The sequence below is a fragment of the Coenobita brevimanus genome, chromosome 20, assembly GCF_032717465.1.
Source record: "Coenobita brevimanus isolate Jiangsu-jjx chromosome 20, ASM3271746v2, whole genome shotgun sequence".
NCBI lineage: Eukaryota > Metazoa > Arthropoda > Malacostraca > Decapoda > Coenobitidae > Coenobita > Coenobita brevimanus.
Genome location: NC_136973.1, coordinates 24,603,780 through 24,747,958, shown reverse-complemented (window position 1 = coordinate 24,747,958; position 144,179 = coordinate 24,603,780).

Below are 144,179 nucleotides of genomic sequence, written 5' to 3'. Positions count from 1 at the left end.
GGAAGCTAAACACACTATACCGTTGTTTACTCTATCTTAGCCGTATTGGAAGCATTTACGTGACAGAAGGCGACAGTAGGGTATAATAAACAAATAAATCGCTTAAGAAAAGGCGTTAGGGCTGGGTGATGTCCTTATGGGCGGTGTGTTTGTTCGTCGATGGGTTGGTACAGGGGATTGATGTAAGGGTATTGAGAGAGAGAGAGAGAGAGAGAGAGAGATCAACTGTTCGCAAACGGTAAGTATATAGACATAAGTAGATAGACAGAAAGATAGCAACAAAGCTGGGAATAGCGCCGCTACTATTTTAATAGAGATGGTGGTAACGCCATTACTTTTTTTAGTCAGTAGCGGAACTGAGAGCGCCGCTACTTTTTGGCTGTACTCACGCGTTACCGCGCTGCTAGCTACTCACGCGACGAATACAGGTCCGGAGTCGGTGAGTACATACAGATATGCCGACGGTTTGGTTGTATTTATTAATGAAAAATAATACTTTCGTCAGTTCTGTCAATTAATGATGTTTGTTCTACATTACATCATTAATTTATTAATTATTATTTATTAATGTGAAATAGGAATTTGCTAGTTAATTATCGATCATTTAAATTAATTAAAGATAAATAAGGATGTCAGCTAGATGTAGGCAATGCAAACACACACACACACACACACACACACACACCTCTAACTATCCCCGTCTCTAACCCCCTCTCTCCCTCACTCTCTCTTTCAGACTAATTCTTACTACGTTGTTATTTCGTAACTATGTTACTTTCAGTTTAAAGTAATGGAAAAAACATTGTTACTGTTGTATAAATAGCCTTTAAAAGAAAGCCCCAGTTCATTTTTACTTTCGTTTTCGTACATATCTTAAATAGGTATCATTGAAAATATAATAAATGTATATAATATGTATCAATAGTAGGCCACATTTTTTTGCCTGTTATTTACGTATGTTACTTTCAGTAGGTATACTAGGTAACAGTGTAAAAGAACATTTGTTACATTATACAGTAAATAGCTTTTTCCTGTACCTTCGGCTCTAAGTTTCATTAAAGTGACACCGACAGGTATATGATGTTCTTTTTTTTTCCATATAAGTACATACTGACATTACTGGTACACAACATAACCACTCAGACTGACTAATATTATCAAAACAATATATAGTGTATTGCTATATCACAGATTTTTGTTAACTTTTCTTCGTGTACCTTTTTCTTATCCAAAGTAGCGGGAGCGGGACTGCGCCGCTACATTTCGTATCAAGTAGCGAAACCAGTAACGCCACTACTTTTTCGAGCTAGTAACTGGAATGGGAGCACCGCTACTTTTTATGAGTAGCGTTGCCAGCATTGGATAGCGATACATACATACACACATACCTAAATAGACAGATAAGTAGACAGAGAAACAGACAGATAGATAGATATATAAATACAGACAGAAGATAGATACACATGTTCCTACCGCTTCCCGTGAGAGAAATACAGTATTTGCATAGAAGGAAGGATACCTGCAAGGCAGAATTCACGGTGCCACAAACATTTATTCTCGCCAACAGTCACAGCCACATGGTATATCGGTGTTCTGGTGGGTGGTATGATGAGCACGTTCTAAAGTGGTATGGGATATCCACACCAGTATTTAGGACCACCCGGTTTGGTGTACCCGGGGTGGCAGAGCACTCAACAATGGCAGTACAGTTCTTGGCACCAATATACCACTGCTACCACCACCACCACTACTACTACTGTTACTACTACTACTACTACTACTACTGCTACTACTACTACTACTATAGCACCACACAGTACCCACCACAGCCACCACCATCACCTGCTACTAGCAATTGCCACTACCACTATCACCACTGCCACCATCAATACTACCACCATCATTATTACCACTACCACCACCACCACCACCTTATAACTAACACTTTCACTACCACAACCACAACCATCACTGTCATCATTACACTATACAACACCACCACAACTACCATCACCGCCACAATCACCATTACCATCATCATCACTACCACTACCACCACCATCTAGTAACTAACACTTTCACTGCCACCATCACAACCACCACTTTTTTTTTTTTGGTGAGGAAGAAGGAACCAAAGGCCGCGAGCCAGCAAAACTGTTCCTTCCAAGAGAAAAACAAAATACAAGAGAGAGCCAAATTCAAGATCCATTCATTTCGAGATGCCTGGACACACTGCGTTTGAAAGACTGGAGATCATAGGAAGCAGGAAATACAGACAGAAGGAGACAGTTACAGAGTTGACTTGTTGCATAAATGAAGGACTGGGAGTAACGGTTAACTCTTGCATTAGAGAGTTGGACAGAAAAGGGATGAGAGTTTGCTGCTAGACGGGTGCTACGCACCCATCGTAGAGGTGGAGGAATGCATGCAGACAGTTCAGAGGAACAGTGACCATTGAAGTAGCGATAGAAAAGAGATAAAGATGCAACAGTGCGGCGAAGAGACAGAGGTTGAAGGGAGTCAGTAAGAGGGGGAGAGTTAATGAGATGAAAAGCCTTTGACTCCACCCTATTGAGAAGAGCTGTATGTGGGGAGCCTCCCAACACATGAGAGTTGTACTCGACACAGGGGCGGATAAAACCCCTGTATAGAGTCAACAATTGTGCAGGAGTAAAAAAGGAATGGAATCGGCTTAGCACACCCAATCTCTTGGAAGCAGATTCTACAAGAGATGTAATATAATCTTTCCAAGATAAGTCCCGAGTAAATGAAACCCCAAGCATGTTCAACGATGATGCAGGATTAAGCTGAATATTATTAAACATTAGTGGGTATACCTGAGGAAGATCTTGTCGGGTTGATAGGTGCAAAAACTGAGTCTTTGATGCATTAAAAACAACCAGATTATTTTTACCCCAGAGATACGTGCCCAGTCAGACATTAAGTGCCCCATAGCCTCATCCCTTGTTTGTTGAAGTAACTGCTGAGATGGACGTTGTGGGAATCGAATGGAAAGGTAAAGGGTGGAGTCATCAGCGTATGAGTGGATAGGGTTAGATGTACAGCTTAGAAGGTCATTGATGAATAAAAGGAAGAGAGTTGGTGATAGGACAGAGCCCTGAGGAACACCACTGTTAATAGATCTAGGAGAAGAACGACAGCAGCTATAGAACGACCAGAAAGGAAGCTAGAGATGAAGGCACAGATAGAAGGAGAGAAACCGTAAGAGGGCAGCTTGGAAATTAAAGATTTATGCCAGACTCGATCGAAAGCCTTTGAGATGCCAAGTGGAATGGCAGAGCTTTCGCCAAAGTCCCGAAAGGAGGATGACCAGGAGTCTGAAAGGTAGGTGAGAATATCGCCGGTGGAGCGTCCCTGACGGAACCCATACTGATGGTCAGAAAGAAGGTTGTGATAGGAAAGATGCTTTAAAATTTTTCTATTAAGAATAGACTCAAAAACTTTTGAGATACAGGATGTTAAAGCAATTGGACGATAGTTAGAGGGTTGGGAATGGTCACCCTTCTTTGGGACTGGCTGAATGAGAGCAAACTTCCAGCAAGAAAGAAAGGTACAAGTTGATAGACAAAGGCGAAAGAGTTTGCCTAGGCAGGGTGTAAGCACAAAAGCACTGTTCTTGAGAACAACAGGAGGGACTCCATCAGGCCCATATGCCTTATTAGTACTGAGGCCAGGAATTGCAGAAAATACATCAGCTGAAGAAATTTTAATGTTAGCCATGAGGAAGTCAGAGGGGGGAAGTGATGGAGGAACAGCACCGGAATCGTCTAAGGTGGAATTGGAGGAGAAAGTCTGAGCAAAGAGATCTGCTTTATCAGTAGGTGAAGTAGCTACAGAGCCATCAGAGTAGAAAAGAGGAGGAAAGGATGATGAGGTCAAGTTGTTAGAAAGGTTTTTGGCAAGGAGCCAGAAGGAGCGGGAAGAATTCGAGTTAAAGAGTTGAGAGCATTTAGTATGGATGAAATTATTTTTATCAGAGCGAAGAACAGACTTAGCACGATTCCGAGCAGAAATGCATAAAAGATGTGATTCAGGGGGGGGTTGGCTCCGATACCATTTATAAGCCCTCTCCTTGTTGCGGACAGCATTAGAACAAGCGTGATTAAACCAAGGCTTTCGTTCATTAGTCAAAGGATATGAGAAAGGAATGTATGCTTCCATGCCCGAGAAAATAACCGTAATGCGCAAGGCACACTCTGATTGCTCCCGGCCATGGAAGCAATAATCATTCCAGGGAAAATCAAAGAAGTACTGCCTGAGGGCCTACCAATCCGCAGCTCCAAAGTGCCACAGATGACGTTTCTTTGGAGGGTCCGCAGGCTGTACCGGAGCGATAGGACAGGTTAAGGTGATAAGGTTGTGATCGGAGGAGCCCAATGGAGAGAAAAGATTAACAGCGTAAGCAGAAGGATTAGTTGTAAGGAAGAGGTCAAGTATGTTGGAGCTCTCTCCAAGGCAGTCAGGGATACGGGCAGGATGCTGTACAAGCTGCTCTAGGCCATTAAGGATAGAAAAGGTGTAGGCTTGTTCACCAGGTGGATCAGTGAAAGGAGAGGAGAGCCAAAGGTGGTGGTGAACATTGAAATCTCCAAGAATGGAGATTTCAGAGAAAGGAGAAATGGATAGGATGTGTTCCATCGTAGAAGTAAGATAGTCAAAAAAAATTTTACAGTCAGTAGATTTAGGAGATAAGTAAACAGCACAGATATATTTAGTCAGAGAATGACAGGAAAGCCGAAGCCAGAATGTAGAGAATTCAGAAGAATCGAGTTCAGGAACACGAGAGCAAGATAAGTTGTTCCGTATATATACACAACAACCACCTTTGGCTTTGAAATGAGTATAGAGAAAGTAGGAGGATACAGAAAAGGGTCTCCTGTCAGTTGCCTCAGACAGCTGAGTCGTAGTTAGAAAAAGAAGGTGAGGTTTAGAGAAGGAGAGGTGGTGCTCAACAGAGAGAAAGTTAGAGGAAAGGCCACGAATGTTGCGGAAATGAAGAAGAAGAGAGTCAGACATTGGTCCCAGGCATCTTCAGTCGTCACCGGGAGAGGGGCAGAAGGTATGTGCATTTATGGTCCCCCCTCCTGGGGACTCCGAGGCTACGTTATTCGACGCCATTATTTTAAATTTTTAAAAGGAAGTGTGGTGTGTACTGTGCATGTAGTTTGGTGTTGATAGTTGGAGAAACTTGTATTGCAGAGCATGCTGGTCTACTTTCTGTGTTACTGAGACACTAAAGAAGTTCAGCAAAGGGGGATGGTTGGGACCTAGTCACAAGGGCTGATGAAACGGGAGCTCCAGCTCTCCCTGTCATCAGCTTTCCATCCACCTTGGGAGTGCGTCCACACGTGCTCTCGAACATATGTTTGCAAAACAGCTGGCAACAAGTTTGGGTACATGTATGCAGCAGTATTTGGACTGGTGTATGCAAACATGTTTCAGTGCAGCTTGGATCACTGGCAGCAGAGGCGATGGGATAAGTGTGTCCATACCAGGCAGCTGAAACGTCATCCTGATGTTGCCAACATGATCTGGACGCTGCTGTTCCCAACATGTTTGCAGCGTGTTCGTTACTGTGTTGCATACATGTTGCCAGTACTTGTTCCAGGACATGTGTGGACGTGCCCTTACACTATACTACACCACTCTACTACCACCATCACCACTACTACCACCACCACTGTCATCACCACCACTACTACCAGCACTATCACCACCACCACAATGGACAGCTCAATGATAAAGAATAATACTACATGTATCAGGACTTCATATTATAAATACAAATCATAATAGATAGCATGATGGATCGATAGATTGATAGATAGATAGAAACACCAAGCCAGGGTGTGAGATAGGTAGTGTATCAGCGAAAATCAAGCAAAAGGAAATTAGCTTGCAACTCTTAAAGTGAAGGAATGCTGGTCGTGCACCGGAAGCTGTACATACACACAGACATACAGTGGTCTAGAAGCTTCACAACAGTATAGCACACGTGACACGATCCCTGCTAAACGAGAATGTAGGAATCAGAGCTCAGAACGGGGCAAGCCATAGAACCGGCAGGTAGTGGAGAGATCAAATAAGAAGAGGGGTCCGACTAGACTTAGTATATTAAGTCCCTGTGTAATACATACGCTGCTCAACTTAGACTTTCTTTGAAGATAATAAATCAAGATCAACTCCCTGTATTCATCTTTAACTCCTCCTGCTCTTCAATTACCAAAATAACTTCAACCAAAACTCAAGACTTACCTGTTACAAGACTAAAGAGTTACATATATATAAATGGTGGCTACGAAGTGCCAACACATGAACTGACGTGATTCCAGTGCTGACCTAACGTGATTCTAATGCTGACCTAACGTGATTCTAACCTAACGTGATTTTGATGCTGACCTGACGTGATTCTAATGCTGACCTGACATGATTCTGATGCTGACCTGACGTGACTCTAATGCTGACCTGACGTGCTTCTAATGCTGACCTGACGTGCTTCTAATGCTGACCTGACGTGAATATAATGCTGACCTAACGTGATTCTAACGCTGACCTAACGTGATTCTAATGGTGACCTGACATGATTTTCATGCTGACCTAACGTAACTCTAAAGCTGACCTGACATGATTCTAATGCTGACCTGACATGATTCTAATGCTGACCTGACATGATTCTAATGCTGACCTGGCATGATTCTAATGCTGACCGGACATGATTTTAATGCTGACCGGACATTATTCTAAAGCTGACCTAACGTGATTCTAATGCTGACCTAAAGTGATTCTAATGCTGACCTAACGTGATTCTAATGCTGACCTAACGTGATTCTAACCTAATTTGATTCTAATGCTGACCTAACGTGATTCTAATGCTGACCTAACGTGATTCTAATGCTGACCTAACGTAATGCTGACCTAACGTGATTCTGATGTTGACATAACGTGATTCTAATGTTGACTCGACGTGATTCTGATGCTGACCTGACGTAATTCTGATGCTGACCTAACGTGATTCTAATGCTGACCTGACGTGATTCTAATGCTGACCTAACGTGATTTTAACCTGACGTGATTCTAATGCTGACCTGACGTGATTCTGATGCTGATTATTTCCCCACCTTCATCTGACACTAATTATGGCCTAATACACTCATCTTTCATTGTCCCTGGTAATTATGCCTTGCACTATATGGCATTATAAATCATTAAGTTTTGAGAGTCATTTCTGTCTCACCTGACTAGTCTTTCGGGTACTTTACCATACCTAACTTAATCTAATTTAGTCTTTTTTTTTTTTTTATGCGAGGAAGAAGAAACCAAAGGCCATGAGCCCGCAGTAACAGTTCCCTCCAAGAGAAAAGCAAAATACAATAGAGAGCCAAATTCAAGATCCGATCATTTTGAGATGCCTGGACACACTGCGCTTGAATGACTGGAGATCATAGGAAGCAGGAAATACAGACAGAGGGAGACAGTTCCAGAGCTGACCTGTTGCATAAATGAAAGACTGGGAGTAACTCTTGCATTAGAGAGTTGGACAGAAAAGGGATGAGAGTTTGCTGCTAGACGGGTGCTACGCGCCCGTCGTAGAGGTGGAGGAATGCAAGCAGACAGTTCAGAGGAGCAGTGACCATTAAAGTAGCGATAGAAAAGAGATAAAGATGCAATAGTGCGGCGAAGAGACAGAGGTTGAAGGAAGTCAGTAAGAGGAGGAGAGTTAATGAGACGAAAAGCCTTTGACTCCACCCTATTGAGAAGAGCTGTATGTGGGGAGCCTCCCAACACATGAGAGTTGTACTCCACACAGGGGCGGATAAAACCCCTGTATAGAGTCAACAATTGTGCAGGGGTAAAGAAAGAGCGGAGTCGGCTTAGCACACCCAATCTCTTGGAAGCAGATTTTACAAGAGATGTAATATGATCTTTCCTGATAAGTCCCGAGTAAATGAAACCCCAAGCATGTTCAAGGATGATGCAGGATTAAGCTGAATATTATTAAATATTAGTGGGTATACCTGTGGAAGATTTTGTCGGGTTGATAGGTGTAAGAACTGAGTCTTAGATGCATTAAAAACAACCATATTATTTTTACCCCAGTCAGAGATACGAGCCAAGTCAGACATTAGGTGTGCCATAGCCTCATCCCTTGTTTGTTGAAATAACTGTTGAGATGGGCGTTGCAGGAACCGAATGGAAAGGTGAAGGGTGGAGTCATCAGCGTATGAGTGGATAGGGTTATATGTACAGCTTAGAAGATCATTGATGAATAAAAGGAAGAGAGATGGTGATAGGACAGAGCCCTGAGGAACACAATAAAACAATAACAGCACCATCATCATCATCATCACAACCACCAGCATCACAATTACCATACCATCTCTGCCACCACCACGACCATCAGCACCATCATCTAAAACACCCATATAACCACAATGATAACGACCACCACAACCACTGTCACCACAATACCATTATCATTTCCACCACCATCACCACCACCAACATCACGAAAAGCACCATCACCACTAACACAACCACTACTACTAATACCACCACCACCATCACCACCACCACTTTCACCACAATCACCATCAACGCCATAACTAGTATAAATTTAACATGCAAAATCCATTACCAATTAAAAGAAAGAACTGAAGCCAGGCAGTTCATGATTTCAGGCTTCCAGCATTGGGTTCCCGCCCCTGTTATGCATTCTAGTTTTATTTTTTATTATTTAGTTTATTTATCAGTTTGATGTTCATTTACTTGGCGCGTGTATGTCAGTACTGGTGCGTGTAAAAAAGTGTTGGTTTATGAGACAGACAGACAGACAAGGAGAGTGTAAGTGAATGGCTGGGATGAGATACAAACAGACAGACAAGGAAAGTGTAAGTGAATGGCTGGGATGAGAGAGAGAGAGAGAGAGAGAGAGAGAGAGAGAGAGAGACAGACAGACAGACAGACAGACAGACAGAGACAGACAGACAGACACAGACAGACAAGTAGACAGACAGACAGGTAGACAGAATGACAGGCAGACAGACAGACAGGCAGACGAACAGACAAACTGAAACAGCCACAGAGAATGATACAGACGGACAAATAGAGCGTGATACAGACACACAGAATGAGACAGACAGACATACAGACAGATTGAAAAACACACTGAATGAGACAAACATAAGATAGACAGATCGACAGACAAACATAAACAGAAAGTCAAACACAAACAGACATGAACAGGTATTCAGACACAGACATTTACATTGAGTGTCCTGTCAAATAAGGACAGTGAGTATTGGCGCTGAAGTGGAGACAAGTGATGGTGGATGGGACACGGGAGGACTGATTGCCTAAAGGGAACGAGTTAGCAAGTCTCTGCTTAGGGTAGGATACTTAATATATGTCGTGAGACAGAGAGACAGACAGACAGGGGAATTTGCCAACGATTTGGAAAATTACGTCTCGACTGCCCTCTTCGTTGGCAATATTTTCCCATAAGAAGTAAAATATAATATGGACAAAAATATTGTGGATTTAAGGCTGCGTCCACACTTGCTTCAAACATGTGATCGACAAGAGGAAACGATGCTCCGGGGTCCGTCCGACGTTCAGACACGGGCACTGATGCAGCTCTAACTCGGTGCTTCGTTTCTTCTCGTCAGTCACATGTTTCGGGCAAGTGTAGCCGCACCCTTAAAGTAGCCATAAATATTGCTATTCACTGGTCAATATCTTAACATAAAAGTAACCCTAAAGCAACCCTAAAGTAGAAGCAACCATAAAGTGACCCTAGAGTAACCCTTAAATAAAAATAACCCTAAAGTAACTAAAGGCAACCCTAAAGTAACCCTAAAAATTGTCATTCATTGGTCATGATCAGACTACATTAGGGTAATTACCTTTGAATCAGCGAGGCCGCGTATAACTTCCAGTAGTTGCAGTTTGTAACAAGACCCTTAGTATTACGAGTATTTCTGCTTCAGTGTTAATTGTCCTGTTTTTACCTTGCCATATGTAATTTCTTAGCAAGTAAGACACTATACACGGATCACTTTAAATGTGTTCTGCATTATAATTTTGATGATTTTGTTTGCGCGCATTGTCAAGTAATGTTTTTTAAAACTTGCAATCAGTATCTATCTATCTATATGTCTGTCTATTATCACACTGCATGTATTCTTATTTATATCACTTTGCTGTAGTGTTTACTGTACACCTGCATATCGGCATCAGCGCTAATCCGTTTTCGGTTACTCCTTAGTTCACTGGTTCATAAATGCTCCCAAGCGTTTTCCGCATGTCAGTTTAGTATTTATGTATTTATTATTATGAAAAAAAAAAAAAAAAGCGTAATCAGACTTAATTCATATCATGACCTAAATTACCCCAAACATATATACAAATATTTATATATTTACATTACTTCCAAAACAATAGCTATATTTGTTATGGATTCGAAATTCTTGAACCCTCGAATTCCGTGAGTAAAGGTAAACACATGGACGGAGCCAGGAGTGTTGCCATACAGCCCAGGCAACATCTCTGCTTTGTCACGTTGATGTTTAGCATATGGTGCTTTACATACACAGGCTGCATCTTTCGCTGGTTATTACGTCTATTTCTCCCATACACATGACATGCAAACCATCCTTGGTGGACAAACGTTACTAATCTGGCTGACAGAAAGGAAGATACCAAACCCTTATTAATCTGGAAAGTGATATGGACATCTTAGAAGTTTTCCTGGATCCCCCAGTGAAACAGTGATCTGAACCCCTCGATGTAGCTTTGTTGTTTAATCCCGCTATATCTGTCTATCTATCTATCTACCTATATTAAAAAATAGCCTTATAAACTTAAATGCTATAGTACATAATCATATTCTGTGGCACATACTTCCCACAGACAAAGCTGTACAGTAAGGGTGATGACAAAGACGGGAGGTGAGCGTGGGGGCAAAGGCGTCAGTACAAGACAGCTTTGCATCTGTTAGGCCACAAGGCAAGTGTGAGAGGAGAAGAAATGAGTTATCTGAGCTGACTGTGTGGAGTTACATGGAGAGACAGACGGATAAATGAGGAGGTTAGGGAACATTGTAGTGTTGTGCTTGTGCTGTATGATGCTATAATCACCTTGAGACGGGGTCCTCTGGAGGGAAAGGAGAATGAGACTGACTAGGAGAACATTTGTGGGTGACGTGAAGGAGAATATGAGGAGGGGGAGGTTAAGAAGACCGAGGATAAGGAGGAGGAATGGGACGGAGAAATGTGAAGCAGAGTGTTGTTGACTGGAGTAAGGGCAGCCTGATGGCGCCGACTGGCTAACAGGGGACGGTTTTTTCCAGGATAAAGGCATGTGGTTATTGATAGATAGACAGACAGATAGATAGATGATAGATAGATAAATGCACAGATAGATAGACATAGATACATAGATAGATAGATACATAGATAGACTGATAGATTATTCCCTTAGTACTGTAATGATTAACTGCGAGTTGCCACGCATGAAAACGAAGTGGAGTGCGCAGCGAATTCATCGTTATTGGCTAATCTCATGCTTTGCCACCACGTTAGGCCATTTTTTTTTTTTCAATGCAAGGCAGAAGGAACCAAAGGCCAGAAGTCAGCAAGATAATTAAGTCTTTAGGACGTGTACAGTACTTCTTCCTGTAGATCTGCCCTACCTGTCTACTTACTGTACCTGCCTCCTTCATTTCGTGCCTGACTACTTACTGTACTGTACATGCTTACCTACCTACTTTCCTACCTGCATACTTATCCCCCCACGTAATATTCCTAAAGTACCCTCAGTGCCTACCTCCCTACCCACCTCCCTGGCTACATGCCAACCTCCCTACCTGCTTATCTCCCTACCTGCCTTCCATTTAACCTCCCTGCCAAAGTCCCTACCTACCTCCCTAGTCTCTGCCTACCTCCCTAGTCTCTGCCTACCTCCCTTTGTATTTCCCTCCCTACCTACCTTCCTATCTTCCTGACTACCTAACTACCTACCTCCCCATCTTCCTGACTACCTTTCTACCTACCTTTTTATTCACCTTCCTACCGACCTTCCTGCCTATCTCCATCCCATAACGAGGTAACGACACAGGTGAGAATTTATTTATTTATTTACTCTGTGCGGTTTGCCATATTCTAGTAGGTTATGTTAATATTGTGCGAGGACATAAACTACATTCCAGGTCTTCTCAGGTCATTCCAGGTCTTTCCAGGTTATTCCAGGTCTTTCCAGGTTATTCCAGGTCTTCCCAGGTCATTCCATGTCTTTCCAGGTCATTCTAGTCATACCAAACCTGCCCAACATCTCATTTCTGTAGCACTGCATTCCATCAAATATTAGCCTACCCATTGTCAGGAGTCGGTGATCGAGTCCAGTTTATGTCGCTTCATTCTTTCCTTAACACACTAGATTAAGTCTAAAAAACGGATAATAGTTGAGGTGCCCTTATTTCACATTAATTTCAAGTATCATCTCCAAATACTGTGATTGCTTCAAATAATAATTATGTGCCACTGAAACTTGTTTTCTCCAATACAAAAATCTGTTTTCTTTAATCAATCAATGGATGACAATAATAATTTGCTTCTATAAGAGTCAAGTTTCGGGACTAACTTACACCACGCGTAGACTAACACATACAACGAATATTCAGTAAATCCTGCTGTAAACACTCAGTCATTATCTAGGGGTGAATGCCACTGAATGCATAATCTCACCCTCTGTTTCCATCCACGAGGACTTCTTCGTGCAAGCCTCCAAACAGCAACTCTTCCCGGTTTAATGATCTGTTAACCAAACGCGCAGCCAAAGATGGGGAGCCCAAGGCCTACGCCCCACCCCTTCATTGCTAACAGAATAAGCTGAACTGAAGGAAGCCATGTACAAGTATAATATATATATATATATATATATATATATATATATATATATATATATATATATATATATATATATATATATATATATATCCTCATTTATTTGCTCAGGTATTGATTACTTTTCCTGAATTACTTTCTATTTAAACACGATGCATTTGTAAAATTAATCTATATACTATTGTGATATTTTCCAAGCAGCTGTATCTCAGGAGTAATGGCACCCAAAGTTCACCCCCCCCCCACATAACAAAATCCTGGCTACGCCCCTGCTCCCAACAAACGATCGACTTGCTCCAGCTGTGAAACTTGCTAAAGGCTGTGCATCACAGTTAATGACGACGCTGCTCCAATAAAGCGAACTGATGACAGGATGAAGGAATTATGTACACTGATGCCAATAGCACTGCAGGTAGTTGTACAATATATACCGAGGTTATAGACGTTACACACGTGGCAAGGGTGTTGGTCTCTGTGGGGTGGACGCCTGCCAGGTCACCACACACTATGCCGAGAGAGAGAGAGAGAGAGAGAGAATCATTCTAAGAGGGGGCAAAGGGGTAGGGGTTCTAGTCCATTTGAGCCTTACCAGTGCACTCCCTTGACACCTGTATTGTGTCCAGGAGGTGAGGAGCGTTTTCCCTCTTTCATCCTGGTTAGTAGGTCTTCAAGGTGTACTGTGTGTGTAGATCAGCTTGAGCACCATAATGACTGGGTTGCTGCCAAGTGTTCAATGACTGTAGGTCGAATGCCACACTTCCTCAAGAGGGTCTATACCACTAACTCCCTACTGGTCTTCTCCCCTTAGTTAAAGGTACATACATAACCCGCCCTGGTAATCAATGGTCTGACATTCTTATCGTGGGTCGAAACCAGTGGAGCTTATCTGGGGCATGAGTCCTTAATGGTGGCTGTATTTTGTGAAAGATATCAATGTGAAATTTCTCTGCCCTTCCATGCTACGTCCAGGATTTATTGCAGACATTTATATGCAACCCTCCAAAAGCGTTGTGTTACAGTTACAGTACAAAATAAATCGATAAGGAAAAGGCGTTAGGAAGTATTTTAACATTAAGATATTACTGCTTTTGGCTTTCTACTTCCCACATAGTGTTGCATCATGCTTATAAGTCTGTCTTCGCCTGTGGGGCTGGAGGGGATGTCCTTGATGGGTAGAAAACATGAAACTCCCAACACCCACCGTCAGCCAACCCCTCTTAAGCCCCGCCCTCTTCCTGAAGTCGTGGCCCCGCCCATCTTCACCACACTCCAGGCGGTGGGTGAGGGTCGGGGGTGGGGCTATTGAGTCCGGTTGGTCGGTGACGGGTATAGTAACCTTAAAACGCTTGGTACAACACCGATACGTTTGGTTCAGTGATTGGTGCTACCCACTGCCACTGGGTGATGGACGATGGGCTTTCATCTGACTAAAGTAATGGGCAAACCACGGAGCACATACCTGCATATGAAGAATAAGAATTCACAAAAACGTGTGACATGTACAGTAATATGAAGCATAAGTCACTGGGACAAAAAAAAAGAGGTATTTCATTTTATTTCCTAGCGAGTTATATTTCATACATGTATATATTACGTATATATTATTATTTATCACATAAACACTTCCCACATATAGATGCTTACCTACATGCAACACATGCAAGTGCCGCGATGCTGTGAATGCGGGAACGAATGTCTGTGGGTATATGAGTTAGTGGCATTAAATAGGCCATAAAAGTCCTATTGCATATATATAGGTGTAATATACTCGTATATTTACAAGGGTACTAATATCATGACTGGACGCGATGCTTGCTAAACATGTCTGAGGTAAGAACGTCTTTTATTACTGTCTACAGGGCATATTTTTTCCCCACTATCTTGATTATCTCACCCTCTTTTTCCTTCCTAGAGATGGGGTAAGGTAGGGTTCAGATAGGAAGGGGACAGAAAAGTTTGATACAAGGAGAACCATACTCTTTTTACTCTAACTTGGCCTAATATCTCAATTTCTTCAACTTGAATGCTTAGTAGAAACAATACATTAACACCTGAAGACGATGCTAGTCACGAAGAAGTTCTATGGAAAGGATGTAAAGCCGTGGCCTTGTCTTTTCCTGCCACTGAGCTACGTGAACTAAGCTGCTACAGAACGAAAACATGAACTAAGTTCTGGTGAAAAGAGTACAGTCAACAGCATGCCACGGTAATGGGCCACACGCTCACTTATATACAATAGAAGACCCCGGAATCCTGACTCCATATCACATTTATTTATTTTTTTATTTACTTCTTATTTATTTTATTGACAAATTTTGTCACCTATAGATTATATTTTTGGAAAATTGCAAATTAAATAATGGTCCAGTAATTATTAACACGGAAGAACTAGACAAAAAAAAAAAAAAAAAAAGAGTAGCAACTAAAAAAAAAAAAAATGAAATTACAAAGTTCTAATTTCCTGACTCAAAATTTCTAAAGGAGGAACTGCCTTTAGTGTTGCTAAGAATTTTCATGAGAATTATAAAGATGAGCGTATTTATCCGCAGAATGTATACTTAGAATTTATCCTCGGAATTTATACTCAGAATTTATACTTAGAATTCATACTTAGAATTTACACTCACAATTTACACTTAGAACCTAAACTCAGAATTTATACTCGGAATATATACTGAGAATTTATACTCAGAAATTCATTACCCAGAATACGATAAGAAAAAAATTCCACTCAGAGAATTATTCCATCTGATCTAAAGGTGACGTGGTATTACCTGGACAAAATTATGAAACTTTTTGACACCTCCTGTATCAAGAAGGATCCACAGTGAAGGCCCGCATTCTCGTCGGATACGGAGATTCTCTTGCTCCCTAACACCTCTCCTTAGGCGATTTATTTTGGATATTGCTCCTTACTGTCCTCATCTTTGTCCATTAACTGAATTAAGTACCCCCCCATACTCAGAATAAATAACACAAGTTGAGATTCACTAGTAATAAAAAATAAATCGATGAGGAAGAGGTGTTTAGGAGACTCCGCGACGAGAATACGAGTCAAGGGTCCGTATTCTCGTCGGTTAAACTCCCAGCACCTTTTCCTAAGAGATTTATTTTGCTTATTACACCTTACTGTCCTATTCTGAGTTATAAAAATCCTTCAAACATCGCCATACTGAGCATAGATAACATACAGATTGATATGAGCTAGCTGTATCCCAAAATAAATCGCTTAGGAAGAGGTGTTAGAGGGGCCTCCTTAAGTAGTAGACTGTAGCACCAGTCGAGCAGGGCAGTACTCCCGAGGTGGATGGAAAGCTGATGACAGGGAGTGCTGGAGCTCCCGTTTCATCAGCCCTCAGGACTATTATAGTTCCTGACCATCCCCCTTTGCCGAACTTTTTAAGTGTCTCAGTTACACAGAGAGTAGGCCAGCATGCTCTCCAGTACAAATTTCTCTAACTATCTACACCAAACTACATGCACAGTACACACTACACTTCCTATTCAAAAAAAAAAAAAAAAAAAAATGGCGTCTTTTCATCAAGCCTCGGAGTCCCCAGGGGGGGGGGACCATAAATGCCCCCACCGTCCGCCCCTCTCCCGGTGACGACTCGAGGCGCCCGGAACCACTGTCTGACTCACTTCTTCTTCATTTCTGCAACATTCGCGGCCTTTCCTCTAACTTTCGCTCTGTTGAGCACCACCTCTCCTCCTCTAAACCTCACCTTCTTTTTCTAACTACGACTCAGCTGTCTGAGGCAACTGACAGCAAACCATTTTCTGTATCCTCCTACTTTCTCTATACTCATTTCAAAGCCAAAGGTGGCTGTTGTGTATATATACGCAACGACTTATCTTGCTCTCGTGTTCCTGAACTCGATTCTTCTGAATTCTCTACACTCTGGCTTCGGCTTTCCTGTCATTCTCTGACTAAATATATCTGTGCTGTTTACTTATCCCCTAATTCTACTGACTATCAAAAATTCTTCGACTATCTTACTTCTACGATGGAACACATTCTATCAATTTCTCCTTTCTGTGAAATCTCCATTCTAGATTTCAATGTTCACCACCACCTTTGGCTCTCCTCTCCTTTCACTGATCCACCTGGTGAACAAGCCTACATCTTTTCTATCCTTAATGACCTAGAGCAGCTTGTACAGCACCCTACCCGTATCCCTGACCGCCTTGGAGAAAGCCCCAACATACTTGACCTCTTCCTCACAACTAATCCTTCTGCTTACTCTGTTAATCTTTTCTCTCCGTTGGGCTACTCCGATCACAACCTTATTACCTTAACCTCTCCTACCACTCCGGTGCGGCCTGTGAACCCTCCAGGGAAACGTTGTCTGTGGCATTTTGGAGCAGCGGACTGGGAGGTTCTTGGGCAGTACTACTTTGATTTTCCCTGGAATGATTATTGCTTCCATGGCCGGGAACCATCTGAGTGTGCCTTGCGCATTACGGAGGTTATTCTCTCGGGCATGGAAGCATACATTCCTTTCTCATACCCTTTGACTAACGCAAGAAAGCCTTGGTTTAATCACGCTTGTTCTAATGCTGTCCGCAACAAGGAGAGGGCCTACAAAAGGTACCGGAGCCAACCCACCCCTGAATCACATCATCTTTACGTTTCTGGCCGGAATCGTGCTAAGTCTGTATGGATAAGGCATATGGGCCTGATGGAGTCCCTCCTGTTGTTCTCAAGAACTGTGCTTCTGTGCCTACACCCTGCCTAGGAAAATTCTTTCGCCTTTATCAAATTGTACCTCTCCTACTTGCTGGAAGTTTGCTCTCATTCAGCCAGTCCCAAAGAAGGGTGACCATTCCCAACCCTCCAACTATCGTCCAATTGCTTTAACGTCCTGTATTTCAAAAGTTTTCGAGTCAATTCTCAATAGGAAAATTTTAAGGCATCTTTCCTATCACAACCTTCTTTCCGATCATCAGTATGGGTTCCATCAGGGACGCTCCACTGGCGATCTTCTCACCTGCCTTTCAGACTCCTGGTCATCCTCCTTTCAGGACTTTGGCGAAAGCTTTGCCATTGCACTTGACATCTCAAAGGCTTTCGATCGAGTCTGGCATAAATCTTTAATTTCCAAACTGCCCTCCTACGGTTTCTATCCTTCTATCTGTGCCTTCATCGCTAGCTTCCTTTCTGGTCGTTCTATAGCCACTGTTGTAGACGGCCATCGTTCTTCTCCTAGATCTATTAACAGTGGTGTTCCTCAGGGCTCTGTCCTATCACCAACTCTCTTCCTTTTATTCATCAATGATCTTCTAAGCTGTACATCTAACCCTATCCACTCATACGCTGATGACTCCACCCTTCACCTTTCCATTCTGTTCCCGCAACGCTCATCTCAACAGTTACTTCAACAAACAAGGGATGAGGCTATGGCACACCTAATGTCTGACTTGGCTCGTATCTCTGACTGGGGTAAAAATAATATGGTTGTTTTTAATGCATCTAAGACTCAGTTCTTACACCTATCAACCCGACAAAATCTTCCACAGGTATACCCACTAATGTTTAATAATATTCAGCTTAATCCTGCATCATCCTTGAACATGCTTGGGGTTTCATTTACTCGGGACTTATCTTGGAAAGATCATATTACATCTATTGTAAAATCTGCTTCCAAGAGATTGGGTGTGCTAAGCCGACTCCGCTCTTTCTTTACCCCTGCACATTTGTTGACTCTATACAGGGGTTTTATCCGCCCCTGTGTGGAGTACAACTCTCATGTGTGGGGAGGCTCCCCACATACAGCTCTTCTCAATAGGATGGAGTCAAAGGCTTTTCGTCTCATTAACTCTCCTCCTCTTACTGACTCCCTTCAACCTCTGTCTCTTCGCCGCACTGTTGCATCTTTATCTCTTTTCTATCGCTACTTCAATGGTCACTGCTCCTCTGAACTGTCTGCTTGCATTCCTCCATCTCTACGACGGGCGCGTAGCACCCATCTGGCAGCAAACTCTCATCCCTTTTCTGTCCAACTCTCTAATGCAAGAGTTAACCGTTACTCCCAGTCTTTCATTTATGCAACAGGTCAGCTCTGGAACTGTCTCCCTCTGTCTGTATTTCCTGCTGCCTATGATCTACAGTCTTTCAAACGCAGTGTGTCCAGGCATCTCAAAATGATCGGATCTTGAATTTGGCTCTCTATTGTATTTTGTTTTTCTCTTGGAAGGAACTGTTACTGCGGGCTCATGGCCTTTGGTTCCTTCTTTCTCGCATAAAAAAAAAAGTGGCGGGAACACGAGTCAATATCTCATTCAAATACCGCCATACTCAGCATATCAAACAAATTTATATTCACTAGCCGTATCCCAAACAAATCGCTGAGAGAAAGGCGCTGGGGGGGCCTCCTAAGTGGCTTGTATTCTCGTCACATTAGGAGGTTCCCAAAACGCCTCATTCCTAGCGATTTATCCCACGTAGTGTCTGCCGGTTTCGCGAAGGATGGCCCAGACGTAAAATATTCCCATGATACAGACGGCTGCGTAGGTGAAGAAGAGGCCGGCCTGTGTTAAGCCGTCCACCATGGTTGTGTAGAGCTGTATGCTTAGGAAGGATACCACACTGCTGACTGTGATGCACGCACTGGACGCCTGTGGGCAGGAGGAGGAGGATTAGCATTAGGATTAGGAGGAGGAGGAGGAGGAGGAGGAGCATTAGGAGGAGGAGGAGGACTAGGATTAGGATTAGGATTAGGAGGAAGAGGAGGAGTAGAAGGATTAGAATTAGGATTAGGATTAGGGTTAGGAGGAGGAGGAGGAGGATTAGGATTAAGAGGAGGATTAGGATTAGGATTAGGAGGAGGAGAAGTAGAAGAAGAAGAAGAAGAAGAAGAAGAAGAAGAAGATGATGATGATGGAAAAGAAGAAGAAGGATTAGGATTAGGAGGAGGAGGAGAAGAAGAAGGATCAGGATTAGGAGGAGGAGGAGGAGGAGGAGGAGAAAAGGGAGAAACAGAGGAGGGCAAGAAAGAAGAGAAAAAGAAGAGGAGGACGAGGAGGAAGTGAAGAAGAAGAGGAAGAGGCAGAAACTACCCATTACTGACGGTTACCAATGAAGTAATACTGATGCATCCTTACTGTGGGAAGTGATTTATTGGCCGGTATTCTGGTGCGGTTAAGAAGCTTGCTAACACCTCTTCCTTACCTATTTACTTCTGATTCTGCTCCGTTACTCTGTTCATGTATGTCATTCATGCAATCTTTGTTGATGTTCAAAAAGATATAAGAAGCAAAAGGAAGTTGTTAGTGAGTAATTTGGAAAATAAATCGTTAATTAAGAGATGCTAGGGAGCAGTGAAAACGGGCCCTTGCCTTAAAAACAGGCGTGTGTCGGAGAGGGACTTAATACAGTCCATAAGAAGCCCAGCCAGTTTCGAAAGTCACTGCCAAATATAAATAATAATAATAATAATCTTACGAACATTATATATATATATATATATATATATATATATATATATATATATGGTACAGTGGTACAGTGTGCGTCTCACACACTGGTGGACGCGGGTTCGCCTCCCACAAGAGTTGTAAAAACTTTGAGAAACGTTCGACGAGTCCTGATCGCTTTGGCGGACATAAAGGGTGCTGTGGTTCAACCAGTGTAGGCACGCCGATTACACTTGGTTCACAGAGTACACGAGTACACACACATCGATAGCCACTTCAACACAACAATCACACTCACAAGCACTTCTCACCCTACATACAGTCTCTACCAGACAGCCTAAGCCACTGGGTAGAAATACATTGGCTGTATCATCCCTGCTTCGGTAGGGATAGGCTGGCCCTGCTGTGGACCTCAACGGCTGATGATGATGATTTTTATATATATATATATATATATATATATATATATATATATATATATATATATATATATATATATATATATATATATATATTACACACACACACATATATACACCCACAGCAAATTGACTTAGGACCTACAGGCAGAATTGCTATGGGAGAGTTGTCTGTCTTTGTTTTGTGTTTCCACTACTACCAAGTGAATTTTGGGGGCAAGAAGTAACTGGCAACTCCTCTGGTGTGGCGGAAGGTGGTGAAACACGTGAAACACTCCGCACGTCAGTGCTTGCCCAGAAGTGAGAGTGGGAATATAATTATGTTCCTGTCGCTGCGAGCTTGCACCTCCCTCGTTTTTCGTTTGCATTACTATTTGTCTTGTTATTTTCCTAGAGTCGAGTTGTCATGCCTGGAAAGTAATGGTCAAGCGATGAGAGGGTCCGTATCATTGCATGGAGGCAGAATAACGTCCCTATCAACACGATTTGTGAACGTACTGGACGCACAAAGTTGACTATCATAAAGATTCTTGCTGGAGCGCGCGGCCTGCCACCTGATGTCGTACCATGGCGGTGGAAAGAAGAGGACGACTTCCAGAGGTAAGGATACGCTTCTGAAGAGGGAAGTAATTAAAAATCCTCGACTGACAGCAGCAGAATTGAAGATAATGCATCCCCAGCTGTTATAAGACGTTTCAATTCGAACTATCCAACACCGCTTGCAAAAGGAGCTGGGTTTGCCAAGCCGCACCGCAGCCAAGAACTGCTTCTTACTGACCGCATGATGAAGTAGTGTATTCAGTTGCCAAGAAGTATTCACACTGGACATCGGATGAGTGGAGAAAAGTTATGTTTTCCTATGAAAGTACATTTCAAGTGTTCCAGGTGCGTTCTGCCAAGGTTCGTCGCTCTGCCTCCCGTAGTCGATATGACCCTGCATACATGATGCCGACTGTTAAGCACCCACAATCAGTAATGGTATGGGGGTGTTTCTCAGGTGAAATGGGATGGGGGGACCTCTACTTTCTTCCTAAGAACTTGATGATGAATGGTGGCCGGTACATTCAAGTTCTGAAAGATCATTTGTTAAACTTTTTTGCTATTCATGGGAACGACTTTTTCATGCACGATTCAGCTCCATGTCACAAGTCAAGAAAGGTGACAAAATGGCTTCAGGATAATCGACTGGCCTGGGAACAGTCCGGATCTAAATCCGACAGAAAACTGCTGGGCAAACATGAAGAAAATCATGGCAGAGAAGAAGACACCCAATCTGGACAACCTCAAGACTGAACTGACAAATGTTTGATGCAAAGAAATGTCCTTAGATTACTTTAGAGATCTAAGTGATTCCACGCCAAAACACATCCAACTGGTCCTGAAAAACAAGGAAAACAGGATTTCATATTAATGAATGCCATTTCATGAACAAATATTGTGATATACTATGATTTTTTTTAAACATTTTGTGGGAGGATGTCCTAAGTCAATTGCGATAGCTATATGTATATATACACAAACAGTAGAAATTATATATAACATTGAGGAACCTAAAATGCAATTCCGTATACAGTACGTGTGAACGTAGAAACTTAAGAAGCTCCCTAACACCTCTTCCTTAGCGACTTATTTTTGGATATGGCTGGTTAATATCCTTTCGTACGTTATTTACGCAGAGTATAATGATGCTTGAAGGATTTACCTAACACAGAATACATGTTATAAGTAAACTGAATCGCCTAGGAAAAGTTGTTAGGCAGCTTCCTTATTCCGACGAGAATAAGACCTCGTGCCCTGTGACCTTGGCCCGTATTTTGGTCGGCTAAGGAAACTCCCAGATACATATTCCTAAGCGATTTATTGTGCTTATTACACCTTACTGTCCTATTCTGTGTGAACTAAATCCTTCTGATGTCTCCATGCTGGGCATACATAACGTACAAAAGAATATTAACCAGCCATATCAAAAAATAAATCGCTGATGAAGAGGTCCTAAGGAATATGTGACCTTGGCCTTTGACCCCTTGTTCTCAAAATGGAATCGCGTTATCTTTCATTTATTTCCAATCCTTTTATATAATTGGACTGAAATCAAATAAGAATTGTTTGATTTTCCTTCCAACGCTAGTACTGACACACACACACACACACACACACACACACACACACACACACACACACACACACACACACACACACACACACACACACACACACACACACACACACACACACACACACACAAAGGCTAAATAAATACACCCCTTTCTACCCACTAAGTCCTTACCTATGCCCTGATGAGAGAGAGAGAGAGAGAGAGAGAGAGAGAGAGAGAGAGAGCAAAACAGTACACCCCTACCTGTGCCCTGATGCTGGTGGGGAAATATTCGAAGGTCACAAGCAAGATCACTGAACCGATGCCGAAGCTGCAACCGAAGCCCAGCAACATGAAGCAGACCAGCGCCACCCACGGCCACGCAGAGAGAGGGAGCCCGAGGCTGTGTCAGGGAGAGGAAGGAAGAGAAGGAGGCTTAGAGTAGTGCCTGTTGAGTGTGCCCATTATGGCGGAAAAATAATCCACAGAGAAAGAGGGGAAGAGAAGAAACCTTAAACCAGTGCCTATCGAGTGTGCGAGGTCACTTAGGCGGAAAAATGATCATCTTTTCTGCCATGTCCGTGGGACAAAGAGGCTCCCTAGCACCTCATCCTTAGCTATTTGATTTTGGAAATGGCTGGTTAATAGCCTTCTGTACGTTATTTATGCAGAATATGGCGATGTTACAAGGGGTTATCTATCACAGAATCGGACAGCAAGGTGCACTATGCAAAATAAACCGCTTAGGAAAAGGCGTTAGGGAGCTTCCTTAACCGAGGAGAATACGGGTCCATGTGTGTGGAAGGGAAGGCATAGCCCACATACCCGCATACGACCGTCCAAGGAGGTGCGTCTTAATCGTAAACTATTTCTATATTTTCATGTCTGGTTACATCTCTTAGAAATCTTGTGGAGGTTTGAGCTTCATCCCAGTAATTTACAACTGACGCAGTTCCTTCCATCGACTGACTTATTTTTTTTTCTGTTTTTGTATCTTCGGTTAATGTTAATTAGCTTTGCATATATTGTTTCCCTAGAAATGAAAAGGTTAGATTCTGGCGTTGCGAATACCTTCACTACATGATACCTCTCCTAAGTCAAATTCGTCTGGAGGTTGCAACTGTTAGATAAATTTAGATCTTTTTCTATCTATCTATCCATCTACCTACAGCCAGACGCCATAATCCAGTAAGGGGTGGCCACAAACAAATCGCCTCCATGTCGCCCTGTCCCCTGCCATTTCGCTACCCTCGTCAGCTCACACCCCTCTCTCTCATATACCTCTCCATTCCATCTCCGGAACTCATCCTCGGTCTCCCCCTCCCTCTCCCCCCTCCACCTCACTCACATACGCTGTCCTCAGTAATCTCTTGCTCTCCATCCTCTCCACATGGCCAAACCACTACAATGTACTTCTCCTAATGCTTTCTCTCACATCGACATTCACACTTTTTCTGCGTTGCATAAATCCTCCCAGTATTGCCACTGTCTGCATACATAACGTACAAAAGGATATTAACCAACCATATCCAAAAATCAATCACAGAGGAAGAGGTGCTAGGGAGCTCCCTTAACCGACAAGACTAGGCATGAGACTTAAAGAATTCTGCTGCTGCCACACACGACCCCAAACCCACCAGCCCCTGTAGTACTTGGAAGTGGAGGCGACTGTACATAGGTATATTCAACACACCCCTAAGCAGCTGTTCAAGGAGGATGGTCTTGGGTGTAAACTACTACCACGTGTTATGTTTGGCTGGGCAGGAGGTTCATACATACCTTCACTACTTAATGTCTCTCCCAAAATAAAATAATTTAGAAACAGCAGCTGACTGGTATAATTAGGCTGTCAGATTGAAGGGATAATTTACTTTGTACAGGGGCCAGTATTCTCGTCGGTTAAGGAAGCTCCATAACACCTCTTCGTAAGCGATTTATTATTAAATGACTGGTTAATATCCTTTTGCACGTTCTGTATGTAAAGTGAGGGGGTAATAAGAGATTTTACAAAAAAATGACAGAAAAACAAAATAAGCAAACCAAATAGCTAAAGAAAAGGTATTAGGGAACTTCCTATCTGACGAGAATATGGGGCCTGGAACTACAGACAAGGGCAAAAGTTAGTCTATTATTCCAGTGTGTCTGCTGCACGCTCTGGGTAGGTGTATGGGCAGAGAACAATACCAAGCCTCTCCCAGCATAGAAATAACAGCAGCAGAGGGAAGTGTATGTAGAAGAGGCGAAAAATTAGGGAAATAAATATAATAGGCCTCTCTCAGTTAAGGAATATTAGTCAATGGAGGAAAGTGATGAGTAGATGAGTTAGATTATTAGGAATGTTAGGCGGAGAAACTTACCAAGTTTCTCACAGATTAGGAGTATTAGCCAACCAAAAAAGTGACGAGTAGAAGAGGTGAAACAGACAAAGCTTGTCCTCGGCATTAAAAAAGTCAATGTTCTGACCAGCAAGAAGCTAAAGAAAAACCTAGTGTAAAAGGAGAGCGATAAAGAAAAAGAAAAAAAAAAACGTGTCTTTTTTTCTTTTTTTCGTGTCCGGCTCTGGGCAAAGGCTTCAGGGCCTATTCCCAAGTCCTAATAGTGCTCCTTGGGGTCCAGTAGTCCTCCTACATCTCCACATGTCACCACTTCGGCGCTAACACCCACCATCCATATTGAATACATGCTAGGGCTGTCTCATGCAGGACTGGTGTACTGGTCTTAGCTGGGGTACTTTTATGACATGTCGGCGGGTCAGCTTGTCGATCAGAAAAGTCTGATTTCCAAGAAATTCAATCCTTAAACTGTTCCCTGCCTCAGCCAGGATTCGAACCTGGGTCCATTAGGACTGCAGGCCGCCTCCCTACCGATGTGATTTTACCTGATAAAGTTCAACTTGCCTGGTATTGGTTCCACATACAGTGTGTGAAATGTTAGCTTGTGGCATGATGGTGTTAAGCTGCATATGGACTGGCGGTGGAATCAAGTATGTTATGGTCCCCAGCGCAGTATAAGCCAGCAGCATCACCACCAGAGAGATGATGAGGCACCAACGGCGGCCCAATCGGTCCACCAGTGCAGTCATGGCCAGATTTCCACACAGGGACACTGACATTACTAAGAACAAACTCAGGTTGGCGTCCAGCGTCACTCCGGAGCTTACCATCATTCTCATCACGTTCACGCTTAATACCTTGACTCCTACAAATGCAGCAATGACGTGTAGGCCACATATAACCACCTGTCTTTTAATGATTTCACGAGTCAGGAGAGCAGCCCATCTTGAACTGCCATCCTGCTGCTGATTTAGATTTTTCAGATGATTCAGCTCCTTATTCACATTGTCACTGGAAGGTCTCAGATGCCGAAGGACTGACAAAGCTTCAGCCTCCTTTCCATGGATGGCAAGGTAGTTCGGGCTGTCTGGGAAGACAAACAGGAGTCCAGCACAGAACAAGGCCACAACACCAATGTTGACGAAGCTGATGTGATACCAGGGAAGAACCATGCCCAGCCCAGCCACCATCATGAACCCAAGGCCTAGCATCACATCCAAGAATGCGAGCGCAAGACCACGGATGTTGGTGCTGGCAATTTCAGTCATATAGCTCCTTCCACCAGTCACAAGTATGGACGATCCTACTCCCACCGAAAATCTGCAAGATACAGCTAGATTTGAGCTTGTATTTTCTCAGCCAGTTACAGGAAGGTCTCACTATAATAGCTAATTTCTAGGTGGCATAGGGACTTCATAGCACCTCTTACTTAGCCATGTACTTTGTCTGTTATAGATAGGCATTCCCCTGTGGACTATTTATGTAGTTTAACGGCGAGAGTTCCATCAGCCTCATTCAAGAGGATCTTGATAAGTAGTGCATGACATAGATGATGAAGGACTGTCAAAAGGTCACCAAAGCCACATTAAAATACAGAGCTAAAGCAGGTTTGTGTTGCAATAAATACATCACAACCTTTTCCTCCGCAACCTGGGGAAAACCGGCATATCAGCTTAACAGTAAACAGTGAAACATAAACAGGCTAATTTTGTGGAATTTCCCGTCCTGTGGATTTAGCGTGTTAGTGTACTATTCCCGCCAACAGTTCTGAAGCCTTCTCTCTACCCGTGAAATTCACATCTTTTTTGCCTACCTCTTCCTTGCCTACTCGCTCACTCCTTCCAGCTAGATGGCAAGATCCATGCCTAATTTTTTTCTTTGTTTAGATCTTCGTTTTTAACCCCCTCGTTAGCATTTGATGCAGGCTGCGTCCTACCGCGAGCGAATACTCGGGAGGCGGGCCTCGGCACCCAAGGCCACACACTGAGAGACCTCCCCCGTCACCGCGCTGTTCCTGAGCATAAACAAATTATCCTCAAACCCTTACTGATGATTCGATAGAATTTTTTTTTTTGTAATAGTAATGCTAAATAAATGTACTTGCTTATGGTGCTGTAAAAAAGATCAGCCGAATGTAAATTATGCCTTAATTTATTTATTTTTTTTTTTTTTTCATATAGAAATATAATTTTTATGGTATATGTTACTGAGAAAAAGTTGAGGGGAATTTATTTGGCTACATTTTGGTGTTTAAATAATTACAGTAGGTCAATTAGGACCAATTTTACGGAACGTGAGAGGAAATAATCTTACACTTGAGCAAGGCTCTTAACACACTGACTGGGACAGTGGGGCGACGCTGGGTGCGGAGTGAACTGAGCGCGGCGGAGGGATACACAAGAACGCAAGTAGTACTTTGTTATTGCCCAGAAATCATTCCATTAAAAAAAAAAAAAAAAAAAAAAAAAAAAAAAAAAGCAGGGGCCGTTTCGCTCGATGGAACTGGCATCAAATGGTAATGAACATTTGAAATGGGCACAGGCGCAGCCTGCGTCAAATGATAATGAGCAGTTGATATTTGCACTGGACCCATAAACACCAGAGGGTTAATCACAATACAAAGATCTGGATTTGTAAAGGGAGGGTCCTTTCTTCTTCTTCTTCTTTTCCGTCTTTTCTCTTCTTTTTCTCCTCTCCTTTTATAATTATTCTAATCTCGCTTCTTTTTTTTTGTCTTCTTCTTCTTCTCCTCCTCCTCCTACTTTTCTTCCTCATCATTTCCTCTTCCTCCTCCTCCATTTTTTGGAACCACAAACTGAGTTGCACAGGACCTGCACGGAATATAGTGAACTTAAGGAAACTGGCCACTTCAACAGGATATTCCCAGAGCTCTGTCACTGAAGTTATGCTGAAGGATTGCCTATGAATTGCAAGAGAGCATTGTGAAAGCCAAGGTCCCTATTTTCGTTGGGTAAGGAAGCTCCCTAGAATCTCTTCCTTAGCAATATATTGCTGGACACCGATAGCTAATATCAGTTTATATTACTCAGGACTGTAAATTCAAAACTCTGTAACCCTGTAGGCATTTCTGAGGAAAAATTTGTTAAACAGAATATTTGCAAAGTTCAAAGTCTCCTAAATATGGATCCACGATATAACATTGAAATAGAGGCCTCAGGTTTTTGTACTGTTTATCGAAACAACATGACCGCCACTGGATATTGTAAACCTGATTGGAAACGAAATAGCCCGTTACTCCATGTACACTGTGCAGAGAAGCAACATCATTGCATCAGTTCTAACAAATCTAATATATTGTTAGCGAATACAGCCAAATTATCTGGAATATATATATATATATATATATATATATATATATATACATAGATAGATAGATAAATAGATAGATAGAAAGATATAGATATAGATAGATAGACATAGATAGATAGGTATATATATATATATATATATACCTATCTGTCTATCTATCTATACCTATATCTTTTTATCTATCTATTTATCTATCTGTCTATCTATCTATGTGTGTGTATGTGTGTGTGTGTGTGTGTGTGTGTGTATATATATATATATATATATATATATATATATATATATATATATATATATATATATCCATCATCAAATTCTGCATTGCCCCATGAGAAGCATAGGAGCCGGGGCTTGGCATGTTGGTCCTGATATTTAAGATGAGAGTGACCAGCCTCACTCATCCCTGAGTGGCATTACATGAGCAATAAACTCCAGCCACTCCTTGGATATAAACCTTCACCGGCTCAATTCAGTTGGAACGCCGCAATTACTCTCTAAACCACCAGCATAGTAAATCGTTTCCTGATGTGCAGGAAAGCTTTTGGCTTGTCACTCAGTGTAGAGTCACCCACATGCAGAAGGAAGAGAAAAGAATGAAGGAAAGAAAGACAGGAGAGGGAGTGCAAAGTCACTCGTAGGCAGAAGGACGAGGAAGGAATGAAGGAATAATAGAAAAGGATGGAAGGAAAGAAGGATGGAGGAGTGGAAAGAGCAGACACCCGAGAGCAGCACTACATCGAGTCAGTGGATACTGAGTGCCCCCACCTACCTCACTCACACACACACACACACACACACATTATATATATATATATATATATATATATATATATATATATATATATATATATATATATATATATATATATATATATATATATGTATATATATATATATATATATATATATATATATATATATATATATTGTTAGATAGACTATGATTTCATCATCATTTGTGTAATTTTAACGCACAGTTGCTGCATGTTTGATCACGAGCGTGTTCTGCCTCAGTCCCCCCCTTCTACCGTTATAGTAGAGTAAGTCGTTCTCTCTGTTATACTTTGCGGGACTTTCAGCCTTTTGTCCCCATGGCTTCGTTTGCGCGTCCTTATTACAAGTTGTATCAAGCTCTCCTGGCTCCTATATAATGAGCTCAGTCTCTGCATCATTGCCACTTAGATCTGCTCCTCATTTTGTTCACATCTCTGTTCTCCCCTCTACAGATATTATTATTGTGAGTGCTCAAGAAATCTCCAAACATCTAGCAGCTGTGTGTAATTTGAGTATTACTGTTATTGCATTTTTTCCTTGTACTGTATAGCATAAGGTGTTGATTTGTAGGCCTAGTGAGTTCCTTTTGTAATTTATGTAAAGTTTTACTATCAGCCATTTTTGATAATAGTTTGTATCTGTAATAATTTATCTGGCATTCACTGAGTATTATCTGGTATTTCATTTTATCAGGGCTGACTTAGATAAATTTACTCTTGCTAATTTCGTGTTAATAGAGGCTATTACAGTTAACCATATATTTAACCTGTTTATTTGCCATTACATTATCCTTATGAGTCCTGAATGTTTAGTTGTTAGTTTGTGCATTAAACTTTAACTTGTAATTTTACCTAACTCCTTTGTTTTGAACCTGGAACTTTACGGGACAGTAGTGACTCTTAGCATTCTCACTTAAAGTGTACGTTATCTTTCTCTGTTCCGTAACATAAATTTGGCGACCTCTCATCAGGATATTCAGGATATTATCATAAGGATATTGTTTGATATTTTGTGACTGTGATATATTCATGATGGCTACTATTACTACACTTGATGAAGCCAAAGATTTTTTGTCAAATGTGCAAACAGTATGTGATATAGAAAACAGAACAAAGAATGAACTTAAGCTTGTTGCTCAACAATTGGGAATTGCTGTTCGCTCTCATCATTCTAAAGATCAGATTGTTGACATGATTAATGAAAGCTTGTTTAATGTAACTTCTCCAAATGAGCAAACGCAGATTGAATTAGCTAAGTTACAGCTAGCCCTGCAGGAGGCTCGTGTGAAGGAAGCTGAATTTCAAGCACGTGCTAAGGAGGCTGAATCTCAGGCTAAGGAGGCATGTGTTAAGGAGGCTGAGTTTCACGCACAAGTTGAACTTGCTAGGATTCAGGCAGACCATGAGTATCGCATGCAACAAGGTGGAACTGGATCATCTAGCTCTGATGATTTTGATGTGGCTAAAAATGTTAAACTTGTCCCTCCTTTTAATGAATCTGATTTAACAAAGTATTTTCAGTTGTTTGAGAGGGTAGCTACAGGTTTTAATTGGCCTAAGGAGTATTGGCCAGTACTCCTTCAAACTGTTCTCACCGGTAAAGCACAAGTAACTTATGCATCTTTGCCTCAGGATCAATCTGATAATTATGATGTAGTTAAGAGCTTGATTCTTAAGGCCTATGAGCTTGTTCCTGAAGCCTATAGAGTAAAATTTAGGACAACTTACAAGCAAGATAAGCAATCCCATGTTGAGTATGCAAAAATCAAAGAAGATCTGTTAGAGCAGTGGTTAAATTCTAAGAATGTGGATTCTGATTTTGGTAAATTTAAGCAGATGATTTTGCTGGAGGATTTCAAGAGGTGTATTTATAAAGATGTAAGCCTATATCTTGATGAGAAAAGAATAGATAATTTGTCTGATGCTGCAGTTTTAGCTGATGAGTATGTTCTCACTCACAAGAGATATTCTAGAGGAAAAGGGAAAGCTGAGAGTAAGTACGTTGCCTCTACTCAGAGTACAGGTAACAGGAAAGAGAATAAGGATGATGTTTCTCAGGAAGTAAATACCAGCTTCACCTCTAGATTTCAGAGAAGTAAATGTACTTATTGTAGTAAGCTTGGTCATACTACGGAGAGATGTTTCAGGAGACAGCGTGATGTGAACAAAAAGGAGTCTTTAAATATTCAGTCAATTGGTCTAGTGTCCACTCTTGAGAGTTCCCAGAATTCTTTAACTGAGTTAACTGAACCTGCTTTGAGGGGTAACTTAAATTCTCATGATGGAGCTCCTCTTTTGAGCAGTAACGTGGGTGACACTCTCAAGAGTTCATGTGCTAATTTCCTGTCTGATGGTTTTGTCAGTCCTCTAGACAGTAATGACAGGAAATCAGTTAAAGTATATCGTGATACAGGTGCTTGCCAATCCCTTATGCTGACCAGTGTTCTAGGCTCTAATGTTAATTCCTCTGATGAAACTGTAATCTTACAAGGTGTAGGGAATAATTACTTCTCTGTCCCTCTGTGCAGAGTGAATTTAGAGTCTGGTTTTGTTAATGGTTCCGTTATGGTTGGGTTGGTTGAGACACTCCCAATGTCAGGTGTAACTTTCTTACTTGGAAATGATATTGGTGGAAGTCAAGTGTGTCCAGCTCCTCAGTTGGCTAGTGAGCCAGTGGCTGCGTCCCAGGATTGTGATGTCCCTGATGTGTTCCCTGCATGTGCTGTCACTAGGGCTAAGTCTAAAGTTACTGGTGATTTAGAGGATAATGATGATGATGATGTTATCCTAGCTGACACTTTTCTTGCTAATTTGGACCACTCACCAGATGAGGCAGTACCCCGTAGTGTTGATAATTTGTCTCGTCAAGAGTTGGTTGAGTTGCAGGTTGCTGACCCTGAGTTGAAAGGTCTAGCTAACTCTGCTTACAGTGAAGAAGAGTCAGCCGGTGCTTCTACTTGTTATTATGTAAAGTCAGGAGTACTTATGAGGAAGTGGAGACCCCCAACAGCATCAGCCGACTGTGAATGGGAGGTTGTACATCAAGTTGTTATCCCTCGTGTTTGTAGGCAGGATATCATTCGAGTGGCTCATGATTCCAGTTTGGCAGGACACCTTGGAGTGAGGAAGACTGTGGCACGCATTTTGAAACACTTCTACTGGCCAGGTATCTTCAGGGATGTTTCCTGGTATTGTAAGTCTTGTCACACCTGTCAAGTTGTGGGGAAGTGTAATCAGACCGAAAAGGTTGCACCTCTAGTTCCCATTCCTCCTTTTGAGGCGCCTTTCACCCGTGTGTTGGTGGATATTGTGGGCCCTCTTCCTAAGACTTCTTCAGGATTTTCTTATGTGTTGACCATGATTGATATGGCTACTCGTTATCCTGAAGCCATTCCACTTAGAAACATCTCAGCAAAGAACGTGGTTAAGGAAATGCTAGGGTTCTTCACAAAGTTTGGTCTGCCTAAGGAGGTACAGTCAGACCGGGGAAGTAATTTCATGTCAAACGTTTTCAAGCAGTCTCTGAAAGAGTTGGGCATCACCCAGATCACGTCTTCAGCTTACCATCCCCAGACCCAAGGAGCGTTGGAGAGATATCATCAAACACTCAAATCGATGCTCAAGAAATACTGTTTGGAACATCAGAAAGACTGGGATAAAGGTCTTCCATTCGTTGTGTTTGCTGCAAGAGAATCTCCAAATGAATCACTGGGCTTCTCACTTTTTGAACTACTGTTTGGGCATGAAGTAAGAGGACCCCTTAAGTTACTCAAGGAATGCTGGCTGTCGGAGGAAGATGACGTCAACCTGCTGGAGTATGTGATGAAGTTCAAAGAACGGCTGTCCACTGCTTTACAGCTGGCGAGAGAGAATTTAGGAGCTGCTCAGAAGATGAAGACTTGGTATGACAAGAAGTCCAGGTTACGCCACTTTCAGCCAGGAGATCAGGTTTTGATTCTGCTACCAGTTCATGGGCAACCTCTTCAAGCCAAGTTTAGTGGTCCTTATTTCGTGGAGAAGAAACTCAGTGATGTCAACTATGTCATCGCCACGCCAGATCGTAGAAAGAGCAAGCAACTATGTCACATCAACATGCTAAAGTTATATCACAGGCGGGACGAAAATAATCCAGTCTGCACTGTAGCTGTTCCACCCGAGTCTGCAAGTGAAGCTCTCCCATGCAGCATGAGCCTGAGTGATAGTTTGGGGAAGAATCCTGATATCATGAATGATCTCCAGACTAAGCTTTCTCATCTACCTCCCAAGGAAAGGCAGGAGTTTTCGGCATTACTGCAGGAGTACCCGCAAGTATTCCGTGCCACTCCAGGAAGAACCACTGTGTTGATGCATGATGTCGATGTTGGAGACGCAAAGCCAATTAAATTGCCTCCTTACCTTGTGAACCCAGTGAAAGTTCCTCTCATCCAGAAGGAGCTTGGCTACCTGTTGGACCACAAGATGATTGAGCCCTGTCAGAGCGAGTGGAGTTCTCCTGTCACTCTGGTCCCTAAGCCAGGTGGGTCACAGAGGCTTTGCATCGACTACAGACGTGTTAATCAGATAACTAAAACAGACACTTACCCTCTCCCTCGTGTGGAAGATTGCATAGACAAGATCGGAAAGGCTAGGTACATAAGTAAGTTTGATTTGTTAAAGGGATACTGGCAAGTACGTATGACTGAACGTGCTAGGGAGATCTCATTTTTTGTAACATTAGGAAAGACCTTTGCATGGTCTGTAATGCCATATACAGATTGTTTTAGAGTAATAAGAAATTTCCTTTGTAAATTTCTTTTTCTTTGTGGGGAGGTGTTACATAGCCTATGATTTCATCATCCTTTGTGTAATTTTAACGCACAGTTGCTGCATGTTTGATCACGAGCGTGTTCTGCCTCAGTCCCCCCCTTCTACCGTTATAGTAGAGTAAGTCGTTCTCTCTGTTATACTTTGCGGGACTTTCAGCCTTTTGTCCCCATGGCTTCGTTTGCGCGTCCTTATTACAAGTTGTATCAAGCTCTCCTGGCTCCTATATAATGAGCTCAGTCTCTGCATCATTGCCACTTAGATCTGCTCCTCATTTTGTTCACATCTCTGTCCTCCCCTCTACAGATATTATTATTGTGAGTGCTCAAGAAATCTCCAAACATCTAGCAGCTGTGTGTAATTTGAGTATTACTGTTATTGCATTTTTTCCTTGTACTGTATAGCATAAGGTGTTGATTTGTAGGCCTAGTGAGTTCCTTTTGTAATTTATGTAAAGTTTTACTATCAGCCATTTTTGATAATAGTTTGTATCTGTAATAATTTATCTGGCATTCACTGAGTATTATCTGGTATTTCATTTTATCAGGGCTGACTTAGATAAATTTACTCTTGCTAATTTCGTGTTAATAGAGGCTATTACAGTTAACCATATATTTAACCTGTTTATTTGCCATTACATTATCCTTATGAGTCCTGAATGTTTAGTTGTTAGTTTGTGCATTAAACTTTAACTTGTAATTTTACCTAACTCCTTTGTTTTGAACCTGGAACTTTACGGGACAGTAGTGACTCTTAGCATTCTCACTTAAAGTGTACGTTATCTTTCTCTGTTCCGTAACAATATATATATATATATATATATATATATATATATATATATATATATATATATATATATATATAAAAATATCTATCTATCTATATCTATCTATATCTATCTATCTATTTATCTATCTCTCTATCTATATACTATATATATATATATATATATATATATATATATATATATATATATATATATATATATATATATATATGTGTGTGTGTGTGTGTGTGTGTGTGTTGGACTGTAGTAGCAGTAGTAGTAGTTGTTCCCTAGGCAGTCTGGCCGAACAGCCCCGAGTCCCTTAGGAAGGCCATGGCCGAGACTGGGCTTTCCCACAGAGCTCTCAAAGAGTGTATGTTGTTTTGTTGGCGTAGGTGATTGTGTGTAATGCAGTCTTCCATAATGTGCTTAATAGTATGGGGTGCTGTGTTGCATCCTGGACAGGCATCAGCGATGGAGTCATCCAGCCTCTTCTGGTAGCTTAAGAGGGCTGGATGGTGCCCACATCTCAGCCTGGCCAGGTGGACCCTGTCCTCACGAGGAAGATAGGATTCAGAAGGGTGGATGTCAGGAGGTCGTGCATGCAGCTGTGTGTTGTCTTTAAGTGACTAAATGGAGCAGCGAGTGATCTGAGTGTGGATACGCTTCTGAAAGCTGGTCTGAGATGGGCAAGGGGGTAGAGATGACAGTATTTGTGTATGGTATCGTGTGCTGGGTGTTGTTTTGATGTTCCTTGGTGTGGGTGGATGTGCTGCCATGTAATATAGTGGATGTTGTGGGTTTGTGGAGGCTGCGGCAAGAAACTGGGTGCCTCTCATGTCTAGGTGATCCTTGACTATGAGGACTTTGGTTTTTTGATGTAGGTGGTCTGTGGGTGTAGTAGCTGTGCAGCCTGTGATTATTTTTAAGGCCTTGTTCTGTATGGTCTGTAGTGTGTTGTAGTGTGTTTTGGTGAGGTTAGACCACCAGGCAGGGCTTGCATAAATCATCACTGAACGTATGTATTGTTTGTATACTGTGGTGGTGGATTCGTTGTATCCGAATGTTGTATGGGAAAGTGACCTCAAGGCATTGAGTCTTGGTGTTATTTTATTTTTCATGTTTGTGATGTGTTGTTTAAGTGACATTGATGTATTGTATGTTACACCAAGGATTTTGGGTGTGTGTGTGTGTGGTAGGGGAGTGTTGTTTATGGTGAGGTGTGGGATGTGACTGTGTTCTGCTGTCCAGTTTGTGAGAAGGGTCACTGTAGATTTGGCTGGGGCTATTTTGAGCCTGTTTGTGGTGAACCATTCGTGTGGTGAGTTGAAGTAACGTTGAATGATGTGTGCAGCTGTGTTTGCATTTTGGTGTGTACATGTAAGTGTTATATAATCTTCACAGGAAACTATGTGTATCTGTGATGTGTGGGGTGTGGGTATGTCGTGCATGTATAGGTTAAAGAGTGTAGGGGACAAAACAGATCCTTGGGGGTCGCCGTTTGTGAAGTTTCCAATGTTAGAAGTCGGACCGGCAAATCTATTGGACTGTTGGAAGCATGGGTTGATGGCAAATTACTTGGGTTCAAAACTGCTGAGCAAGTCATGGCAGGAAAGTTCTACACTAAAGGAATGAGAGCCCACAGAATCACCCTCCAGTCCTTATGGAGAATGCTTCTGCCTCAGCTGCTTTGATTCAAAGAAGACAGGAATTCTGACGTGAAAGAATTGTCGAACAAGACAAAGAACATTGCTTGCTTCAGAAAAATCTGAGGCTGTCACAGAAGCCTACGTTGCAGAGAATGACAACCCAAATTTCAGGTTTTTGTGGGGCTACATACCCGACGCACAATTTAGTCACACTATGGCGTGGTACTACTACTCTGCAGCCAGGTTGTGTTAGGAAGAATTCTGCCACCTTATTCCCTGCGTGTCGTAAAAGGCGACTAAAAGGGGCGGGGTGAGGGGACTAGGGACCCCCTCCTCTGTTTTTTTAGTTCCAAGAAAGAGACAGGCCAGAGAAAGGGATGGGGGATTGAGTTATCCATGTACCCTGAAGACTGGGTCTAAGAATGTGTGTGGATGTAGTACGATTGAGGTTAAAAGGGAGGAGATTGGGAGAATATTTGTGGGAAGAAAGTTGAATGAATTGCTTTTGAATGAAACAACGATGACAGGGAAAGGTGAGTCTAAGTTTGGAAGTGTGAATGGAAGATTGTCAGGTTTTGATAGAGGAAGGGCAAGAGAAGGTATGGCCTTGTTAGTGAGTCCGGAATTACAGCAGTGTGTGTCTGAATGGAAGGAGGTGTCATCGGGACTAATGTGGGTGAAAGCGAAATTTGAACGTGAGTTGTGGGTGTTTGTGAGTGCATATGGGCCTGGTAGTGAAAGGGATGAAGAAGAGAGGGAGTCTTTCTGGAATGATGATGAGTGTCTGCAGTGTTTTAGAGCGAATGTGAATGTGGTAATGATGGGAGATCTGAATGCTAGAGTGGGAAATGTAGCAGTTGAAGGTGTAGTTGGTATGCATGGTGTGTCTGGAAGAAATGAAAATGGGGAACGAATGATAGGAATGTGTGTTGAGCGCGAGATGGCGATTGGAAATACCCTGTTTGAGAAGAAAGATATTTATAAGTATACATGGGTGAGACAGAGAGGTGGATGGGTTGTTGATAGAGCATTGATGGACTATGTCGTTGTGTCCAGGAATGTAATAGGAAGATTGTTGGATGTGAGAGTTCTGAGAGAGGAGGGTGGAGGTATGTCTGACCACTACCTGGTGGAGGGAAAGTTGAGAGTAGGTAAGAGATGGGTGAGAGCTAAGACAGTTAGGTGTGGCAGGGAGGTTTTGAAAGTGAGTGAGTTGGATAAAAGAGAGACAATGATAGAGTATCAGGAGAAATTGAAAGATGAGTGGAACGCAGTGAAAGATCAGGAAAATGGCAATGTGGAGGAGGAATGGCAGTTGTTTAAGAGTGCTGTTGTGGGGCAAGCAGAAGAGGTGTGTGGTGTGAGACGTGTGGTGGTGGTGTAAGAAAGGGAAGTGAATGGTGGTGCGAGGAAGTAAGTATGGCTGTTGCTGAGAAGAGACGTGCATATGAAGTGTGGCTGCAGAGGAAGGCTAAAGTGTCATATGAGAGGTATAAGGAAATGAGGAATAGGGCGAGAAGGGTTGTGCAAGATGCCAAAGTGGCAACAGATGAGCGGTGGGGTAGGCGGTTGACTGAGAATTTTCAACAGAATAAAAAAATGTTTTGGAAGGAGGTGAAAAGGGTGTGAAAGGGAGAGTCAAGGAAGGAAGAAGGAGTTAAAGCAGAGGATGGAAGGATGTTAATTGAGATGGATGCTGTAAGGAAGAGGTGGGAGGAGTATTTTGAAAGACTGTTAACTGTAGAGGAGGAAAGGGAGGCTGCAATTGTGGCTGATGGAAGGGTGCAAGGAATAAATGTGCTGGGAGAGTTGAATGATTCTTTGATCACGATGGAGGAAGTGCAGGAGGCAGTAAAGATGGTGAAAACAGGGAAAGCTGCAGGTATGGATGGGTGTGCTGTGGAAGGCCTGAAAGGGGGTGGAGAGACTATTGTTGACTGGTTAGTATGATTGTTGAATGTGTGCTTTGTGCAAGGCATGGTGCCGGTTGACTGGGCAAGTGCCTGTGTGGTTCCACTGTATAAAGGTAAGGGTGATAAGTATGAATGTACTAGCTTTAGGGATATAAGACTGTTGAGTGTTGTAGGTAAGATGTATGGTAGAATGTTAATTAAGAGTTAGAGGGGTACAGAGGGAGTAATTGGTGATGAGCAGTGTAGCTTTGGGAGTGGGAGGGGATGCATGGATCAGGTATTAGCTGTAAGACAGGTGTGTGAAGAGTATTTAGCAGAAGGTAAGGATGTGTTTTGGGCGTTCAGGGATTTAGAGAAAGAGTATAATAGAACTGATAGGGAGGCTTTGTGGACTGTTTGAAGACTGTATGGACTTGATGGAGGTTACTAAAAGGAGTGAAAAGTTTTTATGTAAGTAGTAAAGTGCGTTTAAGAGTGGGAAATACTGTGAGTGATTGGTTTCTCCTGAGAGTGGGGCTGTGGCAGGGATGTGTGATGTCGCCTTCGTTGTTTAACACTTATATGGATGGTGCTGTAAGGGAGGTGAATGCAAAAGTTTTAGGTGGAGGTCTGAGTCTGGCGAATGTTGATGGTGGAGAGTGGAATCTGAAGCAGCTGCTGATTGCAGATGATACTGCACTGGTAGCTGATTCAGAGGAGAGATTGAGACAGTTGGTAGAGGAGTTTGGAAGGGTGTGTGAAAGGAGGAAATTGAAAGCAAATGAGAATAAGAGTAAAGTAATGAAGTGTACGAGGTTGGTAGATGGTAGGACGATGAATATAGTTTTGACTGGTGAGTTGCTTGAGGAGGTAGAGTGTTTTAAGTATTTAGGATCACATGTTGCTGTGGATGGAAGAATAGATGCAGAAGTGAAGTTTAGAATGAATGAAGTAGGAAAGGTGCCAGGAGGAATGAAAAAAGTGTTTAGATGTCGTTTGCTTAGAATGGATGTAAAGAGAAGACAGTATGAGGGTGTTGTGGTACTGACTGCATTATAAGTGGCTGAAACATAGAATATGGGTGTAACAGAGAGGAAAAGTTTGAATGTAATGGAGATGAGGTGTCTGAGGAGTAGGTGTGGAGTGAAGTGTATCGATTGAGTGAGAAACAATGAATTGCTAAGGAGAACTGGAGTCGTTCGGGAGATGGCTGATCGAGTTGAGCAGGGGGTGTTGCGATGGTTTGGGCATATGGAGAGAATGGATAATGAGCGATTGGTGAAAAAGATAACTAGATCTGATGTGAGAGGTGTAAGGTTGAGAGGAAAACCATGAATATGATGGATGGACAGTGTGATGAGAGTGTTGCATGCGAGAGGGACGTCTGTTGAGCAAGGAAGAGTGGCTGTGCGTGACAGAAATAAATGGAGAGAAACTGTGAATGAAAAAATGATGCCGCAGCCCTGAGGGGATATTCTCCCGCATTTTGTCTGATCAGCAGATTAGGTCAGGTGTGGGTAAGGGGATGGGTCCATTGTGATGTGGCAGGGGTAAACCAGTTATGCTGTCAGGCCCTGCTGCAGGTGTCACAAATTGCACTGCGTGGTTGACCCTCGTGCAGTGTGGTGTGGTGAGGATCTGTCCCTTCTCCTCTTTGGGGCTAAGATGCGAATGAATGTGTTTGAATGGATGAGTAAATGGGGAGTGTGTCGTCCTGTCTCGGCTACCTCCCTTTCCTTGTGGGAAGAATCCTAGGAACATAGATAGATAGATAGACATGCAGATGGTTCACATCCTTCTGTTGTTCACTCGCACTCAGAGGGATGGACTCTGGGACCTGCACCTCCATGCATTCCAGCGAATGTTGCCGTATTTCATGTGGTATAACCATGTGAACTATGCTCCTTGGGGCACTATCTACCTAAACGAGCTTCACCAACTACCACAGGATGTCAAGAAGGGGTTTGAGGCTGGAAACTTCAATGTCATGCGCTCTTCACTTTGCTCCAACCAAGTGGATGCAGACCAGAGTCAGGAGTGGCTCAGCTGTATTGGCAAAAAGGAGGGAGGCATAACGGGAATCACAAAGACTTCATCAGCGCTCAGTGGGTGGGCTCTGTCCTTCAACCTATGATCCCATCTTGCCCATGACACCCAAGTTGCCTTTGGTCTTAGAACTGGCAACGACTACAGCATCCACAATGAAACCACAAAAGGTAGAATGAAACTGGACTCAAAAAATGAAGACGCTTTGCTTGCAGTCTTGTGGAGATTTGGCCTCTTCTCAGCTAACTTGTCTAAGACACTGCAAAACATTGCAAACAAAGACTTGGCCAGCCAGGAAATAGAAGATGATCTGTTGACAGCTGCACAGAAATGGCAAACTCAGTTGGATACATTTGTGGAAGAGAGATTGTTGCCATGTGAGGACAGAAGAGTCACTTACAGGGACAAACTGACACAAAACAAGTACTTGACTTTTGCTTCCCTGTTTGAAGTGCAACAGTCAGATGCAAGAACTGGGAAGACAAAAACTGCCAAAGCAGACAGTAACATCCTACAGTGCCTCATTGCTGTGTATGAAGCAGGACGCCAAGTCAACCTCAGCAACATTATGATGCATGATCTGTTTGTTGTACCCCTGTCTTGGGAGAAGCGAATGGGCAGCCTCATTCAGGTTCAATGGCAATACTTGCTGGAATCTTAACCGCTGGCATTCCCTGTCCCAACCACATTGAAGCCAGAGACCTTCAGGATAAACCAATGCTTGTAACTGAGGGTCAGAATCTGGTGTTCAAAATTGGAAAGCCACAGGCAGTAAAGAATTTTGGAGACCTTGCAGACGCCTTGGTAGAAACCATTCTCTGAAGTGGAGCACAGTTCCAGCGAAGTGATGTCGTGTTTGATCGCTACTACGAGCACTCAGTCAAAAGGGGTAAATGGAAAAGGCTTGATGGCAATCAGGAAACCAGTTGAGAGCAGAGATGTGCCTCTTCCTGCAAAGTGGGAGAACTTCATTGCTCACGAGTACAACAAGGCAGACCTTGCTCACTGTCTCTCACAACAACTGATTCTGAGAGCACCAGCCAACAAGACCATAGTTGCTGCAGGTGGTTTCAGCAATGATGAGAGAGTCGAAGCTTCTGACACAGCCCTCGACATTGACAGCTTGGAAGCTAAGCATGAAGAAGCGGACACACGAATCGTACTTCACTGCATAAAAAGCAGAGCAGTGAGCATTGCTGTCTCTGCAAGAGACACCAGTATCTTGGTGCTGCTGATTGTTCACTTTCACAAGATGTTGTGCCAGCAAATATGGATAAAGGCAGCAACAGCAAAGCAAAGAAAGTACATCCCTGTCCATACCATAGTCCAACAGCTGCAGATGGAAGTGCAGGTCCTTGAGCTGCCTCCACATTTCCATGCTCTTACTGGAAGCGACTCAACCTCATACCTAGCTGGACATACCAAAAAGATGGGCTGGGATGTGCTTGTAAAGCATAACCATCTGCTGAATGGGCTTGGAAAAGGTTCTGTCCTTAGTGACCGCACCATTCGGGATGCAGAAGTGTTTATCTGCAAACTGTATGGTGCGATGAATGCTGACAACATCAGTGAAGTTTGTTCAAGCATGTTCGTCAAGGGCATGATGATAGAGAGACTGCCACCAACCAGAGATCCTTTCTACTTTCATATTAAGCGCACTCACTACCAAACTTTGGTTTGGCGGCAGGCCCATTTGCAGCATCCAGTTTTGCCACCCCCTGAAACTATGCGATGGAAGATGGAGGAGAATTCGCTTGTTTCTCAACTTACGTCGCTGCCTCCAGTTCCAGACTCTTGTGAAAAGTTGATCACCTGTACAAGCACCACTGGATGCAAGACCACACGATGCAGTTGCAAGGCTAACCCTTGTACAACATCTTGCAAGTGCTGTGAGTCCAGTGATACTTGCACGAATCAGTAACTTAGAATTAAATCGCTTGAAGAATAGTTTGGTTTTAATTAGCATGTGATTCAAGTTTCACCACACTCTTTGTTGCCTGTTTCTTGCTTTATATAACGGTAATAAATGGGTATATCGATTTTTGGCAAACATATTGTTTGTTTATGAATTATGACTAAATGGCGGCTTTTTCAGATTGTTATGCAACAGAAATAGATTCAGTACCCAAAAATTATATAGATATAACACATGAAGTACTTTTCTCTGGAAATGCCTATGGCGTTTTTTCCAGAGCAATTTTTACATTTTTGTTCTTGAGTATATGGCATTTATGCTGAGTATGGTGATATTTGAATATTTTAAATGACCCAGAAGAGGACAGGAACGGGTAATAAGCAAAATAAATCACTTAGGAAGAGGTGTGGGGGAGCTTCCTTAACCGCGGAGAATACGAGTCCAATATGTTGTGGTGCGGAAAGGGAATAATGTGTTGAGTGCTTTCATAACAATAACCCTAATACCTTGGCTGCCTCAGATTTTCATCTTTTTGTAGCTTACTTCACGTAGATTAGTGGCAGACAAAGATAGTACTGCGGCTCTGCATCTTTTCCGTAACATTTCATCGTGACTATTCTTTTTTTACTCTAACTTGGCCCAAATTATCATCCTTAAGCAGCTTATTTCACATAGTTCAATGGGAGAAATAACAATGCCGTTGTTCAACTTCCTTCCCACACTTTTGCATGACTTGCATTATATTCTACTGCTAACTCCTTGCTACAACTCAACATTGGAGATGGAGGGATGGCAATTTTTGGCCAAGTTAGAGTACGCCGGGCAGAGTCTCACTCATGGGGCCACTGACCTGCCAGCAAGGATCATCTCCTGCCTGACGGCAAAGGCAAATAGCAGCCAAGAGAAGGCGAATGGCAAGCAGGCAGTGAGGAGTGACAGACGGCGACCAATCCTAGAGACCAGCACCCCAGCCAGCGGAAACGAAAGCGCCGATCCTACAGAGAAGATGCTACCTGTGGAGAAACAAGGTTATTAATTCTTAGTGATCGATTACATTTGTTAGAAAAAAAATTGCTAAAAGTGTATTGAAAAATCATATTGGGCTTACCCCTTCTGTATAATGACACGTTTCCCACCAACCACTCACTTGATGTAGCGCTGCTGGAGGGGACGCTACACTGCCACTGCCTGGCAATTAAAATGTTTTTTTAAATCCCAGGGAAGTAGTTACCTGGTGCTGGCAGTTGGTTTAGTTTCCAGTACATAAAAAACATCACTTGTACCATGGGCATCCTCAGTATGGGGCTTAACCCGCCCCATCCCGACCACTTTTCCACGACTGACTCTCCCCAATCCCAACCATTTTTGGAAAAAATCTTTTTTGGCTCAAACCTCCGCTTTTAGTGAGAAACATCGAAAAATCATAGAGAAATCGCTCACCTGAGGTTTAAAATACTTGATACAGGTTGCAGTACCTCCTCACCTTACTGTGTTTTCTATCAGGCTGGCTCTAAAGAAAACGAGTTCTATGGGAGGGTAACCATTCCACACCACTCATAAACGGTATTTATTTATCTATTTGGTACGGATTTATATGTAGTACGAGAGTATATTGGTTTTCACACAGAAATATAGGCAATATAAGCATTGTTTCACTCATGAAACACATCAACATACCTGACCTTTTTTGACGACATTACCTGATCATAATTTCTAACTGTTTCTTCCTCTAATGCTATGTAAAGTTTGTCCTCCACATTGTCATCGATTGGGGAATCACTCTGGCCCTGAATTTCGTACTGTGGCATGACATGTCTTTACTGGCCAGGTCACTGGTAACAGGTGAATTGCTGAAACAATGGCATGCAGGGAGGGGAGGTCATGCTGGGTAAGGCATTGTCCCTGCCTGGCATCTTGTAGAGGAAGGTGTTCCGTGTATACATTCCAAAAATCACTCGCAAAAATTGAAAATTGTGCAAATTAGGGACCTTGCAATTGATTCGTGTTTATGTACATCAATGGGATTGGCAGTGACAAAACGTGTGGACGTCAATTCACGTCGACGGGGTGCAGTGGGTTTACTCGTCATGTCCCAACCGATTTTCCACCACTGACTCCCCCCAGACCCGACCAATTTTGGAAAAAATGTTTTTTGGTTCAAACCTCAGCTTTTGGTGAGAAACATCAAAAATTCATAAAGAAATCGCTCACCTGAGGTTTAAAATACTTGATTCAGGTAGCAGTACCTCCTTACCTTACTGTGTTTTCTATCCGGCTGGCTCCAAAGAAAACGAGTTCTATGGGAGGGTAACTATTCCACACCACTCATAAACGGTATTTATTTATTTATTTATTTAGTACGAATTTATATGTAATATGAGAGTATATTGGTTTTCACACAGTAATATAGGCAATATAAGCATTGTTTCACTCACTAACACATCAACATACCTGACCTTTTTTGATGACATTACCTGATCATCATTTCTGACTGTTTCTTCCTCTAATGCTACATAAACTTTGTCCTCCACATTGTCATCGATTGAGGAATCACTCTGGCCCCGAATGTCTTTATTGGCCAAGTCACTGGTAACAGGTGAATTGCCGAGACAATGGCATGCAGGGGGGGAGGTCATGCGGGATAAGGCATTGTCCCTGCCTGGCATCTTGTAGAGGAATAGAGGAAGGTGTCCTGTGCATACGTACCAAAAATCACATGCGAAAATTGAAAATTGTGCAAATTATGAACCTTGCAATTGCGCAACGTACCAGTACGTCGACGGGTCTAGCTGTGACAAAATGTTGCAACGTACCCATATGTTGATGGGATGCCTCGAGTTAAGAGCAAGCATGGCAGGATTTTTAAATTAGGTTAGGTTAGGAAGTGAAGTAAGCAGCAAATGAAAAAGGCATTTTGAAAGGCTGGTGATTGGGAATTGTGAGAGGAAAGAGGTAAACCATCACTGGGTTTAGTGGTGTGAAGAGAAGGAATGTGGATCTGGATATTGGCAGAAATGAAAATTGTTGTGAAATGCTTGAAAAATAACAAGACGTCAGGTGCTGTGTAAGATGTAGACCTATAGATATACCATCAGGAATTGTTTGTTTTTTTAAAGACTCCTTACGATGACTGGGTACTTTACTTGAAGAGGGCTGTGCTACACTCCCGGAGTCTGGTTGATCTCCGTCTCTCCTGATTTAATTCGAAGAGGGGTAAATGAGCTTCTGTTTATACTATTGCCATCACATTACGCTGAGTTAAGGAATTCTCGGATGTGTACACATATAACGATCTTCTCAGCATTCCCTTCCTGAGTGTGCAAATTTAGTGAGAGGAAACAGTCAGCACCAGTCAGCACATTCAAGTTGTGACTAAATCGTGAAAACTTGGCAACAAACATCCACCCCCCTAAAGTTGATGAGGTAGACTGGCTTGTTCTATGAAGGGATTGATGTGAAAAAATAGGTCTTGTTGGTGCTATGAAGGCCTTGATAATAAAAAAAAGAGTCTTAGTGTGGCATCTGCAAGAGGGATTTCATGAAGGAGTTGTAGCACCCACATTAATATCTGGATTGGTGATTTTGGTGTCTCATGAAAACGAATAGTCAAAGGTTAGAGTGTTAGAGATGGGGTTCTTAAGAAACGTTTGTGAAGAGCAGAGAGTGGATAGGGTATGAGGTCGTGTTATTTGTCAACTTGGTTATAAAAGGGGTAGTAAAATGAGTGATATATAAGTGAAATTGGAAGTGGTAGGAGGTGTGATAGACCAAGAAGAAAGTGGACAGATTGTATCATATCTTTTATAATGACCCTGATGTACTTGCTTGCGTCAGCTTTAGTCACTTAATGGCGGCTTTCTGCCCTGCTCCATCTCTGGCAACCTCCCTATTCAGTCCCTTATCCCTTAGGGCACACTCTTTGACCTCATCCCAGATCTTTTTCTGTCTGACCCTTGCAACCCTACCCCTAGCATTCACACTTCTCACCTTCCGCACCCAACTGTCACTCTCCATCCTCTCCACATGCTCAAACCATCTTGAGCGTGAGAAGGAGAGGAACTATATGTAGTCTGACGAGGCTAGGGAAGTGAGAAGGGGTCGGGCTGGTTGCATGAATTTTGCATGAGGGAGTGCATTACAAGCGTGTGTCATCTTTATTTTTTTGACCTTGATACTCGTTGGAAAAATTCTGCTTATATTTTTTTTACTCTAACTTGGCCTAAAACTGCCATCACTCCATCCTGAATGCAGGGTTGTAACAACAGATTAATATGACGTTAGTCACGCAGAAGTGCCACGGAAACGACGTAGAGACGTAACACTTTTTTTTTTTTTGCCACTAACTTACGTGAATTACGCTGTAAAAGGACAAAAATCTGGGCCAAGTTCGAGTAAAAAGAGTATAGTAAGTAATTATAAAGGTACATGTGGACGGTTTACATTTGAGGTAAGCCCAGGATTCCATGGGAGTGACTGGTGACTAATGGGTGAATAGCTTATATCACTGGACATGCTGGTGATTAATTCACCCACTATACTATTCTTTCCTTTCTCTAACTTTCTGGCCCCTGCCTTGCCCAACCTGCAAGAGGAATGATGATGACGATGATAATGGTGCCCCCACCCCAGTGTAGTGGGTGAGTGTATGCATCGCAACGTGACAACACATACAAGGACACATTTAGTAGAACTGCTTGCCTGTGTGTTGCCACGTAGCCCGAGCAGATAGCCACCACCTAAAATGGAGTACAGGCTGCATCCACCCACACACAGAGACTCGCACGAACTTTTATAAGAAGAATCCAAATCTTCCCAGAGTCTGACGAATGCATAACGGAATAATCAAACAACCTTCAACACGCACAATGGTCATTTTTCCCTTCCCTTTCCCCAGATCTGCGTCATCTTAAAGCTTTATTTCACATAGCTCAGTGGCGGAATAAGGCAATGCTACTGCTCCACATCTTTTCCATGGCACTTCTTTGTGACTAGGATCATATTCCAGTGTTGATACAGTGTTACAACTCAGTATTCAAGATGGAGAGATGGCAAGTTTAAGTCAAGTTAAAGCAAAAAGGGCAAAGTAAGGATTTTCATTGTATTTTACAAGTTGTAAATTCCCTTCAGACAGAAGTGGAAAGATAGCCATTTCTCTGACCGTGCAGTTGGCAACATATGCACCTGGTACAGTACCCATGTGTACAAGAGGTGTGGTATTTGGTACACTTGACAACCTTGACATAATGACATGTTTGTTGGTGGCACTGACATGAAGGCACGCAGGTGTTAAATAGTGGTAGAAATGACCAGGTAACCGTGATGCATGAACGTTGGAAATTGTAGCTAGACCCTTCATACGTGCACTGGACCTTATTCATGTATGACCAACTGTACATCACCTTAATCACATGTTTGTTTGGGGCACTGGCAGGAATGAACGCAGTGCTAAATGTAAGTGGAAATGATCAGGTGACCGCGATGCATGAACGTCAGAAATTGTACCTAGACCTCCACTTCACGCAGACGCTGACCCAGGTGCATGTGTGGCCAGTTGTACACCACTTCACTCACCAATCCAGTCAAGCTGAGAGACTGAGATACTGAGTTGGGATCCGAGGAGTGTGGTGTTGTCAGCCATGAGGTGGGAGGCGAAGGTGTTGGGCCAGGTTAGGGCCATGCCAAAGGAAAGGTTGCCAACACTACCCCAAATAATTATCAGCACCTGTAGACAACAAAGATGAATGTAATAGTAGTAGCGGTAGTAATAGTAGTAGTAGTAGTGGTAAAGAAATACCTGTACACCTTAACACCTGTAAACATAAACACCTGTACACCTTGACACCTGTAAACATAAACTATTATAAACATAAACACCTGTAAACAAACACTTGTAAAAACCTGTAAACGTAAATGCCTGTAAACATTAACACCTGTAGACATTAAAACCTTTAAACATTAACACCTGTAAACATTAACACCTGTAGACATTAAAACCTTTAAACATTAACACCTGTAAACATTAACACCTGTAAATATTAACACCTGTAGACATGAACACCTGTAAACACAAGCACCTGTAAAGTAAACACCTGTAAACACAAGCACCTGTAAAGTAAACACCTGTAAACACAAACACCTGCAAAGTAAACACCTGTAAACACAAACACCTGTCAAGTACACACCTGTAAACACAAACACCTGCAACCATAAACACCTGTAAACATTAGCACCTGTAAACACAAACAGCACACCAAAGGCACCTGCCAAGGGTCTTCATTCTCAGTGGTCAGGTAAGGTCCCTAGCACCTCTTCCCTAGCAATTTATGTTTGGATGTGGGTGCTTAATATCGTGTTGTACGTTATTTATGTAGAGTATTGTGATATTGGAAGGATTTGTGTAAGAGGACGGTAAGGCGTAATAAACAAAATAAATCACTCAGGAAATGTTGTTAGGGAGCTTACGTAAGTGACGAGAATCCTGGCCCTGGAGTTACAGGCCTGTATCCTAGCCGATTAAGGAAGCTCCTTAGCACCTTTTCCTTAGCAATTTGTTTTGGTTATTACACCCTACTCTCGTCTTAAGTATTACATGAATCCTAATATCGCGATACTCTGCACAAATGACGTTCAACAGGATATTAAACAGCCACATCCGAAAACAAATCGCTAAGGAAGAGGTGTTAGGGAGCTTCCATACCCGACGATAATACGGGCTAAAGAGGCTTGGTCTAGTTTCCTTGCTGGGTAAGGAGCTTCCTTTCCTTAACGATTTATCTTCCAAACTTCCATCAATATCCTCATTTTCGTTTTTGCTTCTTGTTATCTTTTTAATATCAACACAGACTGCGTGAATAACATATAGTAACGGAGCAGAATCAGAAACAAATCGCTACGGATAAGGTGTTAGTGTCGTAACCACACCAAGATACCGCCCTTAGGCTCCCATTCTCTTTGGTTAAGGAAGCTTCCTTACACCTCTTCTTTACCTATTTACATTTGGATATGGCTGGTTAATACCGTTACGTACTTTATGTATGCAGAGCATGATGATGTTGGAAGGGTTTATGTAATAGGCCTACAGATGAGAATAGCAAGGTGTAATACAAAATAAATCGATAAGGAACAGATGTTAGTAAGTTTCCTAACGGCAAGGATATAGAGCCTTTGGTATATTTCTATGCCTATAGTTGATTCTTCTAATGAAGTGAATTGGGAAGAGTAATGGACGGACATGTTCTAAACGTGAAGTAGTCCCAGTGGAAGAGTACCCTAATTTTTGTCTTTGATTGTACACTGTTGTAGAAACAAATCAAGAACTGGCTGCCAGAAATCGAGCAGCATGGAAAGCCGCCATTAGGTGACCAAGGTAGAGAGGTGGTTTGCGGTCCTACCGGACCCAGGTTCATATCCCCGCTGGGGCAGGGAACAGTTTAAGGATTTGAATTTAATAAAAACAGACTTTACTGATGTACCAGAAGACCCGCCGACATGTAAAAATACCCCCGCTAATACCAGTACACTAGTCCTGTATGAGACAGCCCTAGCATGTATTCAATATGGACGGTGGGTGTTAGCGCTGAAGTGGTGACATGTAGAGGTGTATGGTGTGTAGGAGGACTACTGGGCCTTGAAAGCAGGCTGTGAAGCCTATGCCCAGAGTCAGACACATAAAAAAAAAAAAAAAAAAAAAGGTCGACCGTACGACAAAGCCACCCACCTGAAAGGCTGTCGGGCGTGAAGATCCAGGTGGAGGCGTGGGTGGGATGGTTCCTGGGGTGGAGAGGCAAGATTAAAGCCCGTGGTGGTTAATGAAGCTCCCTAACACCTCTTCCTAACCGATTTATTTCGCTTACTTCGTCTTGTTACCCTTTTCCATGTCATATAAACAGTGGTTAAGGAAGCTCCCCAACACCTCTTCCTTGATTATTTATTTTTTGATATTGCTGGTTAATATCGGTTTGTATGCCATTTATGCAGAGTATGGGGACAGTAGAATTATTTAAATGACAGAAGACGGCAAGGTGTAATAAGCAAACTAAATCGCTTAGGAAGACGTGTTAAAGGTTCCTGAACCAAAGAATACGGACATGGTAATATTTTATGGCCTGGTTTGAGCTCACCTTGTATAATTATTTTACTTTAACTTGGCCTAAAATCACCATCTTTCCATCTTGACTGTTAATTTGCAACAGCAGATCACCACTACAATATGATGCTAGTCACGATGAAGCGCAATGCAAAGGTAAAATTTTATTACTGTCTTTTTCTGCCACTGAGTTTCGTGCAATAAGCTTCAGAAGGACGAAAATCTGGGCCAAGTTAAGGTAAAAGGAGTACACTCATAAAATCATGCTTGTTAGCTGTGGGGTTGTAAGTTATGGTGGTCGTTAGTTAAGTTGGTCGTTAATTATGGTGGTTTTAAGTTATGGTGGCTATAAGTTATGGTGGTTATAAGTTACAGTGGTTATAAGTTATGGTGGTTATAAATTATTGTGGTCGTTAGTTAAGTTGGTCGTTAGTTATGGTGGTTATAAGTTATGGTGGTTGTAAATTATGGTGGTTATAAGTTATAGTGGTTATAAGTTATGGTGGTTGCAGTGTCTATGGCCCATATTCTCATCGGTTAAGGAGGCTCCCTAACACCTCTTCCTTAGTGATTTATTTATATCCTTTCATACGTTTTTGTGCAGAGTATGGCAATATTGGAAGGATTTATGTAATACAGAGTAGGAGAGTAAGGTCTAAGAAGCAACATAAATCGCTTTGGAAAAGATGTTAGGGAGTTTCCTTAACCAGCCCTGTGCCAGCGACACACATGTACGTCACCCCTATATATGTGGACAGTGCCAGCAACGTACATGTATGTCGGCAATTTGATATATTTGCCAAAATTCGAAAATTCGTATTACGTGCCAAAAAATCAGCTGGGATATTCCGACACCTCTCTCGGCCTCACCCACCAGGTATGAGTCATCTCTGCACACCTGGGCCCTTGTGGGAGCCCACCAAGTCAGTCTGATTTTGACAGTGAGTGAGTGAAGATCATGGTGTGTCACGGCCTAGCCCAGCACGAGATTGACTCTCTCCTTGAAGTGCCCTATGATGGGGAAAGCGATTCCCCATTAAATGACGATGGGGCTGACTGGGATTACGTTCAACCAGACTCAGAATCCAGAAGTGTTGAGGAAATACCATCCCCCAGGAAGGCCAAATATATGAGTGATGATGGTATCCCCCCAGGCAGCCCCACCACCACCACCCCTTCCCACCACCCCCCACCACCCTCGATCCTATGACAATTCCTCTAGTGAGGATGAATATCAGGAGGATCCTAGTGCTACATACAGTCTGCCAAAGTGGGTAGGATCCCCCCAAAAAGGGCTGAAGGCCAGGGAGGATGTACAAACCAAAAAATAAAAGGTGAGTAGTGCTTTGTCATACCCAGGTGGGACGAGGAGGACCGTGCTGCCATTGACCTCACAAAGGCCTGAGTCACCTCAGCCCAGCACCTCCAGCACACGTGACATTCCTCATGGAAATTCCCCACCTCATTTTAGTGTTTCTTTCTCTTATTGGTAATGTGGTGAGAAGGGAAAGGGGATGGGGAAAGGAAAAGGGAAAAGTTGAGGGAAAAAAAGTGATAGTCGAGAGGAAGGTGAGGAGGAGGAAAATATTCCCCAAGTGACTTCTGGTTTTCCTCCCCATCCTGATGACGGAGATGGTGGTGGTGATGGCAGTGATGGTGGAGATGAAGCAGTGGATGAAGTGTCGTGAGAGTGGGAGGATGGGAGCAATTTTGTTCCCATTCACCAACCATTTACTCGTGGGGACACGGCAGACTGTACCGTTCCCGAGTTGAACCAATCCTCAAGGAGGATTGAATTCTTCAAAAACTTTTTTTACTAGAGAGCTGGTTCTCAGCATCTGCATACTTTCTAACACGTATGCAGAATTCTGCCGTGGCAAAGCCCCACAAACACCCCATAGCTGGCTGTTTGATGTCGACACATCTGTTGATGAGTTATACCTGTTCCTGGCCTTAATTCTCTTGATGGGACTGATAAAAAAAGAATCAGTTACCTTCGTACTGGACTGTGGACCCCATTATGTCAACACCCTTCTTTGGAAGAGTCATGGGGAGAAACAGATTCCAGTACATTTTCAATTGGCTCCATTTTTACGATACTGAGGACCCCAGCAATGTAGGCAACGTCGACAGGATGCACCGAATTTGCCTAGTGTTTGATCACCTGAGGGCACGATTCTCATCCTCTTTCTCTCCTTACAGAGACGTGGTCATAGACGAGTCTCGTGTTGTGGAGGGGGAACATTGCCTTCAGGCAATATATCCCTAGCAAAGGACACTGCTTTGGGTTCAAAATTTTCGTCATGTGTGTCTGCAGGACAGGGTATGTGCAGGACATAGTCCTGTACACCGGAGCACAGACGGAAATTACAGAGGATTGGACTGTCGGTTTGTCTGGTGCAGCAGGCTGTGAAGCCTATGCCCAGAAGTTGGACACATGAAAAAAAAAAAAAAAAAAAAAAAGTTGTGAAGACAATGATGCAGCCGTACCTTCATCATGGGCACATCCTGTACCAGGACAACTGGTGCACTATAGTCGGATTCCCGCCTGTTTGCGGCGGGGGTGTGGCCAGCACCTGTGGGCAATGGTGCCACGTTTCCCCAACTTGCGATGTGAAACGGAAGCTATTTATGTACAAGGCATCACAAATTCGATAAATTCAGATGAATAAAACTTACATTTGTGTATTTTGATGGATGAATCAACAGTAATCTTATTATGCATAAAATATTTATACAGTAACACAGAAACATGGCACACATATTGTACAGTGTTGCTAAAAGATATTGTAGTCACTTTTAATGGTTTTTAGCGTAGTTTTAGGGTGGGTAATAACATCACAGTTATGGATATAAGATAATGAGCCTGAAAAAAGAAGAAATATGCCAATATCCAAAGTAAAAGAAATAATTCATGTAATTCTTGTGTGGCAATACTTACACATCCATCTGGCCTAAAATAAATGTCCCAAAGGAGAATGAGGAGATTCAATGTCCCAAGAGAGAGAGAGAGAGAGAGGGAGAGGGAGAGAGAGAGAGGCATGCATTGAATGCATTGTCGGCATCACTTAATATAACAAAACCAAATTAACAAATGAAAGCACAATTATAAATAACTTATAAAAGAATCAAAAGTACTCAGGGTGGCTCACATTTCCCGCCAGGAGAGAGAGAGAGAGAGAGAGAGAGAGAGCGGGGGAGGGGGGAGAGAGAGAGAGAGGTCTGTCACTGCCTTCTTTGTATTCATTTGTTCCTTTGTACATACTGCACACACTGATATACATTGTTCCTATTGATGCACATATATCTATACACGTAATTTCTCTCTCTCTCTCTCTCTCTCTCTCTCTCTCTCTCTCTCTCTTCTAATACTGACCACGTGGTAGGTGAATCCAGCCCCCCCTTCCCCTCTCCTCCCTTCTTAATCCCTCCTGGGTGTCTCAGGTCAAATCCCCCTTCACACTTCCCCTCCCCCCTGGACCACTACGTCGGGGTGTATGAATCAGTAACGTAACAAACCTCTCAGCAGACAGTAACTTTGACACTCCATCTACTACTAAATATGACAAAACCAAATTAACAAATGAAAGCACAATTATAAATAACTTATAAAAGAATCAAAAGTACTCAGGGTGGCTCACATTTCCCGCCAGGAGAGAGAGAGAGAGAGAGAGAGAGAGAGAGAGAGATAACGGTATAGAAAACGTGGCAACACTGTACACAGGTGCGGGTCGCGCCACGGCCGCGAGCATGCGCGATTCCTACTATAGCCCACTTCTCGCTCGGTATTTGCTGGAGCAAGAGACTGGCACCTGCAGTACATTGAAAAAAAAACAGGCAGCACATGGTACAGGTGGGCAAGAAACTGCAAGGGAAGGAGGAAGTGTTTTCTCAAGCAAATAATATCCTTGCCATTACCTGGTACCACAACCACGAGGTATACCACCTTTCGACAATTCATTGCCCCCTGATGCATATCACAATGACCATCGATTACTGCAGTGAAAAACGTGTGCACATTTGGAAGTCTGAGGCTGTATTTGATTACAATATCAATATGTGTCAGGTAGACCAGTCGGATGCAATGATATCGAGCATCAAGTGTGCCAGGCCCACTATGAAGTGGTACAAGAAACTGTTCTTTCACCTGCTGGATATAACAGTTTTGAATGCTCACCTCCTCGACGCCAACACCACACGATCTAGTGAGACTTTCGAGGACTTCATCAGGGAGCTGTGCAGGGAGCTGATTGGCACCCATGGTCGTGATTGTGCCCCTAGAAAACATTCAACTAGTGGTGAAAATCCCCTTTGCCTCACCGAACGTCATTTCCCAGAGGTAGTGACAGCGCCAGATGCTAAGAGGAATCCCCAACACAGTTGTCATATGTGCCAATACAGCACGGTACAGCCAAGAAAACAGCGAAAGGACACGCGTTACCAATGTGTGGAGTATGATGTGGGGCTGTGCCTCACACCCTGCTTCAGATAATACGACACCCTACTCTGCTTCTGAAGTACATGGTGTGTGCGATAAAAGATGCAAGTGAAATGTATATAACTGTAAATAATCTATCTAACTATTGCCAGATGCCTTACTCCCGTAAGGGGTGGCCACAAACAAATCTCCTCCACGTCGCCCTGTCCCCCGCCATTTCACTGCCCTGCTCCCAGCCCACACCCCCCTCTCTCATTTACCTCTCCACTCCATCCCTCCATCTCATCCTTGGCCTCCCCCTCCCTCTCTCCCCCTCCACCTCACTCATATACACTCTCTTCGTGAGTCTCTCACCCTCCATCCTCTTCACATGGACAAACCACCTCAATGTGTTTCTCCTAACGCTTCCTATCACATCCACATCCACACCACAACGCTCCTTCACTTCCTCATTTGTCAGTCTGTCTCTCCATGCAACTCCACATGCTTCTTTCAAAAAACTCATTTCCACTGCTCTCATTCTTGACTTCTGTCCCTCCAGCAAGGTCCAAGCTTCACTTCCATACGTTAGAGTTGGTATCACAACACTGTCATGTAGTAGCTTTTTCACTTGCATGCTCACTTCCCTGTTTTTATTACTACTTTCAAGGAACCAGCAACCTTTCTTCTTTGTTGTACCGTTTCAAGCACTTCATCCTCTAAACTTCCGTCCTTATTCATCACACTACCCAAGTACTTAAATGCACTCACATTTTCCATTTCCTCCTCATCCAGCCTCACTGTACGTTCACTGACTTCACTTCTCTCGAAGTCTGGTGCTTTACTCTTCCCTACATTCACCTTTAGATTCCGTTTCTTACACACTCTCCCAAACTCATCCACCGAGCCTTGCAGCTCTCCTTTGTCTTCAATTAACAACACAGTATCATCTACAAACAACAGTACAGGGAGTTTCCAAAGTAAATGTAGTATAAGAAACTAGTGTTAGTGATTTTTATACTAGTAAGTGAAGTAAAATAAGTTATGTATGTATGTGTGTGTGTGGGAGAGAATATACTAAATGAACGGACATGGCATGAATACCTTGCCGTGCGAGAAAAGTGAATGATAGTGTGTTGAGTTTGAGAGAAAACACACAAAGAGTGAATAGACTGTGAAAAGAATAATAAGTTATGTGGAAAACAAATATAATGTACAGTATAATACGTGTTTGCACAGACTTTCTACAGCAGAAACGTAGAATAAGAACTATTACGAACATTATATGGGCAATCCAATTCACTCACTCGCTTGTCATATGGTAATGCGCCAATGTACATAACTAGGCTTGGGGACGCTTCCTATATCATCTACAGTACATACCCAACAAGAGTGTCCTTGGCTCAAATAGCATAGTCACTGATGAAGAACATGCAGAGCTTCTGCCTCCTCTCGCTCTTTGGCGGCGAAGTTTTCAGCCATCTGCTCAGGGAGAATCGACCTCAAAATCGACCTAAATGGCTTCTGTGAGTATTTTTATGGTTGTTCTCCATGTTTTCTCATCATTTCTAACATATCTAGCAAAAAAAAAAATAAGATCGAAAATTGGCCGGCACCACAGCTCCATGAGGGTCCACAGTCTGCCAGCACGCGGCAAGTTAATGACGGGAATGTGGGCCTATGAGTTGCGAGGCCTAGTTGTTGTAAAAGTTAATGTGAATCCGGAGTTTAGTGTTTTCAGAGTCAGGTGCTTGGAATTTTTAGCTCTTGTACGATTTTGTACTTATAAAGTTAGCCGTTGTGCAGTCAGGTGCCAGTACGGTTTAGCAGTTGTGTGGTCAGGTGCCTGTAAGGTTTGGCGGTTGTATGGTCAGGCACCAATAAAGTTAGCAGTTGTGTGGTCAGGTGCCTGTAAAATTAGCAGTTGTGCAGTCAGGTGCCATTGAGGTGTAGCAGTTGTGTGGTCAGGTGCCTGTAAAGGTTTAGCGGTTGTGTTGTCAGGTGCTTTTAAAGTGTTGTGGTTGTGCAGTCAGGTTGTAAAGTTTAGCTGTTGTGCGGTGAGGTGCTTGCAAGGCTCGTATTGATTAATATCCGATATCCACCTTTACCTGTTCAGTATAGTACAATACAAGCACTCTACCAAAATGTTAGGTGTCGGAGAGAAACACAGGTTAGAGCTTGAGTTGTTTATTTGCTCTGACTCTCTGAAGATGGGTTCTATGTAGCCCGAAACGTTAAAGGAAATAAAGACTTCAAACTCTAACCTGTATCTCTCTCTCACCCAACATTTCCACTTCTCGCAATGGATCTTCCACAAGAATCTATTGGTAGGGAGAGAGATACAGGTTAGAACTTGAATACTTTATTTTCTCTAAAGTTTCGGGCTACACAGAACCCATCTTCATCTCGAAACGTTAGAGGAAATAAAGCACTCAAAATTCTGCCTTGTGTCTCCAACCCAGTATTTCTACTTGTGGCAATGGATCATCTACCAGCACTCTACATTTCCCAATTACCTCACCATGATCCAAATACACACTGAAAATCTACACAACCACGCCACTCATTACTATCACTAAGCATCACATTATGGATAAGGAAATGTTTTTATCCTTACCGTAACTTCGTCTGCTCCCACCGACAACAATCTGACCTCTGCTCCCGTCTTCCTTATTCTTGGTTGCTTCTGATGGCTTGTTGCATGGAAGGGCAATTAAATCCATTCTTGCTTCACGCTTCTGCAAAATCAGTGTTGACAGTTTTTAGAAGATGATAAATAGATATGAAAAATTAATGTTGGTTTGCTTTCACCTAACAGAACTGGTCCATTAATACTTGGACACTAAGACTGGTATTCTCGATGGTCAAGGAAGTTCCCCAACACCTTTTTGTGATTTATTTTGTCAATTTCATCTTACTGTTCCCTTCTGTGTTACATAAATTCTTCCCTTATAGCCATACTCTGCAAAAATAAAGTACAAAAGGATAATAATCGGTCATATTCTAAATTAAATCACTAAGGAAGAAGTGATAGGGAGCTTCCTTATTCGACGAGAATTCGAACATAAGGATGGTATTCTCGATGGTTAAGGAAGTTCCCCAGCATTTCTTCCCTAGCGATGTATTTTTTGGATATCTGGTCAATATCATTGTATGCGTTATTTCTGAAGACTAAGCCGATGCTGGAAGGACTTATATAACACAGAAGAGGTCAGTAAGATGTAATAAGCAAAATAAATCATTTAAGATGTGTTAGGGAGCTTCCTTAACCGATGAGACTACAAAACATTGAAAAACCTGTACTGATGTCTTATTGTAATACTGAGATGCACAGAATATGTCGCAGTGGGTCAAAAAGCAAGGCAAAATTAATGAGAAACAACTGCAGTATTTTTTATTAAGATTTGGAAGGACGCTTCGATCAAACAACCTTCGCTTGAAAGGGGCTCTCCTGAGTTGGGTGAAATTATCTGATGGAGAGTAGTAGTAGTAGTAGTACTAGTAGTAGTAGCAGTAGTAGCAGTAGTAGTAGTAGAAGCAATGAAGATGAAGTGGTAGTAGTAGCAGTAGTAGTAGTAAAAGCAATGAAGATGAAGTTGTAGTAATAGTAGTAGTAGCAGCAGGAGCAGTAGTAGTCGTAGTTAGCAGTAGTAGTAGCAGCAGCAGCAGTAGCAGTTAGCTGTAGTAATAGTAGTAGAAGCGTGATGCCTTTATAACCCGGCTACAGCTATATATATATATATATATATATATATATATATATATATATATATATATATATATATATATATATATATATATATATATATATATATATATATATATATATATATATATAATCATCAGCCGTTTGAGTGTCCACTGCAGGACCGGCCTATCCCTACCGAAGCAGGGACGACACAGCCAATGTATCTCTACCCAGTGGCTTAGGCTGTCTGGTAGAGACTGTATGTAGGGTGAGAAGTGCTTGTGAGTGTGAGTGTAGTGTTGGAGTGGGTTTGGATGTGTGTGTAATTTGTGAACCAAGTGTAATCGGCCCACCTTAAGCCAGTTGGGTGCAAGCATACTAGTATGCGACACTGGTTCAACCACAGCACCCCTTGTGTCTGCCAAAGTAGCAAGTGGCTTGGTGAACACTTGCCAAAGTTTTTACAACTCTGGCGGGAGGCGAACCCGCGCTAACTAGCGTGCGAAATATATATATATATATATATATATATATATATATATATATATATATATATATATATATATATGCATCTTGTGAGAGATCTTTAGCTGTGATGGGAATAACTAAGCCTATTTCCAAGCCTTCAAAGTCTACTTTCACAGGACGTTACTGGGTTACCATCAGCTTCAACACTAACCCCCATGTTGTCGTCAGCATGCTCCATAGCACCCTTTCCTAAGCGATCTATTTTGCTTATTACACCTCTTCCTTAACTGTTTAACTTTGCATGTAAGTAAGGCCAGTATTCACGTCAGTTAAAGAAGCTACTTAACACCCCTTCTTAAGTGATTTATTTTGCTTATTACACCTCTTTCTTAGCGATTTAACATGCATGTAACCAAGCCTCGTATTCTAGTCTCTTAAGGAAGCTCCCTAACACCTTTTCTTAAACAATTTATTTTGTTTATTACACCTTACTGTCCTCGTCTCTGTTACATTAATCCTTCCCAATATCGACATACTCTGCATGAATTACGAACAAAAGGATATTAACCAGCCAGATCCAAAACTAAATTGCTAAACAAGCTCCCTAACACCTCTTCCTTAACGATTCATTTCTTGGGTACGATTGACTAATGACAGTTAGTATGTTATTTATGTTAATATATTGGTACTGCAATTATTTAAATGACAGACAAGATGACAGTAAGGAGTAATAACCACTATAAATCGCTTAGGAAGAGGTGTTAGGGAACTTCCTTAACCGATGAGACTACCAGTTTAATGGTCGTACTCTTGGCAGTTAAGGAATCTCCCTAACACTTTTTCCATAGGGATTTATTTTTGGTTACGGCTGGCTAGTATCGTTTTGTACGTTATTTATGCAGCGTATGGTGATATTAGAGTGATAAAAGTAACATAGATCAGGACGGTAAGATATAATAAGCAAAATAAATCGCTTAGGATGAGGAGTTAGGGAACTTCCTTAACCGACGAGAATACGAGCCTTATGGCTACATTCTCTTCGGGTAACGAGGCTCCCCAGCACCTCTTCCTTAGTGATTTACTTTTGGATATTGTTCGTTATCATTATTATTTTTCGCAGGGTATGGCGATATTGGATGTACTTAAATAACACAGAGCAGGACAGTAAGGTGTAACAAGCAATATAAATCGCTTAGGAAAAGGTTTTAGGGAGCTTCTTTCACAGACGAGAATATGGGCCTTAGTTACATGCAGGTTAAATCGCTAAGGAACAAGTGTTAAGATACTCACGAAACCAGTTAATTAGTTTTGGCCCAAACTGTCTTTTTTGCAGCATATTTCACATAGCTCAGTGGCAGTAAAAGACAACACTAGCACTACACCCTTTCCATTGCACTTCTTTGTGACTAGCATCCTATATTAATGTTGGTCTAGTGTTACAACCCAGAATTCAAGATGGAGGGATGGCATTCTTGGGCCAGGTTAGAGTGGAGGGAGTATTGTTATTTTATGGACTACAGAATATACATATGATCGCTTTGCCCACCTGGTCATCGTTATGCGGTGTGGTGGTGGAGGCCCGGACTACGATGCCCTCACCCACCACCTCAGAGGACATCGATAACACTTCCATGCTGGGGGTGAAAGAGAAGTGTGTGTGTGTGTGTGTGTGTGTGTGTGAAGGACGAAGGAGGGAGGTGAGGAAGAAGTGAGTGAGTGTGTGTGTGTGTGTGTGTGTGTGTGTGTGTGTGTGTGTGTGTGTGTGTGTGTGTGTGTGTGTGTGTGTGTGTGTGTGTGTGTGTGTGTGAAGGACGAAGGAGGGAGGTGAGGAAGAAGTGAGTTAGTGTGTGTGTGTGTGTGTGTGTGTGTGTGTGTGTGTGTGTGTGTAACTTATGTATTTCCGCATTGTATTATTATTATTATTATTATTATTATTATTTATTTATTTATTTATTTTTCTTGAGGGGGTGTGGTCTGAATGAGGAGGGGAAATCAGGTAGAGAGGGAGAAGTGGAGAGAGCGTGGTATGGTGTGTGGCCAGGGATGAGCTAACGTTTGGTTGGGATGTGTTGGGTGATGATCGTGAAGAGTTGGGAGGGTTAGTTTATGCGGGTGCGGTGGTTGGAGTGGATGGGCCTTTTGAGTGGGTGGGTTGGGTTCTTGGATGGGTAGGTGGATGTATGTCTTCCCAGAGGACAAGTCAACAGAGGGGCTTAGTATACATGGATGTATGAGTAGGGATATGGGTTGGTGGTCTGGTGGGTTGATGGGTGGGTGTATGGGAGAAAACAGGTCCACTGGGGAGTAGGTCTATGGAGTAAATAGGTCCATAGCTGAATGGGTCCATGTGAGAAGTACGTCTATGGGGGAATGGGCCAAAGTAGGTTCAAAGGATTCGTGTACAATGTCGGTCCATGTGATAAAATAGGTCCATGTGGAGATTAGGGTGTTCCCATGGCGAGAAATTAGGTCCATGAGGGAATAATAGGTCAAAGGAGAAAACAAAAAAAGTCCATGGAGAACTTAAGTCATTTGAGGGGAAATAAGACCGTTTCGTTTCGACTTGTTTATGACTATTCCAACACGTTTGCATGCCTCGGTTTTTGTTTCTTAATTGTAGCTCTTCACACTTCTTGATCTCTGGCAGTCTCAGTTCAGTCCCTTATCCCTGAGGTCACACTCTATGATCCCATGTTAGTTTTTTTTTTTTTTTTTTCTTGGTCTGCCTCTCGCAGCCCTAGCCTCAACGTTCACATGTCTTACCTTCCACACCAAATGCCATCTTCCATCATCTTCACATGCCCAAACCATCTCAGTCTATCCCTTCTCATCATTAATATATTCAAGTTCAACCCTTCCTCTCAACCCTTTACTCGCAGTCTTAATCCTCCCATTCCTGTCATCCATTTAATCGTTATCATCTCTGTACGTTCTAGCCTACGAATATCCTCTTCCTGAGCCCAAGTCACACTATCATACAGCTTTACGTTCCTAACACATGCTGCATGCAAGAGCCCTTAAACGGAGGGGCAGTCCTCTCAATGTCAGGAGGGACAACAGGTCCACGTAGAGAAAAGTAGGTCCCTGATGGAAAATAGTTCAAAGAGTGTAAATAGGTGAATGGAGTGACATTGGTCGAAATGGAGACTAAGAGCATGGGGGAAATAGCCAACCGTTGCACTATTTCTCATATTCCTTGTCTCGGTGAACAAAGATTAATGTAAAAGTTGAGGATCTGTTTTTTTGCAATAGCCCAATGATATAGTCCAGGATTTTTATATTGGTTGATTATATATGCTACATCAATGAAAGTACTGTATTTTCTTGCCCTCTTCCATCCTTCAGCCCTCTATATCCAAACCCTTCTCCTCCCCCACACCAAACCACACCACACCACACCACACTACACTACACTACACCACACTGCACTACACCACACCACACCACTCTACACCACACCACACCACTCTACACCACACCACACCACACCACACCACTCTACACCACACCACACCAAACCATAAAGCAGACCACAACACACCACACCTTACCACACCACCCTTCAACTCCACGTATCCCTCTGCACCCTTCTGCTGTCAGTGATTCGACCATCCATGCTTCGAAACCCCAGGACTCGTAATCTCGTCGGTCAAGGAAGCTCCCTGACACCTTTTCCTTAGCGATTTATCTTTGGATATGGTTGGCTAACATCATTTTGAACGTTAGTTCTGCAGAGTATGGAGATGTTGGAAAGATTTAAGTAACACAGAAGAGGATGGCAACGTGTAAAAAGCAAAATAGATCGCTTAGGAAAGGGTGTTAGGGTGCATCCTTGACCGACGTGAATAGGGTCTTATTTGTAATCGCTCCAGCTCGAGAAATCTCTCCGAAGATGAGGAAAAAATATCTGGAGGGAGAAAGATATAGAGAAGATACACGCACTGCACTGGAGAAACTATTTAAGGTTTCATCTACCGTTGAATTCAGTACAAGCGATTCTTGTAAGTCTAAGCAATCTGTTCCTAGCAATCAAATCAATATACTCCAATCAACCTAGTCAGTCAAATCAAAGTATCAATCTAATCTTATCAATCAGCTCAAAACAGCCTAATATAATCAATCTAAACAAAATAATCTATAATCAGTCAAATGGCAATCAATTCTAACCTAACCTAACCTCACCCCACCTCAGCTAATTTAACCCAACCTAACCTCACCTCACCTCACTTCACCTCACCTAACCTCACCTCACCACACCTCACCCAACCTAACTTCACTTCACCTCACCTCACCTCACCTCACCCAGCCTCACCTTACCCAACCTCACCTCACCTTACCTCACCTAATCTAATAATTTTACTGAAGGATTTAAGGATATTATCTACCTTCGCCAGCTTTAAAAATATGTTTATCTTATTAAATTCCTCTCAGGCCACATAGCATAAATTAAAGAATTATTTATACCTGTAAGTGTCAGGACTGTAAAATATCTTAATACATAATAACCAGCAACATACATAATATAGTCTAGAGGTTAGGTCAATGTCAAGCCTAGGGGCCAAAGGATATGACGTTAGCACCTCTCCAGGATGCCTCTCACCAGCACAATAGCCCACAAACAGCGCCTCGTGACCATACACACACATACACACATACAGGCTTCTAGAACATTTCAACAACATTATAGCACACGTGACACGGCCCCTGCTAAACGAGAATGTAGGAATCCGAGAGAAGAAGAGGGCTGGCTATCGTAGCGAAAGGTTGTACAGAGACAGCGAGAGAGTAGGAGACTAGCAACAGGGTCGAGAGGGTGCCAGAGAGAGAGAGAGCGAGACAGGGAGGTTGCTAGCGAGACACTATACTTCACTGGTGTGTGAGAGACTTTGTTAATATTTCCGAGACAAATAAAAATAGTCCCATACTAATCTTTACCTCTCCTGTCATTGCATGACAATGGGAACCAAGATTATCTACTTACAAAGCTACTCAAGTATATCAACCGCTCGTCCACGAGTCTACAAAACACACTACAAGAAGCTACAGAGTTATTGTAAGAGTAGTAGTGGTGTTGGTGGTGGTGGTGCTGGTGGTAGTAGTAGTAGTAGTAGTAGTAGTAGTATGATTGTGACAATGATAATGGTGGTGGTGGCAGTGATAGTTGCAATGATAATAATGATGATAGTAGTGACAGTGGTATTAATGAGTACTAGTAGTAGTAGTAGTAGTAGTAGTAGTAGCAGTAGTAGTAGTAGTAGTAGTAGTAGTAGTAGCAGTAGTAGTAGTAGTAGTTGTAGTTGTAGTGCTGCTGCTGGTGGTGGCGGTGGTGATGATGATGATAATGGTGGTGGTGGTGGTAGTGATGGTTGTAATATTGGTAATGATGATGATAGTGATGAGCAGTAGTAGCAGTAGTGGTGATAATAGTAGTGGTGGTGGTGGTGATGATTATGGTGATGATGGTGGTGACAGAGATAATAATGATGATGATGGAGTATTACCTGTAGTAGTAGTAGTGGTGGTGGTAGTAGTAGTAGCAATTATGATGATGATAATGGCGATGGTGGTAGTGACAGTAGTGGTATTGATAATGATGGTGGTAGTAATGATGATGATGATGAAGGGTAGTAGCCTCCTTGTAGTAGTAGTAGTAGCAGCAGCAGCAGCAGCAGTAGTAATAGTAAAGATGGCGACGCTGTTACGTAGCTCCTTCCTGCATGGCAGTCAGCGAAACACTAAGTCGCTCCTCTCAGTGCTCAGTGCCCTCAATGCCTCCACACCAAGTATTCCTCTTTACACTAAGTCGCTTCTCTCAGTGCTCAGTGCCCTCAATGCTTCCTCACTAGGTATTCGTTGGTACACTAAGTCCCTCCTCTCAGTGCTCAGTGCCCTCAATGCCTCTACACCAGGTATTCGTTGGTACACTAAGACGCTCCTCTCAGTGCTCAGTGCCCTCAATGCCTCTACACCAGGTGTTCGTTGGTACAAATTGTCTTAAACTGAAGCACATTATTTCTGAGACCAGTGTGTGCCTGAGTCTTGCAACAGCCACGACAATGTAATATTTAACAGGTGTGTCAAGATTGTGTAGTTGTGTTGTGGTCCTTGGCTCATCTGCAAGTAATAGTAGTAGTAGTAGTAGTAGTAGAAGGAGGAGAGGTGGTAGAAGTTGTAGTAGGAGATGGAGGAGAAGAGGCAGTAGTAGAGGTAGTAGTAATAGCAGTAGTAGTAGCAATAGTATTAGTAGCAGTAGTAGTAGTAGTAGTGATGATGGTGGTTGTGGTGGTGGTGGTGGTGGTAGTAGTTGTAGTACTAGTAGTAGTAGTGGTCTTGGTGGTGGTGGTAGTAGTGGTGGTGGGAGGAATAGCTGGCTAGCAGTAGTAGTAGTAGTAGTAGTAGTAGTAGTAGTTGTTGTTGTTGTTCTTTTCTGGCTGAGCGGACCTGTTGACCACCGGTAAAAACTACTTTTCTGAGGCCATCCTACAAACACAGCACATACTGTACACAGTGACGGGACCCAGCACCCCATCCCTCAAGCCAGTATTCTGGTGCGGGTAGGAGAGTTGCTAACACCTCCCCCTTACCGGTTTATTTCTGATTCTGTTCCGTTAAAATATTCCTGTGTGTTATCTATGCAGTCTATGTCGACATTAAAAAGATATAAGAAGCAAAAAAGAGGTTGTTAATGGGTAGCTTGGAAAATAAATCGCTAAAGAAGAGGACCTAGGGAGCCTCCTTACTCGACGGGAATACTGAAGGCGCTTCATCTAGGTCTAACCAGGATTCTTCCCACGGAGAGGGATAGGGATATATGAGAATGGCTCCCTGATGGACGCCGCAGCTGCTTCACCCAGGATGTACAGAAGGGGTTAGCTATAGCCTTCATTAACCTCTTGACACATAAACAACTAAATAAATAAACAAATAAATGACCTAATAAATAAAGCACAAGGTGGTTCAAAATAGCACTTCACTTAAACACCTGCAGAATCTTACGCAGGAATTGCTCAGTCTGTTGGTGTGGGCGTGGGTTTAGCAATGGCACTCATGACCACGATAACCACCACCATTATCATCACCATCATCATTACTACTATTACCGGTACTACTACTACTACTACTATTACTACTACTACCACTACTACTACTATTCCATCATCATTATAATCATCATCATTACCACCACCACTACTACTACTACTACTACTATGGTACCGTATCACTACTACCACTGCTACTACTACTACTACTACTATGGTACCGTATCACTACTACCACTGCTACTACTACTACTACTACTATGGTACCGTATCACTACTACCACTGCTACTACTACTACTACTACTACTATGGTACCGAATCACTACTACCACTACTACTACTACTACTACTACTATTCCATAATCATCATCATCACTACTACTACTACCGGTACTACTACTACTACTATTCCATCATCATCATCATCATCATCACTACTACTACTACCGGTACTACTACTACTACTATTCCATCATCATCATCATCATCACTACTACTACTACCGGTACTACTACTACTACTATTCCATCATCATCATCATCATCATCACTACTTCCAGGTATAAACATGTCAATATTTCTTGTCTATAGGCTACGCTAACAGAGCCGTCCCTGGAGGACACAAGAGACAGCCCTGGTGGAGAGAGGAGTGTTGTATGTCAATCTGTATATAATATCCCCCTAACGGCCCTAACCCCCTCATGCCCTGAATAACTCTATAGTCGTCCCAGGTAATTACGTGCAGGTGAGAATGAGTCATAGTGCGGTATTCTGTCCCTAACACCTCTTCCTAAGCGGTTTATTTTTTATTCTGGTCCGTTAGCATATTCTCGTGTTTGATTCACGAAATTTATGTCATATTTAAAGAGATATAAGAAGCCAACCTGGGGATAATAATATGTGGTTTGGAAAATAAATCGTTAAGGAAGAGGTGTTAGGGAACTTCCTTACCCAGTGAGAATACCAGCCATAGGAGCCCAGGGTCCGTATTCTCGTTGGCTAAGGAAGTTCCCTAACACCTCTCTCTTGGTGATTTATTTTGCTTATAACTCTTTGCCGTCCTCTTCTGTGTTGTTGTAAATCTTTCTAATATCGCCATATTCACCAATAACGTAAAAAACGATATTAACAAACCGTATCCAAAAATAACTCGCTAAGGAAAAGGTGTTTGGGAACTTCCTATCCCGACGAGGATACAGGCCATTGAAGCCAAAGATCCGTATTCTTGCTTGATAAGGAAGCTCCCTAGCACCTCTTCCTTGGCGACTTAGTTTTGGACATGGCTAGTTAATATCCTTTTAAACCTTATCTGAGTATGGCGATACTAAAAAGATGTATCTATGAGAGAGGTGAAGTCAGTGAATGTACAGCGAGGTTGGATGGTGAGGAATTGGAAAATGTGAGTACGTTTAAGTACTTGGGTAGTGTGATGATTAAGGATGGAGGTTTGGAGGGTGAAGTGCTTGAAAGGGTACAGCAGGGAAGAAAGGTTGCTGGTTCTTTGAAAGCAGTGATAAGAAACAGGGAAGTGAGCATGGAAGTGAAAAAGTTACTACATGACAGTATTGTGATACCAACTCTAACGTACGGAAGTGAAGCTTGGACGTTGTTGGAAGGACACAAGTCAAGAGTGAGAGCAGTGGAAATGAGTTATTTAAGAGGAGCCTGTGGAGTCACATGGAGAGACAGGCTGACGAATGAGGATATAAAGGAGCGTTGTGGTGTTGATGTGGATGTGATAGGAAGCGTTATGAGGAACACACTGAGGTGGTTTGGCCATGTGGAGAGGATGGAGGGTGAAAGACTGACGAAGAGAGTGTATGTGAGTGAGGTGGAGGGGGAAAGAGGGAGGGGGAGGCCGAGGATGAGATGGAGAGATGGGGTGGAGAGGTATATGAGAGAGGGGGGTGTGAGTTGGCAGCAGGGGAGTGAAATGGCGGGGGACAGGGCGACTTGGAGGCGATTTGTTTGTGGCCACCCCAAACGGGATTGAGGCATCTGGCAATAGATAGATAGAGATAGAGAATAATAATAATAATAATAATAATAATAATAATAATAATTATCCATCCTTCCATCATCCAATCCTACATTGCCCCAAGAGAAGCGTAGGAGCCCGGGGCTAGGCAGTTGGTCCCGACATTTAAGATGAGAGTGAAATAATAAAAAGTGAGTTTTACGCCAGGTACCCTTTTTTGGATAAGGGCTAAGGCGTTGCCCCTGGGTAGAGGACTTTGGTTTGGAGCGTGTAGCATTTTATGACCGGATGCCGTTCCTGATGTCTACCAATGACCCTTGGGTGGATTCGATCCTCCGACCCTTCGGTCAGAACGGAGCGCTCTAACCCACTGAGCCACGGCTGCTGCTAATAATAATTAATAATAATAATAATAATAATAATAATGAGCGAGGTGCAACAACCAAAATAAATCGCTTAGGTAAAGGAGCCAGGGAGTTTCCTTAACCGACGCCAGTACGGGTCAAGGAGAGTTAAAATGATAAATACAGATCCTGCTTATTAGGCTACGTCAGTACAATACGAAAATACGTGACTAAGTTCTTGAAGTTACGACAGCTCATTATCCGAGGGTTTATCTTCGGTGCTTCTTAACACCTTTTACCTACCGAATTGTTTTGCGCTTTACACCACACCTTCCTAATGTCTGTTCTTGGTATTATGTCAACTGTAGTAGTAGTAGTAGCAGTAGTAACACAACCCCTTGCAGCATACAGCACATTTACGTATGGTGTAATGCACAAAAGGACCTTCGTGATGCGGACCATCCCCAACATAGTGTTGCTGCTACAACCACTGCAGGATGCTATCAGGGAATCATTCCTCCCAGCACTGACCAATGGCCACATCCCCACACCAGAAGAGAGGGATCTTCTAGCATCACCACCCAGGATGGAAGGCCTTGGCATTATCAATCCAGCAGCCATGGCAAGCTACACAGACATTCACTTAGACTCATCGAATCCTTCTCACAGAAGATTTATGCCCAGGGTGAGACGAGTGATTGACCAACAACAGCAGAAGGATATAAAGACAAATAGGCAAAGAGCGAGAAACAAGGCAAAGGACCAGCTGCAGCACATAACCAAACAACTTACTGCAGACCAGCGCAGAAAAGTTGAAATGACACAGGAGGCTGGTGCATCAAAGTGGCTGAAAACCCTGCCTCTCAAGGTCAAAGGCTTCCACGTCATCAAACAAGAATTTATTGACGCCATAGCCTTGAGAGATGGGTGGCAAATAGAAAACCTGCCTCAACACTATGCCTGTGGCACTGTCTTTGATGCAAAACATGCAACGGTTTGCATGAAAGGAAGCTTTGTGTGCATTAGACATAATAAAGTACGCGACCTCACTGCGAAAATGCTACAGAAAATATGCCATGCCATCAGAGAGCCAGCTGTGCTCCCTCTACGCAGTGAGCATTTCATTCACAGAACAGCAGACGCATCAAAAAATGCGAGAGTGGATGTCAGTGCTCGAGGTTTTTGGACACTTGGGCAAAAGGCTTTCTTTGACATTAGGATTTTGATCCTTTAGTAACATGTCACCGCAAACTCTCTCGAGGCTGCACGCAACAGGAATGAAACACAAAAACATAAAAAACCACAACAAACTATCAAGAAAGGATCCAACATGTAGACCACGGTCGATTCACTCCCCTTGTGTTCACAATATCAAGCAGGTTGGGTCTAGAGGCAGTGAGATTCTACTCGAGTCTAGCAGAGGTTCTTTCTGAGAAGCATCAACCTCACAGCTTCGTTACGGCCTGGATGAGATGTCGACTGTCATTCTCCCCCATGAGGTGTGCATTCCTATGCCTCAGGGACACAAGATCATCAGCCCTTAGGCCTGTCTCTCTGACGGGTATGGAAGATGAAGCTACTGTGGTCGTCCCATAGGCCAGCGATTCAAATAGATTGCCTTTAATGGCACTGTAATGTTAATGAAAAAAATAAATAAAATGTTAAAGTAGTAGTATATGGTTGGTAACTACAGTCGTTGGCGTGATTGGGCCAACAGATTTCTTCATGAGGGTCAGTGTAAACTTTCACATTACAACTCTAAATGGTGAATTGTACAGGTATTATAAAGGCTGGTGTTGATCCTCATATTATAATTCCCAATGGATGGAAGTGTTATATTTAATAAAGTAGTAGTAGTTGTAGAAGTAGTAGTAGTAGTAGTAGTAGTAATATTTGTTGTTGTTGTTGTCGCTATTGTTGTTATTGTTGTTGTTATTGTTATCATTGTTGTTGTTGTTGTTGTTGCTGTAATAGTAGTAGTAGTTGCAGCCTCTGGTTCATCAGAAGCATGAACCTGGTGGACTACAGACTGAAGCAGACCCCTTCCTGCAGTCCACCATCCTACTCTCAGGGGGATAGGGAGGGGTGATAAGGGACTTTTGTACAGTCAGGCAAAGAAGCAGCTCGGTTATTCAGTGCCACCAGGTGAAGGTGTCCCTCTCCACCACCACTAGGCCGATATTTAAGTGAGAGAAATAACACACAAGGAAACTTTAAGGTGTTCTGTGCAAATTTCCTGCCAAGTGTCCTTACGCCACTTAATCTACTGCCAGTTACCTGTGTAAGATCCGTAACCCCTAAACAGTTCAGCTGATGGCCAAGTGTAGTCACATTTGAGGGTTGGTTTGAGTAGTAACCAAGGAGACTCAATCCCACCTCATAATTAAGGCTCATCGAATTTCAGAGTCCTCTTGGTTACTAGTCAAATCAGTCTTCCATTCTGATTACTCTTAGCCATCAACTGAGCTGATTGACGTAAGGGATTGTGGTCAACTTAAAAAGAGAAATCTGTGCCCCATGAAAAACAGTCACTGAGGTGGTTTGGCCATGTGGAGAGGATGGAGGGTCAAAGACTGACGAAGAGAGTGTATGTGAGTGAGGTAGAGGGGGAAAGAGGGAGGGGGAGGCCGAGGATGAGATGGAGAGATGGGGTGGAGAGGTATATGAGAGAGGGGTGTGTGAGTTGGGAGCAGGGGAGTGAAATGGCGGGGGACAGGGCGACTTGGAGGCGATTTGTTTGTGGCCACCCCAAACGGGATTGAGGCGTCTGGCAATAGATAGATAGATAGATTATTATATTCAAAGAGGTGACTTGAATTTCTCAGGAGAGAGAAAGAAATCTGTTGTTCTTTGGCGAAATAACAACATGCACATTTCTTCTCTCTCTCTCTCTCTCTCTCTCTCTCTCTCTCTCTCTCTCTCTCTCTCTCTCAAACTGTATAGCGTTAGTTAGGACAAATAATCGAGATGCTTCGATCGTGAAGGATTTTTAATAATTTCTGGGATACGAAGGTGAAATATGTCACTAAATGATTTTGCTTCCTCGTGTTCTGTCTATCCACCCCATACTGTCTTACCCTTCCCATACTGTCATCCCTCCCCATACTGTCATCCCTCCCCATACTACCTTCCCTCCCAATACTGTCTTCCCTCCCCATACTATCCTCCCTCCCCATACTATCCTCCCTCCCCATACTATCCTCCCTCCCCATACTATCCTCCCTCCCCATACTGTCATCTCTCCCCATACTATCCTCCCGCCCCATACTGTCATCTCTCCCCATACTGTCATCCCTCCCCATACTGTCATCCCTCCCCATACTGCCATCACTCCCCATACTGTCTACCCTCCCCATACTATCCCCCCTCCCCATACTATCCTCCCTCCCTTTACTATCCTCCCTCCTCATACTATCCTTTGGTCAGGTTCCACTTTCTTCTATATCCAGAGTATTTTTTTCAACTACTCGTTCATTCAAAGTCTGTCGTGAAGGGTATGTGAACAGAGTGAAGCCTAAGCTGTCAGTGGCGTTATATTCATGCTGTTTATTTTATTATTTCATACTGTCTCCAGGGAGTTTTATTTAGCTTATGATTCTGAAACAGAGGGGTTGAATAAAGTCATCACCAACCACTTTACTAAGGGGGAACTTTATGTATTGGAGATAATCGTGTGTGTGGGGGGGGGGGGAGTGAGAGAGAGAGATCCCCTCCTCTCTCTCTCTCACTCTCCTTTATGAACCTTACTGAGATTAAGCTCCGTTCCTTTTGCTTTTTTTTTTTTTTTTAACGCTATCAAACACATCAGAACCATATTAAGGTAAATTATGATATATTTGGCATCGTCTATACAAATTTTCCTCTCCCAAAGCAGTGTATATTATTGCTTACTTATAATTTTGTCTTTATTTATAAAGTTGCCAATCTGTCTTTTTCCTAAGGCTATCAGTTGGTCTATATTGCTATGGCTACCAAAGACACCATAACCAAATTAGAATAAATCTTACAGAGAGTCAGTGGCTAAAATTCCCTCAGCATTTCACTTCATATTCCTATCACGTTGCGCTGCTTCCTATTTGCTAAGCTGAGAGAGGCTCGGGCCAGTATTCTTGTCGGGTTAGAAGGATCCCTTGCAACTATTCCTTAGCGATTTAGTTTTGAGTATGGCTCGCTTAGATCCTTTTGTACATCATTCAGAGTTCGGTGATGTTAGAACAAAGAAGACGACAGAAAAGTGTAATAACCAAAATAAATCGCTTTGGAAACGGTCTTAAAGAGCTTCCCAAACCGATGAGAATACGGGCCCTGGGGTTGCATTCCCGTGTGGTGAGGAAGCTTCCTAACAGCTCCTCTTTTCCAGTGTATTTCTGATTCTGCTTCCTTCCTTGTGTGCTATTCATGCAATCTGCATATGTCCATGTTAAAAACATTTAAGAAGCAAAAAGGAGGATATTAATGGTTAGTTGGGAAAAAAAAAAATCGCTAAGGAAGATCTGCCAGGGAGCCCTCTTACCTGACGAGAATACGAACCTCTCTTTGACATGGTGCATGAAGGAGGAGAGTGATGGACATGCCCTAAGTGTGACGCAGACGCAGTGAAATAGTAGGCCAGATCATGTGCTCAGCCGTGCCTGTGCAACAGAGGGAATAATCCACTTCATTCACAGTTCACCGTGATGAAGCAGAACATCGACGTGATTGTGAAAGAGATATTTGGTGCAGACAAAAGCAAGTCTTAGACCATTTGTGAGCAATGTTCCTGTGTGAGGGATTTGACTGCAAGGGTATTAATTTTGTGTACCGCCCTCAGCCTAATGGCTCATAATCGCGAAAGTCGTAGGTCCGTAGCCTGTAATTCTTGCCTTTATTAACTTCTGAAAATGCCTGATTCCATCTACTTTTTTTTTAACACTAATGGGTTATTTCCACACGTCCTCGTCCAAGTTCTTTCAGTACGTCATTAATTTTTCACCTTTTCTTTGCCGAACATACCTGATGATGCTTCTCTTTCGTTTATACGGAAACAAACAGTTCCATTTACTTTTTTGAGTGAAGGTGTTCATTAAAAGAGGTTGATATTTTTACCTCCACCAATAAACCTCAAGGTAATGCATTCCCAGGTCTGTCTGTTTGTTCTCTCCATCAAGGACAGAATTTTTCACCCCTGTTTGTTAGTTATCTTGTTTATATGTTGGCAGGACTACTCAAAAACTAAAGACAGAGTTGGGCCAAATTTGGTGGGTCGATAGCCTATGCTCCTGAGAACAATAAGTTAAGTTTTGAGACCGATGTTTGTTACTTTGTTTGTCTGTTAACAGGATTACTCAAAAGCTAAAAGAGAGATTTGGACTAATTTTGGTGGGTAGATAGCCTACGTTCCAGTGAGCAATCGATTGTGATTTCAGGCCGATTAGGATTGTACTACAGATTCTGGATCAAGAAAACATTTTGTGTGAAACCCTGATCAGTGATGAGAAAACCTAACTCATTATGAAGCATGGTTTGGAAATTACGTTGAACTTGTCAGATAGATGTGCCCCACTGAGTGTCTCTCTAGTTTGTTAGTTTGTGCACAAGACACCTCAGACAGTTGCTGTCGGATTTCAGTGATATCTGGTGGGCAGCTGTTTTTTGTGTGTGTATGTGGATCCGAATTCGAATGCAGGAATAAATAATAACTTTTGGTGTTGAAGGTATGCCTTCTCTACTTAAATGTTACAGAGCAAACTAAGACCGTAAAATTAAATACATCCGTTAATGACTTAGACGGAGGTTGGTTTATGAATCAGAAATTATATTGGCTTTGGCAGAGTGCTTTCTAGTTTATAGATTTGTGATTCTTTAATATATGAGGTGACAGGTCTCTCATTCTGGGTTATATGCTTCACTCCAAACACTTTTCAATATTCTATTCATGTCAAGAGGTATATACAGTGTCCAGTAATGAATTACTGCATCTTAACCCACTGGGATGAGGGGGGGGGGGATTCAGTTTGTTTCTGCCACCTCTTGACAATTGTATTCGGCTTCACTCCAAACACTTTTCAATATTCTATTCATGTCGAGAAGTATATACAGTGTCCACTGGTGATTTACTGAATCCTAACCCACTGGGATTGGGGAGGGGCAATTCAGTTTGTTTCTGTCACCTCTTGACAATTATTATGTTTGGCCTGGGATAGGTTTTTCAACCTGGACGAGTTTGATGTAGCCACAGTAGACCCCTTCAGCACGAGAGGCCTTCCCTAACATGACTATAGTCTTCTGGTACTAGCAGAAAAATGCTGTACATCACGTCACCCGAAGTCACGAGGTTAACAGACAGATTAAGTAATAACTTTAGCAAACACCAGTACTGTAAGACCATTGTGTTCCCCAAACTTGCCGAGTTAAACATAATCCCACAAATACTGACATCAATACTTCCTTGGCATAATTCTTACCTGGTTAACTGGTACAGTATAACATTTTCATTTCTCTTCTGCCAAACCCTATAATACAGAAGTTTACTGCTAACACTCAGATCTCTGTGCATGTAACTGGTGAACTTTGAAAATATTTGCCTTAATCTGCATTTCCCTCTCCATATGGTGTAAAGTTTGTGTGTGTGTGTGTGTGTGTGTGTGTGTGTGTGTGTGTGAGAGAGAGAGAGAGAGAGAGAGAGAGGGCTAATCAGATAGATAGAGAGATAGATGGACAGATAGATAGATAGATAGATAGATAGAGAGAGAGAGAGAGAGAGAGAGAGAGAGAGAGAGAGAGAGAGAAAGAGAAGGGGGGGAGAAAGAAATAGAATAATGGAGTATTTATACAATCACGTTCCTGAATATATTGTTAATGCTTTAATGCGATTGTCCATGTTTATAACCCACATAAGAAATCCACCAAGTAGTCGCCTGGTATCCCTTATTTGGCACACGGACCTTTAAACATGTAGCCTACGTGTCTTGTTACGAGGTGGCAGGCAGGTAAGAGGACTGGCAGGAGGAAACAAGGAGTCGCTACAGAAAGCATACTGTTACGTCCGCGTCCCACACTGCCACAGGCTCCAATAGCAGTAGTTCAGTACAGTAAAGATGTTGCCCAGTGAGTTGTTCTTCCTATGGAAGGCATAAAATAAACACTGGCTTCTTAAAGTTCACTGGCTATTTTCCAAATAATTACACTTAATGCTTGCCAACTTCACTTCACTAGTCTTACAAGCACTGGAGCTATACAAACTTTACTAACTGCTATTACACTTAATGCCTGACAACACTTCACTGTTATCACACAAGTATCGAAAATACACAAACTTCACTGCACTGACACTGCACTACACTCAAACTGAACTGAAAACCGACCGAATTTGTTCGAGTCTCTCATCCATCCTTATATAAGCTGCATTGTTCGAGAATGATCTACTGCTCCAGCATTCTAGGCCATGCTAGTCCGGTACCTGCCCCTACCAACAACGGTTACCAACTCGGAGACAACCCAAACATGCCAAAGCTTTCTTACATTACATAACACTGTAAATTATTTATTATAGTGGAGTAAATTAAATTACATAATTAACAAGCGGTCACATTAAACATTATTGAGAAAAAGAGCACAACAATTAATCTACAACTTACGAAATAACTCCGCTGACAAACAGCAGGCACACTGGCAACTCTGACTCGTACCGAAGCTACGGCAAACAACGTGAAACGTTGAGAAACATCTCGGCTACCTAACTGGCAAATCTCGCTTCTTAATATATATATATATATATATATTTAATGCAAGGAAGGAGCCAAAGACCAGATGCCCAGAAAACTGTTCCTTCCATGAAAAAAAGAAACCACAATAACAATGTAACAGAGAGCCAAATTCAAGATCGGTTCGTTTGTTGAGAGATATTTCGTTTTTACACTAACTTTGCACATCTGTGGGTCTTTATTGCACTGTTGTAACAATAGACTGGCACTAAAATGTGATTCCAGTCATGAAGTAATGCTATGGAGAGGATGTAGAGCCGTAGTATTGTCTTTTTCTGCTACTAAGCTAAGTGAAATAAGCTGCAAAAGGAAAAAAAAAAATCTGGGCCAAGTTAAGAAAAAAAAAGGTATAGTTATGATTGATTATGTGTTTGTGGATGAAAGGATGCGAAGATGTGTAATGGATGCAAGAGTGTATAGAGGTTGGGGGAGTGGACTTTCTGACCACTACTTGGTGATGGCCAGAATTAAAGTTCAAGTAAGTTGGAGGAATAGAAGAAGGGAAAGACGAGAGGAAGGAGTAGTTGCAAGGAGAGTGGAAAGGTTACAAGAGGATGAGAAAAAGGCAGAGTATAAGAGAGAAGTGGAGGAACGATTGGGCAAATATGAATTGGAGCAGATGGGAGACGTGGAAGGTATGTGTAAGATATTTACAGAAGAAATATGTGCAGCATGTGATGTGGTGTGTGGAAGGAAGAGAAGACGGAGGGGGGTGCAAGGAACAGCGTGGTGGACTGAAGAGGTGAAACAGGCTGTGGCACAAAAGAAGAAAGCATACAATGAATGGATGAGAAATAGGGGCGTGGAAGAGGTTGAGAGGCGGAAGAGAGAGTTATATGTAGAAAGGAAGAGAGAGGTGAAAAGATTAGTAAGAGAGATTAAGAAGAGAGTGGATGAGGAATTTGGAAGAAATTTGAGTGTAAAGTGGAGGGACTGTAAGAAAATGTTCTGGAGAGAGGTGAAAAGAGTAAGACAGGGTGGAAGTGAAGTTAGCAGGGGAGTGAAAGATAAAAATGGTAGATTACTAGTGGAGAAGGGAGAAAAAGTGAGCAGATGGAGAGAACACTTTAAGGAATTGTTGAACGTAGAGGATGGAAGTAATGCGAGTATATGTGGCTGGGGAATGGCTGGGAGAAGGAGGGAGGTGAGAAGACAGGAAGAAATCAGTAGGATAGAAGTTGTGGAAGCAATGAAGAAAGTTAAATCAGGGAAAGCCCCAGGAATTGATGGAGTGTGTGGTGAAATGCTGAAGCATGGGGGAGAGATAGCAGTAGAATGGATGTGGAAGATGTGCAGATTGGCCTGGGAGGAAGGTAGAGTCCCGGAGGATTGGAAGTCAGGTATAATTATTCCCTTGTACAAAGGAAAAGGGGAAAAAGAAGTGTGTGGTAACCATAGGGGCATTTGTCTTCTTAGTATAATAGGAAAAGTGTATGGTAGGATACTTATTGACAGAGTTAGAGAAAGAACAGAGAAATTAGTTGGAGAAGAACAGGGAGGCTTTAGGAAGGGAAGAGGTTGTGTAGATCAGATATTCATTCTCAGATCTTTAGTGGAAAAGTTTCTAGAGAAGGGAAAGAAGTTGTATGCGGCATTCATGGATTTGGAGAAAGCATATGACAGGGTGGATAGACAAGGATTGTGGAAAGTGTTAAGAATATATGGAGTAGATGGAAAGTTGTTGAATGTTGTGAAGAGTATGTACGATGGTGCGTAGGCTGCAGTGCGTGTGGATGGTGAACTAAGTGAATTTTTCTCTTTGAAGGTTGGGTTGAAACAGGGATGTGTCATGTCTCCATGGTTGTTCAATCTGTACATGGATGGGGTAATAAAAGAGGTTCAAGGTAGGGTAGTGGATGTTGGAGTGGCCATGGTGAGAGAGGATAGTGTTTGGAAACTCCCTGTACTGTTGTTTGCAGATGATACTGTGTTGTTGAGTGAAGACGAAGGGGAGCTGCAAGGCTTGGCTGATGAGTCTGAGAGAGTGTGTAAGAAACGGAATCTAAAGGTGAATGTACGGAAGAGTAAAGTGATGGTCTTTGAGAGAGGTGAAGTCAGTGAATGTACAGCGAGGTTGGATGGTGAGGAATTGGAAAATGTGAGTACGTTTAAGTACTTGGGCAGTGTGATGAGTAAGGATGGAGGTTTGGAGGGTGAAGTGCTTGAAAGGGTACAGCAGGGAAGAAAGGTTTCTGGTTCCTTGAAAGCAGTGATAAGAAACAGGGAAGTGAGCATGGAAGTGAAAAAGTTACTACATGACAGTATTGTGATACCAACTCTAACGTACGGAAGTGAAGCTTGGACGTTGTTGGAAGGACACAAGTCAAGAGTGAGAGCAGTGGAAATGAGTTATTTAAGAGGAGCCTGTGGAGTCACATGGAGAGACAGGCTGACGAATGAGGATATAAAGGAGCGTTGTGGTGTTGATGTGGATGTGATAGGAAGCGTTATGAGGAACACACTGAGGTGGTTTGGCCATGTGGAGAGGATGGAGGGTGAAAGACTTACGAAGAGAGTGTATGTGAGTGAGGTGGAGGGGGAAAGAGGGAGGGGGAGGCCGAGGATGAGATGGAGGGATGGGGTGGAGAGGTATATGAGAGAGGGGGGTGTGAGCTGGGAGCAGGGGAGTGAAATGGCGGGGGACAGGGCGACTTGGAGGCGATTTGTTTGTGGCCACCCCAAACGGGATTGAGGCGTCTGGCAATAGATAGATAGATAGATAGATAGTTATAATCTGGGATCCTATTTCTTTTGTTTGATTACCATGGCATTCAGAAAAGAGTTATGTTATTCATGCTTTATGTCGGTGTAATGTGTCTAAGGCAGATTTTGAGGTTGATTTGGCTTTCTATGTAGCTAATAACTTTAATCGGCCTCTCTCAAATCGACGACAAAAAGATTGGCCGCAAACACGAGACAGTAGTACACACACACTCACACACACACACATATATATATATAAGCCCTACTTCCTTTTTTCTTTTTCTTTTTTGATTTTCATGATGCGGTTTCCAGAGAAGGTAGTATATTCATTGTTTCATCATAAGTCAACGTATAAAATTATCGGAATTCATAGTTCTGAGTGTGGCAGTATTTCAGAGGAACATAAGGCCAGGGCTGGAATCCTGGTGCGGGCAGCTGGTGTCACTCAACTCAGGTGTCCATCCACCCTTTTTGAGTTGGTGGGTAAAATGAGTACCTTGGGGAGGCAACTGTGGTAACCTGGATGATGGAGTGGCCTTGTATCCCGGGATATTAGATAAAGAAATCTGCAACAGACTTTATGGCCTAAGTTACTGGGATGAGCACCATGGCTAAGCGCATCATGACGTCTGCCCCCACCATTACCTTTACCAACACGATCCATCACTGTTGTTTTCCTCCTGATGTCAAATCCTCAACACCACAATAGGCATGCACTGAAATATTTAGAGTAAGAAATGTTGATTCCCAATGACCTAACTTATTAAGCAAAGGTGAGTCAGAGTCCATCACCTGCTTGACCTTAATTAGCAACAGACAGAGAATAGATACAATAGATAACACAGTAGAAAAGGTAAAGGTAATTCAGTGCCTGTTTTACATTACGAGTCTTGTGCAGCTATACCTTTTTACTCTAACCTGGCCCCAAACTGCCAACCCTCCACTTTGGCTGTTGAGCTGTGGCAATACATTAGCACTAGAATATGCTGCTAGTCACAAAGAAGTGCTGTGGAAAGGATGTAGGGCCATAGTATTACCCTTTTCTGTCACTGAGCTACGTGAAATAGGTTACAAAAGGATGAAAATTTTGGCCAAGTTGAAGTGAATGAACTACGCGCATAAAGGCCTTTGACGCGTTGCTTTGGTCACACTTCGCCCAAATTCCAATTTAACAGTATGATTTGGTGGTAGGTGGGGAAGCCCATCAACCATTCACTCGATGTAGCGCTGCCTCTCTCTCTCTCTCTCTCTCTCTCTCTCTCTCTCTCTCTCTCTCTCTCTCTCCTCCTAATCTCCGAAAGAAGGATGATTAGTTGAAGACGGAGAGTTACTTCAGCCTGCAATCGACTGGGTTCGTATTCAGATGAGCCGGGGATTGCATCGGCTGCTACTACTACTACTACTACTACTACTACTACCACCACTACCACGACTGCTACTGCTACTACTTCTCCTCCTCCTACTACTACTACTGATACTAACACGACTGCTACTGCTACTACTACTTCTTCTACTACTACTACTACTACTACTACAATATACAAGTCAACGGTAGGGGAAACAAACATAGGGTAGAGAGAATACAGAGGGATAGACGAGATGGCCTGTTATGGTAGTGGGTGGATAAGTGGGATGAGGCGCGTATACTCAGTGAAAATGGGTGTTATCAGAGAGGCGACTTTGGTGATGAAAAAATAAAAGTCATCGAAAGGAGATAGGGAAAAGATGTGTGTGTGTGTGTGTGTGTGTGTGTGTGTGTGTGTGTGTGTGTGTGTCTCGAGAAAAGATTGATGCAAAGGAGTGGGCAGGCTGGGCTTTGATGGCAGTGTGTGTTTGGTTTGGGCGGAACTGTATCGGAGCTTGATACACTGTGTTGATTGGTAGGCATTATCGCGGTGTTCACTTCAAAAACTTTCTCCAAGCACAGGAAGGCGGACATCATTATCATCATCATCATCATTACCATCATCATTATCGTCATCATCATCATCATCATCTTCTACTTCTTCTTCTTCTTCCTCTTCATCACCGATCAGGAGGAACAAAGTAAGAAAGCAGTGTCCTCATAAGCTTAGCGTCTTCAATACAGTAATAAAGATAAGAAAAAGACAAATCTCTGTACTGCCCCGCGTCAATTATTTCAATACTTCCACAGAGACTAGATCGTCTCCTACTGCACAGTCTAAGTTACCTGCGATCAAGACGATACCGCTAATGGCAGAGAAGAACATGGAGAGAAGATCTGCACTGGGATGCAGTCAGGTATGTCATACACCAGACACAGGTATACACCAGGCACAGGTATACACCAGACACAGGTATACACCAGGCACAGGTATACACCAGACACAGGTATACACCAGACACAGGTATACACCAGACACAGGTATACACCAGGCACAGGTATACACCAGACACAGGTATACACCAGGCACAGGTATACACCAGACACAGGTATACACCAGGCACAGGTATACACCAGACACAGGTATACACCAGGCACAGGTATACACCAGACACAGGTATACACCAGGCACAGGTATACACCATTCACAGGTATACACCAGGCACAGGTATACACCAGACACAGGTATACACCAGACACAGGTATACACCAGGCACAGGTATACACCAGGCACAGGTATACACCAGACACAGGTATACACCAGACACAGGTATACACCAGGCACAGGTATACACCAGACACAGTATACACCAGACACAGGTATACACCAGACACAGGTATACACCAGGCACAGACATACACCAGACACAGGTATACACCAGACACAGGTATACACCAGGCACAGACATACACCAGACACAGGTATACACCAGACACAGGTATACACCAGGCACAGACATACACCAGACACAGGTATACACCAGGCACAGGTATACACCAGGCACAGGTATACACCAGACACAGGTATACACCAGACACAGGTATACACTAGGCACAGGTATACACTAGGCACAGGTATACACTAGGAACAGGTATACACCAGACACAGGTATACACCAGACACAGGTATACACCAGACACAGGTATACACCAGACACAGACATACACCAGACACAGGTATACACCAGACACAGGTATACACCAGACACAGGTATACACCAGACACAGGTATACACCAGACACAGTATACACCAGACACAGACATACACCAGACACAGTATACACCAGACACAGACATACACCAGACACAGGTATACACCAGACACAGGTATACACCAGACACAGGTATACACCAGACACAGGCATACGCCAGACACAGGTATACACCAGGCACAGGTATACACCAGACACAGTATACACCAGACACAGTATACACAAGACAGGTATAAACCAGGCACATTTATATGCCAGGCACAGGTATACACTAAGCACAGGTAAACACTAGGAACAGGTATACACTAGGCACAGGTATACACCAGGAACAGGTATATGTCAGGCACAGGTATACACCAGGCACAGGTATATGTCAGGCACAGGTATACACCAGGCACAGGTATACACTAGGCACAGGTATACACTAGGCACAGGTATACACTAGGAACAGGTACACACCAGGCACAGGTATACACTAGGAACAGGTATACACTAGGAACAGGTACATACCAGGCACAGGTATACACTAGGCACAGGTATATACCAGGAACAGGCATACACTAGGCGTAGTTATACGCCAGGCACAGGTATACACCAGGTATATGCCAGGGACAGGTATACGCCGGGAACAGGTATATGCCAGGCACAGGTTTATGCCAGGTATATGCCAACACAAGTATATGCCAGGCACCAGTATGCGCCATGCACAGGTATGCACCTGGCACAGGTATACACCAGGCACAGGTATACTCCAGGCACAAGTATACTCCAGGAACAAGTAAACTCCAGGAACAGGTATACTCCAGGTATATGCCAGGAACAGGTATACGCCAGGTATATGCCAGGCACAGGTATACGCCAGGTATATGCCAGGTATATGCTAGGTATATGCTAGGCACAGTATATGCCAGGAACAAGTATATGCCAGGTATATGCCAGGCACAGGTATATGCCAGGTATATTCCAGGAACAGGTATATGCCAGGCACAGGTATATGCCAGGAACAGGTATATTCCAGGTATATGCCAGGCACAGGTATATGCCAGGTATATGCCAGGAACAGGTATACGCCAGGTATATGCCAGGCACAGGTATATGCCAGGCACAGGTATATGCCAGGTATATGCCAGGCACAGGTATATGCCAGGTATATGCCAGGTATACGCAGGTATATGCCAGCACAGGTATATGCCAGGTATATGCCAGGCACAGGTATATGCCAGGCACAGTATATGCCAGGAACAAGTATATGCCAGGTACATGTCAGACACAGGTATATGCCAGGAACAGGTATATGCCAGACACACACACACACACACACACACACACACACACACACACACACACACTGCTTCCCTGCTCGGTGGTAATGCTCTCGCCTATCATCTACTAAGACGTGGGTTCGCGCCTTGCTCGGGATGGAAAAAGTTTCACTTATGAAGCTGGTGGTTACTGTCCCCCTTGAGCAAGAGGAAGTGTGTGTGTGTGTGTGTGTGTGTGTGTGTGTGTGTGTGTGTGTGTGTGTGTTTGTGTGTGTGTGTGTGTGTGTGTGATGGTCAATGCTTTGCCTTTAGATCGGACTATATGGGCTCTCATCTGTCTTCCAGGAGGGTACAATGCTGATGATCACAATCATCACGTGATCCTGACCGACCCAGTGAATTACACATACACACACACACACACACACACACACACACACACACACACAAGAAGGAAACAAAGAGGAAATCCGCCAATGTATCTTAAACAGTCAGTTCTACTTTCCTCCAGTCACACACCACACCCACGAAGTTCTGTATTTTATATTACCATTCCGAGGAGTGTAGCTAATGAAATTTTCTCTGTACTAGTAAGTCATCCTTATTATTTTGCATATCATTTTTCTTTGGGTGAAATATATATAGGAAAAACTGATATAAAGCCAATAAAGCCAGTATGTTTATATCCTGATCGCGTACATGTTCACCATAGCGATAAGGACACACACCTCACCTCCAATAGTAAAGAAGAAAATATGCTATAAATGCAAGTAAAGCCACGAAGTTTATGTCCCAAAGTACTGTAGTAGGCTATTTGTTCACCGCAGCGATATGGACACACGCCTCACTGCTTTTATGAAATCCAGATTTTTAAACTGTTCCCTGCCTCAGTCGGGATTCGAACAAAGGTCATTACGACTGCAGGCCACCTCTACCGATTCAGCCACTACCTTCTCATATATATATATATATATATATATATATATATATATATATATATATTGTTACATAGCCTATGATTTCATCATCCTTTGTGTAATTTTAACGCACAGTATGCTGCATGTTTGATCAAGAGCGTGTTCTGCCTCAGTACCCCCCTTCTACCGTTATAGTAGAGTAAGTCGTCCTTTCTGTTGTTCAGAGCGGGATTGTCAACTCTTTGTCCCCATGGCTTTATTTGCGCGTCCTTCTTACAAGTTGTATCAAGCTCTGCTGGCCCCTATATAATGAGCTCAGTCTCTGCATCATTGCCACTTAGATCTGCTCCTCATTTTGTTCACATCTCTGTCCTCCCCTGTACAGTTATTATTATTGTGAGTTTCTCAGGAAGTCTCCAACCATCTAGCAGTTGTGTAATTTGAGTATAAGTGTTATTACATTTTGTTCTTGTACTGTGTAGCGTAGGGTGTTGATTTGTGGGCCTAGTAAGGTTCTTTTGTGATTGGTGTAAAGATTCATGTCAGCCAATTTTTGATAATATTTTGTATCTGTAATAATTTATCTTGCATTAACTGAGCATTACCCAGTGTATTTTCATTTTATCAGGGCTGACTTAGGTAAATTTACTCTTCCTAATTTCATGTTAATAGAGGCTATTGCAGTTAACCATATATTTAACCTGTTTTTTGCCATTACATTATCCTTATGAGTCCTGAATGTTTTGTTGTTAGTTTGAGCATTAAACTTTAACTTGTAATTTTACCTAACTCTTTTGTTTTGAACCTGGAACTTTACGGGACAGTAGTGATTTTTAGTATTCTCACTTAAAGTGTACATTATCTTTCTCTGTTCCGTAACATAAATTTGGCGACCTCATATCAGGATATTCAGGATATTATCATAAGGATATTGCTTGATATTTTGTGACTGTTACTTATTCATGATGTCTACTATTACTACACTTGATGAAGCCAAAGATTTTTTGTCAAATGTGCAAACAGTGTGTAATGTAGAAAACAGAACAAAGAATGAACTTAAGCTTGTTGCTCAACAATTGGGAATTACTGTTCGCTCTCATCATTCTAAAGATCAAATTGTTGACATGATTAATGAAAGCTTGTTTAATGTAACTCCTCCAAATGAGCAAACGCAGATTGAATTAGCTAAGTTACAGCTAGCCCTGCAGGAGGCTCGTGTGAAGGAAGCTGAATTTCAAGCACGTGCTAAGGAGGCTGAGTTTCACGCACAAGTTGAACTTGCTAGGATTCAGGCAGACCATGAGTATCGCATGAAACAAGGTGGAACTGGATCATCTAGCTCTGATGATTTTGATGTGGCTAAAAATGTTAAACTTGTCCCTCCTTTTAATGAATCTGATTTAACAAAGTATTTTCAGTTGTTTGAGAGGGTAGCTACAGATTTTAATTGGCCCAAAAAGTATTGGCCAGTACTCCTTCAAACTGTTCTCACCGGTAAAGCTCAAGTAACTTATGCATCTTTGCCTCAGGATCAATCTGATAATTATGATGTAGTTAAGAGCTTGATTCTTAAGGCCTATGAGCTTGTTCCTGAAGCTTATAGAGTAAAATTTAGGACAACTTACAAGCAAGATAAGCAATCCCATGTTGAGTATGCAAAAATCAAAGAAGATCTGTTAGAGCAGTGGTTAAATTCTAAGAATGTGGATTCTGATTTTGGTAAATTTAAGCAGATGATTTTGCTGGAGGACTTCAAGAGGTGTATTTATAAAGATGTAAGCCTATATCTTGATGAGAAAAGAATAGATAATTTGTCTGATGCTGCAGTTTTAGCTGATGAATATGTTCTCACTCACAAGAGATATTATAAAGAAAAAAGGAAAGCTGAGAGTAAGTACGTTGCCTCTACTCAGAGTACAGGTAACAGGAAAGAGAATAAAGATGATGTTTCTCAGGAAGTAAATACCAGCTTCACCTCTAGATTTCAGAAAAGTAAATGTACTTATTGTAGTAAGCTTGGTCATACTACGGAGAAATGTTTCAGGAGACAGCGTGATGTGAACAAAAAGGAGTCTTTAAATATTCAGTCAATTGGTCTAGTGTCCACTCTTGAGAGTTCCCAGAATTATTTAACTGAGTTAACTGAACCTGCTTTGAGGGGTAACTTAAATTCTCATGATGGAGCTCCTCTTTTGAGCAGTAACGTGGGTGACACTCTCAAGAGTTCATGTGCTAATTTCCTGTCTGAAGGTTTTGTCAGTCCTCTGGATAGTAATGACAGGAAATCAGTTAAAATATATCGTGACACAGGTGCTTGCCAATCCCTTATGCTGACCAGTGTTCTAGGCTCTAATGTTAATTCCTCTGATGAAACTGTAATCTTACAAGGTGTAGGGAATAATTACTTCTCTGTCCCTCTGTGCAGAGTGAATTTAGAGTCTGGTTTTGTTAATGGTTCCGTTATGGTTGGGTTGGTTGAGACACTCCCAATGTCAGGTGTAACTTTCTTACTTGGAAATGATATTGGTGGAAGTCAAGTGTGTCCAGCTCCTCAGTTGTCTAGTGAGCCAGTGGCTGCGGCCCGAGATTGTGATGTCCCTGATGTGTTCCCTGCATGTGCTGTCACTAAGGCTAAGTCTAAAGCTACTGGTGATTTAGAAGATAATGATGATGATGATGTTATCCTAGCTGACACTTTTCTTGCTAATTTGGACCACTCACCAGATGAGGCAGTACCCCGTAGTGTTGATAATTTGTCTCGTGAAGAGTTGGTTGAGTTGCAGGTTGCTGACCCTGAGTTGAAAGGTCTAGCTAACTCTGCTTACAGTGAAGAAGAGTCAGCCGGTGCTTCTACTTGTTATTATGTAAAGTCAGGAGTACTTATGAGGAAGTGGAGACCTCCAACAGCATCAGCCGACTGTGAATGGGAGGTTGTACATCAAGTTGTTATCCCTCGTGTTTGTAGGCAGGATATCATTAGAGTGGCTCATGATTCCAGTTTGGCAGGACACCTTGGAGTGAGGAAGACTGTGGCACGCATTTTGAAACACTTCTACTGGCCAGGTATCTTCAGGGATGTTTCCTGGTATTGTAAGTCTTGTCACACCTGTCAAGTTGTGGGGAAGTGTAATAAGACCGAAAAGGTTGCTGTCACGGGGTTTTTAAAATATCACGGTAATTTTGATATAAATGCTTTAAATATTATTTAATTTGATAATAATATTCAATAATATTGAAGAGCAGAGACAATGATTGTCTTGCTACATCATGCAACGATTACTTTACGCTGACTTGCTAAGATTCTCAAGAACGAGAATTTATAAACTTTCTCAACAGTACACAGCAGAGACTAAATACTCACAATTGCTGAATTACTGTACTGTTAGCCTCTGGAGAAAGTTACATCACCCCTGACAATAAATAACTAATACTAACATCAGGTTCTTGCCGATGCTTAACTCCCAGGTGGCACAACGGATATTAAGTTAATACAAGACTGGTCTAAGTACCAGTTATGAAAGCAAACGTTTATGCAAGCTAGGAGCTATATGGAAAATAAGCTTAATTATGGAGAAATGAAACAAGATTTTTACTTTACATTAAGCTCGAGAAAGGAACTGTTAAATTTATTAATTACAAAAAATAAATTTAACGTTACATTTCAAATCAATGAGACGCACTCACTCACTCTCACAGAAGCTAAATACTTACGCCTAGGAAAAACACCTTAACTAAGCTCTTAAAACTACAAAATACACAAAAGAAATACCAGTCGATGAATGCTATGTATCACCCAAAGCTGGAGAACTAAAGGTGGGAGCTTGGAGAAACTGTATGTGGAGTTTGGGTACTAGCTGACCTCTCGCACTGCTGCACAGGTCCTGTCTCCGTCACAGCAAACACTAAACTCAATTCAAATAATGTATAGGCAGGACGCACAAGCTACCAGAAGAAGGCGTGGCTAACGGTTTAGGCGAGCAGAGGCGAACGATAAAGAAACAATTGTATCGCTCAGTAGCGCACTTAGTGACGTGCATTAAATCGGTCACTTTTAAACAGTGACGAATGTTTTGAAAAGTATACCCCGAAATGGAGAGAGAAACGGTTAACTGAGCGATACACAGTGAGTTTTCCACTAATAGTTCGTGGCTTCTCACAAAAAGGAAATGTCGCGAATTGATTCGTGACATTACGCCCCATGAAAATTAAATCTTTCTTCCTTCAGAAGAATGATTTCAATATACATACATATAAATCCTAACTCAGTCACACAAGATTCACACTGTGGTGTGTGTGCTATCCTGCTACAGGAGGAAGTTGCAGTCGTCAGTGAGCGAAAAAACCTCGTATTTACGTTAATAGAAGCAAGCTTGAGGGAAAAACTCCGTGACGACGGTGAAAATCCTGTACTCAGGTCAAACTGAGCGAAAATTCGCTACATTTACACTGACAACTAATTGTTGTGTAGCGTGGTGTATGTAATACACGGTGTAGGTGTGACAGTTGTAGTGTAACTGTACCTACGTGTAAAATGACACAGTAAATAATATGGCGACGACGAAGACAGAGGAGAAGAGGCGGCAGCGTGCGGCAGACGATCAGCTGGTCCGCACAGCAAAACTGCTACACCCATTGCTGGACCTGCAAAACCAATTGAGGTGGAGCATCAAAAGTGTCAATGAGACAAAATTCTTATTAAGTTACAATTACTCTCTCTGCCTAGCAGTCAGTGCTACGACGTACATTCGAGGTCGCCATTAATTATAGCACACGATTATGGTCGGCAAGTTCAGAATCCCTGTGCAAACTCGGGTCTTCCATAGCCTCGAACTGCACACGGGTCCTCAACCTGTGCCTTAACCTACAGTTCTTATATTAATATCGGAGAGCTGAGAATCCTTGTGCAAACTTGGGTCTTCCATAGCCTCAAGTCGCCTCTGCAGAGTTCTCACTTCCCCCTTAACCTACAATACTTATATTAGTATTGGGAAGCTGAGAATCCTTGTGCAAACTTGGGTCTTCCATAGCCTCAAGTCGCCTCTGCGGAGTTCTCTCTCGAACTTCCCCCTTAACCTACAGTACATATATTAGTACCGGGAAGCTGAGAATCCTTGTGCAAACTCGGGTCTTCCATAGCCTCAAGTCGCCTCTGCGGAGTTCTCTCTCGAACTTCCCCCTTTACCTACAGTACATATATTAGTACCGGGAAGCTGAGAATCCTTGTGCAAACTCGGGTCTTCCATAGCCTCAAGTCGCCTCTGCGGAGTTCTCTCTCGAACTTCCCCCTTAACCTACAGTACTTCTATTAGTACCGGGAAGCTGAGAATCCTTATGCAAACTTGGGTCTTCCATAGCCTCAAGTCGCCTCTCAACTTCCCCCTTAACTTACGGTACATAATATGTATGTACAGGCCCTGGACATAATGTGTCCTGTGGAGCCAATGGGCGAGACGTCAGGTCTGCACCCACTTCACCACTACCCTGTCTCTCAACTGACTCGGAGATTACGGGTGTGGTTATGAATGGCACAGGAAGGGCATGTCCCTGATTAGTGGTGATACTTTGGCACACACTGCAGGAACGGACAAAACTATCTATGTCTCGTCCCATCCCTGGCCAGAAAAAGTCAGCTCGGATACGGCCCTGGGTCTTCCTTTTGCCCATGTGACCTCCTGAGGCTGAACAATGACCCCATTGTAACACTGCTAGGCGGTACTTGGCGGGAACGACAAACTGCAGTCGAACCTCGCCCTCGGGTGTTCGTGACTCACGGTAGAGCCGTCCTTGTTTACGAAGGAACTTGGCTCGACCTCCCCGTGAATACTTTATCACTCGACCCTTTTGTTTGTTCCGCACGGTAGCAAGTGTCGGGTCAGAATGTTGTTCTTGTACAACAAGTTGACTACACATCAGATCTTGCGGCGATTCAATGATCACTGGGGTGACACAGTCTTGAGCCTCAGTCATGGCTTGTGTTACCGCAGCAGCCGAAGTCTGAGTAGCGTCATCGGAGCAACTATCCTTGACTCCATTAATATTGCCTACTATTAAGTCAAATAGAGGCTCTGGCATGACAACCGCAAGTGTCGTACCAGTATAAAATGGAGATGCCACCTGGATACATGCCTCAGGGAACAATCTCACTGATCCATCAATAAGCTTTGCATGGATCTGTCGACCTGTATACTGCTCAAGCCGAACTAAACTCTGTTTAACAGAGCAACCTGAGGAACCATTGTCTCTCAGGACCTTCACAGGAATGTCTCCCACAAACCCTGGCTGAACAAGGAAGGTACTGTCACCTGTGGGAGGGCCTGTGGAGGAAGCAGCTAGCCACTCATGAGGCTGCTGAATTGATGTGGCAAACATTGTGCCTTGTGAATTATAAGATGGAACATTGGCCATCTGTGGAGGGGAGTTCACTGTCACTGTGGGACTAGTGAACTGTGGGGAAGTACCCACACTGGTAGGGACGTGACCACCAGGCTGCTGAGGAATGAAGGCTGCATTCGCTTCCTGCCTCTTTTGAGCTGGTGGTGAAAAAGTTTGTCCCGACGGTCGGTTGCGTGGCTGATACTGCTGCTGGTTAGGGTACTTGTTGTACCTCTTCCACTCAGGTTTCTGAGTGTTTTGCCCCTGGTCCTTCCACTGCGGTTTTGGACCTTGGCCATTATTCTGAGAATGGCCTTGTTGCTGGGATTCAGTCTGAGACGGCTTCCCAGACTTGGCAGTATCTTTTCTGCTCCAGGTGTTTTGCTTACGAGCTTGATACCCGTATGCAGTAAAGAATGCGTCAGCCTTCTCTGCCATTTGGCTGGCATCTTTCACCTGGCAGATCTTAAGCTGTGCTATGAGCTCAGCAGGCCACGACCTCTCTAGCTGTGTACGCAGCATAAGGTCAATTATCCCCTCACGCGTGGAAAGAGTTTCATCTTTCTCCATCCACTCATTTAAGTAAGCTGTGAGACGATCAAGGAACTGAACAGCTGTCTCCTTGTCTTGGAGACGAGCTCGCATGAACTGAACTTTGGCGTCGCCTACTGTGAGACCATACGCCTTAATGAGTGCAGCTTTCATCATCTCATATGTGAGATTGTCTCCACGAATTCTGTGGAGAATATCGAGGGCAGGGCCCTCAAATAAACTAAGAAATTGGATCCGCTTAGCTGCCTCATCCAGTTGATACATGTCTGCCATGTCCTCAAAACGAGCTATGTACGGCTCGATTCGCTCGCTTTCCTTGTATGAAGGAAGCTTGATGCGTGGGGTCGCCAGGACATGTGCAGGGAGAGCGCTCGTGGAGCTTGAACCAACTGCACCAGATGTGTCTGAACCCAAGGAATCTCGCTTGAGCTTCAGCACTTCAAGTTCATGTTTTTCGCGTGCTTCTCGCTCGGCACGTTCGTGTTCTCGTTCTCTCTCTCGTTCCTCACGCTGTTCTCGCTCGTGTTCCAAGTCGAGTTCGCGCTGTTTTTGCTCGTGTTCACGCTGTTCTCGCTCGTACTCGCGCTCCTTTTCGCGTTCCTCACGCTGTTCTCGCTCGTATTCGCGCTGAATCTTACGCTCTTCACGGGCATCATTCTCGCGCTGCTGCTCCTGATTATGCCGTGAGAGTATATACTCTTTAATTTCGGTTGGGTCTGTAAGGCCCATATCTTTGGCTTCCTGTAAAAATATGGTGGTAGCCATGGCGCTAATTTATTAAGCAAACCGAAATTGAGTACTGACTGCTTAGCGACGAATACTAATAAACACAAGTAAAGAGTACAGACACAAGCTAGTGGTGACCAGTCTTATCCAGTTAACTGGCAAAGAATAAATCAAAAATGTAAATGACTGGGAAGACTCAATAATAAACACAATGGGTACGGCGACTTCCCAGGAGCGAATAAAATCGTCTGGTGTTACCAAAAATAAACGAGTTAAGTACTCTATGGATTGATAAAGCAAAAACTCACTTGCTAAATTAACGGTAAACACCAGTAAACTTGTGCCTATAAACTTTAATTATAAATACCTAAATATGAATGAGTGAGCACTATCTCGTGAATAGCTTTAGAGCTAGGAGTTAATATCCTGGAATGAGGTCGCCAATTGTCACGGGGTTTTTATAATATCACGGTGTTTTAAAATATATGGTTTAAATATTATTTAATTTGATAATAATATTCAATAATATTGAAGAGCAGAGACAATGATTGTCTTGCTACATCAAGCAACGATTACTTTACGCTGACTTGCTAAGATTCTCAAGAACGAGAATTTATAAACTTTCTCAACAGTACACAGCAGAGACTAAATACTCACAATTGCTGAATTACTGTACTGTTAGCCTCTGGAGAAAGTTACATCACCCCTGACAATAAATAACTAATACTAACATCAGGTTCTTGCCGATGCTTAACTCCCAGGTGGCACAACGGATATTAAGTTAATACAAGACTGGTCTAAGTACCAGTTATGAAAGCAAACGTTTATGCAAGCTAGGAGCTATATGGAAAATAAGCTTAATTATGGAGAAATGAAACAAGATTTTTACTTTACATTAAGCTCGAGAAAGGAACTGTTAAATTTATTAATTACAAAAAATAAATTTAACGTTACATTTCAAATCAATGAGACGCACTCACTCACTCTCACAGAAGCTAAATACTTACGCCTAGGAAAAACACCTTAACTAAGCTCTTAAAACTACAAAATACACAAAAGAAATACCAGTCGATGAATGCTATGTATCACCCAAAGCTGGAGAACTAAAGGTGGGAGCTTGGAGAAACTGTATGTGGAGTTTGGGTACTAGCTGACCTCTCGCACTGCTGCACAGGTCCTGTCTCCGTCACAGCAAACACTAAACTCAATTCAAATAATGTATAGGCAGGACGCACAAGCTACCAGAAGAAGGCGTGGCTAACGGTTTAGGCGAGCAGAGGCGAACGATAAAGAAACAATTGTATCGCTCAGTAGCGCACTTAGTGACGTGCATTAAATCGGTCACTTTTAAACAGTGACGAATGTTTTGAAAAGTATACCCCGAAATGGAGAGAGAAACGGTTAACTGAGCGATACACAGTGAGTTTTCCACTAATAGTTCGTGGCTTCTCACAAAAAGGAAATGTCGCGAATTGATTCGTGACAGTTGCACCTCTAGTTCCCATTCCTCCTTTTGAGGCGCCTTTCACCCGTGTGTTGGTGGATATTGTGGGCCCTCTTCCTAAGACTTCTTCAGGATTTTCTTATGTGTTGACCCTGATTGATATGGCTACTCGTTATCCTGAAGCCATTCCACTTAGAAATATCTCAGCAAGGAACGTGGTTAAGGAAATGCTAGGGTTCTTCACAAAGTTTGTTCTGCCCAAGGAGGTACAGTCAGACCGGGGAAGTAATTTCATGTCAAATGTTTTCAAGCAGTCTCTGAAAGAGTTGGGCATCTCCCAGATCACGTCTTCAGCTTACCATCCCCAGACCCAAGGAGCGTTGGAGAGATATCATCAAACACTCAAATCGATGCTCAAGAAATACTGTTTGGGACATCAGAAAGACTGGGATAAAGGTCTTCCATTTGTTGTGTTTGCCGCAAGAGAATCTCCAAATGAATCACTGGGCTTCTCACTTTTTGAACTACTGTTTGGCCATGAAGTAAGAGGACCCCTTAAGTTACTCAAGGAATGCTGGCTGTCAGAGGAAGATGACGTCAACCTGCTGGAGTATGTGATGAATTTCAAAGAACGGCTGTCCACTGCTTTACAGCTGGCGAGAGAGAATTTAGGAGCTGCTCAGGAGAAGATGAAGACTTGGTATGATAAGAAGTCCAGGTTACGCCACTTTCAGCCAGATCAGGTTTTGATTCTGCTACCAGTACATGGGCAACCTCTTCAAGCCAAGTTTAGTGGTCCTTATTTCGTGGAGAAGAAACTCAGTGATGTCAACTATGTCATCGCCACACCAGATCGTAGAAAGAGCAAGCAACTATGTCACATCAACATGCTAAAGTTATATCACAGGCGGGACGAAAATAATCCAGTTTGCACTGTAGCTGTTCCACCCGAGTCTGCAAGTGAAGCTCTCCCATGCAGCATGAGCCTGAGTGATAGTTTGGGGAAGAATCCTGATATCATGAATGATCTCCAGACTAAGCTTTTTCATCTACCTCCCGAGGAAAGGCAGGAGTTTTCGGCATTACTGCAGGAGTACCCGCAAGTGTTCCGTGCCACACCAGGAAGAACCACCGTGTTGATGCATGATGTCGATGTTGGAGACTCAAAGCCAATTAAACTGCCTCCTTACCGTGTGAACCCAGTGAAAGTTCCTCTCATCCAGAAGGAGCTTGGCTACCTGTTGGACCACAAGATGATTGAGCCCTGTCAGAGCGAGTGGAGTTCTCCTGTCACTCTAGTCCCTAAGCCAGGCGGGTCACAGCAGCTTTGCATCGACTACAGACGTGTTAATCAGATAACCAAAACAGACACTTACCCTCTCCCTCGTGTGGAAGATTGCATAGACAAGATCGGAAAGGCTAGGTACATAAGTAAGTTTGATTTGTTAAAGGGATACTGGCAAGTACCTATGACTGAACGTGCTAGGGAGATCTCATGTTTTGTAACACTAGGAAAGGCTTTTGCATGTTCTGTAATGCCGTATGGTATGAAGAATGCACCGGCCACATTTCAGAAGCTCATGAATGTTGTAACAGAGGGTTTGGCAGGGTGTGTTGTTTATATTGATGATGTATTAATCTTCAGTGACAACTGGAAAGATCACCTATGCCATGTCAGTAAATTTCTTGACCGTTTAGTTCAGGCTAATCTTGTAGCTAATTTATCAAAGTGTGAGTTTGGTCAAGCTAAAGTTCAGTACCTTGGGTATGTAATTGGTGATGGACATGTTGCACCACCAGGAGCTAAGGTTCAGGTTATAAGTGATCTTCCCAGACCTAACAGTAGGAAAGAGCTACAAAGATTTTTGGGAATGGTAGGTTATTACAGGAGATTTGTTCTTAACTTTTCAATTCTTGTATCACCACTTACAGACCTACTGAAAAAGGGAGTTAAATTTGTCTGGACTGATAACTGTGAATCCTCTTTCAACAAACTTAAAGCTATTCTATTAAGTCAGCCAGTGCTCGCTACTCCAAATTTTGCTAAGCCTTTTAAGATGTCTGTTGATGCAAGTGATACAGGAGCTGGGGCTGTTTTGCTGCAAGAGGATGATCAGGGTATTGAACACCCTGTATCTTATTACAGTAAGAAGTTCACTCCACCTCAAAAGAACTACTCAACTATTGAGAAAGAGCTTTTGGCCTTGATTTTGGGTTTACAGCATTTTTCATTTTATTTGTGTTCTGGTTTTGACCCCATAGTCATTTATACCGATCATAACCCACTGAAATTCCTTATTAAGTTTAAAGATAAAAATCAGAGATTGACAAGATGGAGTCTACTTCTTCAGGAGTATTCATTAGACATACAACATGTCAAGGGGAAAGAAAATGTTATTGCAGATTGCTTATCTAGACTTTAGACAGATTGTTTTAGAGTAATATGAAATTTCCTTTGTAAATTTCTTTTTCTTTGTGGGGAGGTGTTACATAGCCTATGATTTCATCATCCTTTGTGTAATTTTAACGCACAGTATGCTGCATGTTTGATCAAGAGCGTGTTCTGCCTCAGTACCCCCCTTCTACCGTTATAGTAGAGTAAGTCGTCCTTTCTGTTGTTCAGAGCGGGATTGTCAACTCTTTGTCCCCATGGCTTCATTTGCGCGTCCTTCTTACAAGTTGTATCAAGCTCTGCTGGCCCCTATATAATGAGCTCAGTCTCTGCATCATTGCCACTTAGATCTGCTCCTCATTTTGTTCACATCTCTGTCCTCCCCTGTACAGTTATTATTGTGAGTTTCTCAGGAAGTCTCCAACCATCTAGCAGCTGTGTAATTTGAGTATAAGTGTTATTACATTTTGTTCTTGTACTGTGTAGCATAGGGTGTTGATTTGTGGGCCTAGTAAGGTTCTTTTGTGATTGGTGTAAAGATTCATGTCAGCCAATTTTTGATATTTTGTATCTGTAATAATTTATCTTGCATTAACTGAGCATTACCCAGTGTATTTTCATTTTATCAGGGCTGACTTAGGTAAATTTACTCTTGCTAATTTCATGTTAATAGAGGCTATTGCAGTTAACCATATATTTAACCTGTTTTTTGCCATTACATTATCCTTATGAGTCCTGAATGTTTTGTTGTTAGTTTGAGCATTAAACTTTAACTTGTAATTTTACCTAACTCTTTTGTTTTGAACCTGGAACTTTACGGGACAGTAGTGATTTTTAGTATTCTCACTTAAAGTGTACATTATCTTTCTCTGTTCCGTAACAAAATATATATATATATATATATATATATATATATATATATATATATATATATATATATATCTGCCACTCTCCCGGTGGCTACTCTAAGAGCTGCCTGGAACCACTGTCTGACTCACTTCTTCATTTCTGCAACATTCGCGGCGGCCAATCCTCTAACTTTCTCTCTGTTGAACATCACATCTCTAAACCTCACCTTCTCTTCCTTGCTAAGACTCAGGTGTCTGTAGCACCAGTCGAGCAGGGCAGTACTCCCGAGGTGGATGGAAAGCTGATGACGGAGTGCTGGAGCTCCCGTTTCATCAGTCCTCAGGACTAGTTCCTGACCATCCCCCTTTGCTGAACTTTTTCAGTGTCTCAGTTACACAGAGAGTAGGCCAGCATGCTCTCCAGTACAAATTTCTCTAACTATCTACACCAAACTACATGCACAGTACACACTACACTTCCTATTCAAAATTTACCAAAATGGCGTCGTCTTATCAAGCCTCGGAGTCCCCAGGGGGGGGGACCATAAATGCCCCCACCATCTGCCCGTCTCCCGGTGACGACTCAAGGTGCCTGGAACCACGGTCTGACTCTCTTCTTCTTCATTTCTGCAACATTCGTGGCCTTTCCTCTAACTTTCGCTCTGTTGAGCACCACCTCTCCTCCTCAAAAACCTCACCTTCTTTTTCTAACGGAGACTCAGCTGTCTGAGGCAACTGACAGCAAACCCTTTTCTGTATCCTCCTACTTTCTCTATACTCATTTCAAAGCCAAAGGTGGCTGTTGTGTATATATACACAACGACTTTTCTTGCTCTCGTGTTCCTGAACTTGATTCTTCTGAATTCTCCACACTCTGGCTTCGGCTTTCCTGTCATTCTCTGACTAAATATATCTGTGCTGTTTACTTATCCCCTAATTCTACTGACTATCAAAAATTCTTCGACTATCTTACTTCTACGATGGAACACATTCTATCCATTTCTCCTTTCTCTGAAATCTCCATTCTTGGAGATTTCAATGTTCACCACCACCTTTGGCTCTCCTCTCCTTTCACGGATCCACCTGGTGAACAACCCTACATCTTTTCTATCCTTAATGACCTAGAGCAGCTTGTACAGCACCCTACCCGCATCCCTGACCGCCTTGGAGAGAGCTCCAACATACTTGACCTCTTCCTCACAACTAATCCTTCTGCTTACTCTGTTAATCTTTTCTCTCCGTTGGGCTCCTCCGATCACAACCTTATTACCTTGACCTGTCCTATCACTCTGGTACGGCCTGTGGACCCTCCAGTGAAACGTCGTCTGTGGCATTTTGGAGCCGCGGACTGGGAGGCCCTCAGGCAGTACTTCTTTGATTTTCCCTGGAATGATTATTGCTTCCATGGCCGTGAGCCATCTGAGTGTGCTTTGCACATTACGGAGGTTATTCTCTCGGGCATGGAAGCATACATTCCTTTCTCATATCCTTTGACTAATGCAAGAAAGCCTTGGTTTAATCACGCTTGTTCTAATGCTGTCCGCAACAAGGAGAGGGCCTACAAAAGGTACCGGAGCCAACCCACCCCTGAATCACACCATCTTTACGTTTCTGCCCGGAATCGTGCTAAGTCTGTTCTTCGCTCTACTAAAAATAATTTCATCCATACTAAATGCTCTCAACTCTCCGACTCGAATTCTTCCCGCTCCTTCTGGCATCTTGCCAAAAATCTTTCTAACAACTTTACCTCATCATCCTTCCCTCCTCTTTTCTACTCTGATGGTTCTGTAGCTATTTCTTCTACTGATAAAGCAGATCTCTTCGCACAGACTTTCTCCTCCAATTCTACCTTAGACGATTCCGGTGCTGTTCCTCCATCACTTCCCCCCTCTGACTTCCTCATGGCTGACATTAAAATTTCTTCATTGGATGTATTTTCTGCCATCACTGGCCTCAGTACTAACAAGGCATATGGGCCTGATGGGGTCCCTCCTGTTGTTCTCAAGAACTGTGCTTCTGTGCTTACACCCTGCCTAGGCAAACTCTTTCGCCTTTGTCTGTCAACTTGTACCTTTCCTTCTTGCTGGAAGTTTGCTCTCATTCAGCCAGTCCCAAAGAAGGGTGACCACTCCCAACCCTCCAACTATCGTCCAATTGCTTTAACGTCCTGTATTTCAAAAGTTTTCGAGTCTATTCTTAATAGAAAAATTTTAAGGCATCTTTCCTATCACAACCTTCTTTCCGATCGTCAGTATGGGTTCCGTCAGGGACGCTCCACTGGTGATCTTCTCACCTACCTTTCAGACTCCTGGTCATCCTCCTTTCGGGACTTTGGCGAAAGCTTTGCCATTGCACTTGACATCTCAAAGGCTTTCGATCGAGTCTGGCATAAATCTTTAATTTCCAAACTGCCCTCCTACGGTTTCTATCCTTCTATCTGTGCCTTCATCTCTAGCTTCCTTCCTGGTCGTTCTATAGCCGCTGTTGTAGATGGCCATCGTTCTTCTCCTAGATTTATCAACAGTGGTGTTCCACAGGGCTCTGTCCTATCACCAACTCTCTTCCTTTTATTCATCAATGATCTTCTAAGCTGTACATCTAACCCTATCCACTCCTACGCTGATGACTCCACCCTTCACCTTTCCATTCGGTTCCCGCAACGCCCATCTCAACAGTTGCTTCAACAAGCAAGGGATGAGGCTATAGCACACCTAATGTCTGATTTGGCTCGTATCTCTGACTGGGGTAAAAATAATATGGTTGTCTTTAATGCATCTAAGACTCAGTTCTTACACCTATCAACCCGACAAAATCTTCCACAGGTATACCCACTAATGTTTAATAATATTCAGCTTAATCCTGCATCATCCTTAAACATGCTTGGGGTTTCATTTACTCGGGACTTATCTTGGAAATATCATATTACATCTCTTGTAAAATCTGCTTCCAAGAGATTGGGTGTGCTAAGCCGACTCCGCACTTTCTTTACCCCTGCACAATTGTTGACTCTATACAGGGGTTTTATCCGCCCCTGTGTGGAGTACAACTCTCATGTGTGGGGAGGCTCCCCACATACAGCTCTTCTCAATAGGGTGGAGGCAAAGGCTTTTCGTCTCATTAACTCTCCTCCTCTTACTGACTCCCTTCAACCTCTGTCTCTTCGCCGCACTGTTGCATCTTTATCTCTTTTCTATCGCTACTTTAATGGTCACTGCTCCTCTGGACTCTCTGCTTGCATTCCTCCACCTCTACGACGGGCGCGTAGCACCCGTCTGGCAGCAAACTCTCATCCTTTTTCTGTCCAACTCTCTAATGCAAGAGTTAACCGTTACTCCCAGTCTTTCATTTATGCAACAGGTCAGCTCTGGAACTGTCTCCCTCTGTCTGTATTTCCTGCTGCCTATGATCTCCAGTCTTTCAAACGCAGTGTGTCCAGGCATCTCAAAATGATCGGATCTTGAATTTGGCTCTATATTGTATTTTGTTTTTCTCTTGGAGGGAACTGTTACTGCGGGCTCATGGCCTTTGGTTCCTTCTTCCTCGCATAAAAAAAAAAAAACCCTAGTCTGTATTCTCGTACTTTCTCTATACTCATATCAAAGCCAAATGTGGCTGTTTTGTAATTGTACACAACAACTTATCTTGCCCTCGTGTTCCTGAACTCGATTCTTCTGAATTCTCAACTCTCTGGCTTCGGCTCTCCTGTCATTCTCTGACTAAATATATCTGTGCTGTTTACTTATCCCCTAATTCTACTGACTATTAAAAATTCTTTAACTATCTTACTTCTATGATGGAACTCATTCTGTTCACATCTCCTTTCTCTGAAATCTCCATTCTAGGAGATTTCAATGTTCACCACTACCTTTGGCTCTCCTCTTCTTTCACTGATCCACCTGGTGAACAAGCCTACATCTTTTCTATCCTTAATAACCTAGAGCAGCTTGTACAGCACCCTACCCGTATCCCTGACTCCCTTAGAGGGAGCTCTTACCTACTTGACCTCTTCCTTACCACTAATCCTTCTGCTTACACTGTTACTCTTTCCTCTCCGCTGGGCTCCTCTGATCACAACCTTATTACCTTAACCTGTCCTATTGCTCTGGTACGGCCTGCAGACCCTCCAAAAGAAACGTCGACTGTGGCACTTTGGAGCTGCGGACTGGGAGGCCTTCAGGCTGTACTTCTTTTATTTTCCCTGGAATGATTATTGCTTCCTTGCCCGGGAGCCATGTAACTTCTTTTTGTTGGGCTATATTAAGAGCAAAGTGTACACCACCAAGCTGCAAGACCTCCCCACACTAGAAGAACGGATCAGGAATGCGTATGCTTCTGTTACTCCTGAAATGTTGTCCAGTGTCGGCCAAGAATGTGTAAAACAGTGGCTCACTTGTTTTGAAAAAGGCGGTGCCCACTTTGAAGTGTACCAGTGACTTTATAGTAGACTTATGAAGCCAAGCTTAATGCCACCAAAATTCTCGTGAACCGTAGACTCAGCAACCAAATAGTCATTTGGTTCCTCATGTAATTGCAGTTTTAATATATATATATATATATATATATATATATATATATATATATATATATACGTATGTGTGTGTGTGTGTGTGTGTGTGTGTGTGTGTGTGTGTGTGTGTGTCCCTCCCCGTGGCAGGGGGGACAATCTGGCCGCACTATGGGGTGGTACTACTACTCTGCGGCCAGGTTGTGTTAGGAAGAATACTGCCACCGTATTCCCTGCGTGTCGTAAAAGGCGTCTAAAAGGGGCGGAGTGAGGGGACTAGGGACCCCCTCCTCTGTTTTTTAGTTCTTAAAAAGAGACAGGCCAGAGAAAGGGATGGGGGTTTGAGTTATCCTCGTACCCTGAAGATTGGGTCTATGAATGTGCGTGGATGTAGTACGATTGAGACTAAAAAGGAGGAGATTGGAAGAATGTTTGTGAGAAGAAAGTTGAAATGTGTTGGCTTTGAGTGAAACGAAGATGAAAGGGAAGAGTGAGTCTATGTTTGGAAGTGTGAATGGAAGATTGTCAGGTGTTGATAGAGGAAGGGCAAGAGAAGGTGTGGCCTTGTTGGTGAGTCCGGAATTACAGCAGTGTGTGATTAAATGGAAGGAGGTGTCATTGAGACTGATCTGGGTGAAAGCGAAGTTTGAACATGAGTTGTGGGTGTTTGTGAGTGCATTTGGGCCTGGTAGTGAAAAGGATGAAGAAGAGAAGGAGTCTTTCTGGAATGATGTTGATGAGTGTCTGCAGAGTTTTGGAGCGAATGTGAATATGGTAATGATGGGAGATCTGAATGCTAGAGTGGGAAATGTAGCAGTTGAAGGTGTAGTTGGTATGCATGGTGTGCCTGGAAGAAATGAAAATGGGGAACGAATGATAGGGATGTGTCTTGAGCGAGAGATGGTGATTGGAAATACGCTGTTTGAGAAGAAAGATATAAGCATACATGGGTGAGACAGGAGGGTGGAATGGTTGTTGATAAAGCATTGATGGACTATGTGGTTGTATCTAGAAATGTAATAGGTAGATTATTGGATGTGAGAGTTCTGAGAGGGGAGGGTGGAGGTATGTCTGACCACTACCTGGTGGAGGGAAAGTTAAGAGTAGGTAAGAGATAGGTGAGAGCTAGGTGTGGCAGGGAGGTTTTGAAAGTGAGTAAGTTGGATAAAGAGAGAAAATGATAGAGTATCAGAAGAAATTGAAAGATGAGTGGAACGCAGTGAAAGATCGAGAAAATGGCAGCGTGGAGGAGGAATGGCAGTTGTTTAAGAGTGCTGTGGTGGGGCATGCAGAAGAGGTGTGTGGTGTGAGACGTGTGGGTGGTGGTGTAAGAAAAGGAAGTGAATGGTGGTGCGAGGAAGTAAGTATGGCTGTGGCTGAGAAGAGACGTGCATATGAAGTGTGGCTGCAGAGGAAGGATGAGATGTCATATGAAAGGTATAAGGAAAAGAGGAATAGAGCGAGAAGGGCTGTGCGTGATGCTAAAGTGGCAGCAGATGAGAGGTGGGGTAGGCGGCTGACAGAGAATTTTCAACAGAATAAGAAAATGTTTTGGAAGGAGGTGAAAAGGGTGCGAAAGGGAGAGTCTGGGAAGGAAGAACGAGTAAAAGCAGAGGATGGAAGGATGTTAATTGAAATGGATGCAGTAAGGAAGAGATGGGCAGAGTATTTTGAAAGATTGTTAAATGTAGAGGAGGAAAGGGTGGATGAGATTGTGGCAGATGGAAGGGTGCAAGGAATAAATGTTTTGGGAGAGTTAAATGATTCTTTGATCACGAAGGAGGAGGTGGAGAAGGCAGTAAAGGAGATGAAAACAGGGAAAGATGCAGGTATGGATGGGTGCGCTGTGGAATGCCTGAAGAGTGGTGGAGTGACTATTGTTGACTGGTTAGTAAGATCGTTGAATGTGTGCTTTGAGAAAGGTATGGTGCTAATTGACTGGGCAAGTGCTTGTGTGGTCCCGTTGTATAAAGGCAAGGGTGATAAGTATGAATGTACTAGCTTTAGGGGTATAAGTCTGTTGAGTGTTGTAGGTAAGGTGTATGGTAGAGTGTTAATTATGAGAGTTAGAGAGGGTACAGAGGGAGTGATTGGTGATGAGCAGTGTGGCTTTAGGAGAGGGAGGGGATGCGTTGATCAGGTGTTTGCTGTGAGACAAGTGTGTGAAAAGTATTTAGCGAAAGGCAAGGATGTGTTTTGGGCATTTATGGATTTAGAGAAAGCGTATGATAGAATTGATAGGGAGGCTGTGTGGACTGTTTTAAGATTGTATGGACTTGATGGTAGGTCACTAAAAGGAGTGAAAAGTTTTTATGTAAATAGTAGAGCGTGTGTAAGAGTGGGAAATGCTGTGAGTGATTGGTTTCCCGTGAGAGTGGGGCTGCGACAGGGATGTGTGATGTCGCCTTGGTTGTTTAATATTTACATGGATGGTGTTGTACGGGAGGTGAATGCAAGAGTTTTAGGCGGAGGTCTGAGTCTGATGAATGTTGATGGTGGAGAGTGGAATCTGAAGCAGCTGCTGTTTGCAGATGATACTGCACTGGTGACTGATTCAGAGGAGAGATTGAGACAGTTGGTAGAGGAGTTTGGAAGGGTGTGTGAAAGGAGGAAATTGAAAGTAAATGAGAATAAGAGTAAAGTGATGAAGTGTACGAGGTTGATAGATGGTAGGGGGATGAATATAGTTTTGAATGGTGAGTTGCTTGAGAGATAGAGTGTTTTAAATATCTAGGGTCACATGTTGCTGTGGATGGAAGAATAGATGCAGAAGTGAAGTTTAGAATAAATGAAGTAGGAAAGGTGCTGGGAGGAATGATAAAAGTGTTTAAATGTCGTTCGCTTAGAATGGATGTAAAGAGAAGGCTGTATGAGGGTGTTGTGGTACCGACTGCATTATATGGGGCTGAAACATGGAATATGGGTGTAGCAGAGAGGAAAAGTTTGAATGTAATGGAGATGAGGTGTCTGAGGAGTATGTGTGGATTGACGCGTATGGATCGGGTGCGAAATGATGAAGTGCGAAGGAGAACTGGAGTTGTTCGGGAGATGGCTGGTAGAGTTGAGCAGAGGGTGTTGCGATGGTTTGGGCATATGGAGAGAATGGATAATGAGCGATTGGTGAAAAAGATAACTAGAACTGATGTGAGAGGTGTAAGGCTGAGAGGAAGACCACGAATAGGATGGATGGACAGTGTGAAGAGAGCACTGGATGCGAGAGGGATGTCTGTTGAGCAAGGAAGAGTGGCTGTGCGTGACAGAAATAAATGGAGAGAAATTGTGAATAAGTGATGACGCAGCCCTGAGGGGATATTCTCCCTCATTTGGTCTGATCAGCTAGTCAGGTCAGGTGCGGGTAAGGGGATGGGTCTGTTATGATGTGGCAGGGGTAAACCAGTTCTGCTGTCGGGCCCTGCTGCAGATGTCACTGATTGCATTGCGCAGTTGACCTTTGTGCGGTGTGGTGTGGTGAGGATCTGTCCGTTCTCCCCTTTGGGGCTAAGATGCGAATGAATGTGTTTGAATGGATGAGTAAATGGGGAGTGTGTCGTTCTGTCTCGGCTACCTAACTTTCCTTGGGGGAAGCAGCCTAGGTATATATATATATATATATATATATATATATATATATATATATATATATATATATATATATATACACACACACACACACACACGAGTAAATCCGTCACTACATCGGGTGAGTGGATGGCACCTACTTGATACATACATAGGGAAGAGGAAATAAATATTGATGTCTTTTAATCAACTTTTAGTCTATTTTTGCGACTATGCGTACATGTCTATATAATAATTGTCACTACATCGGATGAGTGGATGGTACGTACTAGATGGATAGATAGGTACGTCGACAGAGAGGTAAAGAAAAAATTATTTTAATCATATTTTAATCTTTTTTTGAAACTAAATATCGGTATCTAATAATTCCTGTCACTCCATCAGATGACTGGATGGTACCTACTGGACAGATAGATAGGAAGGTAGAAAGACAGGTTGAGAAAATAAATGTTGATGCCTTTTACTCAGCTTTTAATCTATTTTTGCAAACTATCTATATACATCTGTCTAATAAATGTCACTACATCGGGTGAGTGGATGGTGCCTACCTCACAGATATAGTAAAGAAAATAAATAGTGATCCCTTTTAATCATCTTTTTATCGATTTCTGCAATTAACAATATGAATCAGTATAATGCATCACTGCACTGGGTGAGTGGATGGTACCTCCTTGATAGATAGATAGATAGATAGAAGGTATAGAGACAGGTAGAGGAAATAAATATTGATGTTTTATAATCAACTTTTAATCTATTTCGCAACTAGCTATGTGCTAATATCATATTACATCTATTACTACATCGGTGAGTGGATGGTACCTGCTAAACAGGAAGATAGGTCTGTAGACAGACAGGTAAAGAAAATGAATTTTCATCACTTTTAATAACTTTTTAATCCATTTTCGAAACTATTTCTATCTATCTAATTAAACTACTACTTCATCGGGTGAGTGGATGGTAGGTAGATATTCAGTAGGTGGGCAGGCAGGTAGACAAAATAAATATTGATGTCTTTTAATTTACTCTAAAGTCATTTTTGCAACTATCTATATTTATGTATCCAATAAATCTATCATTACATCGGGTGAAAGGATGGCATCTACTAGATAGAAAGATAGGTAGGCAGACAGATAGGTAGAGAAAATAAATACTGATGCCTTTCAACCAACTCGTAATCTACTGTCGCATGTATCTACATGTATCTATCTAACAAATCTATCACTACATCGGGTGAGTGGATGGTACGTGTCAGACAAGTAGATAAAATATATATTGATATCATTTAGACAACATTTAATCTATTTGTGCAACTAACTACCGGTATGTGAATCTGATAAATTTATAATTACATCGGATGAGTGGATGGTACCAAGCAAATAGATAGATAGGATAGTAGACAGAGGTAGAGAAAATCAATATTAATGTCTTTTGATAAACTTTTAATCTACTCTTGCAACTATCTATATGTATCTATCTAATATATGTATCACTACATTGGGTGAGTGGATGGCAACTCCTAGATAGATAAATAGAAGGTACAGAGACAAGTACAGTACATTGAAAATAAATTCTGATCCTTTTTAATCATCTTTCAATATATTTTTTCGACTATATGTATCTATCCACTAAATATATCATTACATCGGGTGAGTAGACGGTACCGACTTCGTATATAGACAGTAGGTCAACAGACAGGTAGAGAAAATAAATACTGATGACTCTGAATGAACTTGTAATTCATTATGTACTGTACCAATTTAATAAATCTATCACTACATCGCAAGAGAGGATGGTACCTACTAGATAGATGGAATGGTAAGTAGAGAGACATAGAGAAAATCAATTTAATGCCATTTAATCAACTTTTAAGCTATGTTTGCAACTATCTATAGGTATCTATCTAATAAGTCTATCACTTCATCGGGTGAGTGGATGGTACCTTCAAGACAGGTGGATAGGTAATCTGAGAGACATGTAGAGAAAATTAATATTGATTTTTCTATTTTTGCAACTCTTAATAAGTATTTAATAAATCAATAACTACATCGGTTGAGTGGATGGTACCTAGCAGATAGATATGGTAGAGAAAATAAATATCGATGCCCTTTAATCAACTTTTAATCTATTTTAACAAGTTTGTATATGTATCTGTTTAATAAATCTGTCACTACATCGAGTGAGTGGATGGTACCTAACAGACAGATCGACAGGTACGCAGACAGAGGGGTAGAGGCAAAAAAAAAAAAAAAAAAATGTAATACCTTTTCGTCATCTTTTAATCTGTTTTGGGAACTATGTATACGTAACTATCTAGTATATCGGTCACTACATCGGATGAGTGGATGGTAGCTACTAGGTATACAGGTAGGTAGACAGTCAAGTAGAGAAAATAAATATTGATGCCTTTTAGTTAACTTTTAATCCATTTTTCCAGCTATCTATATGTACCTATCCAATGAATGTATCACTACATCGGGTGAGTGGATGGTATCTACTTAACAGAGATAGGTAAGTAGACAGACATGTAAAGAAAACAATTACTGATGCCTCTTAATCAACTTTTCGTCTATTTTTGCATCAGTCTTTGTTTTTCTACCTAATATTTATCACTACATCGGGTGAGTGAATGGTACCTACTTTATAGACAGATAGGTAAGTAGACAAACAGGTAGATCAAAATAATTATAGGTGGCTTTGATTCAACTTTTGAGCTATTCTGGCAACCATCTATATGTACCGGTATATTCCTAATAAATCTATCACTACATCGGGTGAGTGGATGGTACCTAATAGATAGACAGATAAGTAGGTAGAGAGACGAGTAGAGATAATAAATATTGGTGCCTTTTAATCTTTTTGCAACTGTCTATATGAGTCTATCGACTAAATCTGTCACTACATCGGGTGAGTGGATGGTAGCAACTAGATACACTGATAGGTAGGTGGACACACAAGAAGAAAAAATAAATACTGTTGCCTTGTAATAAACTTTTACCCCATTTTTACAGCTATCTATGTGTGTCTACCTAATAAATTAATGACTTCATCGGATGAGTGGATAGCACCTACCTTATTGATAGATATGGTAGGGAAAATAACTATTGATACCGTTTATTCAACTTTTATTTTAATTTTGCAACTATGCATACATCACTGTCTAATAAATCTATCACCACATTGGATGAATGGATGGTACCTACTAAACAGATAGATGGGTACGTAGGTAGAGAGGTAGAGAAAAAAATGTTTATGTCTTTTAGTCATCTTTTAGTCCGTTTTTCAAACTATATATACGTATCTGATAATTCTGTCACTACATCTGATGACTGGATGGTACCTCCTGGATAGACAGATAGGAAGGTAGAAAGACATGTTGAGAAAATAAATGTTGATGCCTTTTACTCAGCTTTTAATCTATTTTTCCAACTATCTATACCGGTATGTATCTACCGTAGCAAATAGATCTATCACTACATCGGGTGAGAGGATGGTACCTACATGATAGATAGATAGAAAGCCAGACAGGTAGATAAAATAAGTATTGATGCCTGTTAATCAACTTTTGATCTATTTTTGCAACTATCTATATGTATCTGTCCAATAAATGTCACTTTATAGGGTGAGTGGATGGTGCCTACCTCACAGACGGAGATGGTAGAGAAAAGAAATACTGATGTCTTTTAATAATCTCTTTATGTATTTCTGCAATTAACTATAAGAAATCTATCTAATAAATGTATCACTGCACTGGGTGAGTGGATGGTACCTCCTTGATAGATAGATAGATAGATAGAAGGTATAGAGACAGGTAGAGGAAATAAATACTGATGTTTTATAATCAACTTTTAATCTATTTCGCAACTAGCTATGTGCTAATATCATATTACATCTATTACTACATCGGTGAGTGGATGGTACCTGCTAAACAGGAAGATAGGTCTGTAGACAGACAGGTAAAGAAAATGAATTTTCATCACTTTTAATAACTTTTTAATCCATTTTCGAAACTATTTCTATCTATCTAATTAAACTACTACTTCATCGGGTGAGTGGATGGTAGGTAGATATTCAGTAGGTGGGCAGGCAGGTAGACAAAATAAATATTGATGTCTTTTAATTTACTCTAAAGTCATTTTTGCAACTATCTATATTTATGTATCCAATAAATCTATCATTACATCGGGTGAAAGGATGGCATCTACTAGATAGAAAGATAGGTAGGCAGACAGATAGGTAGAGAAAATAAATACTGATGCCTTTCAACCAACTCGTAATCTACTGTCGCATGTATCTACATGTATCTATCTAACAAATCTATCACTACATCGGGTGAGTGGATGGTACGTGTCAGACAAGTAGATAAAATATATATTGATGTCATTTAGACAACATTTAATCTATTTGTGCAACTAACTACCGGTATGTGAATCTGATAAATTTATAATTACATCGGATGAGTGGATGGTACCAAGCAAATAGATAGATAGGATAGTAGACAGAGGTAGAGAAAATCAATATTAATGTCTTTTGATAAACTTTTAATCTACTCTTGCAACTATCTATATGTATCTATCTAATATATGTATCACTACATTGGGTGAGTGGATGGCAACTCCTAGATAGATAAATAGAAGGTACAGAGACAAGTACAGTACATTGAAAATAAATTCTGATCCTTTTTAATCATCTTTCAATATATTTTTTCGACTATATGTATCTATCCACTAAATATATCATTACATCGGGTGAGTAGACGGTACCGACTTCGTATATAGACAGTAGGTCAACAGACAGGTAGTGTAAAAAAATACTGATGACTCTGAATGAACTTGTAATTCATTATGTACTGTACCAATTTAATAAATCTATCACTACATCGCAAGAGAGGATGGTACCTACTAGATAGATGGAATGGTAAGTAGAGAGACATAGAGAAAATCAATTTAATGCCATTTAATCAACTTTTAAGCTATGTTTGCAACTATCTATAGGTATCTATCTAATAAGTCTATCACTTCATCGGGTGAGTGGATGGTACCTTCAAGACAGGTGGATAGGTAATCTGAGAGACATGTAGAGAAAATTAATATTGATTTTTCTATTTTTGCAACTCTTAATAAGTATTTAATAAATCAATAACTACATCGGTTGAGTGGATGGTACCTAGCAGATAGATATGGTAGAGAAAATAAATATCGATGCCCTTTAATCAACTTTTAATCTATTTTAACAAGTTTGTATATGTATCTGTTTAATAAATCTGTCACTACATCGAGTGAGTGGATGGTACCTAACAGACAGATCGACAGGTACGCAGACAGAGGGGTAGAGGCAAAAAAAAAAAAAAAAAAAAAATGTAATACCTTTTCGTCATCTTTTAATCTGTTTTGGGAACTATGTATACGTAACTATCTAGTATATCGGTCACTACATCGGATGAGTGGATGGTAGCTACTAGGTATACAGGTAGGTAGACAGTCAAGTAGAGAAAATAAATATTGATGCCTTTTAGTTAACTTTTAATCCATTTTTCCAGCTATCTATATGTACCTATCCAATGAATGTATCACTACATCGGGTGAGTGGATGGTATCTACTTAACAGAGATAGGTAAGTAGACAGACATGTAAAGAAAACAATTACTGATGCCTCTTAATCAACTTTTCGTCTATTTTTGCATCAGTCTTTGTTTTTCTACCTAATATTTATCACTACATCGGGTGAGTGAATGGTACCTACTTTATAGACAGATAGGTAAGTAGACAAACAGGTAGATCAAAATAATTATAGGTGGCTTTGATTCAACTTTTGAGCTATTCTGGCAACCATCTATATGTACCGGTATATTCCTAATAAATCTATCACTACATCGGGTGAGTGGATGGTACCTAATAGATAGACAGATAAGTAGGTAGAGAGACGAGTAGAGATAATAAATATTGGTGCCTTTTAATCTTTTTGCAACTGTCTATATGAGTCTATCGACTAAATCTGTCACTACATCGGGTGAGTGGATGGTAGCAACTAGATACACTGATAGGTAGGTGGACACACAAGAAGAAAAAATAAATACTGTTGCCTTGTAATAAACTTTTACCCCATTTTTACAGCTATCTATGTGTGTCTACCTAATAAATTAATGACTTCATCGGATGAGTGGATAGCACCTACCTTATTGATAGATATGGTAGGGAAAATAACTATTGATACCGTTTATTCAACTTTTATTTTAATTTTGCAACTATGCATACATCACTGTCTAATAAATCTATCACCACATTGGATGAATGGATGGTACCTACTAAACGGATAGATGGGTACGTAGGTAGAGAGGTAGAGAAAAAAATGTTTATGTCTTTTAGTCATCTTTTAGTCCGTTTTTCAAACTATATATACGTATCTGATAATTCTGTCACTACATCTGATGACTGGATGGTACCTCCTGGATAGACAGATAGGAAGGTAGAAAGACATGTTGAGAAAATAAATGTTGATGCCTTTTACTCAGCTTTTAATCTATTTTTCCAACTATCTATACCGGTATGTATCTACCGTATCAAATAGATCTATCACTACATCGGGTGAGAGGATGGTACCTACATGATAGATAGATAGAAAGCCAGACAGGTAGATAAAATAAGTATTGATGCCTGTTAATCAACTTTTGATCTATTTTTGCAACTATCTATATGTATCTGTCCAATAAATGTCACTTTATCGGGTGAGTGGATGGTGCCTACCTCACAGACGGAGATGGTAGAGAAAAGAAATACTGATGTCTTTTAATAATCTCTTTATGTATTTCTGCAATTAACTATAAGAAATCTATCTAATAAATGTATCACTGCACTGGGTGAGTGGATGGTACCTCCTTGATAGATAGATAGATAGATAGAAGGTATAGAGACAGGTAGAGGAAATAAATATTGATGTTTTATAATCAACTTTTAATCTATTTTGCAACTAGCTATGTGCTAATATCTATTACATCTATTACTACATCGGTGAGTGGATGGTACCTGCTAAACAGGAAGATAGGTCTGTAGACAGACAGGTAAAGAAAATGAATTTTCATCACTTTTAATAACTTTTTAATCTATTTTCGAAACTATTTCTATCTATCTAATTAAACTACTACTTCATCGGGTGAGTGGATGGTAGGTAGATATTCAGTAGGTGGGCAGGCAGGTAGACAAAATAAATATTGATGCCTTTTAATCTACTCTAAAGTCATTTTTGCAACTATCTATATTTATGTATTCAATAAATCTATCATTACATCGGGTGAAAGGGTGGCACCTACTAGATAGAAAGATAGGTAGGCAGACAGATAGGTAGAGAAAATAAATACTGATGCCTTTCAACAAACTCTTAATCTACTGTCGCATGTATCTACATGTATCTATCTAACAAATCTATCACTACATCGGGTGAGTGGATGGTATGTGTCAACCAAGTAGAAAAAATATATATTGATGTCATTTAGACAACATTTAATCTATTTGTGCAACTAACTACCGGTATGTGAATCTAATAAATTTATAATTACATCGGATGAGTGGATGGTACCAAGCAGATAGATAGGATAGTAAAAAGAGGTAGAGAAAATCAATATTAATGTCTTTTGATAAACTTTTAATCTACTCTTGCAACTATCTAGATGTTTCTATCTAATATATGTATCACTACATTGGGTGAGTGGATGGCAACTCCTAGATAGATAAATAGAAGGTACAGAGACAAGTATAGTACATTGAAAATAAATTCTGATCCTTTTTAATCAACTTTCAATATATTTTTTCGACTATATGTATCTATCAACTAAATATATCATTACATCGGGAGAGTAGACGGTACCGACTTCGTATATAGACAGTAGGTCAACAGACAGGTAAAGAAAATAAATACTGATGACTCTGAATGAACTTGTAATTCATTATGTACTGTACCAATTTAATAAATCTATCACTACATCGCAAGAGAGGATGGTACCTACTAGATAGATGGAATGGTAAGTAGAGAGACATAGAGAAAATAAATTTAATGCCATTTAATCAACTTTTAAGCTATGTTTGCAACTATCTATAGGTATCTATCTAATAAGTCTATCACTTCATCGGGTGAGTGGATGATACCTTCAAGACAGGTAGATAGGTAGCCTGACAGACATGTAGAGAAAATTAATACTGATTTTTCTATTTTTGCAACTCTCAATAAGTATTTAATAAATCAATAACTACATCGGTTGAGTGGATGGTACCTAGTAGATAGATATGGTAGAGAAAATAAATATCGATGCCCTTTAATCAACTTTTAGTCTATTTTAACAAGTTTGTATATGTATCTGTTTAATAAATCTGTCACTACATCGAGTGAGTGGATGGTACCTAACAGACAGATCGACAGGTACGCAGACAGAGGGGTAGAGGCAAAAAAAAAAAAAAAAAAATGTAATACCTTTTCGTCATCTTTTAATCTGTTTTGGGAACTATGTATACGTAACTATCTAGTATATCGGTCACTACATCGGATGAGTGGATGGTAGCTACTAGGTATACAGGTAGGTAGACAGTCAAGTAGAGGAAATAAATATTGATGCCATTTAGTCAATTTTTAATCCATTTTTCCAGCTATCAATATGTACCTATCCAATAATGTATCACTACATCGGGTGAGTGGATGGTATCTACTTAACAGAGATAGGTAAGTAGACAGACATATAAAGAAAACAATTACTGATGCCTCTTAATCAACTTTTCGTCTATTTTTGCATCAGTCTTTGTTTATCTACCTAATATTTATCACTACATCGGGTGAGTGAATGGTACCTACTTTATAGACAGATAGGTAAGTAGACAAACAGGTAGATCAAAATAATTATAGGTGGCTTTGATTCAACTTTTGATCTATTCTGGCAACCATCTATATGTACCGGTATATTCCTAATAAATCTATCACTACATAGGGTGAGTGGATGGTGCCTACTAGATAGACAGATAAGTAGGTAGAGAGACGAGTAGAGATGATAAATATTGGTGACTTTTAATCTTTTTGCAACTGTCTATATGAGTCTATCGACTAAATCTGTCACTACATCGGGTGAGTGGATGGTAGCAACTAGATACACTGATAGGTAGGTGGACACACAAGAAGAAAAAATAAATACTGTTGCCTTGTAAGAAACTTTTACCCCATTTTTACAGCTATCTATGTGTGTCTACCTAATAAATTAATGACTTCATCGGATGAGTGGATAGCACCTACCAAAAAGATAGATATGGTAGGGAAAATAACTATTGATGCCGTTAATTCAACTTTTATTTTAATTTTGCAACTATGCATACATCACTGTCTAATAAATCTATCACCACATTGGATGAATGGATGGTACCTACTAAACGGATAGATGGGTACGTAGGTAGAGAGGTAGAGAAAAAAATATTTATGTCTTTTAGTCATCTTTTAGTCCGTTTTTGAAACTATATATACGTATCTGATAATTCTGTCGCTACATCTGATGACTGGATGGTACCTCCTGGATAGACAGATAGGAAGGTAGAAAGACATGTTGAGAAAATAAATGTTGATGCCTTTTACTCAGCTTTTAATCTATTTTTCCAACTATCTATATCGGTATGTATCTACCGTAGCAAATAGATCTATCACTACATCGGGTGAGTGGATGGTACCTACATGATAGATAGATAGAAACCTAGACAGGTAGATAAAATAAGTATTGATGCCTGTTAATCAACTTTTAATCTATTTTTGCAACTATCTATATGTATCAGTCCAATAAATGTCACTTTATCGGGTGAGTGGATGGTGCCTACCTCACAGACGGAGATGGTAGAGAAAATAAATACTGTTGTCTTTTAATAATCTCTTTATGTATTTCTGCAATTAACTATAAGAAATCTATCTAATAAATGTATCACTGCACTGGGTGAGTGGATGGTACCTCCTTGATAGATAGATAGATAGATAGAAGGTATAGAGACAGGTAGAGGAAATAAATATTGATGTTTTTTAATCAACTTTTAATCTATTTTGCAACTAGCTATGTGCTAATATCTATTACATCTATTACTACATCGGTGAGTGGATGGTACCTGCTAGACAGGAAGATAGGTCTGTAGACAGACAGGTAAAGAAAGTGAATTTTCACCACTTTTAATAACTTTTTAATCCATTTTCGAAACTATTTTTATCTATCTAATTAAACTACTACTTCATCGGGTGAGTGGATGGTAGGTAGATATTCAGTAGGTGGGCAGGCAGGTAGACAAAATAAATATTGATGCCTTTTAATCTACTCTAAAGTCATTTTTGCAACTATCTATATTTATGTATCTAATAAAACTATCACTATATCGGGTGAAAGGATGGCATCTACTAGATAGAAAGATAGATAGGCAGACAGACAGGTAGAGAAAATAAATACTGATGCCTTTCAACCAGCTCGTAATCTACTGTCGCATGTATCTACATGTATCTATCTAACAAATCTATCACTACATCGGGTGAGTGGATGGTACGTGTCAGACAAAAAGATAAAATATATATTGATGTCATTTAGACAACATTTAATCTATTTGTGCAACTAACTACCGGTATGTGAATCTGATAAATTTATAATTACATCGGATGAGTGGATGGTACCAAGCAAATACATAGATAGGATAGTAGACAGAGATAGAGAAAATCAATATTAATGTCTTTTGATAAACTTTTAATCTACTCTTGCAACTATCTATATGTATCTCTCTAATATATGTATCACTACATTGGGTGAGTGGATGGCAACTCCTAGATAGATAAATAGAAGGTACAGAGACAAGTACAGTACATTGAAAATAAATTCTGATCCTTTTTAATCAACCTTCAATATATTTTTTCGACTATATGTATCTATCCACTAAAAATATCATTACATCGGGTGAGTAGACGGTACCGACTTCGTATATAGACAGTAGGTCAACAGACAGGTAGAGAAAATAAATACTGATGACTCTGAATGAACTTGTAATTGATTATGTACTGTACCAATTTAATAAATCTATCACTACATCGCAAGAGAGGATGGTACCTACTAGATAGATGGAATGGTAAGTAGAGAGACATAGAGAAAATAAATTTAATGCCATTTAATCAACTTTTAAGCTATGTTTGCAACTATCTATAGGTATCTATCTAATAAGTCTATCACTTCATCGGGTGAGTGGATGATACCTTCAAGACAGGTAGATAGGTAGCCTGACAGACATGTAGAGAAAATTAATACTGATTTTTCTATTTTTGCAACTCTCAATAAGTATTTAATAAATCAATAACTACATCGGTTGAGTGGATGGTACCTAGTAGATAGATATGGTAGAGAAAATAAATATCGATGCCCTTTAATCAACTTTTAGTCTATATTAACAAGTTTGTATATGTAACTGTTTAATAAATCTGTCACTACATCGAGTGAGTGGATGGTACCTAACAGACAGATCGACAGGTACGCAGACAGAGGGGTAGAGGGAAAAAAAAAAAAAATTGTAATACCTTTTCATCTTTTAATCTGTTTTGGGAACTATGTATACGTAACTATCTAGTATATCGGTCACTACATCGGATGAGTGGATGGTAGCTACTAGGTATACAGGTAGGTAGACAGTCAAGTAGAGAAAATAAATATTGATGCCATTTAGTGAACTTTTAATCCATTTTTCCAGCTATCTATATGTACCTATCCAATAAATGTATCACTACATCGGGTGAGTGGATGGTATCTACTTAACAGAGATAGGTAAGTAGACAGACATATAAAGAAAACAATTACTGATGCCTCTTAATTAACTTTTCGTCTATTTTTGCATCAGTCTTTGTTTATCTACCTAATATTTATCACTACATCGGGTGAGTGAATGGTACCTACTTTATAGACAAATAGGTAAGTAGACAAACAGGTAGATCAAAATAATTATAGGTGGCTTTGATTCAACTTTTGATCTATTCTGGCAACCATCTATATGTACCGGTATATTCCTAATAAATCTATCACTACATCGGGTGAGTGGATGGTACCTAATATATAGACAGATAAGTAGGTAGAGAGACGAGTAGAGATGATAAATATTGGTGCCTTTTAATCTTTTTGCAACTGTCTATATGAGTCTATCGACTAAATGTCACTACATCGGGTGAGTGGATGGTAGCAACTAGATACACTGATAGGTAGGTGGACACACAAGAAGAAAAAATAAATACTGTTGCCTTGTAATAAACTTTTACCCCATTTTTACAGCTATCTATGTGTGTCTACCTAATAAATTAATGACTTCATCGGATGAGTGGATAGCACCTACCAGATAGATAGATATGGTAGGGAAAATAACTATTGATGCCGTTTATTCAACTTTTATTTTAATTTTGCAACTATGCATACATCACTGTCTAATAAATCTATCACCACATTGGATGAATGGATGGTACCTACTAAACAGATAGATGGGTACGTAGGTAGAGAGGTAGAGAAAAAAATATTTATGTCTTTTAGTCATCTTTTAGTCCGTTTTTCAAACTATATATACGTATCTGATAATTCTGTCAGTACATCGGATGACTGGATGGTACCTACTGGATAGACAGATAGGAAGGTAGAAAGACATGTTGAGAAAATAAATGTTGATGCCTTTTACTCAGCTTTTAATCTATTTTTCCAACTATCTATAGCGATATGTATCTACCGTATCAAATAGATCTATCACTACATCGGGTGAGTGGATGGTACCTACATGATAGATAGATAGAAAGCCAGACAGGTAGATAAAATAAGTATTGATGCCTGTTAATCAACTTTTGATCTATTTTTGCAACTATCTATACAGTATGTATCAGTCCAATATATGTCACTATATCGGGTGAGTGGATGGTGCCTACCTCACAGACGGAGATGGTAGAGAAAAGAAATACTGATGTCTTTTAATAATCTCTTTATGTATTTCTGCAATTAACTATAAGAAATCTATCTAATAAATGTATCACTGCACTGGGTGAGTGGATGGTACCTTCTTGATAGATAGATAGATAGATAGAAGGTATAGAGACAGGTAGAGGAAATAAATATTGATGTTTTTTAATCAACTTTTAATCTATTTTGCAACTAGCTATGTGCTAATATCTATTACATCTATTACTACATCGGTGAGTGGATGGTACCTGCTAGACAGGAAGATAGGTCTGTAGACAGACAGGTAAAGAAAATGAATTTTCATCACTTTTAATAACTTTTTAATCCATTTTCGAAACTATTTTTATCTATCTAATTAAACTACTACTTCATCGGGTGAGTGGATGGTAGGTAGATATTCAGTAGGTGGGCAGGCAGGTAGATAAAATAAATATTGATGCCTTTTAATCTACTCTAAAGTCATTTTTGCAACTATCTATATTTATGTATCTAATAAAACTATCACTACATCGGGTGAAAGGATGGCATCTACTAGATAGAAAGATAGATAGGCAGAGAGACAGGTAGAGAAAATAAATACTGATGCCTTTCAACCAACTCGTAATCTACTGTCGCATGTATCTACATGTATCTAACAAATCTATCACTACATCGGGTGAGTGGATGGTACGTGTCAGACAAATAGATAAAATATATATTGATGTCATTTAGACATTTAATCTATTTGTGCAACTAACTACCGGTATGTGAATCTGATAAATTTATAATTACATCGGATGAGTGGATGGTACCAAGCAAATAGATAGATAGGATAGTAGACAGAGATAGAGAAAATCAATATTAATGTCTTTTGATAAACTTTTAATCTACTCTTGCAACTATCTATATGTATCTCTCTAATATATGTATCACTACATTGGGTGAGTGGATGGCAACTCCTAGATAGATAAATAGAAGGTACAGAGACAAGTACAGTACATTGAAAATAAATTCTGATCCTTTTTAATCATCTTTCAATATATTTTTTCGACTATATGTATCTATCCACTATAAATATCATTACATCGGGTGAGTAGACGGTACCGACTTCGTATATAGACAGTAGGTCAACAGACAGGTAGAGAAAATAAATACTGATGACTCTGAATGAACTTGTAATTGATTATGTACTGTACCAATTTAATAAATCTATCACTACATCGCAAGAGAGGATGGTACCTACTAGATAGATGGAATGGTAAGTAGAGAGACATAGAGAAAATAAATTTAATGCCATTTAATCAACTTTTAAGCTATGTTTGCAACTATCTATAGGTATCTATCTAATAAGTCTATCACTTCATCGGGTGAGTGGATGGTACCTTCAAGACAGGTAGATAGGTAGCCTGACAGACATGTAGAGAAAATTAATACTGATTTTTCTATTTTTGCAACTCTTAATAAGTATTTAATAAATCAATAACTACATCGGTTGAGTGGATGGTACCTAGTAGATAGATATGGTAGAGAAAATAAATATCGATGCCCTTTAATCAACTTTTAGTCTATTTTAACAAGTATGTATATGTATCTGTTTAATAAATCTGTCACTACATCGAGTGAGTGGATGGTACCTAACAGACAGATCGACAGGTACGCAGAGAGAGAGGTAGAGGCAAAAAAAAAAAAAAAAAAAAAAAAATTGTAATACCTTTTCGTCATCTTTTAATCATTTTTGGGAACTATGTATACGTAACTATCTAGTATATCGGTCACTACATCGGATGAGTGGATGGTAGCTACTAGGTATACAGGTAGGTAGACAGTCAAGTAGAGAAAATAAATATTGATGCCTTTTAGTCAACTTTTAATCCATTTTTCCAGCTATCTATATGTACCTATCCAATGAATGTATCACTACATCGGGTGAGTGGATGGTATCTACTTAACAGAGATAGGTAAGTAGACAGACATGTAAAGAAAACAATTACTGATGCCTCTTAATCAACTTTTCGTCTATTTTTGCATCAGTCTTTGTTGATCTACCTAATATTTATCACTACATTGGGTGAGTGGATGGTACCTACTTTATAGACAGATAGGTAAGTAGACAAACAGGTAGATCAAAATAAATATAGGTGGCTTTGATTCCACTTTTGATCTATTCTGGCAACCATCTATATGTACCGGTATATTCCTAATAAATCTATCACTACATCGGGTGAGTGGATGGTACCTACTAGATAGACAGATAAGTAGGTAGAGAGACGAGTAGAGATGATAAATATTGGTGCCCTTTAATCTTTTTGCAACTATCTATATGAGTCTATCGACTAAATCTGTCACTACATCGGGTGAGTGGATGGTAGCAACTAGATACACTGATAGGTAGGTGGACACACAAGAAGAAAAAATAAATGCTGTTGCCTTGTAATAAACTTTTAGCCCATTTTTACAGCTATCTATGTGTGTCTACCTAATAAATTAATGACTTCATCGGATGAGTGGATAGCACCTACCTTATTGATAGATATGGTAGGGAAAATAACTATTGATGCCGTTTATTCAACTTTTATTTTAATTTTGCAACTATGCATACATCACTGTCTAATAAATCTATCACCACATTGGATGAATGGATGGTACCTACTAGACAGATAGATGGGTACGTAGGTAGAGAGGTAGAGAAAAAAATGTTTATGTCTTTTAGTCATCTTTTAGTCCGTTTTTCAAACTATATATACGTATCTGATAATTCTGTCAGTACATCGGATGACTGGATGGTACCTACTGGATAGACAGATAGGAAGGTAGAAAGACATGTTGAGAAAATAAATGTTGACGCCTTTTACTCAGCTTTTAATCTATTTTTCCAACTATCTATACCGGTATGTATCTACCGTAGCAAATAGATCTATCACTACATCGGGTGAGTGGATGGTACCTACATGATAGATAGATAGAAAGCCAGACAGGTAGATAAAATAAGTATTGATGCCTGTTAATCAACTTTTGATCTATTTTTGCAACTATCTATATGTATCAGTCCAATAAATGTCACTATATCGGGTGAGTGGATGGTGCCTACCTCACAGATGGAGATGGTAGAGAAAATAAATACTGATGTCTTTTAATAATCTCTTTATGTATTTCTGCAATTAACTATAAGAAATCTATCTAATAAATGTATCACTGCACTGGGTGAGTGGATGGTACCTTCTTGATAGATAGATAGATAGATAGAAGGTATAGAGACAGGTAGAGGAAATAAATATTGATGTTTTTTAATCAACTTTTAATCTATTTTGCAACTAGCTATGTGCTAATATCTATTACATCTATTACTACATCGGTGAGTGGATGGTACCTGCTAGACAGGAAGATAGGTCTGTAGGCAGATAGGTAAAGAAAATGAATTTTCATCACTTTTAATAACTTTTTAATCCATTTTCGAAAATATTTTTATCTATCTAATTAAACTACTACTTCATCGGGTGAGTGGATGGTAGGTAGATATTCAGTAGGTGGGCAGGCAGGTAGACAAAATAAATATTGATGCCTTTTAATCTACTCTAAAGTCATTTTTGCAACTATCTATATTTATGTAGGCAATAAATCTATCACTACATCGGGTGAAAGGATGGCATCTACTAGATAGAAAGATAGGTACGCAGACAGACAGGTAGAGAAAATAAATACTGATGCCTATCAACCAACTCGTAATCTACTGTCGCATGTATCTACATGTATCTATCTAACAAATCTATCACTATATCGGGTGAGTTGATGGTACGTGTCAGACAAGTAAAATATATATTGATGTCATTTAGACAACATTTAATCTATTTGTGCAACTAACTACCGGTATGTGAATCTGATAAATTTATAATTACATCGGATGAGTGGATGGTACAAAGCAAATAGATAGATAGGATAGTAGACAGAGATAGAGAAAATCAATATTAATGTCTTTTGATAAACTTTTAATCTACTCTTGCAACTATCTATATGTATCTCTCTAATATATGTATCACTACATTGGGTGAGTGGATGGCAACTCCTAGATAGATAAATAGAAGGTACAGAGACAAGTACAGTACATTGAAAATAAATTCTGATCCTTTTTAATCATCTTTCAATATATTTTTTCGACTATATGTATCTATCCACTAAATATATCATTACATCGGGTGAGTAGACGGTACCGACTTCGTATATAGACAGTAGGTCAAGAGACAGGTAGAGAAAATAAATACTGATGACTCTGAATGAACTTGTAATTGATTATGTACTGAACCAACTTAATAAATCTATCACTACATCGCAAGAGAGGATGGTACCTACTAGATAGATGGAATGGTTAGTAGAGAGACATAGAGAAAATAAATTTAATGCCATTTAATCAACTTTTAAGCTATGTTTGCAACTATCTATAGGTATCTATCTAATAAGTCTATCACTTCATCGGGTGAGTGGATGATACCTTCAAGACAGGTAGATAGGTAGCCTGACAGACATGTAGAGAAAATTAATACTGATTTTTCTATTTTTGCAACTCTCAATAAGTATTTAATAAATCAATAACTACATCGGTTGAGTGGATGGTACCTAGTAGATAGATATGGTAGAGAAAATAAATATCGATGCCCTTTAATCAACTTTTAGTCTATATTAACAAGTTTGTATATGTAACTGTTTAATAAATCTGTCACTACATCGAGTGAGTGGATGGTACCTAACAGACAGATCGACAGGTACGCAGACAGAGGGGTAGAGGCAAAAAAAAAAAAAAAAAAATGTAATACCTTTTCGTCATCTTTTAATCTGTTTTGGGAACTATGTATACGTAACTATCTAGTATATCGGTCACTACATCGGATGAGTGGATGGTAGCTACTAGGTATACAGGTAGGTAGACAGTCAAGTAGAGAAAATAAATATTGATGCCATTTAGTCAACTTTTAATCCATTTTTCCAGCTATCTATATGTACCTATCCAATAAATGTATCACTACATCGGGTGAGTGGATGGTATCTACTTACCAGAGATAGGTAAGTAGACAGACATATAAAGAAAACAATTACTGATGCCTCTTAATCAACTTTTCGTCTATTTTTGCATCAGTCTTTGTTTATCTACCTAATATTTATCACTACATCGGGTGAGTGAATGGTACCTACTTTATAGACAAATAGGTAAGTAGACAAACAGGTAGATCAAAATAAATATAGGTGGCTTTGATTCAACTTTTGATCTATTCTGGCAACCATCTATATGTACCGGTATATTCCTAATAAATCTATCACTACATCGGGTGAGTGGATGGTACCTAATAGATAGACAGATAAGTAGGTAGAGAGACGAGTAGAGATGATAAATATTGGTGACTTTTAATCTTTTTGCAACTGTCTATATGAGTCTATCGACTAAATCTGTCACTACATCGGGTGAGTGGATGGTAGCAACTAGATACACTGATAGGTAGGTGGACACACAAGAAGAAAAAATAAATACTGTTGCCTTGTAATAAACTTTTACCCCATTTTTACAGCTATCTATGTGTGTCTACCTAATAAATTAATGACTTCATCGGATGAGTGGATAGCACCTACCAGATAGATAGATATGGTAGGGAAAATAACTATTGATGCCGTTTATTCAACTTTTATTTTAATTTTGCAACTATGCATACATCACTGTCTAATAAATCTATCACCACATTGGATGAATGGATGGTACCTACTAAACAGATAGATGGGTACGTAGGTAGAGAGGTAGAGAAAAAAATATTTATGTCTTTTAGTCATCTTTTAGTCCGTTTTTCAAACTATATATACGTATCTGATAATTTTGTCAGTACATCGGATGACTGGATGGTACCTACTGGATAGACAGATAGGAAGGTAGAAAGACATGTTGAGAAAATAAATGTTGATGCCTTTTACTCAGCTTTTAATCTATTTTTCCAACTATCTATACCGGTATGTATCTACCGTAGCAAATAGATCTATCACTACATCGGGTGAGTGGATGGTACCTACATGATAGATAGATAGAAAGCCAGACAGGTAGATAAAATAAGTATTGATGCCTGTTAATCAACTTTTGATCTATTTTTGCAACTATCTATATGTATCAGTCCAATATATGTCACTATATCGGGTGAGTGGATGGTGCCTACCTCACAGACGGAGATGGTAGAGAAAAGAAATACTGATGTCTTTTAATAATCTCTTTATGTATTTCTGCAATTAACTATAAGAAATCTATCTAATAAATGTATCACTGCACTGGGTGAGTGGATGGTACCTTCTTGATAGATAGATAGATAGATAGAAGGTATAGAGACAGGTAGAGGAAATAAATATTGATGTTTTTTAATCAACTTTTAATCTATTTTGCAACTAGCTATGTGCTAATATCTATTACATCTATTACTACATCGGTGAGTGGATGGTACCTGCTAGACAGGAAGATAAGTCTGTAGACAGACAGGTAAAGAAAATGAATTTTCATCACTTTTAATAACTTTTTAATCCATTTTCGAAACTATTTCTATCTAATTAAACTACTACTTCATCGGGTGAGTGGATGGTAGGTAGATATTCAGTAGGTGGGCAGGCAGGTAGACAAAATAAATATTGATGCCTTTTAATCTACTCTAAAGTCATTTTTGCAACTATCTATATTAATGTATCTAATAAAACTATCACTACATCGGGTGAAAGGATGGCATCTACTAGATAGAAAGATAGATAGGCAGAGAGACAGGTAGAGAAAATAAATACTGATGCCTTTCAACCAACTCGTAATCTACTGTCGCATGTATCTACATGTATCTAACAAATCTATCACTACATCGGGTGAGTGGATGGTGCGTGTCAGACAAATAGATAAAATATATATTGATGTCATTTAGACATTTAATCTATTTGTGCAACTAACTACCGGTATGTGAATCTGATAAATTTATAATTACATCGGATGAGTGGATGGTACCAAGCAAATAGATAGATAGGATAGTAGACAGAGATAGAGAAAATCAATATTAATGTCTTTTGATAAACTTTTAATCTACTCTTGCAACTATCTATATGTATCTCTCTAATATATGTATCACTACATTGGGTGAGTGGATGGCAACTCCTAGATAGATAAATAGAAGGTACAGAGACAAGTACAGTACATTGAAAATAAATTCTGATCCTTTTTAATCATCTTTCAATATATTTTTTCGACTATATGTATCTATCCACTAAATATATCATTACATCGGGTGAGTAGACGGTACCGACTTCGTATATAGACAGTAGGTCAACAGACAGGTAGAGAAAATAAATACTGATGACTCTGAATGAACTTGGAATTGATTATGTACCGTACTGTCACGGGGGTTTTTATAATATCAGAGTAATTTTGGAATAAATGCTTTAAATATTATTTAAATTGATAATATTCAATAATGTTGAAGAGCAGAGACAATGGTTGTCTTGCTACATCAAGCAACGATTACTTTACGTTGGCTTAGCACGATTCTCTGAGAACGAGAATTTATAAACTTCCTCAACAGTACACAGCAGAGACTAATTACTCACAATTGCTGACTTACTGTACTGTTAGCCTCTGGAGAAAGTTACATCACCCCTGACAATAAATAACTAATACTAATAATAATAACATCAGGTTCTTGCTGATGCATTAACTCCTGGCACAACGGATTTTAAGTTAATACAAGACTGGTCTAAGTACCAGTTATGAAAGCAAACGTTTATGCAAGCTAGGAGCTGTATGGAAAATAAGCTTAATTATGGAGAAATGAAACACGAGTTTACTTTACATTAAGCTCAAGAAATAGAACTGTTAAATTTATTAATCACAAAAATAAATTCAACATTACATTTCAAATCAAATCAATGAGACGCACTCACTCACTCTCACAAAAGCTAAATACTTACGCCTAGGGAAAAACACCTTAACTAAGCTCTTAAAACTACAAAATACACAAAAGAAATACCAGTCGATGAATGCTATGTATCACCACTAAGGTTGAAGGACTGGATAACTGTCTCAGTGGAGCCTGGGTGCTAGCGACCTCTCACACTTCTTGGAGCACAGGACCTTCCTCCGTCACAGCAAACACAAGACTGAATTCAAATCGTGGGAAAGAAAGGCGGAGCACTAAGCCGTATTTTCTAACGGTCGAGTGAACGAAACGCGCCCAAAACAATCGCTCATCGGAAGCGCTAATGTCTCACACAGAGACGATCACGTATGACAATGAAAAACTGATTTGACAAAGCTTCCGTCCGAATGAGCGGTTAACTGAACGAAAAACAGTGAGTTTTCCACTAATAGTTCGTGGCCTCTCACAAAAAAGGAAATGTCGCGAATTGATTCGTGACATTACGCCCCATGAAAATTAAATCTTTCTTCCTTCAGAAGAAAGATTTCAATATACATACATATAAATCCTAACTCAGTCACACAAGATTCACACTGTGGTGTGTGTGCTATCCTGCTACAGGAGAAAGTCGCAGTCGCCAGTGAGCGAAAAAAAACCTCGTATTTACGTTAATAGAAGCAAGCTTGAGGGAAAAACTCCGTGACGACGGTGAAAATCCTGTACTCAGGTCAAACTGAGCGAAAATTCGCTACATTTACACTGACAACTAATTGTTGTGTAGCGTGGTGTATGTAATACACGGTGTAGGTGTGACAGTTGTAGTGTAACTGTACCTACGTGTAAAATGACACAGTAAATAATATGGCGACGACGAAGGCAGACGAGAAGAGGTGGCAGCGTGCGGCAGACGATCAGCTGGTCCGCACAGCAAAACTGCTACACCCATTGCTGAACCTGCAAAACCAATTGAGGTGGAGCATCAAAAGTGTCAATGAGACAAAATTCTTATTATGTTACAATTACTCTCTCTGGCTAGCAGTCAGTACATGCTATGAAAAGTACACTCGAGGTCGCCATTAATTATAGCACACGATTATGGTCGGCAAGTTGAGAATCCTTGTGCAATCTCGGGTCTTCCATAGCCTCGAACCGCACACGGGTCCTCAACCTGTGCCTTAACCTACAGTTCTTATATTAATATTGGAGAGCTGAGAATCCTTGTGCAAACTTGGGTCTTCCATAGCCTCAAGTCGCCTCTGCAGAGTTCTCACTTCCCCCTTAACCTACAATACAATACTTATATTAGTACCGGGAAGCTGAGAATCCTTGTGCAAACTTGGGTCTTCCATAGCCTCAAGTCGCCTCTGCGGAGTTCTCTCTCGAACTTCCCCCTTAACCTACAATACTTATATTAGTACCGGGAAGCTGAGAATCCTTGTGCAAACTTGGGTCTTCCATAGCCTCAAGTCGCCACTGCGGAGTTCTCTCTCGAACTTCCCCCTTAACCTACAGTACTTCTATTAGTACCGGGAAGCTGAGAATCCTTGTGCAAACTTGGGTCTTCCATAGCCTCAAGTCGCCTCTCAACTTCCCCCTTAACCTAAGGTACATAATATGTATGTAAAGGCCCTGGACATAATGTGTCCTGTGGGGCCAATGGGCGAGACGTCAGGTCTGCACCCACTTCACCACTACCCTGTCTCTCAACTGACTCAGAGATTACAGGTGTGGTTATAAATGGCACAGGAAGGGCATGTCCCTGAGTAGTGGCGATACTTTGGCACACACTGCAGGAACGGACAAAACTATCTATGTCCCGTTCCATCCCTGGCCAGAAAAAGTCAGCTCGGATACGGCCCTGGGTCTTCCTTTTCCCCATGTGACCTCCTGAGGCTGAACAATGACCCCATTGTAACACTGCTAGGCGGTACTTGGCGGGAACGACAAACTGCAGTCGAACCTCGCCCTCGGGTGTTCGTGACTCACGGTAGAGCCGTCCTTGTTTACGAAGGAACTTGGCTCGACCTCCCCGTGAATACTTAATCACTCGACCCTTTTGTTTGTTCCGCACGGTAGCAAGTGTCGGGTCAGAATGTTGTTCTTGCACAACAAGTTGACTACACATCAGATCTTGCGGCGATTCAATGATCACTGGGGTGACACAGTCTGGAGCCTCAGTCATGGCTCGTGTTACCGCAGCAGCCGAAGTCTGAGTAGCGTCATCATCGGAGCAACTATCCTTGACTCCTTGAATATTGCCTACTATTAAGTCAAATAGAGGCTCTGGCATGACAACTGCAAGTGTCGTACCAGTATAAAATGGAGATGCCACCTGGATACATGCCTCAGGGAACAATCTCACTGATCCATCAATAAGCTTTGCATGGATCTGTCGACCTGTATACTGCTCAGGCCGAACTAAACTCTGCTTAACAGAGCAACCTGAGGAACCATTGTCTCTCAGGACCTTCACAGGAATGCCTCCCACAAACCCTGGCTGAACAAGGAAGGTACTGTCACCTGTGGGAGGGCCTGTGGAGGAAGCAGCTAGCCACTCATGAGGCTGCTGAATTGATGTGGCAAACATTGTGCCTTGAGGGTTATATTGGGAAGATGGAACATTGGCCATCTGTGGAGGGGGGTTCACTGTCACTGTGGGACTAGTGAACTGTGGGGAAGTACCCACACTGATAGGGACGTGACCACCATGCTGCTGCTGAGGAATGAAGGCTGCATTCGCTTCCTGCCTCTTTTGAGCTGGTGGTGAAAAAGTTTGTCCCGACGGTCGGTTGCGTGGCTGATACTGCTGCTGGTTAGGGTACTTGTTGTACCTCTTCCACTCAGGTTTCTGAGTGTTTTGCCCCTGGTCCTTCCACTGCGGTTTTGGACCTTGACCATTACTCTGAGAACGGCTTTGGTGCTGGGATTCAGTCTGAGACGGCTTCCCAGACTTGGCAGTATCTTTTCTGCTCCAGGTGTTTTGCTTACGAGCTTGATACCCGTATGCAGTAAAGAATGCGTCAGCCTTCTCTGCCATTTGGCTGGCATCTTTCACCTGGCAGATCTTAAGCTGTGCTATGAGCTCAGCAGGCCACGACCTCTCTAGCTGTGTACGCAGCATAAGGTCAATTATCCCCTCACGCGTGGAAGGAGTTTCATCTTTCTCCATCCACTCATTTAAGTAGGCTGTAAGACGATCAAGGAACTGAACAGCTGTCTCCTTGTCTTGGAGACGAGCTCGCATGAACTGAACTTTGGCGTCGTCTACTGTGAGACCATACGCCTTAATGAGTGCAGCTTTCATCATCTCATATGTGAGATTGTCTCCACGAATTCTGTGGAGAATATCGAGGGCAGGGCCCTCAAATAGGCTAAGAAACTGAAGCCGCTTAGCTGCCTCATCCAGTTGATATAAGTCTGCCATGTCCTCAAAACGAGCTATGTACGGCTCGATTCGCTCGCTTTCCTTGTATGAAGGAAGCTTGATGTGTGGTGTCACCATAACATGTGCAGGGAGAGCGCTCGTGGAGCTTGAACCAACTGCACCAGATGTGTCTGAACCCAAGGAATCTCGCTTGAGCTTCAGCACTTCAAGTTCATGTTCTCGTTCTTTGTCTCGTTGTTCACGCTCGTATTCGCGCTGTTCTCGCTCTTGTACTAGCTCGTGTTCGCGTTGTTCTCGCTCGTATTCGCGCTGTTCTCGCTCGTGTTCGCGCTGTTGTCGCTCACGTTCACGAGCGTCTTTCTCACGTTCTTGCTCGTAATTGAACCGTGAGAGAACGTAACTCTGTATTTTCTCTGGGTCTGTGAGACCAATATCTTTGGCTTCCTGTACATAAGCACTGGCTGCCATGATGCTAGCTCAATTTACTAAGTAACCGAAACTGAGTACTGACTGCTTAGCGACGAATACTAATAAACAAAAGTAAAGAGTACAGACACAAGCTAGTGGTGACCAGTCTTATCCAGTTAACTGGCAAAGAATAAATCAAAAATGTAAATGACTGGGAAGTCTCAATAATAAACACAATGGGTACGGCGACTTCCCAGGAGCGAATAAAATCGTGTGGCGTTACCAAAAATAAACGAGTTAAGTACTCTATTGATTTATAAAGCAAAAACTCACTTGCTAAATTAACGGTAAACACCAGTAAGCTTGTGCCTATAAACTTTAATGATAAATACCTAAATATGAATGAGTGAGCACTATCTCGTGAATAGCTTTAGAGCTAGGAGTTAATATCCTGGAATGAGGTCGCCAATTGTCACGGGGGTTTTTATAATATCAGAGTAATTTTGGAATAAATGCTTTAAATATTATTTAAATTGATAATATTCAATAATGTTGAAGAGCAGAGACAATGGTTGTCTTGCTACATCAAGCAACGATTACTTTACGTTGGCTTAGCACGATTCTCTGAGAACGAGAATTTATAAACTTCCTCAACAGTACACAGCAGAGACTAATTACTCACAATTGCTGACTTACTGTACTGTTAGCCTCTGGAGAAAGTTACATCACCCCTGACAATAAATAACTAATACTAATAATAATAACATCAGGTTCTTGCTGATGCATTAACTCCTGGCACAACGGATTTTAAGTTAATACAAGACTGGTCTAAGTACCAGTTATGAAAGCAAACGTTTATGCAAGCTAGGAGCTGTATGGAAAATAAGCTTAATTATGGAGAAATGAAACAAGATTTTTACTCTACATTAAGCTCAAGAAATAGAACTGTTAAATTTATTAATCACAAAAATAAATTCAACATTACATTTCAAATCAAATCAATGAGACGCACTCACTCACTCTCACAAAAGCTAAATACTTACGCCTAGGGAAAAACACCTTAACTAAGCTCTTAAAACTACAAAATACACAAAAGAAATACCAGTCGATGAATGCTATGTATCACCACTAAGGTTGAAGGACTGGATAACTGTCTCAGTGGAGCCTGGGTGCTAGCGACCTCTCACACTTCTTGGAGCACAGGACCTTCCTCCGTCACAGCAAACACAAGACTGAATTCAAATCGTGGGAAAGAAAGGCGGAGCACTAAGCCGTATTTTCTAACGGTCGAGTGAACGAAACGCGCCCAAAACAATCGCTCATCGGAAGCGCTAATGTCTCACACAGAGACGATCACGTATGACAATGAAAAACTGATTTGACAAAGCTTCCGTCCGAATGAGCGGTTAACTGAACGAAAAACAGTGAGTTTTCCACTAATAGTTCGTGGCCTCTCACAAAAAAGGAAATGTCGCGAATTGATTCGTGACACGTACCAACTTAATAAATCTATCACTACATCGCAAGAGAGGATGGTACCTACTAGATAGATGGAATGGTAAGTAGAGAGACATAGAGAAAATAAATTTAATGCCATTTAATCAACTTTTAAGCTATGTTTGCAACTATCTATAGGTATGTAACTAATGTCTATCACTTCATCGGGTGAGTGGATGATACCTTCAAGACAGGTAGATAGGTAGCCTGAGAGACATGTAGAGAAAATTAATACTGATTTTTCTATTTTTGCAACTCTCAATAAGTATTTAATAAATCAATAAGTACATCGGTTGAGTGGATGGTACCTAGTAGATAGATATGGTAGAGAAAATAAATATCGATGCCCTTTAATCAACTTTTAGTCTATATTAACAAGTATGTATATGTATCTGTTTAATAAATCTGTCACTACATCGAGTGAGTGGATGGTACAGTCGTGGCCATAAATAATCACCTACCCTTTTGTACCCCGTGCCTCAGGCTGGCTCGTTTATGCGCGGCAAGTCACACTTGTCTAAGAGGGGCTGAGAGGGAGGGGCCAGAGAGAGAAGGAAGGTGGGTGGGGCGGACGAGCGATGGTGCTGGGATGGAGTGAGATAGGGGAGGGAGGGGAAGTAGGGGAATGAAATGCGAAGTTGTGGCCACATAATTTGTCTATTTTGTTTCATTCAAGGCATTTTATGAAGGAGTTACTATTCGATAGATAAAGCTGCATTACACCTTGTATAGCGGCGTCAGATAACAAGCTTTAGATAGGTGGTGATATCAAGGACTGGCTCGTGAGAAAAGTATACTGACGTGACAGATCAAATATTAGTGCAGAGCCATCGAGATTGTGTGGGCCCAGATTGTCAACGCGTGGAAGCCAGAGAACGAGAGGACACGGGCCCGCCTCCTCCAGCACACCAAGGACGAGTGGGAGCTGTTCAGACCAGCAAACCATCAACAACATTGTTTCCCCGGTGCCGCGAAGACTGTATGAGGGTTTCAAGGCATGAGGCCACTGGACTACTTAGTTACTAAGGCGTTCCTGGTTGCTTTGGCATGACCAATGTCGGTAGACATTGACACAGATATATTTTGGGAGTTTGGGTAGGATATTGTTTCATTTTCTTTCTAACAGATTATGAGATACCGTAATCATATCCACCCATAAGCACAGACATCAAATTTATTTACCTTTTATGCACAATTATTTTAAATAGCCTTTTGATATAGAGATGACATTTAATAATTATTGAATTGACATGATGGTGACTGTATAGGGTATACCGCAAGGGTGATCATATTTACTGTGGACAAAGCCATGTCAAAGGTTGCATATAATATTTAGTTCCAAAAATTAATTAGGCTACATGTAAGGGTAGAGGACGTTTCTTACACAAACATCACAGAAGTCAAAGCCATCCAGATTCCATTCTGCGTTCGAAGTCAAAATACACGGATAAACACAAATATCTGGCTCCGCACTAATGTTTGATCTGTCGCGTTAGTACACTTCTCGCACAAGCCAGCCCTTGATATCACAACATACAGTATCTAAAGCTTGTTATCTAACGCCGCTAAACAAGGTGTAATGCAGCTTTATCTACCGAATAATAACTTCTTTATATCATCCCCTGAATGAAAGAAAATAGACAAATTATGTGGCCACAAATTCGCATTTCATTCTCCCTCCCCTCACCCAATCCACCCCAGCACCATTGCTCGTCACCCCCATCCACCTTCCCTTCTCTCGCTGGCCCCTCCCTCTCCGCCCCTCTTACTCCAGCGTGACTTGCCGCGCATAAACGAGCCAGTCTGAGGCACGGGGTTCAGGAGGATAGGTGATTATTTATGGCCACGACTGTACCTAACAGACAGATCGACAGGTACGCAGACAGAGAGGTAGAGGCAAAAAAAAAAAAAAAAAAAAAAAAAAATGTAATACCTTTTCGTCATCTTTTAATCTGTTTTGGGAACTATGTATACATAACTATCTAGTATATCGGTCACTACATCGGATGAGTGGATGGTAGCTACTAGGTATACAGGTAAGTAGACAGTCAAGTAGAGAAAATAAATATTGATGCCTTTTAGTCAACTTTTAATCCATTTTTCCAGCTATCTGTATGTACCTATCCAATAAATGTATCACTACATCGGGTGAGTGGATGGTATCTACTTAACAGAGATAGGTAAGTAGACAGACATGTAAAGAAAACAATTACTGATGCCTCTTAATCAACTTTTCGTCTATTTTTGCATCAGTCTTTGTTTATCTACCTAATATTTATCACTACATCGGGTGAGTGAATGGTACCTACTGTACTTTATAGACAGACAGGTAAGTAGACAAACAGGTAGATCAAAATAATTATAGGTGGCTTTGATTCAACTTTTGATCTATTCTGGCAACCATCTATATGTACCGGTATATTCCTAATAAATCTATCACTACATCGGGTGAGTGGATGGTACCTACTAGATAGACAGATAAGTAGGTAGAGAGACGAGTAGAGATGATAAATATTGGTGACTTTTAATCTTTTTGCAACTATCTATATCAGTCTATCGACTAAATCTGTCACTACATCGGGTGAGTGGATGGTAGCAACTAGATACACTGATAGGTAGGTGGACACACAAGAAGAAAAAATAAATACTGTTGCCTTGTAATAAACTTTTAGCCCATTTTTACAGCTATCTATGTGTGTCTACCTAATAAATTAATGACTTCATCGGATGAGTGGATAGCACCTACCTTATTGATAGATATGGTAGGGAAAATAACTATTGATGCCTTTTATTCAACTTTTCTTTTTATTATACAACTATGCATACAGTACATCACTGTCTAATAAATCTATCACCACATTGGATGAATGGATGGTACCTACTAAACAGATAGATGGGTTCGTAGGTAGAGAGGTAGAGAAAAAAATATTTATGTCTTTTAGTCATCTTTTAGTCCGTTTTTCAAACTATATATACGTATCTGATAATTCTGTCACTACATCGGATGACTGGATGGTACCTCCTGGATAGACAGATAGGAAGGTAGAAAGACATGTTGAGAAAATAAATGTTGATGCCTTTTACTCAGCTTTTAATATGTTTTTCCAACTATCTATACCGGTATGTATCTACCGTAGCAAATAGATCTATCACTACATCGGGTGAGTGGATGGTACCTACATGATGGATAGATAGAAAGCCAGACAGGTAGATAAAATAAGTATTGATGCCTGTTAATCAACTTTTGATCTATTTTTGCAACTATCTATATGTATCAGGCCAATAAATGTCATTATATCGGGTGAGTGGATGGTGCCTACCTCACAGACGGAGATGGTAGAGAAAAGAAATACTGATGTCTTTTAATAATCTCTTTATGTATTTCTGCAATTAACTATAAGAAATCTATCTAATAAATGTATCACTGCACTGGGTGAGTGGATGGTATCTCCTAGATAGATAGATAGATAGATAGAAGGTATAGAGACAGGTAGAGGAAATAAATATTGATGTTTTTTAATCAACTTTTAATCTATTTTGTAACTAGCTATGTGCTACTATCTATTACATCTATTACTACATCGGTGAGTGGATGGTACCTGCTAGACAGGAAGATAAGTCTGTAGACAGACAGGTAAAGAAAATGAATTTTCATCACTTTTAATAACTTTTTAATCCATTTTTGAAACTATTTTTATTTATCTAATTAAACTACTACTTCATCGGGTGAGTGGATGGTAGGTAGATATTCAGTAGGTGGGCAGACAGGTAGACAAAATAAATATTGATGCCTTTTAATCTACTCTAAAGTCATTTTTGCAACTATCTATATTTATGTATCTAATAAAACTATCACTACATCGGGTGAAAGGATGGCATCTACTAGATAGAAAGATAGATAGGCAGACAGACAGGTAGAGAAAATAAATACTGATGCCTTTCAACCAACTCGTAATCTACTGTCGCATGATTCTACATGTATATATCTAACAAATCTGTCACTGCATCGGGTGAGTGGATGGTACGTGTCAGACAAAAAGATAAAATATATATTGATGTCATTTAGACAACATTTAATCTATTTGTGCAACTAACTACCGGTATGTGAATCTGATAAATTTATAATTACATCGGATGAGTGGATGGTACCAAGCAAATAGATAGATAGCATAGTAGACAGAGATAAAGAAAATCAATATCAATGTCTTTTGATAAACTTTTAATCTACTCTTGCAACTATCTATATGTATCTCTCTAATATATGTATCACTACATTGGGTGAGTGGATGGCAACTCCTAGATAGATAAATAGAAGGTACAGAGACAAGTACAGTACATTGAAAATAAATTCTGATCCTTTTTAATCAACTTTCAATATATTTTTTCGACTATATGTATCTATTCACTAAAAATATCATTACATCGGGTGAGTAGACGGTACCGACTTCGTATAGAGACAGTAGGTCAACAGACAGGTAGAGAAAATAAATACTGATGACTCTGAATGAACTTGTAATTCATTATGTACTGTACCAATTTAATAAATCTATCACTACATCGCAAGAGAGGATGGTACCTACTAGATAGATGGAATGGTAAGTAGAGAGACATAGAGAAAATAAATTTAATGCCATTTAATCAACTTTTAAGCTATGTTTGCAACTATCTATAGGTATCTATCTAATAAGTCTATCACTTCATCGGGTGAGTGGATGATACCTTCAAGACAGGTAGATAGGTAGCCTGACAGACATGTAGAGAAAATTAATACTGTTTTTTCTATTTTTGCAACTCTCAATAAGTATTTAATAAATCAGTAACTACATCGGTTGAGTGGATGGTACCTAGTAGATAGATATGGTAGAGAAAATAAATATCGATGCCCTTTAATCAACTTTTAGTCTATTTTAACAAGTATGTATATGTATCTGTTTAATAAATCTGTCACTACATCGAGTGAGTGGATGGTACCTAACAGACAGATCGACAGGTACGCAGACAGAGGGGTAGAGGCAAAAAAAAAAAAAAAAAAAAATGTAATACCTTTTCGTCATCTTTTAATCTGTTTTGGGAACTATGTATACGTAACTATCTAGTATATCGGTCACTACATCGGATGAGTGGATGGTAGCTACTAGGTATACAGGTAGGTAGACAGTCAAGTAGAGAAAATAAATATTGATGCCTTTTAGTCAACTTTTAATCCATTTTTCCAGCTATCTATATGTACCTATCCAATAAATGTATCACTACATCGGGTGAGTGGATGGTATCTACTTAACAGAGATAGGTAAGTAGACAAACATGTAAAGAAAACAATTACTGATGCCTCGTAATTAACTTTTCGTCTATTTTTGCATGTCTTTGTTGATCTACCTAATATTTATCACTACATTGGGTGAGTGGATGGTACCTACTTTATAGACAGATAGGTAAGTAGACAAACAGGTAGATGAAAATAAATATAGGTGGCTTTGATTCCACTTTTGATCTATTCTGGCAACCATCTATATATACCGGTATATTCCTAATAAATCTATCACTACATCGGGTGAGTGGATGGTACCTACTAGATAGACAGATAAGTAGGTAGAGAGACGAGTAGAGATGATAAATATTGGTGCCTTTTAATCTTTTTGCAACTATCTATATGAGTCTATCGACTAAATCCGTCACTACATCGGGTGAGTGGATGGTAGCAACTAGATACACTGATAGGTAGGTGGACACACAAGAAGAAAAAATAAATACTGTTGCCTTGTAATAAACTTTTAGCCCATTTTTACAGCTATCTATGTGTGTCTACCTAATAAATTAATGACTTCATCGGATGAGTGGATAGCACCTACCTTATTGATAGATATGGTAGGGAAAATAACTATTGATGCCGTTTATTCAACTTTTATTTTAATTTTGCAACTATGCATACATCACTGTCTAATAAATCTATCACCACATTGGATGAATGGATGGTACCTACTAGACAGATAGATGGGTACGTAGGTAGAGAGGTAGAGAAAAAAATATTTATGTCTTTTAGTCATCTTTTAGTCCGTTTTTCAAACTATATATACGTATCTGATAATTCTGTCACTACATCGGATGACTGGATGGTACCTACTGGATAAACAGATAGGAAGGTAGAAAGACATGTTGAGAAAATAAATGTTGATGCCTTTTACTCAGCTTTTAATCTATTTTTCCAACTATCTATACCGGTATGTATCTATCGTAGCAAATAGATCTATCACTACATCGGGTGAGAGGATGGTACCTACATGATAGATAGATAGAAAGCCAGACAGGTAGATAAAATAAGTATTGATGCCTGTTAATCAACTTTTGATCTATTTTTGCAACTATCTATATGTATCTGTCCAATAAATGTCACTATATCGGGTGAGTGGATGGTGCCTACCTCACAGACGGAGATGGTAGAGAAAAGAAATACTGATGTCTTTGAATAATCTCTTTATGTATTTCTGCAATTAACTATAAGAAATCTATCTAATAAATGTATCACTGCACTGGGTGAGTGGATGGTACCTCCTAGATAGATAGATAGATAGATAGATAGAAGGTATAGAGACAGGTAGAGGAAATAAATATTGATGTTTTTTAATCAACTTTTAATCTATTTTGCAACTAGCTATGTGCTAATATCTATTACATCTATTACTACATCGGTGAGTGGATGGTACCTGCTAGACAGGAAGATAGGTCTGTAGACAGACAGGTAAAGAAAATGAATTTTCATCACTTTTAATAACTTTTTAATCCATTTTCGAAACTATTTCTATCTATCTAATTAAACTACTACTTCATCGGGTGAGTGGATGGTAGGTAGATATTCAGTAGGTGGGCAGGCAGGTAGACAAAATAAATATTGATGCCTTTTAATCTACTCTAAAGTCATTTTTGCAACTATCTATATTTATGTATCCAATAAATCTATCACTACATCGGGTGAAAGGATGGCACCTACTAGATAGAAAGATAGGTAGGCAGACAGACAGGTAGAGAAAATAAATACTGATGCCTTTCAACCAACTCGTAATCTACTGTCGCATGATTCTACATGTATATATCTAACAAATCTGTCACTGCATCGGGTGAGTGGATTGTACGTGTCAGACAAGTACATAAAATATATATTGAGGTCATTTAGACAACATTTAATCTATTTGTGCAACTAACTACCGGTATGTGAAACTGATAAATTTATAATTACATCGGATGAGTGGATGGTACCAAGCAAATAGATAGATAGGATAGTAGACATAGGTAGAGAAAATCAATAATAATGTCTTTTGATAAACTTTTATTCTACTCTTGCAACTATCTATATGTATCTCTCTAATATATGTATCACTACATTGGGTGAGTGGATGGCAACTCCTAGATAGATAAATAGAAGGTACAGAGACAAGTACAGTACATTGAAAATAAATTCTGATCCTTTTTAATCAACTTTCAATATATTTTTTCGACTATATGTATCTATCCACTAAAAATATCATTACATCGGGTGAGTAGACGGTACCGACTTCGTATATAGACAGTAGGTCAACAGACAGGTAGAGAAAATAAATACTGATGAACTTTTAATTCATTATGTACTGTACCAACTTAATAAATCTATCACTACATCGCAAGAGAGGATGATACCTACTAGATAGATGGAATGGTTAGTAGAGAGACATAGAGAAAATCAATTTAATGCCATTTAATCAACTTTTAAGCTATGTTTGCAACTATCTATGGGTATCTATCTAATAAGTCTATCACTTCATCGGGTGAGTGGATGGTACCTTTAAGACAGGTAGATAGGTAGCCTGACAGACATGTAGAGAAAATTAATACTGATTTTTCTATTTTTGCAACTCTCAATAAGTATTTAATAAATCAATAACTACATCGGTTAAGTGGATGGTACCTAGTAGATAGATATGGTAGAGAAAATAAATATCGATGCCCTTTAATCAACTTTTAGTCTATATTAACAAGTTTGTATATGTAACTGTTTAATAAATCTGTCACTACATCGAGTGAGTGGATGGTACCTAACAGACAGATCGACAGGTACGCAGACAGAGAGGTAGAGGCAAAAAAAAAAAAAAAAAAAAAAAAAAATTGTAATACCTTTTCGTCATCTTTTAATCTGTTTTGGGAACTATGTATACGTAACTATCTAGTATATCGGTCACTACATCGGATGAGTGGATGGTAGCTACTAGATATACAGGTAGGTAGACAGTCAAGTAGAGAAAATAAATATTGATGCCTTTTAGTCAACTTTTAATCCATTTTTCCAGCTATCTATATGTACCTATCCAATAAATGTATCACTACATCGGGTGAGTGGATGGTATCTACTTAACAGAGATAGGTAAGTAGACAGACACGTAAAGAAAACAATTACTGATGCCTCTTAATCAACTTTTCGTCTATTTTTGCATCACTTTGTTTGTCTGTCTAATATATTTATCACTACATCGGGTGAGTGGATGGTACCAACTTTATAGACAGATAGGTAAGTAGACAAACAGGTAGATAAAAATAAATATAGATAGTGTTTATTCAACTTTTGACCTATTTTTGCAACAATTTACATGTATATTCCTAATAAATCTATCACTACATCAGGTGAGTGGATGGTACCTACTAGATAGACAGATATGTAGGTAGAGAGACGAGTAGATATAATAAATATTGGTGCCTTTTTATCAGCTTTTATCGATTTTTGCAGCTATATGAGTGTCAACTAAATCTGCCGCTACATCGGGTGAGTGGATGGTAGCAGCTAGATACACTGATAGGTAGGTGGACACACAAGAAGAAAAAATAAATACTGTTGCCTTGTAATAAACTTTTAGCCCATTTTTACAGCTATCTATGTGTGTCTACCTAATAAATTAATGACTTCATCGGATGAGTGGATAGCACCTACTAGATAGATAGATATGGTAGGGAAAATAACTATTGATGCCGTTTATTCAACTTTTATATTAATTTTGCAACTATGCATACATCACTGTCTAATAAATCTATCACCACATCGGATGAGTGGATGATATCTACTAGACAGATAGGTACGTAGGCAGAGAGGTAGAGAAAAAATGTCTTTTAGTCATCTCTTAGTCCGTTTTTGAAACTATATATACGTATCTGATAAATCTGTCACTACATCGGATGACTGGATGGTACCTACTGGATATACAGATAGGAAAGTATAAAGCGCGGTTGAGAAAATAAATATTGATGCCTTTTACTCAGCTTTTAATCTATTTTTGCAACTATCTATACCGGTATGTATCTACCGTATCAAATAAATCTATCACTACATCGGGTGAGTGGATGACACGTACACGATCGATAGATAAAAGGCAGACAGGCAGGTAGATAAAATAAATATTGATGCCTGTTAATCAACTTTTGAACTATTTTTGCAATTATCTATATGTATCTCTAATAAATGTCACTACATCGGGTGAATGGATGGTGCCTACCTCACAGAAAGAGATGGTAGAGAAAATAAATTCTGGTGCCTTTTAATCATCTTTTTATGTATTTCTGCAATTAACTATGAGAATCAATCTAATAAATGTATCACTGCACTGGATGAGTGGATGGTACCTCCTAGATAGATAGACAGATAGATAGATAGAAGGTATAGAGACAGGTAGAGGAGATAAATATTGATGTCTTTTCATCAACTTTTAATCTATTTTTGCCACTAGCTATATGCTGCTATCTATTACATCTATTACTACATCGGGTGAGTGGATGGTACCTACTAGATAGGAAGATAGGTCTGTAGACAGACAGGTAGAGAAAATTTAAGTTCCATCACTTTTAATAACTTTTAAGCTATTTTCGAAACTCTTTATCTAATTAATCTATTACTTCATCGGATGAGTGAATGGTACCTACCAGGTAGATATACAGTAGGTAGACAGGCACGTAGACAAAATAAATATTGATGCCTTTTAGTCAACGCCAGAATTATTTTTGAAGCTATCTATATTTATGTATCTAATAAATCTATCACTACATCGGGCGAGAGGATGGTACCTACTAGATGGATAGATAGGTAAGCAGACAGACAGGTAGAGAAAATAAATATTGATGCCTTTTAACCAACTCTTAATCTATTGTCGCATGTATCTACATGTATCTATCTAACAAATCTTTCACTACATCGGGTGAGTGGATGGTACGTAATAAATAGGTAGGCAGTCAGACAAATAGATAAAATATATATTGATGTCTTTTAATCAATATTTAATCTATTTGTGCAACTAACTACCGGCATGTGTATCTATCTAATAAATTTAAAATTACATTGGATGAGTGGATGGTACCTAGTAGATAGATAGATAGGATAGTAGACAGAGAGGTAGAGAAAATCAGTATTAATGTCTTCTGATAAACTTTTAATCTATTCTTGCAACTATCTATATGTATCTATGCAATAAATGTGTCACTACATTGGGTGAGTGGATGGTAACTAATAGATAGGTAAATACAAGGTATAGAGACAGGTATATTGAAAATAAATACTGATGCCTTTTAATCAACTTTTACTCAACTTTTTCAACTCTATATACCGGTATCTATCCAATAAATCTATCACTACATCGAGTGAGTGGACGGTACCTACTAGGTAGATAGACAGTAGGTCAACAGACAAAATAAATACTGACGACTTTTAATTAAATTTTAATTTACCTTTGCAACCATATATATGTACCAATTTAATAATTTTATCACTACCTCCCTTTCCTTGGGGGATGCAGCCTAGGTATATAGATAAATAGATCACTACATTGGAAGAGAGGATGGTACCTACTAGATAGATGGAATGGTAAGAGACAGAGAGAAAATAAATGTAATGCCTTTTAATCAACTTTAAATCTATTTTTGCAACTATCTGTAGGTATCTATCTAATAAGCCTATCACTTCATCGGGTGAGTGGATGGTACCTTCAAGACAGGTAGACATGTAGCCTGACAGACATATAAAGAAAATTAGTAATGATGCCTCTTACTCACCTTTCAATCTATTTTTGCAACTATCAATAAGTAATGAATTAATAACTACATCGGTTGAGTGGATGGTACACCTAGTAGACTGAGAGACAGGGTAGAGAAAATAAATACTGATGCCTTTAAATCAACTTATAATCTATTTTAACAACTATGTATATGTATCTTTCATAAATCTGTCACTACATCGAGTAAGTGGATGGTACCTAATAGACAGATCGACATGCACGCAAACAGAGAGGTAGAGGAATAACTGTAATACCTTTTCGTCATCTTTTAATCTATTTTTGGAACTATCTATACATAACTATCTAGTAAATCGGTCACTGCATCGGATGAGTGGATGGTACCTACTGGGTGGATAGATAGTAGGTAGACAGTCAGGTAAAGAAAATAAATATTGATGCCTTTTATTGAACTTTTAATCCATTTATCCACCTATCTATATGTACACTACACACACACACACACACACACACACACACAATCATGTTCTTCCCTGCCTCCATGCTAAAAACTCTCATCTGCCAGCTCTCTCTCTTTGCCATCCTTATCTCATTCCAGTAGTGAGTTAGTCTTCCAGCAGCTGCCCAGCATGGCCCTCTCATGTTGTTAGCATTATACCCTCTCTCTCTCTCTCTCTTGCCATCACTGCCTCACCCTTACACACATAACACCAGCCTTGGTGCTATATAGCCATAGTGCTATACAGCCTTAGTGCTATACAGCCCTAGTGCTATACAGCCTTAGTGCTATACAGCCCTAGTGCTATACAGCCTTAGTGCTATACAGCCCTAGTGCTATACAGCCTTAGTGCTATACAGCCAGTGTGCTATACAGCCTTAGTGCTATACAGCCAGTGTGCTATACAGCCCTAGTGCTATACAGCCTTAGTGCTATACAGCCAGTGTATAACTTGCTGCTAATTCTTAACTATAGTCAAACCCGAATACAATGCATGCTCTGTGGTGAGGCAGGTAAGAAAAGCGCAGATGTCAAACATTTAAACCTTCAACTTTACACTGTCGAATGTTACGATATTAACAACTTTATATTAGCTTGAAATACTCCATATATAATATAAAGAAAACTTCATAGTAACGATTTATTTTCTTTATAAGACTATAAACAACGACTCTACTGTATACAACATGTGACACCGTTGTTTAGACCACGCTGCCACGTTTCCGGTGAGCCGCATGTTTGGGTCAGTCCCGGCCACTCACCTACCACCCACCATGGACTGTTTATAGCTTGTATTTTTATACAATAATAGCCGATAACAGCCTTAACCCTATTCGGTGCAACCCTTGGCGATTTCCCACACTTACGACCCTAGTATCGTGAAAAGAATCTTGAGTAATGTTATTGGTTTGACGAAGTGAAAGGAACGCATTCGGACACGTCGGCGCCGTTGCAAGGCAAGCGCCGCCAAACATATCGTACCGCACCCGCGCGCATTGAAAAACACACACCCACACGTTTAACTATTATCAAATTTAAAATTAATGTAAATATCAAATGACCAAATATTTTATCATTCACCAACGCTTATCATGTTTGCCATATATCAAGCTGTAGGCTATATTTTCAGTCTGAGGGCTGCAGTATCAATAAACCGTTTACTGTTGTCTCTCTCACAAACACACCGTCCATAACATGGAAGTTGATAGCTTACACATCTTCCTCATCATCATCATCACCACCCTTCCTCCCTCACACTCACCACCTCCCATCTTCCTCACCCCCACCTTCCCTCCCTCCATCACCCTCACACTCACCACTATATTCCCTTCTACATACTCCCCCTGTCTCACTACCACCGCTTTTTTCTCACCACCATCTCTCTCACTCACTCGCCACCACTAATACTCTCCCTTTCTTCCTCACCATCATAACTCCTAAACCCACTTTCAGTGGATTTACTACTAGGTAGACTAGTTGATGGAGAGGTAGCTATTAGTCAAGGAAATCTAATAATGTACGCATGTAAATAATTTCTGGTTATACATGCAAGTATTTTTTTTTTATGCAAGAAAGAAGGAACCAAAGGGCAGGACCTACAAATTGTACCCTCCAAGAAAAAAACGACAGCTGAGCCAAATTCAAGATCAGTTCATTTCGAGATGACTGGACATACTGTGTATGAAAGACTGGAGACCGTAGGCAGTAAGAAAAACAGAGATGGAGACAATTCCAGAGTTGACCTGTTGCATACATGAATGACTGGAGCAACGGTTAACTCTTGCATTAGAGAGTTGGACAGAAAAGGGCTGAGTTTGCTGCTGAGACGGGTGCTACGTGCCTGCCGTGGTGGTGGAGGGATGCAAGCAGACAGTTCAGAGGAGCAGTGACCATTGAAGTGGCGATACAAAAGAGACAATGATGAAACAGTGCGGCGGAGACAGAGGTTGAAGGGAGCCAGTAAGAGGAGAGTTAATGAGACGAAAAGTCTCCGACTC